The sequence below is a fragment of the Pseudopipra pipra genome, chromosome 2, assembly GCF_036250125.1.
Source record: "Pseudopipra pipra isolate bDixPip1 chromosome 2, bDixPip1.hap1, whole genome shotgun sequence".
Taxonomy (NCBI): Eukaryota; Metazoa; Chordata; class Aves; order Passeriformes; family Pipridae; genus Pseudopipra; species Pseudopipra pipra.
Genome location: NC_087550.1, coordinates 15,215,112 through 15,359,290, shown reverse-complemented (window position 1 = coordinate 15,359,290; position 144,179 = coordinate 15,215,112). Strand labels below are relative to the sequence as shown.

The window sequence follows — 144,179 nt, the reverse complement described above, 5'->3', positions numbered from 1 at the left end:
ACCTTGGAGAACATTTAACATCCACCACCCCTGGTCCAGATAGGCCCATCTAGAGCGTGGCAGTGCAAGGTGAGACTTTGATGGGATGTAGGCATTTAGGCCCTCTACGTAATAAAAATGCCACAGCAGAGTTTGTCTAGCCAAGATAACTGCTACTGCCTTTGGCCTGTATTGACAATTTAATGCAGAATCACTTCTGTGACAGAGAATCATTACAGTAAAACACAATGCTTTTAGGGGAGTGACATGTCTGAGAATCAACACTAAATTGTCTGAAAGTATATCAGTCCCACCAAAGGACTGAATCATCATTCTGAGCATTACTTTGATCAAATAATATAATGCTTAAACATAATGATTAAACAACATAATGCAAATAAGAATGATAATTTTGCAGATTCCTCCCACCTTCTCTAGGCTTCTGGCAATACTAAAGAATCAGGATTTGGCACGGTTCTACTTGAATTTGCTACTGACCTTGTGGTTAAGCTAAACAATATAAATGCAGATTGAAAGTGGCTTCAGCTTTCAAATCTGAACTACAGACAGAAAAGTAATTTCAGTACGGTGACAGTAAGTGGCATTTTGGACTTCTCTCTGTAAAACCACGTTAAAAAAGCAGCACTTAGAAATCTATGGGATGGCTGACTGTCACAGTTACAATAGACCAGCCTCTATGCACCTCAGATCCTGGTCGAGGGAATGGGCTCAAGTTCAGTGAGTTTCCACACCCCACTCACCCATATTGCCACCCCAAGGTAAACTCCATCAGACTGTAAGTCCCTCCTGCCTTTGCACCAAAACCACGTGAATCCCATCCTGGGAAGATGCCTGTGATTTCACACGACTCTTCCTGGGACAGAAGGAGTACAATGGTGTAATGAGACCAGGTGGTGCCCACCCTTCCTACCACTCTTCAGGGAGATGTGCCAAGGAAGCCAGTTTTCCTTCTCGTCTTTCCTGAATTGTGGGCTTAGCACCATGCCTGCCTACCAACTTGGGTCCATTCAGTGCACCATAACGAAGAGATACAGCTCTTCATGACTTCAGAGTAAGAAGAGTTAGTTAATCTCATCACAGTTTCTATTCTCCAATGACAAGCCCAGTGACAGGAACCTTCCTCAGCATGCAGGGCACAAGAAGGCTCAAGGCCTCAGCTGCAAAGGTGACAAACCTGCTTTTCCCATTTATTGCAGCACAGCAGCCTGCCTGCACAGAGGGATGGCAGTTCAGCATTTGGAGGGGGGGGTCTTCTGCTCAGCTTGTGCTATCTCATATCATAAAGTTAACTGAGTTTTGGAGGAAAAAAGAGCTTAATAAGGTTTCCGTAATGTAGTCATGAGAGTTCAGGGGTTTTTCATCCAGATGGGGGAAGTTGTGGAATTCTGTTTTAAAAATCAGTTTAATATAAAATAAACGAGGAGCAAAAACCTCAGCTGTATTTTATGAGCAGAAAAGTAAACCTTGCACAGTTTCTGGAAGGAGGAGACATACAAACCTAGTTTCTGGGAAGGATTTATTGCCCTACTTTAAGAGGAAGCAAAGACAGAGCTCTGAAGCCCTGAGGATACGGAATAAACACCCACATCCTCTGTTTTTCTTACTGGTTTGCTCTAAAGGGCTTTCCAATCATTAGCCTGACTGTAAGAACTCATCTGAGGCTTGGGAACCAAAGACATTAAAAAAAACCCCAAACCCACAGCTTTTATGTACAGCAGTCTTGTATTGATCTGCCTAAAGTCATGAGCCCTGGCATATGGCTTTGTGTGAGAGCTGTAACAAGGTTAGCTGAAAGAAGAAGCATTCTGCAGCATTCACAGTCCTGTGCATTCAAAACATGTGCTTGAGCAATGCAAGATCCTGAGACTTTAATATATTATGCATTCTTATCTGCCTTTCCATTTCAGGACCTTGAAGGTCTACTCACATCTCACTTCCAAGCACTCGGCTGCAGTCACATGGATACAGCTGCTTGTGATTCTGTGGTCAAAGCACCAGGGTGAGATTATCCAGTCCATCATCAGCCCAGATGAAATCCCTGAAGCTGCTGAGGCTGACATGGAGCAAAAGATCATATTGCCCTTTTCTCATTGTAAAATGGCCCTTAAAAAAACCCAAACCACTTCCATAGCATGCTTGTGAAAGAAAGAAATTCTGTGTCAGAAATCTTATCAAGTTAGCATACCTAAAATACATACTTGTTCAAAATGCAATGCTGTGTGCAGGCAAGACACCAAGAGTCAGGGTTTCAGACTCAGAAATGATCATAAAGATTCACTTTTCCCCCAGAAAACTCCCTTTCTTAATCTGACATTAAGCAAAAACACAAACACGGGTAATACCTAATCAAACAATTTCATGCGTTGGCTGGGAAGGAAGATAAAAAATGCTACTATTATTTCTATTTTGAAATGCTTGGGAGTCCTTTGAGATCTGCAGCTCTACAGAGCTTTATAAAATACACAAGATTCTCATTAACATAGGCTTTTATATTAAAAGTTCAAATTTAACTACACCACTCAGGAAATGGTGCAAGTCAAAGGCCATAATAAAAGTAAGCCTCTATCTCACAGTCAGCCACGTTAAGAGTACACACTTGTTCTGGATCCCTTTCCCCCCATGGCGTGGGGAAGCCCAGTTCCAGTTCCATTTCCATCTGAGGAACCATTCCGACGTCTTGAAGGATAGGGAAAGGGAACTCCAGCATCAGGGGTTTCTTCAGGCCCTGAGCCTGGAGGGCAGAGGTGCTCTCCCCTTCTCTCCCCACTCACATGGCTCCATGGCCGGCACGAAGACAGCACACCGGGCGTGGAGAGGAGGCAAGAGAGAGTTTATTGTTGGGGATGTTACATTTATAGGGTTTAGGAGGATTCACAGAGTAACCAATTAGAAGTCTCAAGGGGCTTACGGGAACACCCAATCACAGGAAGGGGTTAACAAGGTCCAATGAGAACATCTTAGGACACCTTCCCAGGACATTCCTGCATGGGAGATAACAGTTGTCATGGGGGGTGTTGGGAAGAAGAAGCTCTCTTTGCAAAGAAACCACAAAAAGCCATTTTGAAACATGTTTAAACAACAGTTTTCTCATATAATGCAGATTTACTGCCACAACTTGTAGATGCATCTCTCTCTAAAATGATAGTAAACACCAAATACGTGCACAGTGTAGGTAAGTCAGTGTTTGCTGAATGGCATTTTAAATGGCTCCATATGCTTTTGACTAAACTACTTCATAATGTACACAGTAAAGTCTTCAACATTTTGCTAGTGCGTAATGTTTCTTTCAGTTTTATGGTGCAGCAGACTATTACACAACTCAAAAATAAACCCTGGCTCCATTAACACGAACCCATGGATTTGTTTATAAGTCTGCTCTGATTATTTTCTTCCAACCTGGCTACAGACCACATCAACTGTAAACTCTTTGAAAGTGATATTTTTTATTCTGTTTTGATGGCACTTAGGAAGGAAACTGGTCAAAAATCAGAGCTTCTTCAACAGTAAATAATTAGACGTCAATCAGCACAGATAGCCTTTTCTTATCTGAGTGCAAAGGTCTTCTCTAATTTAAAATCAGGCAAGGTGTTTTCTCTGTAAGCATATAACATTTTTCATTTTGTTTTGCTTCCATCTTAGGAGCATCCAGCTCAGGACTTCATGAAAGTGGGGAGTGCACAGGTCTCAATATTGAAAAAAGAAAAGCAAGTTCTTTCAGGGGTGAATTAGACAGAGCTGTTCAGGCAACTGGAAAAGAGAGCAGGGGAACCATGAAATATAAAAGCTGTTCTGCAGGGAATGAAGGCTGAGATGCATTGGAAACTTCATTCTGCTGCTGCTTTTGATGAAGAGAAAGCTGGTGTGACATCTGGCTCAGACTACCTTAGCAATTAATGCAGAGTAATAAGTGTGGATCTGCTGATCAAAGCAATTGGTCCTGAGGCATCTCACGTCCCCATTACGACCTAAATTCAAGGTGTTTATTTCAGCATATCTATAATCCAGCCTTCAGGGCTAAACAATTCAACTGCACGTACAGTCTGGCACTTTCACGAGCCAAGTGACCCCATCAAACCCTGTCTCACTCACACACCACCCCTTATAGAAAGTACTGCAGTGTCCTTTTGTCTGTTTTCTGTCACTGTGTCACTGCCCACTTCAGTTTGTACGCACATCATCTCCATTTTAAGGCTTCATGCCAGAAAAATCTCTACTTCTGTCTTTTCTGGTGTTGCTCCTGAGTGGCACCACAAAGCCAGCTTCTCCATCCACCTCCCTGCTCCTCTTTGGAGAGTGAGATCTCCAAGGGGCTGTGGGCCAAGGGAGGGAGATTAATCCTGAATGCAGTACCTGATGTCTGTTGTCCTGGGCTGTTTTTTCCCAAAGGATGAGGATGGCATGATTTCCTCCTGGGTGGCCACCATGCCTTGCCTGAGTGTGACCACGGCCCTGGGGACACAAGCGGCTACGCCACCCTGGCAAAGCTTCTGGATGTGAGTGGCCACAGCCCCGGTCATCAGCTGTGAGTAGACTCTGGTGTTCCATGTCACCTTTTAGGAGCTTATCCCTGGGATCAGTAGTAAAGCTATTGCCCTGAGGCAACTCACCATGCCAGTCCTGCCAGTCAACCATCACCCAGTTTAGGGTGGGCCAGACTGCCAGGGAAAGGTAGTGCCCAGAGTTTGTCAGACAATTCTCCAGGCTCTCTTTTGTGGGAGCTGCTGGCAGTGCTCACCTTCCCATCCTGAGCTTAGCTCAGGGAGATTCTGACTGCACTGACCACCAAGACTGCCTGGTCATATACGGGCCATCGTGGACCCTCACAATTATAGTCATGGACATCCCTGCAGAAGGACTCCTGTCACCCATGGTGTCTGCTCCCAGCCTTGGATTCCATAGCTCTGTTAGTATCGTTCTTTCCAAACCCTCACCATGTTTGTGGTGGAAGTCAAATGGATGTTTCCAGCTGGAAGGGGAGCCCTGTGTCACTGACAGAGTGCCAGTCCTCCCATAGAGTCCAGCCCAGGGAGCTCATGGCTGTCACCAACACACTGAGGGCCACAAACACACTGATCACCCGGAGGGGATGGCATCGTTAATCACTGATGCTTTTGTCACTGTAGTAAATATACTGTCAGTACAAAAGCATCAGAATGCTTGTCTGTGTCATCTTCCTCCACTCTGTTTCCTCAGAGGAGGACTTTCTACACTCTCCTCTAAGATTTGCCTGCTCCACTCTCTCACTCCTGAGTAACACTCAATCTACAAGCATGGAGCAACAAGGGTTACTTGGATCACACCTTCCTTGGCCCTTGGTGGTTTAGGCTTTTACATCTGTGTCAGGCACTGGTGCACTTCTGAAACAGACCTGGCAGGTTCGTGTCCTCTGAAAGGGATCTTTCTTACACCAAAATCCCTCTGAGAAACAAACACGTCAGCAGGGGACAGGGAGGCTCTCAGGTGGGTTGTTTCAAACCCCCATACAGCAGTTCCTAACCAAACCATTAGAGTCACTCTTTTACAGGTGTGAGACATAGTCAGTCTTTCCTGTCTTCCTCTCCTCTCCCTTTCCACCCCTAATGCCCACTCAGTAAGAAATGTTAGCACAACCCTCAAAATGCCAAGTGATTTTTCAGTTGTTCCCTTCTTGAATCTGGAACAAGCTAAAAGTGGTTGAACCTAAGTCAGCTCAGCAGGAACACAGGTCTGCTTTTGTGTTACAAACAATTACAGGTTTGTTTTTTACCCTTTGTGCTGCCCTGAGTTTGCTCATGGCAACTACATTCCCCATGTAACAAGAGTACAGGACCAGCCTTTGAATTCAGGAGACATAACACCAAAAAGCAGAAGTTGCATTAGGTCTTATCACTATCCTGGTTATCTGAATTCAGGACATGCAGTTTGTCAATGCTTTTATGCTTTTACACTATGCATTACAGTCATCTCAAATGAATCATCTCAACCCCAAATTTATTCATTTGGTTACAGGACTTGCATTGCTACATGATAGAGATTTAAAATGAGTCAAGTTGCAGTGGAGCAACAAAGGATGCAGTTGAAAGGATCACTAGCTCTACAACAAGGACTCTGGTCAAAACTGGGAGCCAGAGTACCAAACTAGAGCACATAGCTAGCAAATATTGGAGACTTTGTAAGTTAGAAGAGTCAAGTTCAAGGGTAAAAAAAAGCAGGAATTTATACAGGCACCAGTTTAAAGCTTTTGCTCAAGATACTTGGACAGTGAGGACGTTTTTAAAGCTTTTGATGGCTGCCTCAGAAAGCTTCTTCAATGAACAATTAACATTTATTGGTGCAAAGCTGCAGTGTTTGCCTCTTTTCTATTCTAACTGTAAGACAACATCTTCACCTCTATGCCTACAAGTGATTAATTAGACAGCTGGTGTGTGGATGCTGCTTAGCACACCGGAGGAAAACTGGCAGCACACAAGGTTTGGGTGTGAGTTAGGACACCAGCCATCCTACGCTCTCTCTGTGGGCAAGGAGACAGAGCTTCTGGGCTGAGTCGGGGAAGGCAGACTCAGATGTGTGTGTCCCTCAGTCATGGCTGCGTGCCACAGAGGAGAGTAGATCCAAGCCTTCCCCAGGCAGACACAGTCTCTGTGCTACCCATCTGCAGGCACAGTGCACCACAGGCTCTGGGTCACTCTGAGTAACTCCGTTGTAACTAAATAGGAGCTGAATTTTAGAAATGTAGTACTGACAGGATAGGTGCAAGGTGGTGTAAAGGCATAAAACGTTAAGACCAGAGGAAGGGGCAATCAAAATAAAAACTAAGGGTTCAAGCTGACTGTCAGCGTACTGCTGGAAGTGCCAGGAAAGGTCTTTCTCCTTCCCAGGGAACCCTGACTGTAGCTTGTAGAGAGAGACAGAAGGAGAAAAGAACACATTGAGGTTGACTTGCAGTTCCCGAGACGTCCCAGCTAACTGATGCTCCACAACAATTTTGCCTTGTACTACAAGGCAAAAAGAGATTTTGCCTGCTGGTACCTATCTCAAATGAGCCACAAGTGAGCCCTTCACCCAGCAGTGTGATGCACAGCTGGGGAGAGAGAGGGATGGGGAGAAATTCTAGTTTTGTTTGAGCAGATCAAAACACAGCAGGAAAACAAAGTTTGTCTAAAAATCCACATTCTGCTGCCCCATTCATTAGAGGAAGGGTTTCAGACTAATGCTCTGTAACTCAACATTAATATGGAACTGAACCAGAAATAGTCACACATGTCAACTTATGGAAACCTCAGACAAAAAAATAAATGTAATATGCACAGCTTAAGATATCAGCATTTCAGATCCTATTTTTAACCTCCTACAAATGCACTTACACATCCCACACGTTAGCTACATATTCTCTTTCCTAACACTAATAGGCCAACAATTTTCCCCATCGTATGGAATATAAAGAACCCATCAACCACTTGGAAAAAAGCAAAGAGAGGATCATTTGGAGAGGCCTCAGGGTGGGGGGTTGTGACCCCAGGTTTACAAAATCGTGATGCTGAATGCAGAACAGTTATCCAGCACTTTGTGCACAGCCAGAGTTTGAGGGCACCTGCTGAACCTGCCAGGCCATCAGTCCCTGGGAAAAGTAAGTGCATCTGTACACAGCAGGTGGTCAGTGCACTCACTGCCTCAGGAGCCCGGGGGGACAGGCGGGACCATCAGGTCCAAAAAGGGACTAGAAGAATTCATCAACAGGTCCATAAATAAATACCAAAGGGACTAGGCAAGGATGTAGCCTCAAACAGCCCAAATACAGCACTAGGGAACATGGGGTGGACAAGGAGGAAGGACTGCTGCTGGTAACTGGGCTCATGTGCTCACCCTAAATGGCATCTCCCGCTGGCACCATCAGAGTTGAGATGCTGGTTGGCAGAGATGGCCCATTAATCTGATTCAGGAGGGCATTTGTAATGTTACAAACAACCTTAGGGTGGGGGAGGGGAAGGAAAAAAAACCCCACCGATCTCTGTGACTGCAGAAAGTGAGAAAGGCAAAGAGAGCACTTACACTCCTGGGAGCTTGGCAGTGCTGGCCACCCCAGGAGCTGCCTAATTACAGCATTAAGCCCATTCCCCCTGGAGCACTCTGCAGTCAGCCAGCACTGGAAAGCACTGGGGAGGTATAATCATATGGGCTGGCAGCAGAGGTCATTGGTGTGGTCATTTTGTTGCTCTCATGTCCTGCTCTATGTGCATTAGAAAATTAATACGAAAATTTAAATTATGGCAGTTCTGGAGCAGGAATGGGTACTGAAAGAGAGGAGTAACACAACAGTGCTGACATGGAATAAACTCTGAGCAGGGGAAGGTTAAGAGTGTGTCTGGTTGATGTTCCCTTCACTGATCAGATTTAAATGCAGCAGTGTGGGAGCCATGGAAGAACAGGAGCAGCCATAGTTAACACTGCCACAGGAGTGCTGTGCCTCAGATATGGCTGAGCCAATGGTTTGCTTCTCCCCCAGGTGCAGATCCAAGTCCAGGACGAGTGAGCTGCCGTGGCCTGGGTCATCTGGCCACCACACAGTGGCAAAGAGAGATGATCTGTCAGTGCTGAGGTGGATGGATGCCAGGTAGTGAAATCTGGGGACCAGCTGCTGAACACCGCTGTTGCAGATGGCTTTTGTGATGCTACAGTTTAGACTAGAGATTAATAAACCTGTCTCCAAGTAGCCACTAGGAATGTGACAGGGCAGACCTTGTTTCTTTGCTTGCATCCCTCGTGTTGACCACTCAGCTATATGATGTGTCACTTCTGATTCACACCTGTGTTTGCATGTGTAGTTGCTCTCTCCCTACCAACAAGGGCCTTCTGACACTAAAAACCTTTGAATGTGGGCTTGCCTTTTTTACACAGTCTTTAAGGTACTGTGGCATTCAAATCCCAGTCAGAACCCCATGCTCTAATAAGATTTGTAGTCAGCAGGACCAAGGCAACTTTACAAATAGAACATGAGAAAATACCTTGGTCTTTTTAATAACAGATCTCTCTGCTGGTGCTACCTAAGGGCAGAGAGATGCTACATCTGCAGTTACCAGGCAACTGCCAGGAGTTAAATTCTCCTTTGGGCTTTACCCCATGGACTTGTCAGGGAAGGGTTCCTGGCCCTGTGAGGAGATGAGGAGGCTGGAAGGCTTAGGGAAGGAAGAGCAGGCTCAGGAAGCCTGAAGATGGTGAATTCCTGACTAGACTCTCAGATTTCTCCCCCTTTCTTGTCTCCACAAGAAGACATTAGCTGGTCCATTGTTAAAGATGCTGGAGCTGTGGGCTCATTCACCACTGTGGTAGTCAGAGGTGGGCATTGAAACACGCAACAGGGTTTTTTTTCACCCCTACTGAAGTACATTATGACCAAGGTCATAATGCCTTAATGCCTCAACAAGGCCAAGTGTAAGGTCCTGCATCTGGGGAAGAATAACCCCAAGTACCAGTACAGGCTGGGGGCTGACTTACTAGAGAGCAGATCTGTGGAGAAGGACCTGGGAGTCCTGGTGGATGACAAGTTGCCCATAAGCCAGCAGTGTGCCCTTGCAGCCAGGAGGGCCAATGGTATCCTGGGATACATTGGGAAGAGTGTGGCCAGCAGGTCCAGGGAGGTGAACCTCCCCCTCTACTTGGCCCCAGTGAGGCACATGTGGAATGCTGTGTCCTCTTCTGGGCTCCTCTGTACAAGAAAGACGAGGAGCTATTGGAGAGGCTCCAGCAGAGGCCACAAAGATGATGAGGGGTCTGGAGCATCTCTCTCATGAGGAGGGACTGTGTGAACTGGGCCTGTTTAGTCTGGAGAAGACTGAGAGGGGATCTCATCAGGTCATGCAAATGTCTCAAATGTGGGTGCCAAGAGGATGGTACCAGACTCTTTTTGGTGGTTCCCAGTAATAGGACAAGGAGCAATGGCCATAAACTGGAGGACAAGAAATTCCACCTCAGCATAAGGAAGAACTCCTGAGGGTGTCAGATGACTGAAACAGGCTGCCCAGGGAGGTCATGGATTCTCCTTCTCTGGAAATATTCCAAACCCACCAGGACACGTTCCTGTGTCATCTGCTCCAGGCGACCCTGCCTTGGCAGAGGGGTTGGACTGAATGATCTCCAGAGGTCCCTTCCAACCCTAACAATTCTGTGATTCTGTGAGGTGCTACCACTGTTACTGATGGGCTCAGCCTTGGCCAGCAGTGGATCCATCTTGGAGCTGCCTGGCATTGTCTCTCTTGGACACTGGGGAAGCTTCTGACACCCTTTCAGAGAAACCACACCTGTAGCACCCCCGTTACCAAAACCTTGCCATGCAAACCCAATATAACCTGTCATCTGTAGGGGGGCTACCACAGTACCCTGAAGAAAATAGACCCCCTTTATGTGGTTTAGTTTCATTTTTTTCAAAAAAGGAAATGAGTAGCAACAAGATCAGGCTGTTGCCCCAGGAGCAGCGGGTAATTCTCTGAATAAAGCAAGGCAGGAGGTCAATGAAAATATGTTGGCTCAGTGCACGAGAGTTTTCACTGATCTCAGCGGTGGGATGACTCACAGTGAGATGGGGTTGGGACAGAGCTACAGAGTAAATAAATCTATTAGCCAAGCAGGGGGCACCTGAGAGTGGAGTTTTCACTCAACAGCTTAGGAGAGACAGTGTACTTTCAGGGATTGCATCAAAAAACAGAGACACCATAGGGAAACTGTCCCTGGCAGCTGCTATAACCAGAAGCCATGTGCCCTCTCCAGCAGGGAATTGTGGTTTATGGGCGGGGTGAAAAGGAACAGTGACCTTCCTGTCACTTAAAGGCCTGTCACGCTCTTTCCTGGCAAGTGGCCGTCAGAAGCACTGCCAAAATTATTGGCTCTCTAAAGAGCTGATATCTCCACAAAAAATCTGAAGGGAAGGGGAATGTAGTGGGTCGACCTTGGCTGGCTACCAGGCATCCAACCAGGATGCTCTCCTTCCTCAACAGGGCAGGGGGAGAAAACAAGATGACAAATCGCATGGGAAAAGATAAGGACGGGGGGATAGTTACCAGTTACTGTCATGGACAAGCAGTAATTTAATTTGTGGACAATTAAAATACAGTTGGATGGTGAGAAAGACAATGACAAAAATACCCTCCCCTTTCCCCCATTTCTTCCCAGGACCAACTTTATTCCTTTACCCCCAACTCCTCTGCCTCCTCCTTGCTCCCCACCCCAAGTGTTGCAGGGAAATAGGGAATGTGGGGCTGTGGTCAGACCTAATGGCTCCTCTCTGCCACTCCTTCCTCTGCACACTCTTCCCTTCTCCAGCATGGGCTCTCCATGGACTGTAGTCCTTCAGGAAATACCCATCTGCTCCACCTTGGGATCCTCCATGGCTGCAGGGGATCCCTGCTTGGGTACGTGGAGCACAGCAGAGGCACACCCTCCCCAAGGGATGCACCCTGGGTTTGCCATATTTACCTGTATCTCAGAGTGCTCCAGGGAGGTGGAAAAAGCCACTGAGAAGTCTGGATCAAGGTTCTTCAGGCAAAATGTTTCCATTTTTGGAAAACAAAAAAGAGATATCAGCGGGAAAGACAAGAATTCCAAATCCATGTTTTCTCTTCAGAAAATAAAATTTCTATTAGCAAAAACCTAAGTCTGACATGGAAAAGTTCCTTCTTTGCTTTTCGGTCATGTCCTTTTATCCTCTAACTCAGAAAAATGAGGTATAAGATGTCACTTGCTCTGTAAAGGCCTGAATAAATTCTGCCAGACAGATGTATAATGAGGTTTATTTAACAGATCCTTTTGCACTTCAGATGTTTCCACAGCCAAGTGTGGATGTGGAATCCATCCATTTCACAGGAAGCCCATAATACCCACTTGAATTTAAAACACACACTTAGGAAAAAATTGCACTGTATCTTAATAACTTCAGGGGACTTTGGAGGTCAGGAACACGGGTAGACAAGTGGCTGTGTTAGCATCAGGCAATAATTCCCTTTTGTAAGGTCTAGCAGCACATGTGGTCCTTGACCTGCTGCAGCACAGTGTTGATTTTCCAGTCTTGAGTGGGCCTTTCCTGACCAGAAATGAGCAGTTGTAACAAACTGTACTGCAATTTAGTTAATCAAACAAACATCCCATCCACTTGACACTGCTATTTTCACTAGTGACTCGTTAATACCTTTGGTCAAATCCTGTGCATAGTGCCAGCAGGGGACAGATTAAATGGTAATTCAGAGTTCAAGCCGAGGCTCATTTGTGTAACTCATTTATGTACCATCAAGGTTACCCATGTAGCTGCCAAGCTTCACATCAGAGTGAAGAGAGAAAAGGAATAGCCAGCACAGTCCAAATCATCTGTGAACCACTTCAGTCGAGAGATTTCTGACAGCATCCCTTTATTTACAAAACCACTGATTTTCTTTCCTCAATGCTCACAATGAAAGATAGATATGGAAAAGCATTCCTGACATCTTCTGTATGTCCACGTGCCTTCCAGTGGGGCTGGGAGATATGTGTGAACAATTCCTTCTGGCAGGACACAGCTTTCACAGAGGTCCTGGTCACGAAAGCAGCCCCAGGGTGTCTGCATCTCCCAGATGTAGGGTCACTCCTGAGGCTGAGTCACTTCATCCCTTAGTCTTGGCACTGCCTGAAAATCTACTCTGCAGTCTGCAGGAATGTTCCCCAGCCATGCATTCCCAGGCTGCTGCCTGAGATCAGGTGGAGAACACTCTTTTAGAGTTCATTTCTCTGGCAACCTGTATTTATTGTCCTGTTTTCAGATGATTTACACAATCTTTTCAGCATTATTCAGTCAATGCTTGATTAATCTTGGTTACAAACCTTTATATCTAAATAATTTTTAGATATATATATATATATATACTTAGATATATATATATCTTTCTTTTCCCTAATATAAACAAACTTCAAAGCAGGTATCACAGCATAATAATTATTATTACATGGGCAGCTCACGTGTGTAGGAGAATATTTCATTATGCCTTCAGCTTCTTTTTACTCTCAAGACAAAAGATGAAGGGATCAGGCTATCCCAGAGGTGTCAGGAGCAAAGATTTTGTTAAGCAGCCCCTATTCAGGCATAAGACAGTAGGTTGGTAAGACAAAATATTTGGGTTTCTCTTTTTAGCATATGCAGGTGATGGGCATGGAAGCCTCAGAAGGCTTTGAGGTGCTTGTTGACTTTCATCTCTGCATCAAACTTGTCAGAAATAACAGACTTGTAGGAAACCAGGGTAACCTTGACTGCATATTGCCTTCTCTTTTAGGGTTGAGTAGGTCAGTGATTTACACCTGCACATTGTGGCAGGCAGAATGGGAACTTTAGACAAAGTTTATCAGGGAGACCCTCCTGTTGAGTCACAAGGTGCAGAAAGGATTCCCTTGCTTTCTAAACTCCTAAGAGAGGAGCCTGGCTGTGGTTGGATCCAGTTCTAATCCCAATCCCAGATCTGGCCAACCATTTATGTCTAAAGGATTATTTAGGTGTACTTGAGCCTTTATATGACTTTGTCCCACAGGATTAAGGATGGCAAACCAAATATATTTATAGAAATAAAATAAATTATTTATTTAAATTGATCATGATAATGATTATTATTAGCCTAAAAGGTCTTAATCGGAATTATTTACTACACAGTACGGGTAGCTATAACTGTTACTATGGTGCACTATTTTCTAAGCAATACTGAAGCAGTTGTATTAAAGGTAGCAAAACAAATTATTAAGTAGAGGTTGATGGGCAAAACAAACAAACAAACACCCCCCACACTCACCCTCTACATGCACACATGTACACGTTATCAGTAGTATCACCTGCTGGTTCCTTTATCAGGTACTTCGGCTGTTACATCCTCACCTGTGCCAGTTTCTATCAATCAGGAGACATTGTTCTTCCTCAGGATGTTTAACTTTGGGGTTGATGAGTCGGGCTGGTTTTAGCATTCTTTAACACCAAAAGCAGAGTGACCCTCCCCTTCTCCGTTACCGCTGACAGCTTTGCAAATAGGGTATTGTTTGAGCTCCTTTATCCCCCCCTCCCGGCAGAGCATCCTGGTACACACATCACCGCACGCAAAAGCCTGCCAGAATCCAGAAGGATCTGTTAGATCCATGCGAGAAGGAGGTCAGTGTTTCCCACTACTCTGCTGCCTTCGTGGCTTAGTGACTGCCTCTGCCCAGTCTGAGTTGAAAGGAAATAAGCTTTGCCTCAGCACCAGCAGCTTGAACCTGCAGATGCTGTGGGAACTCATCTGACTATCAGTTTTTCCGCGCCGTGGCCTCGATCTGTCGGTGTTGTTTGACATCGGAGCCTGGAGCAGGTCGCTGACACCAGCCAAACAGTGTAAGTAATGTACACAGTCAACTGTTTGGGTTTGCTTGTCTCGAGAGACAGGATTCTTGAAAATCTGTGATGTGCTGTCTTGAGGTTCAGCGTGATTGTGGATACTGGTAGGAAGCCTCAGAAAAGGAAAAAATATCATAGTTTTAACAGAATAGGAGACTGATATGGTGGTTGAAGAAAGGGGGGGACTTACTGTCTCGTTAAAGCATAACGGTTACAAAATGTGAGATTCCTGTGTCTCTAAATTACTGCTTACTGAGGCACTTCAGTGAATCAATCTCTGCAAATAGCTATCCCATTTTAACTTCTCTCTAGGCATCCACTAACCCAGCCTCCTGCTCTGACTCTGAATGCAGGAATTGGCTGCCACTGGCTACTGAATTATAGGCTCCAGCATCATCACAGTGACATTTCATAACAACAAAAATTAGCCTGGGTTTAAAATGGGAAAAAGAAAAAAAAGGAGAAATCATCTGAGGGGAGAAGGATGATTTTCCTTCCAGTTTCCCTACATGTGACAGCATGGCACCTTCTAAGGCAGCGTGAGCAGGACTCGGTGCCAACACACTGAGACGAGCCGCCTACCACTTCTCACGAAACTGGAGGCGAGAGGGCTCCCCTCCAATTGTCCAAGTGTAATTTTACCAGCTGCTGGCACTCGGGAGATGTGCAGTGGTGTATTGCGCATGCTAAGGACACACAGTGGTGTTGGCTGATCCTTCATGTCTCTTTACAAATCACATTCCAGTAAACCGAGAAAGGAAAGTTTTAGGGATCAGGGAAATGCTGCGAGCACCTCACAGCACCAGCCCTGAGCCACCTCTCAGGCACTGGTGCCAGAGTCATTGCTGCCAGTGGCAAACCCAAGCTGAGAAGGGTTTGTCACATGCAGGTACATGTTTCTGTCTCCCTGCAATCTTCTCTGAGTCCATACAACAGCTCATGGGGACACAGCTTTGAGAGGATTGCAGAACTGATCCAGCTGGAAAGTAAACCAAGCAAAACATACTGTGAGGATTTTTAAAAAATAATTCATCTATTCTATGCAAATATTAGATATATGAAACGATATATTATGTCATATATCACTACTATGTATGTTTTCATACATGGAAGTCTATATTTTTTACTATATCTGCCCAAACATCAAAACTTGCCATTTTTAACCTAGTTGAGGTTAGTGCCATGGCTTAAAGTCCTGTGAAGCATAGTGTTTTTAACACACTCATATTTCACAAAGCCTCTGCTGTGCACTGTTGCAAGGTCATTTTGGTCTCTGTCACTGCTTTCCAGCTGGGAGTCCAGGTCAGGTTCTGCCACAAACACACAGCCCAATAGCCAGGACACATCCTCCCCAGCAAGCACAAAATCCGGGCAGTGACAGTGATGGCCACCCAAAAGGTTACCCATATGAACAAGCACTCTTGGCTGGTCTGTGACCTCTCCTCAGGGAGACACAAGGCACGGGGGTGTTCCCTGTGAAACCTGGAGGTGCCTGTGCTTCTGCTCAGCTCTGTGGCTGCAGGAGCAGGGGCAGAGCAGGAGGTCGGTGGTGGTTCCCTCTCAGCCTCCTCCCAAAACAGAGCTGCTGAAGGTTGAAGGTCTGTGCCCGTGCCCTTTGCAGGGGCCTGGCCTTGCTCAGGAAAAAGCCAGGGTGTCTCTGCTACTGTGGGAGCTGCAGCCCCAGAGTGGTCCCCCCACTCCTCCCACATCTCCCATTCACTAAAACATCAAGTTATGCCATAGTGTAACAGCAATGATTTTTAAATTAAACCAGCCCTGCTTTTGAAGCCAGAGGTAAAGAGACTATGAGTCTTTAGAAACAGCTCATTAGGATGCTGGAATTATGCACAAGTGAGTAGGAATCTTAAAGACGATGTTCTTTTTTTTTCTTTCAAATTATTGATACTGCAATCTTCTATTAATTTCCCTGTAATTTGTATATGCACTTAAGAGAACATATACCCTCCATCCATCTTGTCAGGCACATGCACCCAGGATTTTGCCAGGAAGAGACTGAGAGCACAACCCAAGGTTAGCAGAGGAAGCTGCAGCAACACCCATGGTCACAGGGAAATCTGATGCCTCTCCAGCAAACACATCAGAGTTCTGTGACACAAGGAGGCACACGGACCTTGTAGCTTCACAGCTTTTTTTCACCTCCTGCATTACTTCAGTGGAAGTGCTTCAAGCACGCCACTGAAAATGTCAGAGAACAAATCAATATCATGGAGAGGGGAGTGCTGTTGATGCACTGCTGTATCACACGTGAAGGGAGGGACTCCTGTCTACTGTGGCTTTGCTGCTGCAAATGCTACAGCCTGACACTTTTCCCCTAGGGAAGAGAGAAGAGTTGGGATTTGTCTTACTGTAGCTAACCATCCTCACTCTAATTCAGCTCAAAGCTCTGAAACCATGACAAACCGTCTCCAGAGTGTGCCATAGCAGGCAACCAAAGTGCTTGTTTAGGAAGGACAGGAGTGACTTTCATATACTTGGAAAAAGCCTGGGTTGAAAATAACAGTTTTCAGTGGATTCATGGAGTTCACTACTTGCTGCCCCAGAAGACATATCTTGCCTGCAGGAAGGAAGGTCAAAGCTCTCTGTGCCCATGGCAGCAGCTGGGGAGGAGGAGGGACATTCATCTGCCCAGGAAGATGGAACCCAAATTGGCAGCTTCAGAAGGGTGAAGATGCAGCAGCAGCAAGTGGGAAGCTCTGCTGGGCTTTGGGACAAAATGGTGTAAAGCAGCACTAGAAAAAACCCAGTAGAAACAAGTCAGTGGTTCATACTTCTCAGCACAGTTGTGCCAGACTCCTGAAAATTCAGATCAGGGGCTGTGAGAGTGCTTTGTCACTGTGTCCCCCAGCTCTTTGTTGCTCTGTAGGTACCCAGTTAAGTCTTTCTCACAGGAAAAAAACAAAGGAAAGGGTCTGTCTTCAACGGAAAACTTTGCCACGTGGCATTGTGTTATTTTGGTAACATAAAAGGGAATTCTGACAACAAACAGTTATGGAAGATGAAGAGGTTTTTTTCCCATTCTTTTAACATCCTGCTACTTGCCATTACTTGGCAATTTTCTGTTATGCTTCCCTCATGTGCTAAGCCTACCCATTTTATACTATCTATATATTTATATACTGCATAAATACATATACACATTTTATACCCCCAGCTAGTTCTTTGCTTTTGATCTTATAAATATTTTTCACTTGCTTTCCAGAGTTTTTATGCTTCTTTGTGCTTTTGCACATTATCTTCTTAGATTTTTTCCGGGCTTTGTTCTGATGTGGAACACGACCGAGCTACACGCAAAGCCTTGGAGCACGTTCACCGTTACCTCTCTTCTGGATTTAATTTCCCCCACACCCTTGACAGCATTCTTCATGTGTTTCTTGGCTGGCAATAATATACTTAGGATGCAAATGCTTGATGACTCTGCCGAGAGGTGGACAAGAAGAAACTTCCCCTACCGAGCTGCCGTGGCGCTCCCAGGCGGCCCCTCCCGTTTCTGGGAGGAAGGACGTGGGCTGTCAGGCTGCTGGGAGATGTCCTCCACCCATCCCCAGCTCCGCAGGCTGCAGCAGAGGCGTCGGCGAGGGCCGAGCCTGAGGCTGGCAGATGGCCACGGTCAGGGATCCCATGCCCTGGGAAATGCCCCACACCATTTCTGCCCCCACACCACGGGCTTGGCTGCCCACTGCCGCCCACACCGAGCCTTCAGCTCCACCACGTGTGTCAGGGCATCTCCCTCCCACACCCCCGGCACACATGTGTCTCTGCTCAGGAGCATCGCTGGATGCCATAAAGAGTGCTGGTGTTCTCTCTGGTGTGTTTGAATCCATTGTCAGAGTGACATCAGCTGGGAAAGGCTGGTACTGGAGCAGGACTTTCTTTTAAAGACGTTTCTTTCCACCCAAAACTAAGTTCTCCCTACGGTGCTTAAAAAGACACCTCAGCTCTTCTGAAATCCAAAAGTCTTGGGCAAATTATTACTTTCCATAATCTGAAAGCAACCAATGACCTCCCTCTTCAAGAGTATTACCTAGATTAATACCAAATGAAGTTGTACTTTAATTATTCATCATCACTGTAAATTCTTCATAGATGAAATGAGCAAGAGCAAAGTGGAGCACAGCAGTGCAGCTGAGGGACAGAGCCGGGCACGGAGGAGTTTCCTCTTTGAGTCACACGGGAATGAAGATTCAGAATCAGCTCTTGTGAGGGTTGGAGGTAACAATTGTCTTACAGAAGGGCTGGCTGCCCGGTACGGGTTTTTTTCTCTGGTCCTTCTAGAGATATATTTAATGTTATATTAAGTCTACAAGCTTCTCATTACAAGGCAAGGCAGTTGCAACACAATACTAAGTGATTAACACATGTTTACAATAATTTTTGCTTTTGGCTACCAACACATTATTATGGAAAAACCTAATGTGTTTCATATAATCTGAGCATAAATCAGGATTATATCTCTTTCTGGAAGATATCAACAATTGCTGTAAAGTGCCATGGACAATTCTGGCATATACAGATGAGCAGGAAATACAGCAAGATTTCTTCTTTGGCAAGAAAGCAAGAATATTATATTTCTGAGTATTTGATAGATGTGGGTGGAGAAATCCTTCTCAAAGAGGAAGATAGGTAAAGAAATTCTTGGGGGCTCAGATCAGCATTGAAAAAAGTTTCTTTTTCTTGGGGCAGCAGGCTAATGTTTATGAAATTTTTCAGCCAAAAATCTCTGTAGGTGCAGCAGAGCTCATCTTTTGGGAAAAGAAGGTCTAAGAGCTCTCACTATTGTAAGACATTTGCTGCTTTTATATCTATTATTAATTTGCTGAACCATCACTACCAGGGCTTTGGATTAGGATTTTGCTTAATGACTAAAGTTTTCAGTTCCAGCAAGTGACAACATATTTTCGCTGTCTAAGATAAGCCTTGCAAAGGGAAATTGCCCCTTTTCCATACAGAAAACTGATTGCCCTGAAGGTCACAGGGAAAAAATGCATTTTCTAGATAGAATCTATTTTAAGATATGATGGAATTGTCCCCTGAAAACCATTCTGCACGCAGCATGTCTTCTGAAAGAAGGGAAAAAGCTGAACTTTCCACTTGAACATCAGTCCTGGACTTGTTTTGGCACCAATGCCCTTTGGCAAAAAGGCAGGTGCTGAGCCAGCACACTTCCTGGGACCACTGACAGGAAAGGGGAGTACTTTTGCCTTCAGTTCTTCCATTTCATTGAAGACTTTCCAAGGTGATATAAGTAAAGGGAAGGGGCAAAGTACTTACTGGAGTAAATAGCTTCAGTAATTCCCAAACTATTTGTGAATGTCTGATTGAGTTGGTATGAAGTTTGTGAGTTTCTCTGCAGTGAACAAACTTTAATGTTGCTCCTGTTTGAAATAAAATTGTCAGTGGTAGCTCAAGCAATGGAAAATTGCAGCAAAAATGTAGAGCATTAAAATATGCTTCTCTCTAGTGAAAGCTCCTCTACAATCACAAGGGCAAATACAGTTAAAAAAACCCAAAACACAAGATCCTCCAGTAAGCAGAGGCTTCAGGATCACAGTCTTTAAATGGGTCACTTAAAATACTTCTCTGGATAAGAGTGTACTATAACTGTGTTGGAAGCTGTCTACTCCCTGGCATCACTACTTCCCAGACGTATCTGTTAGCTGATATTGAAAATAATTCTGCATAGGATGCCCTAAGTTTAATCATGGCAGGTTTGCAGAACCCTTCACTGAAACCCAGGTAACGAGAGATGGCATGGTTCTAGGTGTGCACTGTTGAAAATGATAGAGGGAATACTCATGTTTACTTCCTGGCCCAAGGGCATAATCAAGGCCAGTTCCTTCGGTCAGCAGCCAGTGAGGATAAAATCAAGAACTACCTTGACATCACCTGGTTTAGTTACAGAGGCTTTGTGGGAGAGGGAGCCAACAGGACACAGTCCCTTGGCAGCACCAGGCTGCTCCCAGCCAGTAGCTACGGCTCTTACTGCACTTTTCTCAGAGCTGCTTTAGCTGAGTCAGGATTTCTTTGCTTCCCTGCATTTTTATTTTTCAGTGGATGGCACTATTTCTATCCCCTCTGGCTTGCCTTGCACCTTCAGCCAACATCAGTGTTCTACCTGCATTTATATTCAGTCTATTTAATAACTCCTCCAGCCCGATAGTTGACATTTCTGAGCAGCTTTACACCTCTAAGGAAGAAGTTTTTATTTCTTCCCTCAATTTGTTCTCTTTAGCTAGATCTGACTTAACAGTAATTAAAAAAATTAAAGCATTCCCTGTTTTCGGCTTTCTCTACTGCACAGTGAAGTCCCAAGGATGCAATTCTATCTGACCAAGCAAAGCCTGGGGGGACACACCTTCCCCTATGTATGTATGTAATTTATTCATATATTTATATATTTATTTTAATATATTTATTTATATATTTATATCTACATGTATGTATATTTATAAACTTGTACAGCACTTTTCTATCGGGAAATGTTCAGTCCCTCAACTCAAGCCAGTTTTACTTCAGCCCTGGGCAAAGCCCCTTGATTACTCCAGGCAAAGCTCCTCTATCCTCTTTGTACCTACCAGCATGGTCTAGTTCACCTTCTGGTCCAGGGCAAAAGTCTATTGCCACCTGTCTGTTTTCATCAGCTTTTTACAAAATTAATTCCTATTGCTATTTTCAGTTCAGTGTCCTAAACCAGCTATGGGCAGGGTACTGTGCTCTGGCTCGTTACTGCCTCTCCTTGAAGAACTATCCTTTTGACAAAGTATTTCAGTGAAACTAACTGTTGAAACCTGTTTTCCAAAACAATTGAGGCCTTTCCATTCTGACATATGCAGCTGTCTGGTTTTTTTCCTGCTTCTCCAGCTGCACAAAATTCACCAAGTGGCCACAACAGCATACTGTTGACTGCAAAAAGGCTGAATAAGGCTTTATTTTCCTACCTGGGCACACTAATTTGGGCATGATCACACTGACCCAGCTCTTCAGTTTCACTGAACTTGTTTTTCTTGCTCGTAACCCTTTGGAAGTAACTGGCCCATGGGTGGAAAAGTTAGTAGAGCAAGAAAGACAGACACCAATCTTCTCCATAAAAACTCCTCCACTCTGAACTATCCTCCAGGTGATTTTTTTCTTCTCATTCTTATGAAGCTCACTTTAGATCTGGTGAATTATTCCTGAGGACAAGTTCAAGCTCCTGTTACAGCTTCTAGTTCCTTGTTGGGTACAGTTCAGGTCATCTTATTAATATATGGTTCTTAGCCAAGCTGCTTCCCATCAGTTCTGCCTCCCTCAGCTCTTTTTATGGGACAAGAGCCAGGAAAGACTCAAGTTTCACAGTGAGTTTCACATCCTCTCTGACTGTCCCTGACCTCCCTTTGCTGCTCTCCATGGGGACATCAAAGTCCCGAGGTGGGTATTACGGATTCCCACATGGAGCACTTTCTGTGGAGCCAAACGGGCTGGATGCCACAGGATGTGGGAGTAACATGGCTTTGAGTTTCTGCAATAAAATGTTGCATTGATGGAGGAAAAAAATTAATATCTTTTCTATCCTAACCCTGAAGTTTGAAGAACTGCACTCTGCAGGTGTCTAATTAATGTCTGTTTAATCTCATTAAATCTCAGCTCTCACATTCTCACTCTTCCAGATTAACTTTTGTTTGCAGCTTTCACCCCGACAAGATCTGTATAAAACACGCTGATTTCTCATTGCCTTCTGCAGCTGAAGGTTTATGCAAACCCAGTTCCTGTGAACCAGCTCCTGCAGAGCCCTTGAAAATGAGAATACTGAAAAACTGAAGCTTAGCAGGATGAAGGGGGAAACAGCTAAGTCACATATTTTCATCCCAAATTACCTTTCCCTAACTGGGAGGAATTTCTAGAAAACAACAGATCTAATTTCTAAGAAACACTTTTAATGCCATCCATGTTTGCTTCCATTATAATCAATAATTGATATATTACATATTCTTACATATAATTTACATAATTTGCTTTTTGTCTACTGAGATGGGGGTATTCTACCTTGAGCAGTGAATTCTGACAGGCTGGTCCCATAGACTACAAATACAGGTCTTAAATGCTAATTTCTTACATTTAGGTTACAAGGCAGGTTGCAAAGGTAAGAAATAAAAAAACATGTCTTAAGATTTCAGATCTATTATGGGCAATGTGGGTTTTTTTACTACCAAACACTCCCAGCTCATATAAATAATTAGTAGCAAATACTTGAAGCAACTCAATAGACAAAATTAAATGTTTCCACAAGTTTTCTCACTCCCAAAAGCTATGCTGAACTAAACAAGCATTTTTCCTGATGTTTCTAAACAATTGTTTCAATTTCTGCAACCTGAAAATGACTGTATACTAAATTTTTATTACTATCTGGTGTCTAGCAGACACTGTTTTATGAGTAAAGAACAGTTGGACAAAGAAAAACTAATGCTCTGCAGGGAGTTTCAGCTTTTCTGGTAACAGACGACCATTTACATGAAGATTCCAACTGTTTCTGATACAGAGTTATCTCTCTAAACTGACTTAATTTTTATTAAGTAACTCCACAAGTAAGTTGCTTAAAACTATGATCAATCATTAATTCTTTGGATTCTTTCTTTCCCATCACAGCCGGTTACGGCAACACCTCCTGCAAAAAGAACTTACGTGGATGCTGTGTGCCACGAACCACAAACCCAACAGCTGATACCTATTTTTCAAAGTAAATGAGAACTGGTTTGTGGCTCACAGATCCATCTTCTGGTACAACTGCCATTAGCACCATTTAATTCTGGTTTCCAGAAGACCAGCTCCACAAGTAAAAGACAATTTTAACTAAAGGCAGACCCTCAATACTTCTTTCTCCCTCCTCAGCGCTTTTTAACTTTAGTTTCAAATCATTAATGGCTGAGATGTCAATAAAATTATAAGATGATAAAATTTCAGTTTGGTGCCTGATTAGATTCTGTGGACTCCAATTCTGAAATAATGATGCAAAATGTCACTGAGTCATAATATGTCTAATGCATGGGGTTCTGCATTACAACCCTCAAACCCAGTCAACCATTAATTCCTCTCCTTTAATTATCTCTTATTTAGCATCATTCATTTAATTAAGAATTACCTCCAAAAAAAAATTTACAGTATCAACCCAAATACATTGTAGCAGTCTTCATATAGATATATTAAACCCACAACCCTTAAGAATATGTATGATCTTGAAAGATGAAACACTGTAGTTTAGTCAGTAAAAATATTCCCCTTAAACCTTCGTGAATGGACCTTGTAAGGCTCTTCTTTATCAGGCACCAGAGTTCCATGTCAGCTTATTTCACTTGCAAGCTGTCTGCTGTAATTCCCTACATTGCTCCAGTAACAATTTCTGTATGAGAATAGGAATTGCAAAACAAGCTCACACTGGCATAAAGATATTAACAGCTATAAACACAAATAAAAGGTCCTTGATTAATACAATACCAAACATTTGTTAAGCACACTTTAAAATCATGGAATCATTTAGGTTGGAAAAGGCCTCCAAGACCATGAAGTCCAACAAGTTACTGAAATGTTCTAAACCCAGTATTTTCAGTCCATTACATGTTGTTGGTGCTAAGCTAAACATAAACATTTTGAAATCAAGTGATGTGGCAGGTTTAAAGGTGACAAAATATTTCTGTCTTGAATTTGGCAGTCCAGATGGAGGACTTCAGAGGTATAATGAGCAAGTTTCTACTGAGACACAATTTTAAAATAAAGTAACAGCAGCATAACCAGAATTTTGTCTTCTTTTTAACAAGGACAGTACTAACAGTTGAGTTAGCAGGGCCACATGAAACGAGTGGGGCCACCTGCAGGAATGAAAAAGTCCAAAGTTTACAGATCAACATGAATCTAAAAGCATAAAATGAACCATTTCATAGAGCTCCGCTTAGTCCGACTATTAGGTTTTCATAATTTTTTTTTAATCAAAGCATCACTTTGAGATTTACAATGAAGATGTTAAAGAAAGCTGCTTAAGAAAGAAAGGACACCCAGTTCCAGTTTAAAAGTAGAAACACGCAGCCAAGTATTGAGTCAAAGAACATGCACCTTCAGAATGTAAAGTGAGTGCCTTCTTCCTGTTCTGAGCTTCTCACCTTAAGAGAAAAGAGAAAAAACGGCAGGTGAACTGCTTGCACCTGAATGACATTACAAATGGCTTTCTGAAAAATTAAGAAGTCAACAGGCATTAGCTGTATAACATTTTTATTTTACTATATTGACATTTTATGCACAAATATTTTATCAGAGTAAAAATAGAAAATAATTGTTTCATGTAAAATTACCAAAAAAAAATGCAAAACACAAAAGAAATACGTAATTATTAGCAGAGTATAAGTGTCTTTATTTAAAGAGTAAAAAGTATGCAAAAAACGTTCTGTTTTACAAAAATTGGGAATATTCTTTTCTGTGTTTTCCTTCTGGCAGCAACAGAACAACCTTTGACAATATATTCTACATCTTTTGTTTCATTGAAGACATCAAGTTAGTCACAGACTTCTCCCTCAACTACAGAGAATGTGATGATGATTTTATACCATTTGAAAGATTCTTTACTAATTAGAACTTGGTGGAAAAGCAGATGGAGGCACAACAAAGAACCCAAAGGACCATCACACCTACTAAAAGCTGCAAAACAATAATGGGATGTATTTACAGACAAAGGGTGGGAGCAGGAGTTTCCCCCACTGGACTCATCATGTAACAAGAACATGCAGGGGAATAAAGTTTTGATTAAATTTCAATTTTGCTGTTTATCTTCCCACAGCCCAGTTTGATATAGAAAGCTGGTATTTTAAGCTTCTCTTATTATACTGTATTTTAACTAAAAAGGCTTCCCAACAACTCTGCTAAATAGAACCAGTGACTTGTACTGGACTTATGTTTAGTAATTAGAGCTGCTGCCACCAAACTACCACCCTCACATCATTCTTGGTAAGCAACCCCTCATCTCTCTGCACAAGCCACCTTGAACAACTGCCAACTGGTGGCATCAGACTGCTCTAATATCAATAAATGGACTCATGTTGACCTCTCACGAACAGATGCACTTATATTTTTTGCTCAGGGTTTATGACTTTTTTTAAAAGCAAAGTGAAGCCAGCATGCCCAGCAGATGGAGTGCTTTGAGAGCTCCACAGCAAAAACAATAGTGAGAGGTACCGAAAGAATCTGGCAAAAAAATTTTAATTTTATATTCCTGGTGATGATGACAAAAGTAAGCTAGAACTACATGCAAAATTTCTAGTTAAGCAAAAACTATCTGGAGATGAGCATCCACCTACAAACAAAAAGCTTTGTCCTCAAACACATCTTTAAAATACATGAGTCTTGACGTTTTCTCCCTTCTGCCTCCAAGTGTGACCATTCCTGCTCTCCCTACTCAGCACAAACACACTTTATGTTCAGAACCTCACTGTACAGGGACTTTGGGTTTAACAGTAGCTGGATCCCTCAAAGAATTAAAGGTCTTCCCTTTTAATTGTTAAGTGTTACCAGAGGGACTTTCACTTACAAAAAGTTGGTAAATACCAGTGGTGACATAATAATTATACTGTTTAGCAACAGGAAGGGGAAAAAGCAACCCCCAAATCGCACCATTTTCAGCCATCAAAAGCAGCACTCATAGGCACCAGTACAGAAGCTAAAAAGCTGCAGCCTGCTTTTTACTGCATGTGTAAGTTTGCACGAAGCATAGCTCAGAATTCAGGATACGTTCCAACTATTTCTAATTATCATCCCCTCTTCACATTGCACCCAGCTCTGGGTCATGCATTTGGCTTAAGAAGCTTTGAAAATACCACTTGAAGTTCAGAGAGAAATAAATTTTAAATAAAAAATGCCTCTTTGTATTTTAATATATACCAGACTGTACAATGATTGGGAAATCAAACTTCAGCTCTCTGTAAACTACTTTCAAATTGCTTTTTGTTCCTAACCAGGGACTACTGACTGTGATTAACTTAAGTCTTAGCATACTAAGGTTGACGACTGTGCTGGTTTCAGCACCTTGCAGAACACAGCATTAACCCCCTCCCCCCGCCAGAAAAAACAAACTGCTCTTTGGGTGAGGGCTGTTTTTTCAAGTTTTTGAATGACCTGATGGGGGGTGGTAGTGGGGGAGGAAGTTTATCTTTGCTTTTTGCTAAATGGCAATTGTCAACGACATATTTCAAAACAGGTATTTGCCCTCATATATGTATATTATCTACATATTACAATGAAATACTCATAATTGGCTTTTCACCTAAGCCAGATCTAAACCTGGATCTCCTTCTTCAGCACTGATCTCCAGTTAAGCCTAGTCTTAGTTTCCTTTGCTACTCCAGAAGCTATTTTAAGAACCTGATGCTTTGTAACATTGAGTGTGTCTTTCGGCTCTGCTTGATTAACTGAGAATAATGAACATATTTTAACTTTGAAAGCATCAAATGCCATTTGGTAGTTCAGCAGAGAACAAAAGACTGGGAAGGGCTGTGTTCAGACAACTGGTCAGCCTTTTTGCTGTGAGGACTTATTTTTGTTAGAAGTGCTGCAGAAATGACTTTGCACAGCCATGGTCACAGAACCTGGAGCGGTTCCAGCTCTCACCAGCTGCACACCATGGAGGCCCTGACTCACAGCTGCAGAAGTTGAGGGGATCCCTTAACTTACATTGAAATATATGCTGTTAAAAGATCCAAATTTATGCGAGTCCCAGTTCTTTATAGAAAATCATGCCCTACATTGTACAGTCAAGAAACAAAGGAAGTTTCCAATTCTGATAAAGATGGGAGCAGCAACTGCTCTGGTTATAGAGGAAAGGCCTCAGGTTGCCACTTTGAGGTCCCAGTGCTTAGTTATCTTTCTCTGCTTGCAGGGATGCTGTAGCCAGTGCCACTGCTGTCACTGGCTGTGCGATGCCGTGGAGCTGCATCTTGGCCAGTTTCTTCTGCTCGCACTCCGTGACCAGCCGGTTCAGCTCTGCCGCGCTGTACCCGATCAGGGTCTTCAGGTCACACACAAACTTGTACACAAACCTCTTCCCCTGCACTTTGCAGATCATGTCTCCGTCATAGTAATACCTGCAAAAGGGAAATGAAACCATCAAGGCAAATTTCCAGCATCTGTGATTTCCATATACATCAGTTATTTATTTAAGGTCACTCAGAGACCAAAACTTTCTCATCGGGATTCTCATAATTTCATATACCAAGATAGTATTTAGGCATTTTCTTACATGAGAAAAGGGAAGAGGGTTGAAAATTGCCCCTGCACCTTGATATGTTAAGGAGAAATAAAACATAGTAATTATTTTATAGGCAGTCAGAAGCACCAGTTCAGAAATAAAATTCTTAGAGCAGTTTAAAAACAGCTTGAGGGGGAAGAAGTTATATATATAGTTTATATGTCAAACTTCATAGCTTTGCCTTAGTAAGAAAATATTGTCTCCCCATTCATTAGTCTCCTTTGCTTTACTCTTGTCTCTGCTTTTCTGAAGAAAAAAAAATCGTGTTGGAAACAGGTTGCAAATTAGCATTGTGGTTTTTATGACAGGAAAGCAGCCGTTCTCCCCCTACTGTTTTCAAAGGTGGTAAGAAAACTATAAAAGCATGGGTTGGATTTGGGGGGGTTTTGTGTTGTTTGTTGGTTTTGGTTTTTTTGTTCCTTTTTTTTTGTCTTGTAGTTTTTTGTTCGTTTTTTTGTTATAGTTCATATGCTGGCAAAGCTAGATCTTTGCCTTCATTTACAACTACAAGTGACTTCTCTAATTACAAATACTTTTTATATTGTGTGACAAAAGAATTATCAGACTGGGCAGAAATGCAGTAAGATAAAGCCTACATGACCCACTGCACCCCAGAGATGTTATAAAACGTTAGGTCACACTAATAAAACAGAAGTTAGAATTGTGCAGTTTTGTTGCTGTCCTTGTCTCACTGGAGGCATTAACAGAATGCCTGTCACATTTCTCATTAAGCAAAACTAAGTGGCTGGGATGTAACTTGGATTTGATGCGTTTAAGAAGCTTGTGATAAATTTGGAAAAAAAAAACCAAAATCCAGCCCAACCAACCAACACAAATCGCACAATTTAACTGCCTCGAAACCATCACCCAAATGTGGCACAAATTAACCCAGATTTCTTGACTGTCTAAAACTCAATCCTCTGAGTGATATGTTTATAAAGGAAAGATGATCCTCGTTCACTGGCAAAATTGAGTCAATTACAAGGGCAAGTTTGTAAAATGTGGCCACGGCATGTCAAGTGCCAGTGTCCGTAATTGTTTTAAAGTTAGCATTTACATTTATTGTACAATCCTGTACAATAATGCCTGTCTCAAAATAACGTAGAAAAATGCTTTACAGAGCTGAATATACTTCAAATTATTTAGTCTGCATTACTGATACTATCAGAAAGGAAAAGGACCCCAAGATATCAGATGACATTTATGTGAAGGCCCAGAACAATGCAAGATTCCCACATCTCAGGCTAGAAACACTCAAGTTGAAATCAAGGCAATGTGGCAAGAGGAAATTTTCAATATTATGCTGAAGGTGTTTCTGATTACAGCACTTGCTTATTCAAAAATATAGAAAGCTAAAAATAAATACCCATGCAAGTTTACAAAGCCTTAGTTACTGGAACGCTCCAAGACACATGAAAACGTTGTTTCAGAAGAATACAGAGGACGAATTACTTTCCTTGAGTCTCACTTCCCCACTGGATATCTAAGCGGATGCTGATTTTTAGAAAATTTACCAAGGTACGTGGTAACAAAAAAAGCTGCTCTTCCCCTTCTCCCCCTGCCCTAATTTCTATATTGGCTGCTTCCCCTACAGCTGGGCAGAAGAGCCAGCACGTTTCTCAATAATAGCAACATCATTTTCTGTATTAACCAACAACTGACACAGTGATTTCAGTACATTAGCAAACAAAACACATCACTGCTTAATACAACATTAGCTTGGCAACAATGTTTATCATGGGAGTAGCAAGAGCCATTAAATATCCTTTCAGACATTTAGGTGTTAGAAAACACGTCAATATTGATGCAGCTGCCAAAATGGCAACACTTTGAGGAATGTGATTTCCGTAATTTTGTGACTAAAATATAAACACAAAACTTCTCTAATAGTGATTTATGCAAATGATTGTGCAGACATCCCTTTAATATCCCAGGGATAAGAACATTATTCTGAAGTTCTTCAGCTGCCTTCAAGATCTTCTGCAGAGTTTGCTGACAGAACCCAAAAAACATTAGCACAGTTTAAATGATTTTTTTGTTCCAGAAAGTTTTCATACATGCCTTCAGTACACAAACTCATAGATACACAAAACCAGGTTGAAAACACGGGAATGGTACTGCAACAATACAGGCTGGGCAGCAGCTGTACTGGGAAGGTTCTGCTTTGGGCAGGAGGTTGGACCAGGGACCTCCTGAGGCCCTTCCAACCCAAGGGATTCTTGAAAAAAATTAACATTCTAATTTAACATATAAATAATGCAAGAACAGCCACACAGGGCCAGACTAAAGATCCATCTAGAACAGGAATAGACTTCAAACAGACCAAAACGTGACACCTAAGGAAAACCAAGAGAGTAAATATATATCAATGTTCTTCCTTCTTTTCAATGAGCTGAGGCTCAGGAACTCTTAGAAGTTGCATCTTTCCACACCTAACATCCTCCAAAATATTTCCTTTTCATTAATTTTTCCCCTTGCCTCTCAAACACATAAAATAATTCTGGCATCCACAATATTGTGCCCAAGGAAATTCCAAGACAAATGAAAGGGTATAGGTAAGCTGTGTATCTGGTGCCTGCCAGATGTTAATTAAATCCTCCCTACAAGACTAAGAAAGGCAGAATATGGTAACCTTACCATCATTTCTTACAGAGGTATTTTTAAAGTAGAAATTGATTTTTTTTAAACAATGCTAGAGGCGTTTACTTAAAAAAAACCCTCAAAAAACAATGACAAAAAGCAGTCAAAAGTGAAAACGCTGAAGAGCAAATCACAGATCTCAGATTTCAGTCAATAAGCAACTTCACTCATATAAACAGAATTCCTAAAACTGCTTAAATAATTTACAGGATTAGGCAATAAACACCTTTCTTGAAAACAAATCAGGAGAAATATATTTAACCATATCACAACAAGAAATCAGAAGTTCACTCTTAATGATTTCAGGGAATTTGGATGAAGTTTCAAATGCTTCCAGAGACCAAAATAATCAGGGAAAAGAAGTCTAAAATTCAGGTACTTGCACTATTCCCCCTCCTGGAGTACATCCCCTACAGTGATTCAGTAGTACAGCTCCCTTTTACCAGTGTCAAACTACAAAATCACACTGGAATGAAGACACTGAAACCTTTCCATTTCTTCAGATGAGGAAAGTTCACTGTGATGTTGAATGGCAGCTGTTGAAACTTACCTGTCACCTGCACTTTTCAATTTAACACCCTCACAATAAGAACAATGAAAGGGATTAATGAATATGTGAAGTTAGAAAAGGCTGTTATGCACTAATGATTACATAATTACAGGAAAGTATCTGCTTTATTCCGTAACAAGAGCAAGAGGAACGAGAACAGTAAAACATAAAAATAATAATTCACACATTTCTGTTTCTTTCACCAATAATCAATATTGTTTGGCACGCTACTAAGAGCATAAATGCTGAAGATAGAGAAAAAAACCCAACATATTTCTGAAAGTGAGCTACCCAAATTAACAATCTTGAAGCAAGTCTATTTTCTTTTAATCTGATGGGAAGAACTAGCTTCAGAAGATTTACTTATTCCTTTATTAAAAAAGCTGCAAGTCTTGCACTATGACAGTTAAAGATGAAGTAGCCAAATGAAAGCAAATCACATCTGAGTCCCTGAAGTTTCTTACCTCAAGGCCCGACTAAGCTTCTCGTAGTTCATCGTGGGCTTGTTTTTGCGCTGTCCCCACTTTTGTGCAACCAGTTCAGGTTGATTCAATTTAAACTCTCCTTCGTCCCCAACCCAAGAGATACAGTCCCGAGCGTCTTTGTCAGTGAGAAGTTCTAACAAAAACTGCCACAGCTGGATCTGCCCATTGTTCCCTGTTGAAATAGGAGCAACAAGATCCATTTCAACTTGTCCTTTTTTTTATGTTCCCCTCACAGATAAACATTTTCAACCAACATATTCAAGCAGAACAACACAGAATATAGGACGGAAGGAAAACCTGCACTTAATTAATCTCTTCTAATGATTCTTTTGCAAACATTTTCCTGGAAAGTCACCAGTATCCATCTATTAAAAAACTGATGAATTCAGGAAAAAGTTAATAAAAATTCTTCATAAATCTGTCCCTAGAATTTAAAAGAAAACCCCCAAAAAACCTCCACTGAACAAAATCACACAACAAAAACCTCCACAAAACAAAATTTAGACACATATTTATCTCCAAAATAGAACAGATTTAGCAAGAGCTGCTTATTCTTCTTCACACATTCCTCTTCTATAATAGAAGCTGTTTTTTTAAAAAGTAATTTGGTCTCCAATTTTCAACATGAAATATTAAAAATACAAAAGAAACTCCCAAACTTAGCTTCCATCAACATCTTTCACATCCAATCATTAAGATTTCTTTCTAACTCAAGGACCTGTAGTAAAATTCCTAAATTCTCAATGAGATAAGGAGAGCAGACCTGATGACTAAGGAGAGAAATACAAAGTATTCCCTGCTAATGTCAGCCAATAAAATCTTGGTCTAAGAATTCTGAATGACATAATTATAGACTTTTATGGAAAATCTGAAACAAACAAAAACTAAAGGAGAGGAAAGGATTTAACAGAAAAATTCACAACAGTGGAGAGAACCAAAACAAAAATGACAGTAAGAAGAAATAAGGTAAAGAAATTAAGATCTGTTAGTAATAATGAAAAATTATGGAACAAGTAACAGTAATTCCAAAAATAAACTGCAGATTTAGTGTGCACTTTTCCAGATGTGCATTCTTTTAACTAAACAAGAAATATGAAACTTGCTAAATTTTGAAGTCACCAAACTGGGGGGGAACAGAGGAGAAGGTGAACAAGTAGAGCAAGTACCAGTTAGGCCGGGTTTCTACAACATACAGTTTATTTTTGTCCCCTTTCTGCAAACGGAAAGAAGTTAAAAGCTTGAAGAAAAGCTATGTGGCGCTTTCAGAGGACAGACTGTTAAAGGATGGGGGAAAGAAACCATTTCATGCATTTTATTTACTGCAGCACTGAAAAACTGCAGCACCACATTAACATGGTGCTTGTGTGAGCTGACCAACCTGCCAGGGCTGCACGTGCTTACCACGCATTTTGTTCCTTTCCTATCACACGGACTCCTACAAACCTCACGTTTGGTGCAACAAAGATGTGTTCCACCAAACTGTAGTTCAAATTAATGAGTTAGTGTTTGCTGCATTTGCATGTAAAAATAATGGAGACGGTACCTGTTCTGTTCCCAGGGGAACTCCTGTCTTCCCCAGAGATCCTTGGAGCTCTCTGCACTTTGGCTGCCTTTGCACTGCTGTTTATCACTTTAATGGTGGTGGGGGTAGCAGGTTGTACAGACGCTGGAATAATCTGCACAGCTGTGGAGCAGAGAACGTTGCAGAACATCAATTATAAATTGCACAGAAGCACATATATTTTATTTATTACCTGTATTATCAAAACATCTAGAAGCTTGGGGTTTTTTTCCTTTGCTAAAAAGGCACACCGCATAAGTCACAGTGCTAAGTATAATTTAAAGAGTTTTTATCTCTTACAGTGAAAACTGTAGTTTTAGATTGGTTGTAGAAGTGTCACAGATAAAACATCAGCTTTATTTTACTATCATGTGTATTAATGTTTCCATAAAAAGAACTCAAACTCCCTCAAGTCTTTGTTTTCATCTTTGTGCTGTTCCCACATGATCTGCCCTAATGCCCTTTTCTCTACAGTCACTGTACCACCCTCCAAACCTGGTATTCAAACAGTAAACACCCTTCTATTGCCATGGAGGAGGATCCAAATGCCCTACTCGAGCTGGCTTCAACCAGACACAACCCCAGGACGTAACACACAGTCTGTCTATTTAATTTAAGCTACTTACAAGTCTTCTGAAAATTGATTCATTTTAATAATTGACGGCACTTTTTCAGCTGAAAGAATGAGCTTCAAATAACAAATAACTTCAAATACATTAAAGTTTCTTTAATGTATTATTTCTAGTATTGGTTATAAGTAAGTTTTCCCTTCCACACGCTCCTTCAGTTTTTGGAAATCCCTTTTTTTTTTTTTTTAAATTAATACTTTGATATATCTGTTCATTAATGCAATATATAACCTAAAACCCCAGAATAACTAAAAACCTCAAATATGTATCCTAGACAGCTTATTTCAAGTGGATGGAAAATCTACCATCCCAAAAGAAAGTTATAATCTTCCACAGTTCAGGTTATACACCACCTTTCAGTCACTAACAAAACATAGAGAAACTCAACATTATGTTTGGAAGTTTAAAATATGTCCTTCTCCCCTTGGAAAACTACTCTCTTAAGTGATTATCTAAATGCTGTACTATCACAGAGCTGAACCAAAGCACAGTGCTAAACCTGCAAACGGTGAGAGTTAATGCTGATAGAAGCACTTACGCTGATCAATAGTAACAGTTGCTATTTCTCCAGTGTGTTCTTGACTAGCCAACACATCTGCAAGTTAGAAACAAAACCAGCACGTTTTTATTTAACCTACAAATTTCAAGTCACTGAAGATCAAAAGCTTTCATCTTTCACAGAGGAAGAAAGTCAAAATTTGGTATCCATCTACATGGATAGCTCATGGTCCTATGAGTAGAGGCATTTAACATCTGTCACTCAATTTTTAGAAATAAGGATGTACATGGCAAATTTCAAGGTATTTCATGCATTTTCCATCCCTTAAAACCTTTAGCTATATCATGTAAATGAAGATGGAAATGGCTTTTAGTCTGCCAAATTACATCCAAACATGGTAAATCTGAAATGCACAGATACATTAATGTATTATGCCCATACAATGCATCACTCACCAGTTGTGTTGTGTACCATATAAGGATTTCATTGCCTCTGCTTAATAATCTTTACTTCTATATGACACAGAAATGTTCACTTAATAACTCATAATCGGTATTTAATTACAGATCAAATTCAGCAGATGCACAAACTACAAATCTCTATTAAAAACAAAGGAGGAATCATCAGTCACTACCTTCTACTAATGATGAAGTTTGATAAAAGACAGGCAGTGTTTAGTATGCAGACATCTTCCATGGCAGCAGACATTCTCTCTAATACCTCCTGTAACCTCATTTTTACTCGTAATATTAAGTAAAGGAAAAATAACTGCTCACAATTGGTTTCATCTTTAAAGAAAGGGAAACAGAGAAGTGGGGAGGGGGAATAAGTAAAACCAGTTACAGAAAATTCTGCCATACACTTTCGGAGAAGCTCCAGGTGGCTCCAGAGGATTTCTCCCCGTGGGACGCGGTGGAAGAAGTCTTCCTGGCTGAGGCTGCAGAGCTCCCTCCCAGGAATGCTGAGCGTGCAGAGGTCGATGTCAGTCATGCTGAACTCCTTCATCACCCACACCACCCAGTGCAGCACATGGTCTGTCGACCACTGCACGGGGTCTGCAGAGAGAGGGATGAAACTGCAAATCACCTCATTATGTACTGCAAGGTTCCTCCTCAATTATATAACTTCCATAAAAGTAAATGTGTAACATCAAGAAGCAGAGTTACTGTGACCAAATCTGACTGGAAATTTGACAGTTCTTAAAATGCAGAGAGAGTGGTGTGGGGTGGTGGAGACATGGAAAGGGCAAAAAGGGGATCTTCTTTAGTAAACATTTTTACATCAGACCAGACCCTCACATATCTCAAACACAGAAAATAATTATTTTTCTTTTTCCATGCATCTTTAGTTTCAAGAAAAGAGTAGTCTTTCTCACACAATGATACTCTCCTCAAACATGTTGATCAATATGCAATTCTGACAAAATACTACATTATCCCAGTTTCTACAATAACAAGTCACCACTGCACTGTGTTTGGCTGGGACGGATTAATTTTTCTCCTCATCATGCTGTGTTTTAGGCTGGTGACCAAACCAGTGTGTCATAGGTTTCCTTGTTCTAAAAACCAAGCAGGGAAGTTTTCTTTCCCCTGCCTCACTGTAAAACAAGGATGTTGAATGGGGGAGGGTGGTTTGCTTTGGGTGATTGATCCGCACAAAAGAACTAAGTGGCAGGCCTGAATTCCAAGCTGACTGTGGGGAGGGGTGATGAGTTTTTTTTTTACTTCTCTCCTGGGAAACCGGGGCACTTCACTTTTGCCTTAGCTCGGGCCAGGTGTGTGTTGGGGGGACTCCGAGATCACTTTGTCCTCGGCCTGGTCACCTGGCTGTTTTCTGACCCTGGCCTGCCTGCACCCTGCTCTGCCCCTAGCCCGGATCTGCTCGGATTTCATCGGGAAGGCCTGACCTATCTTCAGGGGAATTTTCTGGGGAGGAGGTTGCCCTTTTCCCTCCTCCGCTCCCGCGTTTGGCAGCGCTTTGTGCCCATCGACGAAAAGGGGGAAATCCCGGCCGCAGCCAGCTGCAGGCAGCGTTTGAGTATTTGTGGGAAAAACCTGCCTTCTTTGCCCTCTTCCCCTTCCCGGTGGGGGGGCGGGATCTCCATTTTCGGCTTCTCCCCTGAACCGGAGCCTCCTGTGGGCACCGCCAGACCCAACAGCGCCCCCTGCCGGCCAACGCCGAGCACCGCAGGCTCTGCTCCCCCAGAGATCCAACACCGCCCCCTGCCCATCCCGATTGGAATTGCGCCAAAGGGCGGGAAGCACCGAACTGCTTCCCTTTTGAAGGGGATTTCTGGGTACAGGATTATTGTTTAGTTGCTTTTGTGTTCTTTTGTTGTTCTGCCAACACACGTATATCCTTTAGTAAAGTGTTATTTTTCCTGTCTCCACACTTCCTCAATTGGAGCCTCTTAATTTCGGATTTACAATTTGCTTCGAGGGAGGAGTTTGGTCTTCCTCATAACTCAAGTCCTCCTTAGCAAAACACTTCTATCTCATTAAACTGAGACAGGGGATCTTCTTTAGTAAATGTTTTTACATCAGACCAGACCCTCACATATCTCAAACACAGAAAATAATTATTTTTCCTTTTCCATGCGTCTTTAGTTTCAAGAAAAGAGTAGTCTCTCTCACACAAGGATACTCTTCTCAAACATGCTGATGATCAGTATGCAATTCTGACAAAATACTACATTTTAAGCTCGTTCACATTAATCCAGTTTCTACAATAACAAGTCACCACTGCACTGTGTTTGGCTGGGATGGATTAATTTTCTCCTCATCATGCTGTGTTTTAGGCTGGTGACCAAATCAGTGTTACTAACACTGAGATGTTCTGGCTATTGCTTAATAAAGGGCAGTTATACAGCATCATTTTTCATTGATGCTACCTAAAACCATGTAATGTAATCCTTTGGCAAAAGACACACCACAAAGGGTTTGGTCTTCAAAACATTATCAGCAGTGAATTTTTGCTAATTTGTTCTCATTGACAGAACACAACCTGCAAGGAAACATAAATCACACAAAGAGAAAGCCACATTTTAAAGACCTGCTATAAGCTCATTCTCCATTTGCAGCAAAGCTGAGAAGCCTGTAAGGATGAAAACACTGAAAAACTACCTTTACAGATGATTATTTACTGACCGGACTCGACTTTTAATATCAACACCCTGTACTCTGAAAAGATTCAAGGAATAGTTTCAGATTATACTGTAGAACCTAGGGGTACCTGATTTCAGCCCAAGTCCCTGCAATATCTACTCAGAAAACATTTAAAATTTTATTCTTTCCAGGAAGACAGTTTAGCATATTTTTCAGATGAAAAGGGAACACAATTATTTATAATAGAGAGACCTCTGTCATAATGACCTAGCATGATCTTCCTGAAAAATCTGCACTCCTATGACCCAAAATACATTAAACTTTTAAAGCCACAGCTGTGGGTTATAGGGTTTTCTTAAAGCATCAACATTATGAAAGTTTATTAAAAACATTATTCAACATAACATCAGTTTAAGTAATTTTCTTCTGATATTAATGTGAGAGCTGAAAAGTATTAGTCTGCTCCTGATAATCCCTCACTTTTTTTTTTCCAACATTTTGCGTCAAATCCCTGATTATCAACAGACACAATATGATGAAAACTATTTTTGAAGTGCTTGCCAATAAGAACAACAAAACGCCATGAAAAGCCATTGCTTTAGTTATCAAAAATGCATTCAAAATATCGGCAAGCTACATGTCCTGCAAAGACCTGTGACTTGACTGGAATCCTTAAACACTTCCAAATATCCCACTTGCCAAATACATTCCAGTTTTACAGGTCTGCTCAGATACTACAGCTTCCTGTGCTGAATATGCCTTGACAGTACATTTCTGACAGCCACAAGAAGCAACTGAGCTAAATAATCTCCTGAACACGATACAGGTCTAAACCCCGCAGTTTCCGCTCAATTTTAAGCAGGCATTCAGAGATGTTTGTTTCTAAGCTACCATTAAAAGAGGAGCCTGCTAAGTAACAACATTAATTCAAAGGAGATGATCATCTACCAGAATATGTACTGTCAGTTCTGAATCACTTTCCTCCAGTATGCTGAAGACCAGTATGGCTTTCCATGCAAAATCTGATTTAACACCAGATTCAGCATCCTCCCGTCCATGAACAATTTGTTTCACTATTTTAAGAGAAACCCCCACCAAGTACTGAGTCCAGTTCAATTTCACACACATGTTAAGAGCTTTATCATTAACATACACCTTTTTAAGGAGGGCAGGAAGAAGAAAAGCCCTTTCTAAAAACTGCATTGACAAAAAGGTTATGGAGCAAAAAATTCTGATTTAATAAAACTCTTACAAGCATTCACTGTACTCCTCTTTAGTCTTCAGATTAGGTATTGCGAAAAAATTATTCTTCTGTGAGGGTGGTGAGGCCTTGGAACACGTTGCCCAGAGAAGCTGTGGCTGCCCTAACCCTGGAAGTGTTCAAGGACATGTTGGATGGGGCTTGGAGCAACTCAGTCTAGTGGGAGGTGTCCCTGCCATGGCAGGGGGGTTGGAACGAGATGATCTTTAAGGTCCCTTCCAACCCAAACCATTCCATGATTCTACAATTCCCTTATGCAGATACTTGCACTGTACTTACCCACACCCTAAGCTGCCTTCTCTGAGGGCCTGAGCACCAATCCCTCAACCACAAGAACTCAGACCCTGCCCAAAACACACACCACGCTGTGTTATTACCGTAAGGAATTCCAAGGCGCTCCTGCTCCTTCCGGTAGCCTTCCAGTGCTGCAGCCCATCGTGTCACTTGCTCAGAGGTTTCATCTGAAATTGTTGCAATATGTTTTGTTCCATCCAAGGTTATCACTTGAGCTTCCTCAACAAGGTGAGCTTCAGCCTCTCCAGCATGAGCATCTGGATCAATCACCACCTCCACCGTCTCCACAGGCTTCACAATTTCAAGGATGTTCAACTTGGGCTCTATCCCTAGTTATGGGAAGAACAAACAAACACAAAACAAAGCTGGTAACGCCAATATCACAAAAACATTGTTTTAAAGCTTTCTGATTAGCAGGGGTTAGCATACTCAGGGAAGAAGCCGGACACAAAACCAGCATTAAATTTCTGTGAGAGTCCTAAATTAGAATGACAGACATCTTATTATACAGCATATACTTCAGCAAGGTGAATACTCTTTCCTCCCCCAGTATTACAGCTTCCTTTTCTATTTAGGTGATCCATTTCACAGATCTGGAACAGAATGTTCAGCATATGGGCATAAAGTGTAAGTATTTTGGGCTATAAGAAATATACCAAATAATAAAAAAAAAACCAAAACACCAAAACCAGCAACCCCCAAGAAGACCCAGAACAAGCATCCAGCCCTTTTCTCCAACCATGAGGCATTATTTTCAGCCTTTACAATACTCTCCTGGTATCTCTGGGGTCTACACACAGCAGGCAACATTTTTTTTCAGTACTCTGTGGCAGGCAGTATGTTTAACAGCAAGTTAAAAGAAAACTAGAAAATTCTTTATATTTCAAGCTTCATCAGCTATTCATGTTTTGGCTTTATGTCGGTCATTTCAGATATTAGATTGCAGAGCTGGAAGATATGTCTGTAATTATTCTGCAGCAATAAAGAACACATTCACTAATGCTTTGAATCACCACCTTCTCTGCTGTCTTCTGAGAAGGTATTTTGTCCAACTGGTGCCTTCACCAAATTTCTGACATTGTAATGAAGATTTTTCAAAATAATTTCAATTTTTTTGACATATAATTTCCATTACAACGGGATTTATATTTCCATTGTAATGACAGCTAACTTCTTTAAAGATATTCTTATCAAAAATATTTGCACAGAAAAAAAAACCCCTTTAAAATTCCCCCTTTTTATCACTTGGAAAACCTTGACTAGGTTAGGCAGATGAAAGTAGGATTCACAGAACATCATATGGCCAGGATAACTTCAGTATCTTGAGCCATAAAGTCTTACTTTTTGTCCCTCCTGTCTAATCTGTATTAAAGCTCGATGTGAGATGGTAAATTCTGCAGGTAACAGCCTTAACAGCTGAAGCCACAATGCAGTCATAGCTTAGAAGGGAAAATAAATGGAGTACATACCAGTACTACAAGTAAGAACAAACCAAGTCTTTTTCAGACAAGTATTCCTCTAGATTTTAAAAGGAATTCAGCTTGAGGAAAATATGAGAAAGGGAACACCACAAACACCCTAAGTACAACATGCAGCGATGTGAAATTAAGGCAGTGAAAACAGATGCAGACAACCAATAAGTGGTTCATTAGATGAAGAAGCAAAAATGAAGGAAAAGCAAACAAGTACCTTACTTAGGAGAGTATTTTATCTAGGACATCTAAAATTAACATGCAGGGCACAGGCTTCTTTCAAAATCAGATAAAAACGGGTAAGGGAAAATACTAAGGGTTAAGATTCTATTTTTGATCTTCAAAAAAGAAAGTAAAGAGAAAGTTTTCTAGAGAGGAACAGTTCATCATTGCTCAACAAAATAATTCACTGTCTGTCGAATAATTACATGTCAGAAGAACTTTGTGCTTTATCCACAATACAAACATGGAGATCATAGTGATGAGTCTCTGCAGAGTAATCAGCTTACAAGTAAAAATGTTGTGAATTAAGTCTGATACCTAACTGACTGCAACACTAGAGCAACATTAATTCCCTGGGTTTGTCAGCATCTCTCCTCACACCTCTTCTCCCTACACCTACTGCATACAAGAATGGATGCCCAGTATCCCTCGGACACACCGAAGCTGTGGAACAAAATGACACATACCCCAGAAGCATAAACTGGTACAAGGAGTATAAAGCTTCAAGGACATGAGCTACCAAGACATGTGCAGATGTTGCCAGGATGTGTCCCTTCACTGCCAATTGTCTGAAGGTAGAGAACATACTCAGGTGAAGACTGACCTACAGGCAGCCTGGTTTTTCCACCCTGAAATGTCTAGTATTAACCACAACCAGACACAGGACATCAGTCAAGCTGCACTGTTAATCTAGATCAGCACCATTACATTTATTTGTCCCTTTACATACTAAAAATAGTAAAAGCAAAAATTGTTATAGGAAAATACTCCAGAATATTTTGCTATGGAGGTCTTCAAAATTAAAGATTTTTTCAAATTCTTTGACATACAATGGAATACAGTTACTCAGATCTCCACAGACTTTCAAGAAGCCCAGTTCAGAGCAGTACAGAACTGGGCTGCACTCAAAGGTGCTGTTCTCACAATGGCAGGAAAACCACACACATCTCCATTCCTCCAACCAGGAGAAAGGAGATAAGGCAAGGTGGAGTGCCAGGATGGTCCTTCTAGGAAAAAGAATAATCAGGAATGATATTTTATCTGCTGTAGTACAAAATGTTATAAAAGAACTACACTGGACTATATTTCAGCTGGTGTTTATTCCTTTGAATTTACAGATGGCTAATGAAAATTTGATAGAACACTTGAACTGATGCAGCAGCTTTGCTTTCAAAAAATAAGAGAGTCCAATCTACCATAAGGATGAGCACCAGTGACTACTACTAGCCAAATTCTATACAGTACACAAGTTGGGGAAAAATAAAAATAAGTAAATTGAGAATCTTTCAAAACCTCATCCATGCAAGTAAAATACGCTGCTGGTGTAAGAAGCTGTTTTTTCCGTCTGGCTCAAAGGGACACTGCAGTCAAGGGTAACAAGTCCGTTTTCCTGTTAGTGATCCAAATATCTTCCTTTTATTCATATCCATGTTACTGGTTTTCTGACATTCTGTCCTGCCATATTTTACATGCCTTCAACATGCAGATTTCTTATGAAGTACTTAATACTCAAATATTCCTTTTAAGGGAGGAGAGAAAAGAAAGAGAGTGAGAGACAGAGAGAGAAGGTGCCATGGGGTCAGGAGGCAAGAAGCTCCTTGTACTATATGGTCAGTTTTACATTAAAGACAAAGGAATACCACCAAACACAGGAAGAATATGGAAGATAACAGTCTGAATACTGTAAGTTACTAGTATGAATTAAGAGTAATTTTTCTAGTTCCCTGAAGGACATTTCTATTTTATTTTTAAAAGCAGAAAGGTAGTTCAAACCCCATTACAAATGGGGAACTGAGGATTCAACCCAGCACTACTCACCTGACACTCAGCATTAAACGCAAATTGTATCTTACTGAAGACTGTTAATACAAGGCAGAAAGGTTTACTTCTGTCTAACCTACACTGAAGCCACAAGAAAACAAAGTGTACTCCCCAAAATTTGCTGATCTGCTTTGCTGATGTAACTCAAAGGAGATAACCGATCTACTCAAGTAGGAACTTGTCACTGCCTGAAAATATGTAAACTAACACCTGTAGCTGTTCCCAAAGCCCAACATGAACATTGTCTTCAGTGAGTGGCAGCAGTCCTTCCACTCAAGATAAATGGAAGGAGCAAAGCAGAAGAATAGGACAAAAAGCAAAATGAGGAAGCTGCTAATTCCTGAAGATTTGTCAAGGGGAAATCCTGTCATACTGGACAATACAAATAAAAACTGTGCACCAACAAATCCCTATCCACCTGCTTAATATCCACCTCTGTCACAATGGTTTACTCTGACTTCTCATCCAAAGAAAACAGGCAATAGATAGTGATCCTGGACTTTGATAAGAATTTCCAATTAGCTACATATACTTTCATAGTCTATTTGTTCCTGAAGCACACAAGCTTGCTCACCTCACAGAGATGAAACTGTCACCTACCTACACAAACTTCTTTTGCCTGCTTTGATATTTGGTCTGATATGAGTAACTACTCAACCTTGAAGAAATCCTCATATTGTAACTGTCACTATTTGACTCAGATTTGTTTGGGGTTTGGGTTTATGTTTGGGTTTTTTCCTTATAAAAAGATATAAAGTTCCTATAAGAAACCATTTCAAACAGCATTAGTCCGTGACATTTATTTTAATTTTACTACTTATAACCACAGTACACAATGAAAGAGATTCTGAAGCTCCATGAGCATTCAGTGATTTTCTCAGTTTTACAGCTAGGAATAGGAGGAGATTAGGTTTGCTCACCAGTATTCCTACAATATTAGTTTGTCTGTACAACACACAAACATAACTGCTTACCTTGCCTAGATATCACTTGCACACTGAGTTGCACTGTTCCATCTGTTTTCACTCCTTGATCAAAAAGGCTTCGATTTGGGTCCAGCTTGATAAAAGCATAAAAAAATTTAAAAATATGTATTAGCCTCACAGTTACAAGAAAATTATTCTCCTTCAAAGTTTTGAAACACTTGGTGCCTGCAGCAAATCTTAAGTGTGCAAACATTTTTAGTGCTATGTAGACATAGTACATGACAGAAGGAATTTGATCTGTATTTGAAACTTGCTGCTCTATTCTGTTTAAGGCAATTTCACTTAGAGGGACATTTTTTGACCTAAAAGAAGAAAAGCAATATTGGGCAGTACCTTCACTACCTGAATATTATCTACAGTTCCTTTTCTGAGTTTTAAACACCTTCATAAAAATTCTTCTCTTTACAACAGTATTCTGTTGTTTCTGGAAAAGCCACAGATGTCTGATTAGAACAAATAAAACATGCAGCTATACAGAATGCAAAACAGTTATACTGTCTAAAACGTGGTGGGAGGGATTTCTTGAGTAATGCTTTGCTATCTCTACACCTGAGTAATATAAAAACCTTCTCACTTCACTCAGATTCAAGACAAGATTAGACTCACAGAAGTTCAGGTAGCAATGAATGATGTGGGCTACTCTTTGTTCACTGGCAAGGTGCTTTCTTACCCTTACACCAGGAACAAAATAAAAATATTTTTATTTTATTCACACTGAACTTGTGTGTATATATTAAATGGTCTAATGATAATGAACCTGGTGTAAAGTTAAACTCTTACTTGTAATTAGTATTCCACATGAAGTATAAATTCCACAGAAGAGAAGAAAGGGACAAAGTATTTAAAACGCTTCTCCATTAAAAGGTTAAGCCTTTCTTAGCCTTTCAATTTACCTGGATATCTTGCAGACAAATTTCATGTGCATCCAAGGAACATTGCAGTCTGGGTTCCAGCAACTTCTTAAGATTCCCAACGGGTTCATTGATGTCAATAGCCTGACTCACAAATTCTGCTGTGGTGTAGGTTTGCTCGACGATGCTTAAATACCAAATTAATAAAAGAAATCATTACCTACATGTTACTGAAGCAGGTATAGGAAAGTTTGATAAAAGTTAGAAGTAAACTAGATAAAAGTTAATACTGACTCTGAAATCTTAATACCATGCAAATAAACTCTTAGCTTGGGTAGAGAGTGAATTAGTAAATTTAGTCTCATTGATTTTACAGTTGGGTAACTCTTCTTTCATCCTGTCACAGCTGAAAACCTGGGTTAAATACCAAGATTCTGACCACCTTTTTCAAGGGACTGAGTCATGAGTAACATATTGTACAATTTTAACCTGCATCTAGAGTAAACTAATTCTGCTTGTCTTGTCTGGACTGTATTTAAAAGATATTCAAGTTAAAAGCAAACACAGAAACTTAACAGACAGGGAAAAAAAACGAAGGAAAAAAATACTCATTGTTATACAGAGTAAATGTCCATGTCTCTTCACCAGTCAGCACAAGGATAAGCTTAACACATACAAGAGACAACCAGAATGAAACTACAGCAACATGCAGGCTTGAAGGAACCAACAGCCATGTGTCATGGTTGTCCTGCACTACAGCAATGACAGTATTACCACAGGCATTCAGAAATATCAATATTATGGGACTACTGTCATAGCAATGACTTTAGACAGTCGGGCTCTCTTCATTTACAAAGAAGGAAATCAGAAAGTGTACAGTCATAGTTTGTAAGCACTAAAAATATACAAGGAGCTCAGAATAAGAAGAAACTAGTAAGTGCTTTTAAATCAGTTCTCTAAAAGAGGTTCCTAAAGAGCAGCTTACCTAACCAGACTCAGCTATTTCTAGCCAATGCATTAACTGAGCTCTGGGCTTTCAAACACAGTTATAAAAATTAGGAGGGAAGCATTAGGAACTAAAAAAAACAGGTTGAGGCAATAAAGTCAGAGGATATCAGACTTCAGTATCTACGGCTTCAATGGCCCTAACAGCAATTATAGTCGATACAGAACATCATTTCTGCTCTGTTAGAAACAAATGACCCTGTAGAAATCCAGTATAGCAGTAAAGCAAGGGACTGGAGAAACTGGAAGGTTCATCTCTGTTACAGAAGAACACACTGAAGCTGAAAGGTCTGTAGCACATAAACACAGACATGCTCCTACAGATATGATGGTAGGAAAAGAAGTACCAATAATGTAGCAAGAAATAACAGTCTGGATTTTAAATAATTAAGATTGAGGGACATGACAGCACTATACCGATTTCCTCTAGTGGCTACAGTTCAACTTTAAGAAAAACCCAACTGAACTAGATAACAAACAGAAAAATAAATAATTATTTAATTAAGTGCTGATTAAGGATTCCAAAAAGCAGTACATACCTTTCTTCAGTGCATTCCTGTTTCTCAGTTCCATCAATTTCTATTTCTATCAGCTCCTCTGCCTCTCTCTTAGTCATGGCTGAAATGCCTTAAGAACAGAGCTAGAAACAGAAAAGAAAGTTTTTTGTAAGTCACATACCAACAAGACTAGATAATGTTTTTTGTCCTATTTTTAAACCAAATACCAGAATACCCTTTTAAAGCCAAGAATTCATCTAAAAAATAAATCCAAGCTTACACAGATTTCACAAAACAGATGACAATACCTGTTCTTCAAACAAATGTTCTAGGGACAAATCCAGGACTATAAATGGACATAAGCATGGAGCCCAAAGCATGATTCTCTTGGAGATATCCAAATTTATTGACTTTTGTTTTGTTATGGGCCACCTACAGCAAAGAACATCTGAAAATTCATACTACCTTCCTAGCAAGGCTGAAAGTTGCTGCTTATAAATTTAAGCAGCATTTTACATGAAAAGCTGCAGCAGGAAGTTAGAGAGAAGATCAATGATTTCTTCACAGATAAATAAACTGAACAACACAGTGTTTGTTGGCTGTCCTATCTTTCCACCCATCCGTCCCATGGGCGATGAGTTGACGATGTGCACAATGAATGCATCTTGTTAAGTCCCAAACTAATGCAGGGCAGTAGCAATGAAAGGGAAAGCTACTCTGTGATATTATTACTGAGACTGCAGATTTTCATGCCTTGTAGAACACTGGAGTCTGTTGGGAGCATAAGAGGGAAAGAAAGAATTACTTTGCATTTGATGTGTAAAGACATAGCTTGCCTGGTATTACTGTGTTTCACTAACCAGCCCATACATCATAACTATGAAATACAAATGATAGAGAACCAGGCCCAACTATATTAAGTTTACAATAAATAACATCTTCAACTCATAACAAAGAGAGCAGGAATTAAGACCACAGAAGAAGAAAAATCACAGCAGAAAATGCAAAACATGCTACTATTTAAATATCCACAATAGAAGAGATTATCAAGGTTTCCATCCTGGAATCATTCTTTCCCAGAGACTACTCTATCCCAAACCTGACTGTTAGCATAAGAATCTTACTAGACAAGTTAATAAGGGAACTTATTAAACTTTAAAACTTCTCTAAAGGAATTAATAGCCAACTACATTCAACAGCTGCTACATGAACTGTTTAAAGAAATTCAAACTACTCATCATCTCCTTCAAAATCTATTTTGGAAGATCAGTTGCAAAGAAATCAAAGGCTGCATGTGGTGCCATTCTGTAAGAAGCTGCCAAAGCCAGACAAGAAGTAAAAGTTCACCGTATCAGTATCTCACAAGAAGGAAACCCAGAGCCTGTTCTGTTCACAGATCTGGCACTGTGAAAATCTCCAAAGTGTCAGGTAGTGTCCATTGAACACTGGGAGTCCAATTCCTATATCCCTTAATCTTGTGTATTATCTTCATGATAAGACTTCCAAAAAATGCAGACAGGCTTAAATATCTAAAAATAAAGACACCCACATGGTTGCAGGTGATCTGTCTGACTGTTAAAAAATATTTCAAAACCAAGGTTTGAGCAATGTCCCTTACTGAAAACTCCCAAAAAAGCAAAGTGGTATGATTAAAAAAGGATGAATGTCTTTTCTGCATTAGCAATCAGATTCAAAACCCCAAACAAGAATAAATTATCTTTTTTTTTTTTGTGATTAAGTTTACCAGTAAGGTCACAAAAGGGGTTAGGCTGGGATTTCTATTCGTTGACATATTCATAAGTTATTTACTGAGAAAACTGCAGACTTGCAGAAGGAACTCACCATCTTGAATGATTTCTGGCAGAAAATATTCAATACTGCTAAAGGGGGAGCAAATATTACTGCACATAGTAACTGTTGAGAATTAGGCAAGGCATTTTGAAGCCCCCATGGATTGGATGCCAGAAGGGCAGCTGGACTAGTAACTGTTCACTCACTCTTCAAGAGCAGTTTGTGTTTGTATCTCTCCAGCTCTGGTGTATTTTTGGATCCCTGGGGAGGTGGCAGAGGGGAGCACAGGCACAGAGTAGGTACACAAGGAGGAAGAAAGATGCTTCCACAGACACGAGGAAGGGAGATGATGGGTGGAAAGCAGAACAACAACATGACGGAAAGATGTAAAGTCATTAAATTTCAGAGAAGCCTAAGGGGAAAATTATTCAGCCTTTCCTATGGTAGAATAAAGAGACTTCTCATGATATAAACATTTCACATGAAGTCTAGCAAAGTTTGCTGCTACAGGATGATGCAGAGTTTGGAAGTGAACACAAGTTCACACAGGACTGAGCTGCCTGAGCCTCCTGAGCCTTTCCTGAAGGTTCCTGAGAGACAAGAAGGCTCAAAGAGCCTGGCTTGCCTGGAGGGTCACGTGGTAGGAACACTGCAACAGCAGCATTTATTTGGAGGAACATATAAAACTGTGCTGGATTTGTGGAAGAGATATGGGCACAAACTCTGCTAGCAGAATTAATGTTTGCTATTGCACCAGGTTACTGTGAAGTGGGGATCAGTCCTGGACTCAGATGCATTATCAGCCAATACTGAAGTCAGGCACTGGAGTTATCTGTGCTCCCGAGAAGCTTCAGTGTGTGCAGCACATATGTACCATATGCTCCTATCCGTCCCTATTATTATCCAAACTGTAAATACCAGCACAAAGTAGGTAACAAAGCAGACAGCCTGTCCTTTAGAGGTCAGCTTTTACAACTCAGCCACTTCGGATTTACAACAAAGATAGCGGACAAGTGAACGGGGTGGGGGGAAGTCACACCAGATTTCACGTGTTTACCCTCCTTATCCACAGCCCGAGGTGAGAAAATAGACGGGAACTGGGAGCTGTGGCTGTGCAGAACATACCTGGCAGAGCACCAGAAAGCAAACTATGCGAGATCACAGAATCACAGAATCAATCAGGCTGCAAAAGACCTCTGAGATCATTGAGTCCAACCTATGCCCAAACACCACCTTGTCAATGAAACCAGAGCACTGAGTGCCATATCCAGTCGTTTTCTGAACACTTCCAGGGATGGTGACTCCACCATCTCTCTGGGCAGCCCATTCCAATATCTAATCCTCTCTTCTGTGAAGAAATTCTTCCTAATATCCAATGTAAGCCTATCCTGGCATAGCTGGAGCCCAGTGTCCTCCTGTCCTGTCGCTGGTTGTCTGGGAAAAGAGACCGACCCCCACCTGGCTACACCCTCCTTTCAGGTAGTTGCAGAGAGTGATAAGGTCCCCCCCAGCCTCCTCTGCTCCAGGCCGAGCCTCCCAAGCTCCCTCAACCGCTCCTCACAGGACTTGTGCTCCAGACCCTTCCCCAGCTCCGCTCCCTTCTCTGGACACGCTCCAGCCCCTCAATGTCCTTCCTGCAGTGAGGGGCCCAGAACCGGACACCACACTGGAGGTGCCTGCCCAGCGCCGAGTACCGGGGGAGAACCACCAGACGCCACATGCCCGTAGATTTCCATCCAGCCCAGGGCTTTACACGCGGGATAAGCTGTCCCGCCCCGGGGAGGCCTCGCGGAGCTCGGTCCGCGCTGCCCGAGTCCCGCGCCGGGAGCTCCCGCTCCTTCATCCCGGGGCCCCTTCCCCGCGCCCGCCCAGGCTCCATGTCCCCGCAGGCCCCGCTTCCCGCGGCGCCTCCGTGTCGTTGTTTGAACCCGAAACGGAAATGGGATCGCGGAGCCGCCGGGGGAGAAACGGAAACAAAACACGGGCCGGGCCGCGCTCACCCGCCGCCGCCACCGTCCGTCCGTCCGCCCGCCCGCCGCGCCGACGCGTCCCGCCGGGCGTCCGCGTCCGGCAGCTCCCGCGGCTCCGGCTCCGGCTGCGGTGCGGCTCCAGGAGCGGGTCCAGGAGCGGGTCCCGCCGGGATCGGGGCGGCGCGCGGGCCCAGCGCGGGGAAGGCGCGCGACTCCGCCGCGCCCCCGCGGGAACTACAGCTCCCGGCAGCCCCCGCGCGGGGACTACCGCTCCCGGCGGCCCTCGCGCGCTCCCGCGGCTCCGGAGGGCTCCGGTCGCTTCCCCTCCTCCGGGAGCGGCTCCGTGCGGGCGCGGTGCGTGCCAGGCTCTCCCGGGCTGCTCCTCTGCGCTCCCGGAAGGCGCCGAGCGGGGCCGTGCGGTGTGTGGGTGGGGGGGAGCGGCGCCGGGGGTGCGCGGAGGGGGCGAGTCCCGGCGTGCACCGCGCGGGGGCGGGACCGGGTCCGGGCTAAGGCGGTGGCGGCGGCGGCGGCTCGGCCAAGGTGACTCCGGGGGAACCTGGGTTGGGTTAAAGTAGTAGCTTTTTTTGCTTAAACGAGATGAAATCTGAAATTCCTGGTTTGTCTGGGTGGTTCCATCGCGGTGCGGCACCGAGCGGGCCACGGAGAAGCGCCCGCGGTGTCACGGTGCCCTCGGGTTCGGTGGCGGCTGGAGTTTCAACCCCAGCCTCCATGTTGCTTTAAATACCCTTTAAAATACCTTTTAGGTACCTTGAAATACTTTTAAGTACCTTTCTGGTTTAAAGTTCAGGCCGAACCTACGGGGTTTTTTTTGTTTCGTAATGCATTTACATTGTGGTAGCTTAATTCCGTATTCCTGTTTCATTGGGTTTTTTAAAGCCTGAAGTACCAGTGTCATTATGATCCTGCAGCTTTCCTCCCTTTAAATATCCCGAAATACTATTAAAATACCTTTTGATACCTTTCTGTTTTAAAGTTCAGCTCCGAACTACTTTTTTTTGTTTGTTTTCTTTGGGCATTTGCTTCGCAGTGAATAATTCCGTGTTCCTGTTTTGTTGGGTGTTTTTAGAGGCTGAAGCACCGGTGCGATCATGATCCTGCGGCAGATTCTGCGTCTCTCCTCCCTGTTCCGCTCCGCTGTTTCCGTGCAGCTCCGCAGGAACATCGGTCTCTCTGCCATCGTCTTCAACAAGACCAAAGAGCTCGACCCCGTTCAGAAGCTCTTCTTGGACAAGATCAGAGAGTACAACACGAAGAGCAAGTGAGTAAAGGAAATTATTTTAAGGGGGGAGAAGCTGATGCCAAAAGGGGGAAAATATTGATTTTGACATAAGAACGTGAAACGTGAACTGTTTGATTTTTGACTGCACTTTGGTAGCTTTGTAGGCTGGCCTCTAAATACTTAAGGTGTTAAGGCTTTCCTGCAACACTTACTGATGGTGTCACCAGTGAGAAGGTTTGTTTTTGCACACCCAACGGAAAATGTCACATTTTTTCCCTTAAAAAAGAAAAAAGTTGGGGGGTTAAGGCACCCAGTGCCTCTTGCACACTATGTGTACTTACCAGCATGTTGATTTTTACCCTCCTATATGCTCTGTGAATGGGGGAAACCAAAACCAAGCGTTTCTTTATTTCTTTTGTCTGGGGTAAACCACTATTCTCCAGTCTTGTTTCCAAAAACAATCAAGAACTAATGGAATTATCAGGGTTATTCATTTTACATCTCCAGTTAATAAGCTCATTCAGATGGAATCTTAGATTCTTGTAATGTTTAAATGAACTACTGAACAGGAAACTAAAACTATAGTAATACTCTGTTGGGAATTATTCTTGGGAAGGGAATAAGTCACTTCTTAGCTCTTCTGATAGAAGTTGTGCGTTTCCACACCTACTACCAGTCTGTGTAGGGAGGCAGATTTCTGGTGGTTTTATTCATCCTAAGTTACCTGTGCTGGTGCTACTGAGCATTGGTAATCTACAGTTACTATTTTAGTTGTTTTATATTTGTATCCCAAGAAGTTCCTGCTGTGGATTTTTTTTTTGGCTTCTCTTTGCAAGAACAGTTAAGCTTTACTAACCAAGGTGACTAATTCAGAGACAGCAGAGGTGCAAATTGGTTTTTGTTAGGAATTTGCACATGGAACAAGAGAAACTAAAAGCCCTGAGAGCCTGGATACTCAGTGTAGTTTTATGTCTCAGAAGGCCACGTCTGTACCTTGGATTTTCATCACTAATAGCAGAAAGCCTGTACTTTACTCTGAGAACCTTGTTAATGTGTAAGGTAAGGAGGCCCTAAGGTGTGTCATGTCTTGAGTTTCAGAAATACTTTAAATGATTTCCTTTGGTTGGTTATCAAAAAGATTTTTAATTCATACATGGGTGTAAAAATGTAGAACTTCCACATGCAATGTTAGAACTGAGTTGTTAATCACAACTCCTAATGCTTTTTTAGGCAAGCAGGAGGGCCTGTTGATGCAGGACCCGAATTTCAGAAAGAAATGAATGAATCCCTTGCAAGACTCCAACGGGCGTATGGTGAGGGAGACCTAACCAAGTTCCCAGAATTTAAATTTGAAGGTGAGTTAATCTTATTCAATTCCAGTTGCAAGTAAGGACGTACTCACGGGTTTTCTTAATTTCCATTTTGTCTTTATTTGGACCATTAATTTCATGTAAGATGCCCTCTGGGAATGTCACCGCTTTCGCACAATTCACATCTGATTCCACTTGACTCCTTTTTTTAATTATTTGCCTTTTCCAGTAGAGATCTGGACTTCCTTACACTCATGCTTAACAAAACTTACTGTAAGATCAGGGTATCTTAATTGCGCTTCATAGACCCTAAAAAAAGAGCCCAAATAGAAATAGCCCAGGGCCTGTATTTTTCTTCTCATCTGCCAAAGAGATCAGCAGATTAGAATTTGTAAATCAGTTGTCTTACGTCATGCAGACTGTGATTTTCAGATTTTGTGAGTTCCTCTGGAAAGCCACTGATTTCAGAAAATGAACAAAGAACTTAACTTTCTTAATTATGAATACTTTGTGGCTAAATTGTATTAAACCTTTTTCTTCAGCTATTTGGATCTGACCTCTGTTTAACTGCTCTAAGTTTGTTTTAGCGTGGAAGGGAAAGAACAGAGAGCATGAGGCTTGGCAGCCAGCCAAGGCCAAGCCACCATTGTAATTCTGACCAGACTAACTGGTAATTCTAATTTAGAGTAGGAACACACCTAAAAATATTTTGGATTTCAGTAACATTTCACTTGGGTAGAGTTGCTGTCAGGTTGTTACTGGTGCAAATAAAACAGAGTATCTGTAAAGTAGGATCTATGGTTTTTTTCTTTTTTCCCCCCCAGTTTTAGGGATGTGGTTTCTTTATATTCATATATTCTTTATCTTATTTTATTTCTGTGTCATATGGGAAACAGTGCATATTAAAATTTCAGATTTGTTTTTGTAAGGAAACAAAATTTGTGAAGGTGGGAACAGAACAAAGTGGGGACACACACACACACAACTATTCTTTTAGCACTGTTGCCTGTCCTTAATCTAATTTCAACAAGGTTTCAAAACTGAGTGGTTATATGGATAGGAACTTCAATTTTTTTGTCTTAGGGACAATTACTATAAGCCAAGCCTTACCTCTTAGACTCAGTTTTAAGAACAGGCATTAGTAACCCACCTGTCCAAAGCCCTAACTCTTCTGAGTTTGTACCTTTGACATCAAGAACTCCTTCCTCGGTGTTTGCATGTGGAGACTGGATTTGAAATTTTCCATTCCTTTCTGTTAATATACAGTAATAACACTAATCAAGAGGAGGGAAGAGCTTGATTTCTTGTTCTTGTATCGGAGTTGAGTTGGAAATATTTTGTCATGGTCAATAATGTTCTCGTTGACTCCTCCAGTTTCCCTGGTGCCTTCTCCACCACCCCAGGTGTTGCTAAAAGCTGTTTTGGCAGAATGTTACTAAGTCTTAGCCTTTATGGGTAACTCCTGCAAGGTGGAAAAGACCTGTCTCCAGCGTAGTTTTGTTTTTAGTGCTGCCCACGTTCAATCAGACCTTGATGCAAAGTAAGGGGGGGTGTAAACTGCAATGTAGAAGAGTTTGCTTTAGCTTGCCAACTTAATGGTTAGTTTTCTTTGAATTACAGATTAATCGTGGTGTTTGAGGATTGAATAAAGAGAGACTAATATGACTTTTCTCTTTCTCCCTCTAGAGCCCAAATTTGAGGAGGCTCCAAAGTGATCTCTGCAGCCGTGCACAGCCATGGAGTTGCTGAACATGGCACCTGTTGTATCTTAATAAATGTGGTGTTTCAGTTTGATTCCAGTGGTTTGAAGAAGTTCTTGACTGTATGGTGAGTGTAGTTAGCTGTGGTCATCAACTCTGAGTGGCCGAGGCAGCTGAGTAGTGTTTCTTAGTGTTAACTGCAAAACTCCTTTGCTGAGCTACATTTCAGTGGTGAGACATTATAACATTATAATGATACACAGAGAAGAAACTCTCTGTTATTCTGAGCTTTTCACATCCAAAAAGCTTCTGCATGAAAAAACCTCCATGAACCCTAAATCTGTAGCAGAGCCCCTATGTTAGTGATGAAGCTGCACAGCCAAAAGCATAGGCACAAATACCCTAATTCTGCTCTGCATCAGGGAACACACAGGTGATGAAGTGTTAATCTTACAGAAGAAACTGAAAGCTGTTAATGAGATTGTGAGATTTAAATTTCTGTGACTGAACTATTGACATGAACACTTCAGCTTCTGAGGAACTGTTTATTTATATATAATAATATAACTATATAAACAAACACTTCAGCAGTTAGGGTGTAGATACTACAGCTTGAGTTGTACTGGCACGATTTTTCTTCAGAATGAAATTACATGTGCAGCCTGCAGCAAGAGAGAGGGAGAGACCTCCACATTAGACAATAAAACACTGCTTGAGCCTTAATTAGAGGAAGGTTTATTCTGTCAGGATAGTGAGTTTAATTCTGCACAGCTACAGACTTATAGATGGATTTGGCAAATCTAATACAATTTCAAGGTCCTAGTAAATCAGAATTGCAGGAGAGTTTGAGCCCTTGACAATGGTGGAGATGTAAGTAGTAGAAGTACTGGTAAGGTCATCTGTGGAAGTTACTTGAGTAGGTTGTTCCAAGCTGCAAGAGTGAATCTTGTATTGCTGCACATATATGTGAACAAAATGAGAAGTCATCACACAGATTCAATATACAAGTTAATTTATAGTTTTTTTGCGTTTGTTTTTTTTTTAAATGCCATCACAGACAGTTAGGTTGACTAGATCTGAACACTGGCAGTTTCTATTTTCAGTTTGTAAGATGTGGAAATAATATTTACAGCGTAGAGCTCAAAAGATCCCTTTGTGTTGTGGTTTAACCCCAGCTGGTAACTAAGCACCCCACAGCTCCTGGCTCACTCCCTGTCCCCTTCCCGCTGCCCTGGGGAGGGGAATTGGAAACGAAAGTAGTGGGTTGAGATAAGAACAGGTAAATTGAAACAAAGTAATAATAATTGTAATGGAGAGAGAGGGAGAGAGAGAGATAAAACATGAGAAACACAAGTGATGCACAGCACAGGTGCTCATCACCATCCCTCAGGAGCAACTGGCCCCTCCCAGCCACTTTCCCCAGTTTATTTACTGGGCACGACAGTCTGTGGTGTGGAATATCCTTTTGACCAGTTCAGGTCAGGTGTCCTAGCCCTGTTCCTCATGGCTTGTACACGTGCCTGGTGGCAGAGCATCAGTCACTGAGAAGTGTTTGACTCAGGGAAGTACTACTGAGCAACAACTAAACATCAGTGTGTTGTTATGCTGAATCCACAGCTCTGTACCAGCTACTAGGAAGAAAACTAACTCCCAGCTGAAACCAGGACAGTATCTAGTGCTTATTCCATACCATTTATATCATGCCAGGTCCTGCACTTTCCAATACATCACCACCTTTCCTGTCTTTTGATAGATACACAGATATCATTTCCTTGGTCTATAGACGATCCCTGTAGAAGTCCATTGAGTTCACTTAGTCCATGACTTTTGGCTCCATCTGTCATAACAGTGTCTCAGGGCAGGAAAGATGGTGCGTGGTGTTGGATTGTTGCATGTTGAAGCCAATTCTGATTCCATCACTGCTGTGCTTGTCTGGTTTCATCAAAGTTCATTCTCAATGTCACAATTGAAGGGGACTTGGGTTTGGATCCTGAAATCTGGAGTGGTGAAAGCAGGCACTATGAGGTGCCCAGGCAATGGTGGGCACACAGTTGATACAGAAGTGATAATACACAGTGTTATATAGCAATTAACATCACACAATTAAATTCATTGGGCTGTTCTCACCCAAAATCAAACCCAGACTTCCCCATCCTTCTGCCTTAACAAGTGTGCCCAGGCCCTTGAGCAAAAGCAATCTCATGGATGGGTTTGCCTTTGCCCAAGGCAGCAATAACCCAGATTGCCTTGCCCAGCATATTGTTTTATGGGCATTACAGGAACTTTATTCCCTTCCATAGTACACAGAAGCTTTGGTCAGGCAGGGCCAGCCCAACTGGCAGACCCTCTGGTGCTGACTCACCAGGTGGCCTTTACCAATGCATATCCCAATGTTTGAAGGTCCCCCACCCATTGTTCTCAGGTAGTCTTTAGCAGTCCACTGTATTATTTGATCTTCCCAGAGGTTGGTGCACAATAGGGGATACAATCTACCCACTCAACACCATGTTCTTTGGCCCACTTATCTACGAGTGTTTTCCAAGTATTTCTTGTTTAATTTGTTCAAAGGCTTGGTGTTGCTCAGGGCCCCATGTGAAACAATTTCTCTGAGTCATTTGATAGAAAGGGTTTACAATCAGACTGTAGTTTGGAACCTGCATTTTCTGAAAACCCACAATGCCTAAGAAAGCTTAGTTCTTGAAGAAGCAGATTAGAATTTCTTTCCATAGGATCAAGAGTAAGTTCAGCCCTTCCACTCTGCCTGGGAAACTGTCCACTGGAGACTGAAGCAGCAACTTTCCTGGAAGAACTCCCATTTGGGATTGTTTTCTCTTGCAATTCATGTCTCTAGAGTTGAGGTAGGTCTTTCATCTCCATTCCTCATGTACTCTCTGTGGGCCCTCAGCTAAAACCACAGGGTATCCCATGGTGTGTACCTTCCATATCCTCCCTCTTGAGCCAGTGGATGCTTACTGTTACTAGCTGAGATGCAGGTCTGTGCAGGTGGAGAATAGAACATAACTTCTCTGAACTGCTGGAACTCCTGGGACAGTTTATCTGACAGTCTTTCCACAGATGAGATGAGAGAGGAAGAGAGGTTGTCTTTGCATTCCTGGAGAAGTGGAGCCACTGCATCCACTGTTGGTAGTGTGGTACCTCTCCAGATGAACATTGCCAGTGGGTTGGTGTGTCCTCTCTACAAATTTCTGCCACATGGGTTGTACGCATAGGACTCGGTCTGGATCTGTGGGGAACTCCGTGTTGTTCAGGTCAAAATAAATCATCTCAGCACGGCTAATTTCCTCAGGCACGGGATACCTTTCTCTACTGCTGTCCACTTGCCTGAGCAACACAGAACATCTTCCTTGTAGGGGTACTTTTCTTTCATGCTTGACAGGAGTCGTCTCCAGAGGCCGAGGACTTGTGTCCCTCTTCCAATTACCTCAACAATGCCTGCTTCCCTAGAAAGTGATCCCAGCTGCTTGGCTTCCCTACCCTCTAACTCCAAACTGTTAGCCCAATTATCCCAGCACTGGAACAGCCAGGTGATCCTGCATTCACTGGGACAATGGCTGAAATCTTTTTGTATATCCCACAGCTCACTCAGGGATAAGGATTGAGTGCTTGCCTCTTGGTCTTGTTGGCCTGTCACTGGGGTCTGTGAAGGCACAGTACGTGTTGCTGGATTTTAAGTAGCCGCAACACTTCTGGCCGGGGTTTGAGTAGCCACAGATTGTTGCTTAACCCTAAAGACGACCTGGACCACATGCAACAATATGTTGGTTGCCAGTGAAAGGACCAGGCTGGTTTCAAGGGTGGTAAAAGGATACTGAAAGTCTTCAGATTTGTCAAAGACTACTGTAATCATCCTGGAGGGGAAAGAAGGTGTTTTATCCCGCAGACTGGCTCTCCGAGGGAAAAAGGCAATAAATGTAATTGTGGATAATTTCCTCCAGATGGCTCCCGAGGGGCGGATAGGACACGCACCAGGCAAGGCTCACGGCCAGCCACTCATTCATATCACAATGACAACCTAGCCCATGCCCAGAGCAAACAAATCAACATGGTGACCAGCAACTATTAAACCAACGCAATGAACGCGTATAACAAATTTGTTTTAACACGCTCTGATCAGATCTGTCATTATCTCAACCCTTTCGAGTCACATGTTGGGTGTCAAAAAGGACTGTTGTGGGTTAAGCCCAGCCAGCAACTCAGCCTCAAGCAGCCACTCGGTCACTGCCCCCCACCCCAGCCCTGGTGGGGAGGAAAACTGGGGAAAAAAAAAAAGTAAAAATTGTGGGTTGAGGTAACAGCAGTTTAATAATTGAAACAAAGTAAAATTTAATTATACTAATACTACTAATGATAATCATAAAAACAATAATAATTGTAATGAAAAGGAGAGAGAGGAGTAAAGCCCAAGAAAGATAAGTGATGTACAACACAGTTTCTCACCACCCACTGACTGATGCCCAGCCTGTCCCCCAGCAGCGATTGGCCCCTCCCAGCCAACTTCCCCAGTTTACAGACTGGGTATGATGATGTACAGTGTGGAATATCCCTTTGGCCAGCTCAGGTCAGGTGTCCCAGCCGTGCTCCCTCCCGGCTTCTTGAGCACCTCCTCACTGGCCAAGCATGAGACACAGAGAAGTCCTTGATTTTGTGTAAGCACTACTTAGCAACAACAAAAACATCAGCGTGTTATCAACATTATTCTCACATTAAATCCAAAACACAGCACTCTACCAGCTACTAGGAAGAAAATTATCCCAGTCGAAACCAGGAGACTTTGATATTTTTGTATAACAAGTATTCTTTTGATGTCCCTCACAGAGGCTGAAATCTTCTAAATAACAAAGGACTTGGTATGCTTGAAATCCTAAACAAAGCAAATAAGGCTATATAAGTAATAGTTCAAATATTTTAAACAGGTGAACAGAATACATTTCAGAAGAAATTAAGGCATTGAGATTGACAAGAAGTATGTCTCAGGCACTGTTAGTTAATGTTTACTCTTTTCTGGAATGGAAAGTCTAAGGAATGCACTGCTACACAGAACAGAAGTAATAACCTATTCATAAATGCAAGTATTAAACAGCTCTGTTGAGCATCTGATTTGTAAGTGCATTAACAAGACAAGCAGATACCACAGCTCTTCAAAACTTGCTCCTTCCCACTCAGAGCAACCAGGTAGTTGGCCTCAGTAAGTTCCTTATAGACATACTAGGTTAAGGAACAGGTATGCAATTTAGTATGTTCTGTTTTGATTAAGAACCGGGGTGGAGTTCAGGGAGCTTTTAAGGCTACATTAGTACTACTAATGCTACTTAATAGCCTTAAAGTATGGATTGTGAAATTAAGTTGCTCTTAGTTTAAGTTTTATTTGGAGCACCATTCTTTTTGCACCAATCTGAAAAGCTGGAGCAACCGACAAACAGTTAAAGCCTCTCAACCCCTCTAAAAGAGGGGAAAAAAGGTAGTATGTTCAGTTTCCATATGTGGCCAAGCCTTTTGTCACCCATTATTCTTAGAGGAATTAAGGCCCAATCTTTTTCTCACACTCACTACTGCCCTGGACTCTGTCTGAGTTAGTTTCCTTGGTTAATTGATATGTAGGAGAAGATGGCAAAGTACTGAGCAAGGTGCTGTAGTTGTGTGGCACTTGAAACTATGTGATAGGAAGCTGTAAATGCATCTAAAACTTTTTAAACACAGTACTGAACACAAAAGACTTGCCTTTTCACTTGTAGATTGATAGTTCGTCTTCTTTCTGTTAACAGAGCACAAAAGGAATACAGGTTAAATAGTGACTTTTCTGGTATTTGTCTTAGCCATTTAGGAACCTTATGTATGAAAGCATTTTTCCAGATTTCCAGTGACCCTTAGGGTTTTTCTCCTCCCTTCTTAAAAAAAAGTTGCAATAACAAAATCCATTGAATACTTTTAGATACCTGTCATTATCTCATAAACCACTGCAAATCACATTCTCTACCTTGTCTTTTCAAGTCTTTCACTTACACTTTTTATCCAGTTCATGGCCAGTATAAATCACATCATCTTTCTGGTTAGTATATTTTTTTTTAATGCTATTACCTAGAAGTGCTAAGATAAACTTCTGAAAGCAAAAACAATAAAAAAAATACTGGAGGCCTCCTCCAATGAAGCGCACAATTTTAGCCTCCTGTGGGAGCACTAAAATAGCTTGAGGAATTCTGACTTGCTACTAAGAAATTTAAGCAAATGAAATAAATCCATATCAAAGGAGCAGACTAGGCACCGTCAGAAAGTTTCCACCAGTCATATTTTTACAAAACACTTCCTGAAATAACCTGTGGACATGGACATGAAGGCAGTTCAATTTGGTTCTGATTGTCTTTTGTCTAGCTTGTAGAGGAGGCACATGAACGCCTGTAAGGTGAATTAGGGCTGTAAACTATAACTGTAAAAGACACATCTCTGCACACTGATCACAGCAATGTAATGATTCACTGTCTCACCAGCACGCTGGTTCTAATACGAGAACCAGCTGGTGTGTAGGATCGGGTTTATTTTGGTGTCAAGAATCATGTAAAAAAGGCCATAAAAATCATTACAGTTACTAAATCACCAGAAATGTAAGTGAAATTTGCAGTGATTTGTGTACTACATGCATCAAGATACTTACTGGGAAGAGCTTTCCTCTGAAAAAGAAAAAAAAAAAAAAGAAAGAATTAGCACCAGAACAGTTTCCTTCACTGATTTAAAGTCCTTTGAAATAATTATTTCTAGCTTATTCAGCTCTCCAGTTTCTAGAAGGAGTTTCTGAACCAAATATCTCTTTTTGGTGTAATGAGTTTAAACAGGAAAAAAAAAGATTAGGCTGCTTTTAAGGCTAAATAAAGCTCCAAGTGAATTCTAACAGCAGCTCTGTAGCCTCTGTTACTGAGACAGGTGAACTTTTCAGATCCTGACATTTGTCATCCCTTTTTGCTGTGCTCAACTGCAGGCACCAATGTAAATGCTATAGAGGGTTGCTGGGTGTCAAGCCTTTTGCAGCAACCCCTAAAAGCAAACTTTCTCCATCACCCAGAGGAAGGGGACAGTTAATTTAGTTTCACTCTCACCAGAACTCAGCCGGTCAGACCTTGTGTACTAAAACTGGCTTGTTTTTATGTTCCCTTTCTTTGTTATGCCCTCTCAAAACTAGAGTGGAAAGGAACCAGGGTTTGGCTTGTTGCTTTTCCCTAAATTGCTGTTTGGTAGCTGTAAGCAACTGCACAAATGTTTCCATGTCATTCTTGATGTATCTTTTGGAGTAGAAGTTGGCAAAATAAAAATGCACAAAAAAGGCTTTAGTAATGCTCTCCAGCTTTAGTACCATGGAGTTAGAGCCTTCATGAAAAGAAGGACATGATACAGTCAGCAGAATCATAAAATTATTGAATTAGTTTGTGTTGGAAGGGACCCTAAAGCTCATCTCATTCCAGTCCCTGCCATGGTCACTAGACCAGGTTGCTCCAGGTTGGTCTAATCTGGCCTTGAACTTTTCCATGGATGGGGCAGCCACAGCTTCTCTGGGTAACAGAGATCTTTTGTGAAACTCTGCTATGTACAGACATTTTTTTAACACAAGGAAGGAGTGATTTTATTTTACTTACTTGCAAAGTAGCCTTTTTTTTGGGCATAAAATACTCCAAGGCCACACAGTGCCATTACCAGAGCCACAAATACTACAGCAGCAATGATACCACTTACATTCAGGTCATCTGTAATTACAAAACACAAGGCCAGTGTTGTAAATTGTAAACATTTCCATTGGCTGGATTTTTCCCTAATTGCTACAGGCACCTGTTTTATCCATAGGTGGTCTTTGGCCCAAGCTGGATAAACTGATTAGTAACACTCAGACATGGATAAGAAGTCTAAAAGCACTACTGTATCACAGCCACGTGAAGAGAAGTGCTTGATGCACTTCAACTGCTTAAGTTGGGTGAAAAGTAAGGAAAGAGTAAGACAGGCCACAGGACACATACTCCTCATCATACCTATCCCAAATAAGTCTTATCCAAGTCATGTGTCTCTAAGGGAAAACACCTTGAAATCTTTGTAAGTATTGAATCAAGTCTTTTCATACAGTTAATTTGCCTAAAACAACTGAAACAGCTGATGGCTCCAGTTCTGAAGAACCCTTCAAATGGGTTATTTACAATTCAATGCTTTTTTAATTTTTAAAGAGCAAAGTTTTTAAAATGGAACACAATAAAGCCAAGCTGTCTGAAGTTAAACTCTTCTTCAGGCCATACATACACCTAGCCATTTTTATTTTGAAGGTGGTGGCTTGGGTTAAATCATGACATGGGCCATGCCCATTTCCTGATATAATCACTAAGAGCTTCAGACAATCATCCATTTTATGAAAAACAAAAGCATCAATGAGCAGAAACATTTTCACAGGTTTTTGTGACGTGTCCAATTACCTATTTGGATCCTTACTTTAAGCATACATTAATATATGATTGCGAATTTTACTCACAAACCTATAAATTTTTGTGTACTGGTTGACAGCAATTTAGGACTCTATGTGTGTATTTCCACAACAGAGGGATTCTATCTCAGTAGCTTGAGGAACACTTGTTCACAATCCACTAGGAGTGCATTAAAAGCCATGACACAGTGATTTTCAGCTAAGTTCTAAAAAAGCACCACTCAATCACTTTATGAAACACTTGGATGGGATCTCCTCTGCAGTAGTTATTGGAATTTGTTACCATTTGCTTTCCTATCACATCTACAAGAGGTAGTTGTATATTTTGAAAAAACTTCCATGCATTTTGGGTAATTATAGACTCTTGACCCTTCCAGCCTTTGTTAATTCCTTATCAGCTAACCAGTGTTACACTTCACCCATGCTGTACAAGTAGAAAAGATACAGGCAGCAGGCTTTATTTATCTATTTGTTTATTTTTAAGATACACTGACTTCTTCAGTGTTCCTCTGTCAAGTATAAATGAATCACTCAGTTAACCTTCTATTCTGTTATATTCAGATCTCACATAAATATATCCTAAAAGGGAGGCTTTGCATGAAGAAAATACCCCAGTGGACTGGCACGTTATCCTGTAAGCCTTCCACAAAAGCATTTGGAAACATTAAGGCTCTCATATGGCTGCTGCTCTTCTGTGAAGTTGTGTTTAGCAACCTAAGGGTTGGCTACTGCAATAATTTTATGGTACTAAGCTACCTGCTTTTCTCTGACATACAGTGAGATATGTTTGTGCTGTAAGAAAGGAAAGCTTTAAGTGGCCACAGCAACTACATATAAGGAAGTCATAGTATTATTATTCCTCCCCCCAAATGCCATAACCAAAATAAAAAGATTTAATTCAATCTGGTCTTAGCTTTTCAGTTGCACCATGCCATTAAATAAATCCTATTGCAAGACTGTTTTCCACCCTTATTTTCTTTAGCACATACCGACTTGCATTCGCTTCACTGAGCATCTCTGAGGTAATCCAATCCCATTGGAGGCTTCACAGAAATACTCTCCAGTGTCATTCTTTGTAACTGTGTTAAATAGCTGTTAAGAAAGAGTTCAAAACGAGTGTTAGAATGGAAAAAAAAAATCGGCATTTCCCATGGGATAGAAATTTTGACATGTCAATGGGTGCAGGGGGGGAAGTGTTTGCTTTAAACAAATAAAACCAAAAAAAAAACCCTGAAGGAAAGTGTGAAATTTCAGAATACCTGAAATATACCCAAAAAATACCTGAAATCAGAACAGTTTGTTCATTTTATCAAAACAACCTCATTGATTCGTCAAAAACACTTGACAGATACTACTTACAGTGCCTTGTCAACTGAAATTTTTTTGAAGTTTAAGCCTTATTTGGGGGAGTCCCCACCCCTCCAAAAATGTCATTTTGTCTCTTCTTCCAGCAGAAAAATTCTAAACCATACTATTTATCAAATACTATTACTGTAAAAATGAAAATGAGGAAGCAAGAGGTGGACAGAGACTGACCTCATGTCAATTCCAATGCTTCCCTGTATTCTTTTTTAGACTTGTTAACTGTTTTCCCTTTACTATATGCCATACTTTGAGATTTTAGAAGTGATTAATAAGTTTGAGCAGACCAGCTGATTTCCACAGTGTGATGAAAGATCCCCAGCACTTCTGAATGCTGAGTCACAGCATTCAGAGAACAACTCTTTATTTCAGAAAAACCTCAGCTGACAATGCACCCTAAGTAGTATCAAGATTTTTTTGAAAGATCAGCTAATGGGAGACGGAAGAGGAAGAGACAGCCAGTTCTGAGGGAAAAGAACCCAACAACACAACCCACAAAACAAACTACAACTAAACAAAGAACCTAGTAACCTTACTCACAGGCCCAGTTCATTCCTACCGACTTCACGGGCCCTGGATGGGAGCTTGTAAGTGTCACTGGATCGCAGAGATTCTGTGATCTGAGTGCTTGCAGTCCCCCCAAAGCTGCTATTTCAGATTTTAAGTTCTACCAAATATAGCTCTGTTGCCATACTGAGCACTCATTCTCACCTGGCATTAGTTTTCTAACTGACAAGGTGAAATCTGTCAAGTATTTTCTCGATCCTGATCAGTTCTCATCGCTGCAGACTCGCACTTCACCCGGTTTGTCTGCATCACTCAATGTCTACAGCTTGGCACTGGTTTGAGGCAGAAACTACTTTCTACATTCGTTAACACATACTTCAGCATGACATTGATCTCTGACAAAGACCTTGTGCATTTTTGGATTAAGACCCCTGTGCATCATTGTACTAAACAGTAAATTTGGTCTCCTTGATAGCTGGCTATCACAGAGCTGGTTATTACACTTACCAAAGTGCCAGACTTCTTATTCATGGTGTAAGTTATATTTGGTGTTCTAGCACTGCCTGTTCCTGTCTTTTCCAGCAAGGCAACACCGTTCTTGTACCACTGGTACTCAGATGGAGGAGAGCCCTCAGTCTCCTTACAGCTCAGCTGCACCACTGTTCCCGTCATCGCGGAGCTCGGCACATCACACACGGGAGTAGTTGGAGCAACTGGACAATGGAATTGCACTTGTTACATACTTATAAGTACTGTCTGCATGACAACAGATTGACAGTTATGGTGAGGAGGTGAGTACTTGTGTACATGCTCAGCATTGATGTACCACATCAATGAAATGAAGCACAGGAGAAGGGGTTGAAGGCAGAGTCCTGCTACTGAGAGCAGAGTAAAATTTATGAGTTGCTAAAAATGAGAGAGCCAGCCTCCCCCACCACATGCTGTGTCATTCTGCCTCCAATCTGTGCATTCTCGCCCAACCCCACAGAGTTTGTTTCATTTTTGTTTCTTGTTCACAGAACAGAGATGGGATAACTCAGGGAATCTGCAGCCCAGCAACTGCCCCCTTCCCCGCCCTACTATTTAAAAACAGAAGTGAGGAAGAGGAAAAAGATTTTTTCGTATTAAAAGAAGTCAACTGGTTTTTGAAAAGTGACTGTCAGAAAGAATCAAAGACTGGCAATCATTGCAGCCATTGTATAAATCCTAGGTTGAGGACCAAAACCAATTTGTTACTACATTTCAGTTTAAATTAAAAGCAAACTTTCCCACGCAAAGATGTGGGAGAACTGTTCGTTCCTTCTCCCATGCAGATGAACACCTCTTTTCTGATTTTTAATACATGAACAGGAAAGGAACTTAATTTTTTATTTTTTGGTACTTGATGCTATGTAGAAGAAAACTAAGGGTAAAAATGCATGCATGGAACATTAAAAGCACATGTCACACCTTAACAAGTACTGATAGTTTTTTCTTGGCTGATTTTAAGAAAAAAGCAAAAATAAAACAAAGTGAAATACTAACTAATTCACATTAACTTTCAAAAAAGTTGTAAGCAACAATGACACTCTTCCTCCTTTTGGGCTGGAAGAAAGAATGAATAAGTGGAGTTATCTCACTGTTGTAGCTGATTAGAGGTTCGTGAATTTATCATCCTTTATGAAGAACTTTGAGACTTTATTTATAATTTTAAAAGATCAATTTTTTTTTTAATGGAAAAGAATACAAAAACTACAAAAGCAAATATTTTCTTTTCTCCCTATACAGGAAAAAGAAGAAAACCATCAACTTCTACGAGTCATCTGCTGGGAAAAATACCAGAAACAACATGGGAACAATGTGCTCAGTATTCACGTTTCCCTCCTTTACCCAACTGAGGAAGAAAACAAACAAAACCTCACAAAGAGCAACCCCCCCCCCAGCAGCCAACACTATCTTTCCTGTAAATAAAGTCCACAAAATGCCAGCTCACTGGTTGTCATTGCACAGACACTGCAGCAGTTTCTCCTTCCAAAACCAGGAGGAGACTGTAGCATATTGGAATGAACTTCTTATGAATATTTAATAAGTGTTGACAGATGCTGACTTTCCAGTGCCAAACACCATGATTGTCTTATCCAGGTTCTCAGCCACTGAGCGACTTCAGCCTTAGTAGAAATGGAAGTTTCACCACTGTGTAGATCAGCATACTTGCTAATTTTTGAGAACTGAAACTCACTTTTATATCAACAAAACCTTAACTATGTTCCTTTCTAATGTAAGTGTGACTTTTGCAAAGCTGTTTTGTGAAGTATGCTGTAGAACGTGCATGTGCACATGTATTTATAATCCCAGCCCAAAGAAGACCCAAAACCCAGGAGCCACATGCCACGTGGACAACACCACCTTCAACACCCCAACACATCGTCATTCAGTTTGTTTACAAAAGCCCAGGTAATAAAGTTTGTACCCAACACTGTGAGGGTAATTATAGCTTCTTGCAGGCGTGGATGCCCTTCACTCTTGTCACTGATTTCGCAGCGGTAGGTCCCGGAATCCCTTCTAGTCACATTCCTAATTCGGATTCCTGGGTTCAGCATCTCTGCTCGGCCTCGAAGATCACCTTTAAGGAAGAATAGAGAGGTTTCTGCTCTTTGCTTATAGAATCTCAGAATGACAGAATGGTTTGGGTTGGAAGGGACCTTAAAGATCACCCAGTTCCAACGCCCTGCTGTGGGCAGGGACACCTACCACTAGACCAGGTTTCTCAGAGCTCCATCCAACCTGGTCTTGAACACTTCCAGGGATGGGGCATTCACAGCTTCTCTGGGCAACCTGTGCCAGTTTAATGACCCTCACAGTAAGGATCTTCCTCTTTCCTAAATTTCCACTCTGTCAGTTTGAAAGCAAATGTCTACAGCTCATTTGCTTATTCTGAAATCGCACACAATTCATTGATACTTTATGTGATATCGTACACGAAACTATTGCTCATTTGTTCAGTGTTAGTTAACTATCAGCAACATGTAATATTTAATCCCCTTCCCAAGACAGTAAGAACCTTCCACAACTTGTCCATTTAGTCCAAACACCCCCCTCGCCCCAGTTAAAAAACCTACGTCTGCTGAACGTTCTCCAGTTGGAAGATTGAATGCTTTTTTCTGCAGATATTTCAAGAAAATATTTATAGCAGTAGTCAGGAGGCAAAAAAGAAATCTCTTTCCACTAGAGAAATGGCAATCACTAACTTAATTACCTTACAGAAAGAATTGTGAATGAAACCACAGCAAAGGATTTGACATTTCAACTTGGCAAGAAAAATTTGATGGATATAGCAAAGATATTGCCATCAGATTTCTTACAATGAGTTTGGGTTCTTTTAATTCTACAGCTTGTTATGAAATTAAAGTTACATTCACACACTGAACCACAAGTTCCAGTGTTTCTCTAAATTAAATTTATGCAGAAAAAAAAAAAGTTCATCAACAAGGTCAGCACATCTGCAAGCTCTACAAAGTAACAAAATTGCTGTGCTTTTATTTTACTTCTCAACCTTCGTTTATTGTGTACAAGGTAACAAGAGACCCATATTTTCTCCAACACACAAAGCCGAGGTAAGTCCTTTTCAGAACATACAAAGAGAAATTCTACTTTTGAAAACAATACAAATAATTTAAAATATACAGCTGAGTTTATATTTTATGTATATAAAAATTCCTGCATTATTCATTTCCAAGCCTCCAGCTCTACAAGAGGCTTCAGAAACCTCTTTTTAGGATAGGAGTGCAGAGCCTGCAGTAGTTTTGGGGAGTTCATATCTGCATATAATTTCACTGTTGGAAAATGCCAAGGATCTGCAGTGCCATTTTTCTTAGTCTTGAGTTTTATGATATTTAAATTCATTATAAAGGTAACAACTCACAGTTTTATAAAGAAATGTCTTTTTCCCCCGGGAAAGAATTCTTTACCTTGAAAGGACAGCTGTTCCATATAGACAGTCAAGAGCCTTCTCCTTCAGTCATTTTCCTAGTGTTATTCCCCAAGGGACAGCCAATATCTATGCTAGAGAATGACATGTTAAGCATCAGTCTGTTTGTAGTACTGTACCTGTAAATTCACCATTGTAGTAGACAAATGAGACTCCTTGAGGCTGGATTTTCTTCCATTCTATTCTTAAGCTCATCCCTTTTGAAGATTTGTGTTTGCAACTAAGAATCGCCTCTAGAGGGAAAAAAAAAAGAGAGAACACAAATGGGAAAGTTAGAGACTTTACTTGTTTGGTACAGATTCAGGTTCCATGAAATTAATATTCCCCCTTCAAAAGAAACTGAGCAGTAAGCAAGGGCCAGATCTACTTCTCAAAGTTATGCCTCTCCGGATTTACACAAACACAGTGGGAAAACAGAAACTAGTAATTTTCCCATACTTCAGTGGCTTTTGGATCAAACTTCAGATATTGGGGACTAGATATTCCCGTGTTGGATGGGCAGAGATTCTGTATTACTACCCTTATTTTAGTTACTGTAGTTAACTTTCTTCAGTTAGCAGACCACTGTTAAAAAAGGACTTTTACCCTGTTATTAACAATATTTTTTAAATTACCATTCTGAATTCAGTATTAATAGTTTAACTGTTTAAATATGTAACTTAATGCAGATAGAAAACATTCACTAAGATGGTTAAACATTCTTCTAAGTATCTTATGTTTATGTATTTAGTTACAATTCCACTTTGGTTATTGTGAGGGTATATGGAAGGTGAGAGCTGCTTCATTAAGGTTCCCCATCAAGGACATTTTCACTTCAAAAGTGGTCATAAGTAAAGGGGCAGCAACAAACAAAACCACAGAGACACAAACAGGGACACAAACAGAGAGAATGACAATGACCATCAGTCTCCAAACAGCCTTAAACCCCAGTCTTAAAGTGCTGGGATGTAGTGTGGGCAAATGGAGCAACTGGAGCAACTGGAGCGAGTGAGGGTCTCTGCATCAGTAGCTGGAGGGGCCACAGATACTGGGAGTGTGTGTGGGTGAATCGCCAAGCCCACAGTGCAGGGTTGTCTTTTTACATGAAAGGTGGCTTGAATAAATTTAGGTCCATCAGCTGGGGTCACACTGGGGCAATATGGGCACCCCTGGACCTGCAGTGCTGGCTTCTGGAAGTGGGGGTGTGCAGGGTATGCAGTGTTTGTACTTTCCCAAAGCTGGTGTGCCCGGAGGTGTGTGTGTAATTCACCAGCAAACCTCCAGCTGGGTGAGCTGCTAAGCAGGGCAGGGGTAGGGGATGGGCAGAGGGGCTGTGCTGGGACTCAGAGGATCCAAGAACACGTGTGTGCTTGTGAATCTGGAACACTGTGCGAGGGTTTTTGCCAGGGAATTCAATCTCCACCAGGCAGAGAAGAGGAAGGAGGCTCTGCTGTCTGTGCCTGATGCACTGTGTGAGCCTGGGCAGCAGTGAGTGCTGCTGAGGGCAGTGCCTTGTCCATGGTGGTCAGTGTAGCTGTGCCAGTGTCACCAATGCACACACAGCCACCCCTAGGACACACACACAGCCTTGCCACTGCCTGAATACGCAAACGGGAAAGCAGCAGCTGTGCCCATCAGCCTGGGACAAAGACCCCCAGGTCTCCAGGCTGAGCTCCAGTGGCTGAGCTCAAGGAATCCCCAGGCCCCAGGAGTTTCTGGCAGCAGAGGCTGCTCATAACATCCCATGGGAGTTACCCCTAAGTTTTTTTGAGTTCTCGTGAAAAGAAGATTCATACAATTGTTCACCTTTCTGTCTGACCACTCAAGTTTCCCTGACTCCTGTATAATAGGCAACACCAATCAAATTTCACAGAGAGGCTGAGACTTCAAGAGTTACTGATTATCAGATTATTGCTAAAGTTGCCATAACTGGGTAGGAAAAAAACCAAAACAAAACACCAAAATTAGTGCTCCTAATGAAGAACAGGAAATCCTGTGAGCCCAACTGTCCTCCCAGCAGGGCATTCCAGTAGTTCCATTCTCCATGCAAAAGCATGCTGAAATATACATATATATATATACACACACACATATATATATATATATATACACACACATATATATATATATCTCCCCAGTAAATAATTCTAAAGTCAAGGTATTAATAAGAATTATTTGGAAACAACATCAGAGGAAAGAATTCAGCTATACATCTGACTGGCTCCAAATCTATTAATAAAGTCAAATCTAGTATCTTCCAGAAACTTCTGTAGAAGAAACAAACATAACATAGATCTTCCCACCTTTAGGCTGCTCATCTTCCAATACAGGCCAGAGTACCAAAGATCAAAAGCCTTTATAGTTTTGGCAATGCCTGTCGAGCTTTCATGAGACAAACATGCACTGCTCAAACATAGTCAACCTGCATTAACCATCATCCTCTCCAGTCTCAGCAAATGAGGATGGAGGGCAATTAAGAGCTACTGACAGTTCACCCTCTCACCCTTCAGAGTCTGATTTCCTAGGTCTGCTCTGCAAAGAAACAAAAAGCCAGACTGGTAGCCTTGGTGATAACTCACAGGGGAAAAAATGTCCAGACTTGAAAGAAAAATTGAGGCAGGAGGGCATTCCTTGCCAGAAACATGTTACACATGCACCAGCCGCTTCAAAAAACATACTGTGCACTCAGGAAGCCCAAGGTTCCTGACTTCAGGTTGAGTGGATGGGTGGAGACTTCCTGAATCTTAAGATTTGCTAAAGTTTCCTTTCCATTTTGTTTTTGTATCCTTCTTACAAAGAAAAACCATCATTCAAGCTCAGCTTGCTTTTGCTGCTGACCTTGTGACAGTTGGCCGGTTTCATGAGCTGGTCTCTATTAGCTGACACAGAGACAGCTCAGCTGAAGTGTTCTCAGCAGAACAAGTCACCTCTATCTCGAATGAGCTGCCCCTTTCTTACATGTCACATGTTTTTGTTTCAGAAAAAAATAGTGGTGATGCCCATTCACTAATCTTATTCAGAGAAAAGGAAAGGGTAGAAGAAAGGGAGCATGCACAGAACAAAGACAACATAATAAAACCCTCCTTAGTTATAGTTCCCCTCTCCCACTTTCCCCCACAGTAACGGAGTCAGTGAGAGGTATTTTCCACAGTAGGTCTACTTAACTTGCATTAAGGTAGACCCACAGGATGCTGTGCATCACTACTGGCACTGCCAAGCCTGGAAAAACCTTCTGGGATCTTCGAGAGGTCTGGACAATGTTTAATTTGGATTTACATCTGGTCTGGAGGCTATAATTTGGTTATTGAATTATAGAATATCTCAAGCTGAAAGGGACTCTAAGGATCATTGAACGTAACTCCCTGCTCCTCACAGGACTACCTAAAACTAAACTGTAGTCATGAGTTTTGTCCAGATGCTTCTTGAACTCTAATAGGCTTGGTGCTATTAAAAAAAGCCATTAAATTATAGTTACTTATAATTAGCTAAATTATAGCTGTTCTCTCTAGTCTCTTACTTCTCTTGTTATATTTAATGCTTCTCCTTTTCAGCAGCTTCCATCATTTTGGGTGGAAGGAGACCAGGCCGAAGTTACAGAGTGAACTACCTGGACTGACAAGTCATAGAACCACAGGACAGGTGAGGTTTAAAAGGACTCTGGGAAGCACCAAGTCCAACCCCACACTGACAGGAAATGGGGACAAGAACAAGATAACACAAAGTCAATGGAGAGAGTAGGAGCAGTACTCCTCAGGAAAGAGGAAGACAACCTTAACAGCTGCATAGCTTCTATATACATAGTTTTCATGTACTGTGTATACATTAAAAGTTATCACAGCAATGCCCATACTGTACCCTTAAACTCCTCTGCTTTTACGTTTTCATTATCTGTCAAAATGGAAATTCCGGACGCTTCAGGATCTGCCAGGGGAAAGAAAAAAACAAAGACAAATCAGCAACAGAAACTAGTAATTTCTTATGTGCTTCAGCAGCTACAAGCAATATTTTTGAGACCTCCTTGCTCTGGATAGGTTAGACATTGTCTGCTAGGGAGACCACAGGACTAAGAGCTAGACCAGGGCTGGCCTTGAACAATTCATCTTTTCCTCTCCATGCTCTTGAACCTGCAAAAAATAGTAGTATTTCTTTTTTACAATAGCATGATAATATTTACATGTGAGAAGTTCTCTATAAACAGTAGACGTTGTTTTATACTGGGGTAATGTCTCAGTCTGTTTCTAATTGGGGACACTTCTACTAATCCGCAAGTGTATTTTCCATTGCATTCCTACTACAAGGCAGGCATGTTTGCTGAAGAATACCACAAACAGCTTCTACAGGGTAAAAAAAATAGGTGCAGTAATTGGCAACTACCTCAAAATCCTGTTGAAATGGGAAGGAAAACATTAGACAACAATTCTATAGTTTTAAATCAAAGAGAGAATAAAAACGCCATATGTTCTTGGATATCTCATATATTTGGAATACTGAAATTCCAGAGAGAACAAGTGAAATAACCACTAGTCCTACATCAACCCCTACCGAGCTATCTTTTATCCCACTGGATCTAACTATGTATCCTCTCTTAAGAGCTGCTCTCCTCCCAGGAAAGGATTCCACTGTGTTCCCTCACAATTCAGAAGTGTTCCTGCAAGGCCTAAGTTACAGTTACTACAATTACTTCACAGCAGGCTACCAAGTGCTTAACAGCAGCTAAGTACAGTTCTTTACAGAGGTGTACTTCCCCCCTTCCCCCCCCATAAACCATCTCAAGTTCCCTTGGGTTTTAGGGCTAGTTTTGAAGACAGCATGGACACTCCTAATGCAGTCCCTTTCCTCCATCTGCATCAGCCAACTGAACAACTGCTACAGAGGGTATGAACAAGAACTGAGCCCCTCTCCCCATCAACAGTGTTTAGAAACACGGCTTGTTTAAAAGCATAATCTTTTGACTGACAGGTAAATAGCAAGATTAAACTAGTTTCTTTCTCGTGCACACAGACCTCCTTACGGCATCCATCCCTAAAGAATTAATTTCCCTTTCCTGATGGGGGAAGAGTCACACACAACCTAACAGATGGATATCCAGTCTTGATCTGAAGACACAAACAAATTAAGAATCTTTGCTTCTTATGGTTTTCTTTTGACAGTTGATTGCTCCTGTTGAAGTGAATGCCTCACTCCTCCCTTGAGTGAGTCCACTTGGGCTTTCAGCTGTGGGTCCTCACAGCTCAGAGTTAACATGCTCTTCTCTTTGTTTGAAAGTACCATCATAGAATCTTAGAATGGTTTGGATTGGAAGGGATCTTTAAAGGTCATCTAGTCCAAGTCTCCTGAAATGTACTCCTTGATCGCGTTGCTCAGAGCCCCATCCAGGCTGGCCTTGAATGTCCCCAGAGATGGGGCACCTACCACCACTCTGGGTAACCTGTGTTAGTGTTTCACAACCCTCATTATAAAAGCTTTCTTCCTTATAACAAGTCTGAACCTACCTTCTTCTAGTTTAAAACATTACCTCTTAACACACAACAGCCCCTATCAAAAGGTTTGTCCTCATCTTTCTTACAAATCCCCTTCGCTTTCACAGGATGAACAACCCCAACTCTCTCAGACTGTTTTCATGGGAGAAGTGCTCCAGTCTTGGGATCGTTTTTGTGGCCCTCCTCTGGACTCACTCCAACAGGTCCATGTCCTTCCTGTGCTGGGGACCCCAGAGCTGGAGGCAGCACTGTAGGTGGGGTCTCACCAGAGCAGAGCAGAGGGGTAGAATCCCCTCCCTCCCCTGCTGCCCACACTGCTTTGGATGCAGCCCAGGACACGGGGGGTTTCTGGGCTGTCAGTGCACACGGCTGGGTCATGTCCAGCCTCTCACCCACCAGCACCCCCAAGTCCTTCTCAGCAGGGCTGCTCTGGATCTGTTCATCCCCCAGGATTGATACTGGGGGTTGCTCCGACCCAGGTGCAGCACCAGCACTTGGTCTTGTTAAACCTCATGAGATTCTCATGGTGCCATTTCTCAAGCTTGTCCAGGTTCCTCTGGATGGCCCCATCCTTCATGTGTGTCACTGCACCACTCAGCTTGGTGTCACCCACAATCTTGCTGAGGGTGCACTCAATCTCTTTGTCTGTCGCTGATGTACATATTAAGCAGCACTGGTCCCATACAGCACATCATCAGTTTTCTTCTCCAAGATCATTCCTTATTGTTTAAGTCTGGCACAACAGAGGGAATTCTCCATCCAAACTGTTCCTATGGCCCTTTCCATTTATAATTTTTTTCTAGTTTTTTTTTTTTTTTTCAGCATCCTTTAAAAACACAAACTGCAGTTCTATTGGTACCTATTACCTCTGTGAGTCAAGGAGCAATGGTCAGAATAGGTACTTGAGCCCCTGGCACTGTAGCAAGGGTTCAGTTACTTATTTACTCTGTGTTGCACTGGGTTGACCTTGGATGGCTGTCGGACACCCACAGAGCTGCTCTCTCACTCCTCCTCCTCAACATGGCAGGGGAGAAAATAAGATTAAAAAACTCATGGGTCACGAGAAAGACAGGGAGATTACTTAGTGGTTACCATCACAGGCAAAACAGGCTCAACTTAGGAAAAATTAGCTAAATTTATTTCCAATTAAAAATAGAGTAAGTGTAGTGGTTGTGGGAATGAGAGTTGTGGTCAGTCCATAAAAGCTCCTCTCTGTTGCTCCTTCCTCCACACACTTTCCCCTGCTTAAGTGTGGGCTCTCTCCATGGGTCACAGTTACTGCCAGGAGCCTGCTCCAACACGGATTCTCCATGCTGCTTTCTAGATATCTCACATCCCCTTCCCTCCTTCCAAATACCCGTCCAACATTTCTTGTTTCTAAGAGAACACAGCCTCACACCCAGCAATGCAAAGTGAATTTTTGTATGTGCACATTACCAAAAGATCCAAATTTGTGTGCAACCATCCTGACATTAATATGTTTTACTTTTATCGTCCAAAATAATTACGTGGGAGAAGTTTATAATATGAAAATAAATAAGACAAGAAGATGATTCTAGCAATGCCATTTACATACCCTTAGAATACTGAAAGAGCATAAAAATGTTTGCATTACAAATAACGCTTGGAATTTTTTTCCACCCCACTAAGAAAGGAAATTTTCCTGCTGAACTTTGAAGTTAGAAATAAAAACTAAATGAGTCCCCTCACGGCCTGTTGAAACCATGAGGGAATCATTTCTCCAGCCCTTCCAAAGCAACCATTCCTCCTGCATGTCCACACACAGCCCAGCTCCTTGGTATTGTCCAGGCTTGGTCTAGAGTAAAGCCTGAAGTCATTAAGTAATTTTCTTTTAAATCTATTAGGTCCTATTTAGATTTATGGAAAGAAAATTAGCTTTTGACTTTTACCCAAACCATGTTTCTAGAACAACACCCCTGCTTTCCCCTCCCTCCCTTCCTCCCTCCCATATCCTATATACTAATACATAAAAATCATGTTTATGTATTGAAATAACACCTTCCTTCATGTGATCATGATGGGGAGGAACATTTTGTTCTGAGACTCTGACAGCAGCTAGTACTTGCTGACACTTAGGTAGGAAGCCTTTCTAGGACTCCAAAGTGTGGATAAAGCCATTTATAAGTTATTGGCACATCAACCCTCTCTGTCTGGACACAAAACAGCTAAAATACATGCAATTTACCACTGTATTATCTTCACTGTTTCACGGACCTGGAAATTTCTCTCCTCCTCTTTAATACAGATGTCATGCAGCTCACTGTCACCATCAACACATTCATAAGCTAGAAGCCACCACAGGAAAACATGTTTTATGACTTCTGGGGCTGGACCATGGTGGTTACTTTTCAGTATGGAAGTCAATACAAAATTACTTTGCATGCTTTGTATTGGGAACTTGCAATTGCACAAAGTCTCCATGTTTCCTGTTACATGAGGGGATTTATAGAATACATAAAGATTCTATTATGCAATGCAGTAAGTATAAAACATGTCAAAACAAAGAAACAAGTTCCACATACACAGAGCCCTCCTCCTCACACACACAAACCACACATATACATGACTCTCTTCAAGAAGCTGTAGAGTCCAAACAGTAACTTAAGGTGGTGCAGAGACAGCTGATCAAATTAAAACCATTATAATCAAGCAGAAAGACAGGAGAGGTCCTTAAGCCTAGAGCATCTATTCCTTTAGTTGCCCTTCCAGAAATACCTCTGCCAATTATTTGGAGTCCAGCACTTCAGCTTTGGAGTTTAATTCACCATATAAGGAGCAGGAGTGAAAAGATGACATATTACTGTACCAGGAAACCTTTTATTCAGCAAATGCTTTTATACAGACCAGAAAACAAACAAAAAAAAGCTACTTTTATGTGTCACTAACTCTACTTGTTTGGAAATAAACTCCAAAAATACACACTTTCCATTTGATAAACGCTCACACAACTGTAATCTGAAACTACTAGCCGGAGAAATCATAAAGGAAAAGCGTATTAGTCAAATCAAATCAAAGGAAACAGTGTGCCTGGAGGAAATTACATGAGAACAGAATCAAAACAAAGTTTAAGTACAAGAGAAAAAGCAGTCTGTATTTCTTTTGCCAAGTTCTAAATAGCAGGTGGTCTACAGCAAAGCTTAACAAAGGGCTTCCGATGACACTGTAAGTTTAGGAAGTCTCACATCCCAAGAATAAAGCAACAACGAAGCCAGTTCTCTTACTGAAATCTCTGAAAGAGAATAGGAAGCCAGACATCTGTTTGGTGTTAGCATCTTTCAGACATGTGACCACCCCAGGATAAAGCCTCAGTGACATGACTAGATGCTGATGCAGAACTTCTCAGTCATGGAACTACCTACCATGAGGCACTCCAACAATACCTTGTGTTTTGTCACTATCACATCTGTTTTGGCTCACTTGTTGCCATACTTCTTCCTAAGAAAAGCAGTCCATAGACTACACAGTCCATAAATGGAGAAGGGGGAGGAGAAGTTACCTACCTTTGGACATGATTAGCTGTGAATCACCTAAAGAAACCCCAAAACTACTAACTCCCATTCTTCTTAGTAGTCTAAGATGTGGTTGCATCTTAGGAGTGCTCAGGGTGGCATCAGCAGGCTGGACTATGTTCACTCTGACAGTTATTGATAGGCAGCCAGGGCTCAGTCCCACCACCCTTCCCAGCCACGCTCCTGTCAGGGGTCAGTTTTCCGTCAGCAGCCTTCACCTTCCATCACTGCCTGTTGGTGAATGCCAACCTCCAGCAAGCGTGCTGGAAAGACTGGGACAGTCTCTCAGGAGTCTCTCACAGCCTCTGCAGGAGTCTCCTAAGTTGGGCAGAGCCCTTAACCCACCTCTGAAACTGGCGATTTAGGCACCAAAACAGCCTGGAGTAAACCCAGCCTCACTGTGTGAAGTCAATCACACGTCAGTGGGGTCAGTCATGTCCTGGGCTGCATCCAAAGCAGTGTGGGCAGCAGGGTAAGGGAGGGGATTCTACCCCTCTAATCTACTTTGATGAGACCCCACCTGCAGTGCTGCCTCCAGCTCTGGGATCCCCAGCACAGGAAGGACATGGACCTGTTGGAGTGAGTCCAGAGGAGGCCATGAGGATGATCAGAGGGTCAGAACACTTCTGCTGTGAAGACAGGTTGAGAGAAGTGGGGTTGTTCATCCTGGGGAAGAGCCTTATTGTGGCCTTTCTGTACCTAAAGGAGCTACAAGAGACCTGGAGAAGGACTTTTTACATGTAGTGACAGGACAATGGGGAATGTCTCTAAATGGAGAGAGGGTAGGTGTAGATCAGATATTAGGAATAAATTCTTTAGTATGAGAGTGGTGAGACACTGGCACAGACTGCCCAGAGAAGCTGTGGATGCCCCATCCCTGGAAGTGTTCAAGGCCAGGTTGAATAGACCTTTAAGCAATCTGGTCTAGTGGAAGGTGTCCCTGCCCATGGCAGGGGGGTTGGAATGAGATGATCTTTAAGGTCCCTCCAACCCAAACCATTCTGTGACTCTGTGATTAAGTAAACATAACATAACATAAACATTAAGACCTCAGATTTTGGACACGAGCTATAAGAAGTTATCCCACATCATAAGGGGGAAAAACAGGCAAAAGAAACTCAATTTCAGTCTTTCAGTTATCTTAAGTTACAACATTTCTCAAATCTTAAAGAATAATAATAGAACAGGATTTACTTTTGGCAGTTTATCCAATTCACAAAAAACAACCTTGCATATCTTCAGCCACAGAAGGCAAATAAAGGAGTAGTCTGAATGCAGGGTCCGCAGGGTGGGAATAATAAGCCCGTCTAAACTCAGATGTGTGGAGTGAGTTTGTCTCTTAATAGGTGTGGTGAGGCTGCATAAAGCATTGCAGCCTAAGAGAGAAGGCACATTTTCTGGCTGGACAGCTAATGGGGTCTAAAACACAAAAGGAACTTGAACAGATTCTCAGCCATGCGATCACTCAGGTGCTAACTGTCAGCACCACTTCAGTCAGGTTTTGGAAACTGCTAGATGAAACACAGCAAGTTACAGTCATTCAGACTCCAGAGCTGCTGCAGCTCCCTGAGACCTGGTGATAAAACACAGAGCTTTTGAGAGGAGCTTAACATGTGGTGCAATATGCAGCAAGATCTTCAACACTCTTACTGGCTAACTAGGGCAGAGACCTTGCAGATGTTTTTACTCAAGGAAGAAAAGGAGGGACCCTACACTATGTACACATGTGCTATTCCTACATCAGTGGCAAATGAGAAACGTTTTTCCAGCAGCTTGAAGAAACTGCTTTTCACAAATAAGTTTTTAGTCCTTGCAACTATAAGGAAAACTTCCTTGATACAAGCAGATGGAGTGCTGGTTTCCTGGCACTACAAAGAAGCTGTGATGTATCACACTAGTAGTGATTCAAGCACTAGAAAAAAAATAGGGCTAGTTATTGTCACTCCTTAGACTGCACTAGAAATGTCTTGGTCTTGACTCTTGGGAATGACAGAAATACAGGAGAAGCTTTTAGATACTCAGTGGACTCAAAACACAGGGGGACACAAGAAATAAAAGCTCACTGTCAGAGTATCACAGTTAAACTTCTGTATTGTAAGCAGTGCCTTTTCCATAAGGACAGTTATTAGTAACCTCATAACAATCCCTGTCATGCACCACAATTTGTATGCATAGATACCTGACAGCTTTCCCTCTCCTCATTTTATACAAGCCCTCTCTCAACTCCTGACAGACTTTTTTATTCACGGAGAAATGGACTAGGTTTTTAGAACAAGGGAAGAGCAGGGGCAGTGGGAAGCAAACAATTAAATCCAATATTTGGGTTGGCTCCTCTTTTGGAAGATCAGCTATTACAAAATTAAAATCCCATCTCTATAGCTGAGTATCTGACACACACAAAACTAACCTTCCCTCCATCACAAGCAAAACTAAAAAAAAACTCCCTCAAACCCCAAAGCATTTTCCCTACTTCCAGCCCAGGCTCAGAACCATGCAGAATTGAATTACAGAATGGTTGGGCCTGGAAGGGACTTCTACGGATCATCTAGTCCAACCCCCCTTCTAATGCAGTTACTTAGAGCAGGTTGCACAGGTTTGGAATATCTCCAGTGAGAAAGACCCCACACCCTCTCTGGGTGATCTGTTCCAGTGTCCATCACTGCACAGGAAAGAAGTTCTTCCTGAACTTCAGGTGGAACTTCCCGGGCATCAGTTCCTGCTCGTTGCCTCTTGTCCCATTGCTCAGCACCACTGAGCAGAGCCTGGTCCATCTCCTGACACCTCCCTGCAGATACTGACAGACACTGATGAGGTCCCCCCCTCTGTTGGCTCTTCTCCAGGCTGAACAGGCCCAGCTTCCTCAGCTTTTCCTTGTCAGAGAGATGCTCAAGTCCCCTCATCATCTTGGTGGCCTCCTCTAGACTCGCTCCATGAGCTCCATGTCTCTCTTGTGCTGAGAAGCTCAGAACTGGACACAACATTCCAGATGTGCCTCATCAGGGATGAGAAAAGGGGCAGGATCAGCTCCCTGACCTGTTGGCAATGCCCTTTCTAATGCACCCCAGGATCCCATTGGCTTTCTTGGCAACAAGGGCACTGCTGATATCAAGGCCAGAATTCATATGGTAGGCTGGTTAGATATACAACACACACATTAGATGTCTTGCTGGGAAGTCAGCACATACTCTCTTCACCTTTTTTTTTTTTTTTTTTAATAAAAGATCTCAATTAAGAGCTAGAGCAGTCAAATTAAAAAAAAAAAATCCATAGACACTTAAGTAAGGCAAAACAGTCAAGTTTTAAGATATTCTGCCTGCAGGACTTCTCTTGCAACAAAGCAAGGTGTCACCCTAAAATGTACTTTATGGTCATTCCTCCCCTGACAAGCAAGTTGTTTCAGAGGTGAAAAAAAAAAAAAAGAAAACAACAACCCAACCCCAAACAACCAAAACTTAAGCTGAAGTGACAGAGTTTAATGGCCAAGCTGCTCAAGTTCAAATACCTTTTCTCTACTGCAACATGATGCAGCAAATAATTTTTCCTGTTTTCTGGTGATTAGTCCCATCCCAAAACTGAAGGTGTTTAAGTTACTAACATATCTATACTGGACATACTATTTTAAATAGTGTGCCTGGAAATAGAGTTAACTCAGGAAACATATTCTGTACATAAAAGAACTAGCCATCCCCCTCCTGTTCACAGAGCTTCTCTGTTCACAGAGCTTTCAAAAGCTTTGAATAAACTTTAAATATGTTTAAATGCTTATAGAGACATAATTTCTTTCCTTTCCCACACAAATCAGTGCATTCTCCCAACAGCTGTTTGTTAGAAAACCACTGCGGTCTTTGACAACTGGGCAAAGCCTTTGTATCACTGTTTTCCCTCCCTTCTCTCCCTTAAAAAAGGCATCTAAGAATTTGAACACAACTGGGAAACCAGCAGTAACTACATGTGGATTTATTAATTACATATCCAGAGTTTCAGAGCTTAATTTAAGAAGTACCATTTTACTCAGATGTAGCATAAACCCAAAAACAATCCTTCATGCTTGTGTTACAGAAGGCAGGTTTTAAGCAGTTTCAGTAACTTTGTCCCTGTAATGGAAATCACATGACAAGCAGAACACAAAACTGCGTTCTCACTTAGCCAGGAGTTACCTAAACAGGGTAGAGAAGCTTTTCCACAAAGTGACTAAGAGCAGGATTTCTACCTGTATTAAAAGCTGGTGTTGGACGATCGGAGGAGCTCTCGTTCTCACAGGGAAAAGAAGTTCCTGTGTTAAATGCCTCAAACAGAGATCGGGCCAGCAAAGAGGTTTTCATTTATAAAGAAATAACCAAAGAATTAATTAATCCTCTGCTTTTTTGGGGCACTGTTCAGTGCAATCTGGAAAGCCAACACAGCAGTCATGGTGCCTTTATCCTTAACTTTCAAGTTAAGCAAAAAAATACCTTGGAACTAAAAGTAATAAAAGATTGAAGCTTTCAGAGCCTATTATCTAAAGTTATCAGTAGGATAACTTTAAAATCACGTTAATGATTCAATTTGGAGCAAAGCCCCAAGGACAGTTGGCCCTGACAAAAAGTGAAGTGCTTGTAGAGGAGAAACTGGAAAGGAAAAAAAAAAAAAAACAAAACACACGGCAGGGAAAAAGAAAGGAAGAGATTATTTAGGTCAGCCTTTCTGAAGAAAATGAACGCTAAAGTACAAGAATTTCAGGTAAACTGAACACTGTCTTAAGTGCTTTCAGTAGTCCCCAACACTGAAAGATTACTGCATGAGCAGGGGAAATGCTGGGGGAAAAAACTACTATTAAATGTTTTATAAATAATCAAAATGTAATATTCAATTCCCTCCAAAGTTTATTTTCTCTCCTTTTTTTCTACTCACATAGAAGAGAAGAAGGGTTTGAATGCACAGCTTGAAAATGTTCAGTGTAGCACAGAGTTTATTCCAACAGAGAGACTGCAGAAAACACGTTATTAACCAAATAAATATTTATAGTTCGCACTTTTACAAGACTGAAAACTTCACTACTCCTCTTGTCTCCATAGCAATTCAGAGGGAGCTTCTGCAGACGGGGGATGGGGGTGTAAACTAGTCAGGTTCTCACAAGAAAAGCCTATTTTCCAGCCATCTCCCAGTCCTGCTCAGCACTGGTTTCCACAGCAACTCATCTGCGGCTCAAAGGCAGCTCGTAAATGCAGAGCGAGCCTAAAGCTGCTTCAGCTGTTGCTTATTTTAAGATGCATCGGGACACTGAGGACAAGCGTCTAGTGCCTCATGTTTCAAAAGACCATGAGAATGGTCTATGGGGGTAGAAGCCCCTTGCCACTGCTGTCCCGCCCACCTCGTATCACACTACAGAGCTGAACAAACAAACTTCCCTTGGCATTTCTAGGGGTAACGATTCAGCAGAACACTTGCCTGTGCAAATACCCAGAAGTATTGCAGAGTGGTTATTAAACTGACAAAACAAAGCTAGATACTTAGCGCAAACCGGCGTGTTCCTCTGAAGTCAATGGTACCACGACTGATTTACATCAGCCGTAAAATCAGCTTTGAAACACAAGAGAGTTGGGAAACTAGACGGAAACAAACAACATCCCACCACTCCCCAAATGAACGCAACCATTCTGGCCCACAGTTCGAGATAAAGATCTCTGAAATCTACAGCCCTTAAGTGACTTCTGCTGCAATTGCTAAGTGACTTGGAAAAGATAAACAGTTTCATGAAGTCGCCTGATTTATAAACCTACAAGTACACCCATTACTTATCTTAAAAACTCTGAAATTAAATTTAGTTTACTTTCCAATTTTATGAATCAACATTAGTTACAATTCCAGTAAACACCATATGAAACTGGAGTCCCTGCTCATTCAGAACCAGCGAAGTCAGACAAGCTGCCTTACCAGAGAAGCATGTTCCCAGATGTTAGGAAGAACATCTGGATGCTACAATTTTAAATTTGTTGTAAATAAATACATTGGTAAAGTGAAGAGATGTCTCATCCTACAGTTACTCTTTTTCATTTAAGCTGCAACCAAATTTCCTGTGCCTCACAGAATCACAAAATGGTTTGGAAGGGACTTTAAAGATTATCTACCTCCAACCCCTCTGCCATTCTCAGTCCCTTCTCAAGTTCATAGCAGTTTTTCCCTAGTGGATCTTCTCAACACCTTTTAGATTAATCTCAGCATTTCTACAAAGCATTTTCACAGCAGACCAGGAGTATGTACAAGTATGTACTAACGTCCAGCCTCTCAAGGTATAGGACTATATATATATATATCTATCTATCTATCTATCTATCTATCTATCTATCTATATATATATATATCTATATATATATCACTAATCAGAATTGTGTGTTGCAAACACATCCTAAGTAGCAGGCAGGAGAGCTACTTGGACCAACTATAGCTAAATCCCTATGAAGCAAATATTGATCTAAAATATACTTTTATATGCAATGGATACATGAGTAACTCCTTGTGGTGAATTTTTAAAAAGGGCTTGACACAGGCTTTCTCTCATTCAAATTTTGCTGACTTTGGGACACACTACCATGACTTCATTCTAGCTAGCATGCCAATTAAAAAAAAAACCAAAAACCTCAGAGTCCTTCCAAAAACAGTAGGATGCTCTTTAAATACAAATACTCAGCAAGAGCCTTGTGCAATGCTTTGTGAATTTGGGATTTCTGAGAAGATGTTTCCAGTAACTGGGGGTAGGGCTGGTGGTTTCACTTGAGTAAATGCCACTCGAACCTTGTATTTCAGGACAGCATCCTATTAAGTGACAGACAGCACTGAACTAGTTTTTTAGCTATTTTCCCTCCAGACTACAGACCAGATTCTTTGCTAACATGAGCAGGGAACATGATGACCACTTAGCTCATCCCATTTCCAATCACACATGATCTTTTACACTGCCAAGGTTGCTCAATAGTGTCTTCCTGCCAGAAGAAACTAACAATCACGTTTGATGACTAGTATTTTCAATTGTAGTTTACAGTATGAATGTGCATCTTTAATTCTACAGGCCTTTAATAGATAACTTAGTTCTTTAATACCAAATTTTATAGAATCATCTTCTGGCCCATGTGAACAAGACTGAAGCCACTCCTTTAATTCCATTAAGGCTGATAAGTACCAAGAGCTAGAATAAACAGAAGATGTTTTTCATGCTTAAAGGAGGAGGCTGATTAGAAGAAATCCTCCGGAAGGTAACAGCTAGGAACAATAGGTCACAGTATAAGAGGTGCCAAGTTTTCCTTAACAGGGACGAAGAGAGTTAAAAAAACAAAACAAACCAAAACCACTACAGTCTTCATCACATTAAAAGCTATACAAGCAAAACAACATCTGGATATTCAGATTAGAAAACATTAGAACAACACTGGAAAGTTACACAGGAAACAGGAATAAACAAACTCTGTGCCTCCATTTTTAAATCAAGCATAAATTTTAACTTGGTGATCATCATAGCTTTTCAACAGGAGAGATGTGTTAGGAGTCACATCCTCAAGAGTATTTCCCTGATGAAACACTCTGGTGCTTTGCGTCAGAAGAAGAGAAAGCTCAGTATATGAGCCAATATTCACAATTCAGTGGTTTGCTGCTTCCTGTAATGGGATTTGATGGTCTTGTCTGCAGGTACTTACACTAAGACAGTACCAGCTCTTTCACTGTCACAAAAACAACAACAACAAAAAGATGTTAGCAATCCCGTGATGCTGTAAAAATGCAACAAAAAAAAATTTTGAAGCCATTATTTTTTTAGAATAAACCATATGTAATTAAGGATTCAGCCCCCTGGGTCACCACCTTCTCCAGCACAACTTAAGTGCTTGAAAGTCTGGTGGTTAAAATGGATGCCTGCATTACTCTACAGCACACATATCATCAAAACCCATGTGTTACATTACTAGAATACTTGTGAGAGTCAATAGAAAAACACATTTCATGAAGCTGTGCCCGCCAGCAAGGCATCTCTTGCTGCTTTAAACTACTGTTTTACCATCTGCTTTGCCTACTTTTGTCCATATTCCCTTTATAACCAACTGCTCATGGGATACCAGAGATGTTATAGAAACCTGCGTGACACTATTATTGCTTAAAATGAAGTTTCCTTTAGAAATCATAGAATTACAGAAAAAAATATGTTGGAAAAGACCTCCAAGATCATCAAGTCCAACCTTTGACTGATCACCACCTTGTCAACTAGACCAGAGCACTCAGTGCCACATCCAGTCATTTCTTGAACACCTCTAGGAATGATGATTCTATCACCTTCCTGGGAAGCCCATAGCAATGCTTGACCAACCCTTCCATGAAGAATTTCTTCCCCATGTCCAACCTGAACCTCCCCAGCACATCTTGATGCCATGTTCTTTCATTAATTGTCTGGGAGAAGAACTTGACCCTCACCTCACTACACTCTCCTTTCAGGTAGTTGTAGAAAGTGAAAAGGTCCCTTCTGAGCCTCCTTTGCTCCAGGCTGAGCCCCCCCCAGCTCCCTCAGCTGCTCAGTCTTGTGCTCCAGACCCTTCCCCAGCTCTGTTGCCCTTCTCTGGACACGCTCCAGCCCCTCAGCATCCTTCCTGAATTGAGTGTCCCAGAACCAGACACAGCATTGGAGGTGTGGCCTCATCAGTGCTGAGTACTGGGGGACCATCACTGCCCTGGTCCTGATTGTCTGATTGCAATAAGACTAAATAATACCACTTGGACTGAAGAACGGTCCAAGGACTATGCTGGCAAAGATATTATACCAGCAAATGCACATCAGCATAAACACTGTGATCACAAGGAACCCAAATACAAAATAAGGTCTTTGGAGTTGAGCTCTAAATTCACAGAATAAATTTATTTTATCAAGAATCACAAAATATGCTGAGTTGGAAGGGACCCACAATGATCATCAAGTCCAACTCCTAGAGAATCTGGGCACATTTACATATTTATTCCCAGTGCTGTTGCAGGGCTGAGCTTCTTGCAATGAGCCTGGATGGTACAGAACATCAGCAGAGCTACAAGTGGCCAAGAAATCAAGAAAGGGAACAAGATGGTTTTTTGAATAATACATTGCTACCAGCATTTCTCTTCTTGAAGAGGAACTCATCAGTCAAAGTGCGACAGTTCTGCTGAAAGCAACTCTGGAAAATAAGCCCATAAGATTTTATGGTTTATGAGTGTCAGGTGTTGTTTTAGGGCAGAAAAGGAATAGGCTCCTTACAGGACAAAATTATTACTCTTACTGAGGAAAGATTATCCACTTCAGAGCTTACAGATATATAATGCAACTCTTCATAGCCAAGTCTACACATATCTTCTACTTAACAAGACTAATTTCATAACAAAGCCTCTTGCCCCGTTTAGCCAGAGAAGCTTCCTTGGAAAAAGACCAAGAATTTGGACACAACTAAAAAGCAGACAGTAACTCTGTGTGGACTGTTTACAGGCCCAGGGACTCAGACAGAAATACAATTGGAACATAAATGAAATAAAAAGCAGAGTATGCAGTGACAGAGGGAAAGCTGAGGTGAAAAAAAAAATAAATAGTTAAGTCTCTCTACATCTCCTGTTGACAAGCTTCCCCAGATGACTTTTGTCCCCTAAAATAGCACTAGCTGATGTCCAGGATATAGGTCTTATTCAGAAAAGGAAAAAAAAATAAAGCAATTGACTTACAAATGGAATTATGTGAAGGCCTCTTAGACTGTCTAGCAAATAACAAAACCACACATCACACAGCCCAAAGGGTTGCTTCTTGATATCTAAGCATAATTCCACTATGGATGTATCTGCTCACTTTTCTCTATCTCCTCTCCCAAGTGCCAACTTTGATGTTACCAGTGGCTTTGGAGTATCTAAATGCATTTGCTTTACTAGTCACTCCAATACTACAACAGCATTGTCTTAAAAACCTTACAAGCCCTTACTACCACCTGTCTGCCCCAACCCTCCCTCTCTTAGTACATTCTCAGATGTTGTTTTGCCCTATTCCAATACTGAAATATTGACTCTCCTTCCAGGAGCCTCTCAAATGATTATGACCTCTGTGTGATTTGCTGAGTCACATTACACCAGGGAGGACCATTATGCTGCTGAACAGAAGGCAACAGCAGCATTCATTGCAAGATACAAAGAATACTCAAATACTGACTAAAAACAAAGCATTTATCATTCGCATAAAAATATTTACTGACATTTAAATGGAAAGCTACTAAGGCTTCTTGGAGGATAAAGACCTTTTCTGCACAAACTCTTCCAACATCTAAGCATTGCTATTAATGAACTTTTATTTGGGCTTTATGTGGACACTAGAGGAGAAAGAAGGAAAAAAAAAAAGAAAAAGGAAAAACACAAGACATGTTCCCCACTTTCCATGGGGAACCCTGTGATACATATTTGATCTTTAAAAAAAAAAAAAAAAAGGCAGGAGGTGTGGACATACAAAGAAAAACCCAGCAAACCAATAACACACAATAAAAGAACTCAAACCAGCAACATTTATCACAATTTTTGGTTTCTGAACAGCACTAAGCAGATAACAGTGATGCATCCCTTTGATATTCTAATACTTCAGTTTCAGAGATAATCCTCCTCTATTTAATCAGTCCAACAGTTAGGTGTTGGACACCTGAAACAAGCTGGAGTTGTTTATGTGCAGTATAATTTCCTGATCACTTATAATCTTCTAAGTTTCAAGCAATGAAATATATGCATTTACCTGTTAGAAGTTATTAATATTTATACCTTTTCCCATATCTTGCCATATAACATCTTAATTGGCAAGAGGTCACACTACAATTCAGCAGCAGCCTTTGAAGAGTCTTCAGGCATATCACAGTTATTACAAAAAGCGTATATTTCTATTTAGAATTAACATAGGTAAGTTAAGAGTTAATTAATGCACACCCCTTTCCTATAGCGTGGGTCAGCTAAGGGCTTTATTCTTGGCAATACCTGACTTACCCCAAGCTCAATACCATAACACCAGTCCATCAGACCCAGCAAACCCCTGTGACAAGAAAACAGTTGCTCAGAGTGCCCCAGCCAAGGCCATTACAGTGCCTCAATCCAGAATTATGGAATGGTTGGGTTGGAAGGGACCTTAAAGTCCATTCAGTTCCAACACCCTGCCATGGGCAGGGACACCTTCCACTAGACCAGGATGCTCAAAGTCCCATCCAACCTGGCCTTGAATGTTTCCAGGGCTGGGGCATCCACAGCCTTTCTGGGCAACCTGTGCCAGTGCCTCACCACCCTCACATGAAAGAACTGCAGGGGCTCCTGGTCAAGAGCACGTGAGGGTCCTGGCACACAAAAGCCATTGCTTCTCATCCCCATCCACCTTTCCCTCTCAGATTTTTCTCTATTTAGGTGGGGAAGCAGACTTCCCAAATACAGAAATATAGCCCTCTGTTATTAAATACCTGGGACATCCGAATCCCAGTTTTGGGAAGTGCTCAGCAACACCAGTTTGAACAGTGTCAAAGCTGCATCAAAGCCCTGTCACGCTCCCTGAAATCCCAGTCAATCTGGCACAAGGGTACATAAAACAAGAGCCACAAAACAAAAAGCCAAGAGTTCAAGAGAGAATTTCTCACCTTTGTGGCTGACCTACTCAAGGACTGGAGTAGGGGTAGAAAATCAGTTTAGGTGGCACAATAGTTAACGTGCAAAGAACCAATATTTACTTTTAAGATAATTTTATGGAAACAGTAAGAGTACTAGAGCTCAAAAGGTGCACAACATGCACCTAAACACATCTATGCATCCTACAGATATCATTCCAGATGATGCATTTTATTCATTTTGCCATTATAGCTACTAGAAGGCTTTGGTTATGAGCCAGGCCCTCCAGAGATAAGTACTGTCTATACATTCTAATGGCAAACTGCTGTCTAACTCACATAATATGCATTCAAATGCTGCTTTTCTGCATATCATTTCATCTTATGTTTACAAGTATGCCAAGCACAAACACTTCTCCAGCTCTAAACCAGATCTAGCCAATATACACAAGTTCTTAGCATAACACCCCCCAGACTGTCTCCCAGTTTGTACTGGGCACTTTCTGCAAGCTGAGATACAATAAAGAAACCAAAATGATTATGTATTGTATTCATTTGAGCAAAAGTCACTTATCAGGAACGTTCCATCATTACCTCCAAGTACTATGCTAGCAGTTTGTGAACAACAAATGTAGCCCGTATTGTTAACATTATCTGGTATCAAAACAACCCTATAATACATCATTTTTCCATCCAGACAATAATATGTTTTGTTTCCCTTTGAGTCTGATCCAGTGGTTTGGACGGGGTCAAAAACATGTTCAACACTTATGAAGTTAATCCACCCAAGAGCTATGTAAATATATTCATTGAAACTTCATACCTGCAGGGTCTGTTCTTTCCAGCTCAAGTCTGACCATTTCTAACCTCTTTAAACAGCCAAAATCAAGCTGTAGCTATTTCAATTCAAGTTTAATCTTCCCATCTCTTACTAAAGCTGTGAAGTTTTGAACTGGTATAAAGCAAGCATTCAGAAAGGTTTACTACCAATTTTTTCTATCACGTTTTCACCTGCAAATAATCTTTGAGTGAAACTGGATGTTTGGTTTAATTCCTATTAACAGACTTAGTTCCTATTAACAGATTTTAATTCCTATTTACAGACTTAACTAGTGGTTCAACAACTACCACTGTTAGTTTATTTGCTGTTGTTCAGAAATGGCCATTTTCTCTTTTTCCTTCTCCAAAAGCTCCTTCACCACCCAGCGTGTGTTAGAAACCGACAAGTGAACAGGACCAGATGTTCAGCTGCCAAGCTCGCCTTCTGCCTGCTTTAAGAAATTTTATGTAAGCACTTGAATGCTTGATGATATATTGTGAGTACAGAGGTGACATAACTCACTGGAGTCCTCCAGACAGAAAAGTGACTTTAGAAATACAGGTGAACACAATCTGCTGTCTCATTCTTCGAAATACATATTCATTTCCCTAAAAAACCTCAGTATTTAGATGAAGGAAACAAAGCATTTGTCTTGATTACAAGACATCATAATATTTGCTTTAAGCTTCCTGAGGTGGAATTACAGCACAGTCACTTACAGTGCTTTGAGGAAGACACAACAGGCTTTTCTGCAAAAATGTTTTGCAAAAACTGATTTTTTCCGAAGTACTGGGAATGATAGAAGACATGCCAGAAAATGAAACTGTAACAAAGTTAGCTTCAAAAAATTGGGGGTAGGAGTGTGTGAGCTAACGTGACTAGAATTAATTACTTGAAAACAAGTTGCCCTTCACCTTTCACATAAGGTTTCCCTCAGTTTCCATTGAAGGGCTCACCCCACGGTACTGAACTAGAATTGAACTAGCCACTGAACTAGAGAGTAAGAACGTGTAAACCATCTCTTTTCCCATATGTATGTAACAAAGTTTTCATGGTGGAGAAAAAAAAACACCAACCAGCCAAAGAAGAAAAACCAGCAATGAGACAGCTCATTGTATACATCCACAGAGACACTATTTTATGCCCTTTTTTTTTTTTGCTTGATATCGTTGTATAACTTCAAGGGAACCTTAATTTAGCCATTCCATATGGCCCTGGCAAGCAGTCTGCAAGGGCAAATACAAATGTCTAACTTGTGCTTCAATTGCTTTAATATACAAGATATTTATATTGCGATGTGGATGTTTCTGGCTGTGTCCACATTTCTTAGTAACTTTCCTTTACATAAGCATTTGCACTGGAGTCACCTCTAGCACTGCAAAGGAAAAGTAAGACACTAAGCCTTACTTTTAGAAAAGTGTTCATAAAAGGGATTGCCAGGTGCAGGAAGCCAGTAGAGACTGCGTAAACAGAACTGCTCCAACAGAAGGATGACATTTTGAGTGTTGATGGACTCTAAGAAGATCATACCAGATGTAAACATTTATTACTAAAAAGTTGTTCCTGACCCTCCAAAAGCATCATCAACCCAAATTTACTCCCCTCCAAACAAGGGAAGCTTGCTTACTGCAGAAGGTTCACATGCATGTCACTATCTCCAGTGAAGAACTATCACTATTATTTACTTGTGAATTTATGAAGAAACTGAATTTTCTTAATATCAGAAGATATTAAGAATTGTACAAGAAGATTCTCCCACACTTCGCAAGAGGAGTCCTCTCTAGCAACCAGCAGCACCTGGGGCAGCCTTTGAAGAAGGGTAAACACCTCCTCTAACTTTTTTAGCTCACTTCTTTAAAAACAGGTCTGCACATACCCCAAATAACATTTGGGGTTAGTCAGTGGGTGGGGACAAGTTTGGTAGCTCTAGGTCATGAAAGGTGAACCCAGGTGTTTTGTTAAATCAGTCAGCTGAACAGAAAATGTGATGTCAAAGTTCAATTACTTCTGCTTTCTTACCTAATCATTTGCACTGGCATCGGCCAGTTTCTGCAGCAGAACCTGGCAGCTACCAAAACAGGCTGCAGTAGGAATTATAGGTATAATACAGGAAATAATCACAAAAACATCACTGTGTAATTCAGTTAAATGACCAATAGGAAGACCTCATCCAGGCTCAATTAGATCTGCTAATCACAGTGGTAGTTTTAACTCTCATTATTAATGCCAGATGCCCTATGATATTCACAGTTCCCAGAAACAGATATCCTACAACATGAACAAAGAATTGTTGCAACTTTAAAGCTGAGAAAACGGGCTCTCAGAGGCCAAGCAACAACAAAAGCAAGTCCTCCCGTTGCATATATCCACCTTAAACAGGGGAAATGAAAAAATGTGACTGTCTTGACATGACATTTCCAGGTATATTTCCTGTCTCCTGTTTGCAGTGAGGGAAGACAATCACACTTATTTTCTCTTTTGCACATCCAATAGCAGACTATGGGGCCATCAGTGACCAGCTCTCTCTGCTGGAGAGAGAGACAGCCCCTGCCACAGAACAGCAGTGCTCCTGGCTGAGTCCTCTTAGGAATTCAGAGCCACTTCCAAGCAGCATGCTTAGGTTTAAGGAAAACAGCATGACTTGCTGAAATGCAGCAAAGGCCATGATTTCTGGAAGACATGCCAGTAACTCACAGCCAGTTTCTTCTGAGCCCTGAGGATCTAACCCAGAGGGCAAAATTTTGAAGGTTATAAAATGAGCTAGAGGGAAACGTCTCCCTTTCAAAGACAGGAAAGTCTTCCCATCAGCTCCCAAGAAGCATTTGGGTGTCTTGTGCAGTGTCACCACAGTCATTAAAGAAAAGTGTTAGGCTGAAGACAGAAACACACATTGCTTTTCTGTAGTTAGCTTTCATTTGTTTGTCTATATTTAGGTAGCTTACTCTCCTCTCACATTTTATGTTGAGGGTGTCTAAGAGTGTGCAGTTTTATAGACTGTGAGCAGTCTATAGCAAAGAAAAACTGCTTCTCACCTAAAACAGCAAGAGAAGGAACCTTCCTTTGATGCCTCTTTCCCTCATTGCCCCCTCAAAACCAGGTAATGCTTTACAGCATTACAGTGAACAGGTATTGCTAGAGAAGTATGAAGTCTTACAAATTTAAGAAATCCCATCTCACCTGATTATGGTCTGATTTACAAATGAGTTCCTTCCAATCTAATCCAGCAAAGAGGGTTCAGCTGAAGACTGGGGGTTGTCAGTATTCTCAAATTTGAGTATATCAGTTGTACAACACATATAGTCAAGACAGCATAAAGACTTCCACTATTAATGCCTACAGTTAATGCAGTCATTGCTTGTTGGGCATGGGGGAGAAAGATACAGAGTTTCTAGAACAAAAAAGCCTTTTGTATCTGACTGAAAGATTCCTGAGGAATAAGGAATAGGGCTTTTTAAGCCAAAATAAACAAACAAACAAAATATCACCTTATTTACTGCTCAATCAACTAACCCGGTGAGCACCATCAAATATTTATGCAAGAATACTATTTATTGCCTCTGCACTGTCCTCACACAGACACATCTGCTGGATTAGCCTCCAGAATCACCAGCTTAAGTTTAAGTTTAATTTTAATGTACACTAATGCAAGAAAAATCACACTTAGAAGCTTGACAGAAGAGCCAGTTCATCGGCAAGTATCTCCTCCAGAGTAGCCATGATGGTTAATAACAATAATTTCTGTACAATTTCTGTCCTGCCAACAGAGCTCCCAAGTGCTCTGTGGCACCTTTTAAAATTTTCCCAATACTATCAGTTCCAGGAGCTTGAGAGATAACATGATTAAAGACCCCCAACTCCTTTTCTTTCCCCTAAATTAAAGGTGAAAAGCAAGGCTTAGCTCAGAGAAAGCACTAGTTCTGCAGGTCACGAATATTTCTTAGTAGGTTCTCACTGAAAATGTCCTGTGACCAATTTATAAAGCTTTTAATTTCTGCAGCTTAGCTACCAAGAAAGTTCTCTACACCTGCCCCACAATATAATCATATAATCACATAATCATTTAGGTTAGAAAAGTCCAACCCTTGACCAATCACGACCTTAGCAACTGGACCAGAGCACTGAGTGCCATGTCTAGTTGTTCCTTGAACATTTCCAGGGATGGCGACTCCACTACCTCCCTGGGCAGTCCATTCCAATGCTTTACAACCCTTTCTGTGAAGAAATTCCTCCTGATGTCCAACCTGAACCTCCCCTGGCGCAGCTTGAGGCTGTGCCCTCTTGTCCTGTCACTGGTTGCCTGGGAGAAGAGATCAACCCCCACTCACCCTGCTTGTCGGGTATCAATCACTCCTTTTTTTCCCCTCACTAGTTTCTGCCCACTCCCCACCCTCTCCAGAGCATGTGGGTCCCACATAAGAGACTGCTCAGCCCATATGCCTGACTTGGATGCCAGAATTACTCAGCCTTATTGTTCGTGTGAAGGCGCTCCAGCCACAGAAGCAGCAGCAGCAGGCTCCAGGCTGCTGCTGAATTTTTGCCTAGATTTCCTCTGGCTCACAAACAATCAGCATCTGCACAGCCACACACCTACAGTCACTTTCTTCATAAAGACTTCTTATCAGCACCTTGCTGGTAAACCTGCTTCCCACCTGGTGTTTTTTTGGGAACTGGGACAGGAAGAGGAAAAAATCCCCAAACAAGTAAGTCTTAGAACAATGTAGGCACCAGACTTCAATGCACTGTACTGCTTCCAAACCACGCTCTATCATTTCCTCACTAGTCAAAGCCAGCACTGCTAACAGACACAGCTAACCAGAAAGTTGAGCAGCCTGAACAACAAAAATCTGTCAACAAAAAAAACCCCACAGCTCACTGGCTCAGATGTACCCATGCAATTAAGAACAAATGAAGGAAAAAATACAAAGAAAATAGTATTTATTATTATTTACTATATGAAAGAGAAAGTCTGTGCTAGCTGTTCATCTAACAGCCCAACATTTCCCTAAGGTCTTGCAGAAACAAAGAGAGAGGAAAAGAGAAAACACCATGAAGCCAAAGACCTCGTATCACACAGACATCACTTCAAGCCTCTCCTAAACACAACTCATCTGCAAAAAGAGGAGTTTCCACACTTAAGTTTCTGTTAGGTGAGGAGGAGTGATACGTAAGTCTTCTCAAAACACTACTTCCACGTGTACCTCTTTCCCTAAAACACCAGCAAGACACGAGAAGCATAGAACAGGAGCACTGTAAGACGTGATCTTAAAGTGACAGCCTTAACACGACTGGCACTGTAGCACTGTGTTTTAATTCACTGCTTCTCCTCAGGTATCTGGCCCCGTGACCTGTATTTCTCTTATATGCTTTCTGGGTGGGGAACCTTTTCCCAATTTAGTCTAATATTCCCTATTCCCCTCCAGTTTTTAAGGAGTTAAGACAATAGGACCATAAAAATATTGGACACAGAACTCTGTCCTGGAACAGCAGCATTCAGCGCCGTCAACAGAACACACACTCGCGGTCGGTCCCTCACTCATTCACCTTGTAAAGGCCATCAGAAACGCAAACTACGCAGCCCGCATCCTAAAGTTTGCACGGCGGCAGAGAACCGCTGGCTTGCACTCAAACAGGCCGGGCTTAAACAGGTTACATCTGTGTGAAAACAAGAGACACATGGAAATAATCAGCGCGCACCGCCCCGGCTGCGGCGTTCGCTCGCGTTTCGCTGCTGGAGATGCGAGTTGGCCCTTCTGGCTCCGGGGCGAGGGAGGGGAAGCGACACCCCCCTTCCCCCCCGTCCTGGGGTTGCGGGAACACACACGGACACGGACACACAACCGCACCTCGGGGGGAGCGTCCCCCCGCAGCCCAGCGCCGTGCGGGGCGGGAGCCGGGGCGCTCCCGGAGGCAGCGGAACGCGACAGCCCCGCGGGGAGGGGACGCGGCACTTACAGCTCAGGACCCCCAAGTAACCGAGGAGCAGCAGGCGGAGGCCGGGGCTCGCCATCTTCCCGGCGGCGGAGCGGGGCCGGGGGCGCGGAGCGGGGCGGTGCCGGGGGCGCGGTGCCCGCGGAGCAGGTGCGGCAGCCGGGGCGCAGCGCCCGCGCCGCCCGGGCTCTGCCTCCTCCGCGCCGCCGGGGCCGCCCCAAACTTTCAACGTGTTCGAGGAGGCGCCTCCCCGCCCCGACCGCGGGAGCCGGGGCTGGACGCGGGGATGTGCCCTGGCCGAGCGCCCGCCCGCCCGCCCGCCCTGGAGCGCGGAGCAGCGGCGGGCACCGGCTCTGGGAGCATCCCTCTCCTCCCCCGCGCATCCCGGGGGCTGTGCTGTCTTGTATCCAGCAGCCCTTCCCTCCGTTATGTTCGTTTATTTGTCTGTTTTGAAACTGGGAGATCATCATTAGCTCAAGGACATTTGTTGCAACAGAATAAACTTTTCTTTAAGAAAAGCTTAAACTTCTCAAAGGAGAGCGTTGTCCCTGTTAGTACTTTTCCCGAAGGCAAAGCCACCCGGGGTGGAAGTAGGAATAACGAGGTGGAACCACGGCCCAAACACTTGAATGTTCCGGCTGGCAGAAAAGCGATGTGAGGGTGAGGCGCTGTTTTAAACCGAAGGAAGTCACAGTGACTCCTTGTGCCTGTCTGTGCAGCTGAGCTGGACAGAATCCCACCTACAGCAGGACGTGGACCACACGGTGACCTTCAAAGCCTTTTATATTATTAGTTTATACCAGTCCGGGAGATTTTTGATTAAATATACAGGAGGTGTAATGGCCCTTTAAATTTATGAATCAAGGAGAATTACTCATCGTGACAGTTAATACTCATCTGAGTAGTTTCCAATGACATCTTAAAAATACATTACCACTGATGTAAAACCGTTCTATAACAAGAAAGGTATCACAAGTATTTCTTTGGTAATCTGAACAGCAAGATTGGCTATATTTTGTTAAGACTGCAGCAAAACATGGAAAGATTATTTATAAATAAATTCTCTAAGAGATATTTTAATGGAGACCAAGGAAGTAGGTTGCCGTGATGCTCTTTGTGTCAAAACCTTCTTAGCTTATTTTTCAAGTGGAAAAAATGTATGTGGCACACAAGTAATATTTCTGAAAAAAAATCTGCAAATATAAATATATAAGTATATATATATATGTATATGTGTGTGTCCAGTATATATTACCAGTGCAATGACATACATTTAATAAAATCAAAACTGTCCTATTGAAAACAGAAAAGTTCTTTATTTTGTGTGTCCCAGCACATCATAACTTTGAGCACAGACAATGATTCATAGATTTCAGTAGGACTACTTTACTATTTGAAGTCAGATAGTGATAGAAATACTGTCTTGATATAACATTTAAATATATGGGAGCAGACTGGTGGGAAAAATATAGAGGTGGTGAATGTTAAGAAATGGCAGTATGGAGTTAAGCTAAAGGATAGGTCAGAGGATGGCTGCTAAAGCTGATGTTGATGAACAACTTAATATGCCCCGGCCATTTGCGCTGGCAGCTCGGAAAGCCAACTGTGTCCTGGGCTGCATCCAAAGCAGTGTGGGTAGCAGGGGAGGGAGGGGATTCTGCCCCTCTGCTCTGCTCTGGTGAGACCCCACCTGCAGTGCTGCCTCCAGCTCTGGGGTCCCCAGCACAGGAAGGACATGGACCTGTTGGAGTGAGTCCAGAGGAGGCCATGAGGATGATCAGAGGGATGGAGCACCTCTCCTATGAAGTCAGGCTGAGAGAGTTGGGGCTGTTCAGCCTGGAGAGGAAAAGGTTGTGTGAAGACCTCAGAGCACCTTCCAGTATCTGCAGGGGGCTACCAGGGAGTCACAGAGGGACTCTTCTTCAGGAACTGTAGGGACAGGACAAGAGGTAGTGGGTTCAAACTGAAAGTAGGTTTAGATTAGATATTTGGAAGAAATTCTTTACTATGAGGGTGGTGAGACACTGACAAAGGTTGCCCAGAGAAGCTGTGGCTGCCCCATCCCTGGAAGTGTTCAAGGCCAGGCTGGATGGGGCTTGGAGCAACCTGGTCTAGTGGAAGGTGTCCCTGCCCATGGCAGGGGAGGCTGGAACAAGATGATTTTTAAGGTCCCTTCCAGCCAAGCCATTCTATCATTCTATGTAATGGCAATGAATCAATGAAGGGGAATGACGAGATTAATTGGAAGGAGAAGGTATCCCATTAGATGACGGGATGAAGTTTAGACCTGTACCATAACCTTTCCACCACAGTAAACATTCAGTTCTAATTGGCCAAACACATAGATTTACATATAAGCTTTAATTTGTGTTTTGTAAACATGATTCTTATAGCACAGTATAAGAATCATGTTTACGCTTAAATCCACAGGGTTTATGTAAGCATGAGGTCAGAGTGAAGTTCCTTTTTTCTTTTCACTGTTTCGTTTGTCTTGCAAGCGAAGCAAATGCCTTGTGCAAAGGATTGTCTCCCTCACATTTCTCTGACTTTTTGTAGTACAGTTCATATTTGCTTTCCATTCTCCTCTTTTATTTCAATATCTAGATCATGGTTTCTCTGCTTGCTTGGTACAACTGCAGGAAACACCAGCAATTAAATGTCAGTATTCTGAATGCATTCACAGAATTACTGGAAAAGTGGTTGTAATGCATACAGTTCATTTAATATATACACTTTTTCTGTATGTAGATTGCTGAACAATGAGATTCTTAGAAGTACTGTTAAGTACCTTGTTAGAAGAGCACAAGACTGCTCTCCATATTTTTAATCTTTTAAAGCTGAATGTAGCAAAAATATTTTCATTAAAGAGCACATAGAGGCCCACATGGAAGAATTTGTTTGAGATGCTCAGTTTAGCAGTTATTCTTGGAGAACTTTCCATAGAACTTTCCACAGAGACTCCTTTTTAGAATAATAAAAACAATCTATGATTAACATCTGCACACAAAACGCTGGTCAAGAATAGTTATCTTATTTTGTAATAGCTGTTCTAGTCAAGTTCTTTGTATAGAAAAGCCTTTAAGAATGGAGTGGAATTACAACACGATTTCAAGATTTGAATGTTTCTTATTGATTTCAGGAATTCATTAAACAAAGGATTGCCCTCATTTTGTTAGATGATATTTTAGATAAATCTACGTTCTTACATTGCAATGGAATTCTTTCTCTTTTTATTGAAACTTTCTATTGCAAATGTGAAATGCTGATGATAATCTGTTCTAATAGTTAGAGTTTACCTCTTCTGTTATGGTACCATCACTCTGTCAAAGAGTTCTGTGAAAAAAAAGTTTTGAAAAATAATTTGCAAAAATTCTGTGCAAAGCTATAAGCCAAAATTCTGACTCTTCACTTTAGGAACATTTAATTTTTCTTAACTATAGGATGATAAAAATGAATAAAGAGAGGGCTTACTGTTATTGGAATTTATGTTGTTTAGGTTTTGATCAAGAAGACACCTTTGAATATTTTTCCATATTTAAAGAAGAAGAAGAAACAGATTTTTCCATATTTCTAAAAAGAGAAATAATATGTTTGAGGTGCTCAGAGATGCCATTTGGGATTCGGTGCCATAGCCTTTGCATTAAATCTCTGTACACACCTTTTTTCCAAGCACACAAAATTGTGGTCACACATATTTGCTCTAGTAAGTGCTGAAGACAGGAGCACAGAGCTGTAGAGTGACTGCTCTGATGTGATTCTGGTCACAGCAATGGGACAAATTGAGGGAAAACTATTTTGTAAAACTGCTAAAACAGATTCCATTTAATAACTAGCTTAATCACCATATGCACATTTTATGACCTGTGTTTTTCCTGAAACTCATTGGTCGATGTGCTATGTATTTTTTGTGGTGCTGAGACTGCCAGCCTGCAGTACATTGAATCTATCATCTTGAAAGCCTTGCTCTTTAGTGTGAAGAATTATCAGCAGCCACAGGCCAATATATACAATTTAAGGGATATTTTTTTTCATTGGCAATTTTAGTTATCACCACACCTAGTTTTTTATAATCTTCTGAGATATTGCTTTAACAGCTGTCCACTCCCTTAGTTACAGAAGGTCTCATCTCCTTTCGACTTCTGTGGAATCTTGTTAAGTTTTTTTTTAGTTGCTCCATGTTAATTGTTTTAACTGCTGTCTGGGGAAAAAAATAAATCTGAATTAGTTGACAGATTATCTGCTTGTTTTGTACTTTGAAACTGAAAACTCTGAGCAAGTACAGCTTTAAGAAAAAAATAAAATAAAATTCAGATATTCTTTTTTTTCCATCAAGCTGTCGTGGATGGCTGTTTAAAGCCAGAGCATGCCATGGATTAGTTGCCTGGCTGTAATGGACTAGAGTGCTGTGAAAGAACACTGTATCTCTAGACTGTTAAAGTATTTCATCTCTAATGGCTGCCAAACCTGAACCAAGAAGGCCACAAAATGTGAGAGTAGAACAAGATAACAGTAATACAAATTAATTGTTTCCAGTAGCTTTTTCCAGTGAAACCCCCCACCCTCCGCCTCCATTTTCTGGAATGTCTTGTATGATTTTATCTTTGACTTGCAAAGCACAGAATCAATGCCTTTTTCTTTATTTCAACTGAATTTGCAAGATTACAGCAACTGAGTAGGCAGCTCAGTAGCAATCAAAGGTACATTTCTAAAAACATCCATCAAATAGGATGGCATTGTAGGACACTTCCCAATTCAACCTAAGCAACAGTGGACAATGCATTAGCCACAATGCTGATGGTGGTGGATTCAGAATTATTTTGCCACAGTGTTTATAATGCTTTACTGCTCACTGGGTAAAAAACTGGCTGGATGGCTGAACCCAGAGAGTTCTGGTGAGTGGTGTTAAATCTGGTTGGTGGCCAGATTTACATCACTGGTCACCAGTGATGTTCCCCAGGGCTCAGTGTTGGGGCTAAGTCTGGAGAGCAGGAAGGCTCTGCAGAGGGATCTGGACAGGCTGGATCGATGGGCTGAGGGCAATGGGCTGAGGTTCAACAAGGCCAAGTGCTGGGTCCTGCACTTGGGACACAACAACCCCTGCAGCGCTACAGGCTGGGCACAGAGCAGCTGGAGAGCAGCCAGGCAGAAAGGGACCTGGGAGTGCTGGTTAATGGTGGCTGAACATGATCCAGTGTGTGCCCAGTGGCCAAGAGTGCCAATGGAATCCTGGCCTGTGTCAGCAATAGTGTGGCCAGCAGGACCAGGGCAGTGATTGTCCCCCTGTGCTGGGCACTGGTGAGGCCACACCTGGAATCCTGTGTCCAGTTTTGGGCCTGTCACAACAAGAAGGACATTGAAGTTCTGAAGCAATGGAGCTGGGGAAGGGTCTGGAGTGTGAGTCTGATGAGGATCAGCTGAGGGCACTGGGATTGTTCAGCCTGGGAAAAGGAGGCTCAGGGGGAATCTTGTCACTCTGTACAACTCCCTGAAAGAAGGTTGTATCCAGGTGGGGGTTAGCTTCTGCTCCCAAGTAACAAGCAACAGGACAAGGGGAAACAGCCTCAAATTGTGCCAAGGGAGGTTCAGGTTGGATATTAGGATAAATTTCTTCACAGAAAGGGTTTTAAAGCATTGGAACAGGCTGCCCAGGGAAGTGGTGGAGTCAGCAGCCCTAGAAGTGCTCAAAAAATGAGTAGACATGACATTTCACCATATAATTTAGTGGGCATGATGGTATTCAGTCAAAGGTTGGACTTTGATGGTCTTGGAGGTCTTTTCCAATCTAAATGATTCCATGATTCTGTGGTGTTATGAAGAATGCTTCTCAAGGTGTAGTTATACTGCATATTGTTTTCCAAGGCCATTGCTGCCTCTGGCCATGGATTACTGCTGTGCACAGAAATGAGTATATAAAATAATGTGAATGATGTGAACAAAACAATCTTTCAACAATACTGATCCTGCAATTTGTATCTCTTCAGTGACCTTGTGTTCAGGGCCTTGTACAGCGCTGCTACTCTTGTCTACCTAGAGGGCAAGAAGTGAGAAACAGCCCAGAATGGCAAAGGAGGAACAAGAATTTTTAAGCCAGTCTTACTTTTGAAGCAATTTGAAGTGAGGTCAGAGCTGGCCTTGGGACCATGAGGGTGATAAACCATCACAGTTTGTTGCTTATGCACTCCTTCCGAGCCACATACCATGGCACAAGAGCAATTACAGGGTTCCTGTTGCCTCAGAGGGCAACCTCTCATAATCTGACCATTATAAAATAACAGCCACAGTTTTCCTGAAAGTCAAAGGGCTTTATGAAGATGGATACCTTACAATTATTCTTGGACAGTTCTGTTACCCATCTCTTCTCTGTACCACAAATGTGCTCAGTGTTGTGACATGCCAAAAGCCACTGGACTTCAGTGAAACCCTTCCCAGAGTACTTGTCAGTTGGAAGGCATTTGTCTTTGGGCACTGAGGGATCAATAGCTGGGGAACTGCAGCAGGTCTGTACATCCCAGGCAGCTGAGAGTAACCCCCATCTGCTCTCAGCTCAGACCACGGGGTTTGAGTGCTCCCAGGATTTTTTAGCCTCTCACTGTCGACTTCAGTGTTACAAGTCCCAGATGATTTTTTTAATCTGCATTGTGCTTCCAGAGCAACATCAAATGAGTAAAAGGAGGGAGCAGATGTTCTACCATAATTTTTCTGATGATCCATCTGAATAAAAAGTTTCAAATACTTGTACAAAATAAGGTTTAGAGATTAGAAAGTAGCAATTTAAAACAGAGAAACATATAATAAAGTGTGCAGTATCAAATAGGATTTTATTCCTGTCATTCAAGGCTCCCTCAGAGTGACAGAACAGGGTTTGTTTCTGTCTTCCATTCTCTGAACATTTTGCATATATTTCCTCATAGAATAAAAGTGTTCTTTTTATACCCTACATTGTTAACCTTGTTTTGCTTGTAGTTTTTTTAAAATGATTATGTGATGTTATCATTGACCACATATGATTCCTCGAGCCACAGAATAAAAAGTTAATAGAAGAAATGGTGTAGTTGAGCTATAATGACACAAATAGCAACAGCATTGTTATGTTTTAAATAACTTGTATTTAACTCGTTTTAACAAATGAGGTAGCAGGATGATTGACTTGCTGAAATTCTTAACCTATCAAATAATGTAATGAAGGGCAGGAATAGCTACTGTACTTGCACATCTGGTTTTCAGGATGAGAGCCCAGGAGAACTGGGAAGCCAAACCAGGGGGAGCCAGCTGTCCCACTGCTCCATGGATGTGTTTCCCCAGTGGAAAATTATCTGGTTTGTTTTTTTTTTTTTTAGTGCTGAGTTTAATTATGTGTTTTAGCTCTTAATGGCACTAATTCAGTGTAACTGTTTGACACTGGCTTCCTGATGGCCATTGTTTTGTTGTTGCCAGCTGAGGATCGGGATGAAGATCACCATCGGCTAAATTGTTAAGCATCAAAGCAAATTCTTTTATTTCACAGATTTTAATAAGTTTTAATCCAAACCATGGTTCTCCTACATGGGCAGCAGCTAGTTTCCACTTGGGTTCAATCTTTTGGGGAGGAAGGACAGCTGGGAGGTGTGGGAGGTTGACCCTGGCTGGATGCCAGGTGCCCATAAAGCCGTTCTATCCCTCCCTGCTCAACTGGCCAGCAGAGAGAAAGTACAATAAAAGGCTTGTGGGTTGAAAGATTACTCACCAATTACCATCACAGGCAAACCAGACTCAGCTCAGGAAAATTCATTTAATTTATGGACAATCAAATCCAAGTAGAGTAGTGATAAACAAACCCAAATCTTAAAAACACCTTCCCCTCACCCCTTGCTTCTTCCTGGGCTCAACTTCACTCCTGAATTCTCTAATTCCTCCTCCCTCCCAGCAGCACAGGGAGATGGAGAATGTGGGCTGTGGTCAGTTCATCACACATTGTCTCTGCCGCTGCTTCGCCCTTGCAGAGAGGACTCCTCACTCCCTGCTCCAGTGTGGGCAGGGGAGCCTCTGCTCCAGCATCTGGAGCACCTCCTCCCTCTCCATCTGCACTGACCTTGGTGCCTGCAGGGCTGTTCCTCTCACTCGTTCTCACTCCTCTCTTATCTCCCTGTAGTTGCTGCCACACAGTAACTTTTTTCCCTCTGAGGTGCTGCCACCATCATTGCTGGCTCAGCCTTGGCTAGCAGCGGGTATGCCTTGGATCCAGCTGGCATTGGCTCTGTCAAACACAGGAGAAGCTTCTGGCAGCTTCTCACACAAAAATACCGAAGGAGGTCTCCACTGTAACCCCCTGCTGCCAAAGCCTGGCCACGCAAGCCCAGCGCAGGTGGTCAGTGTTGGCAAAGGGGGGCTGGCATTGGGGGGCTGAAGTTATATGGTTTTGGGATGACATTCCTGCGCAGGGTAATCCACAGAACTGCTCCCCAGGGCAGTGGCCACAGCGCTCATGTGAGCACTCACAGAGCTCATGGAGTGTTTAGACAACACTCTCAGAATCCCAGAATGAGTCAGGTTGGAAGGGACCCCAGTGGGTCATTTGGTCCAACCTCCCTGCTCAAGAAGGGTCATCCCAGAGCACATGGCACAGGATTGCATCCAGATGGTTCTGGAATATCTCCAGTGAGGGAGACTCCACACCCTCTCTGAGCAAACATGGTGTGATTCCACAACCTCTCTCTCAGGCACATATTGGGATTCTTGGGGCTGTCCTGTGCAGGGCCAGGACTTGGACTCTGATAATAGAATCACAGAATCATAGAATGGCCTGGGTTGGAAAGGACCTTAAAGATCATCTTTTTCCAACCTCTTGCCGTGGACAGAGACACCTCTTACTGGACCAGGTTACTCAGAGCCTCGTTCAACCTGACTTTGAACACTGCCAGGGATGGGGCAGCCACAGCTTCCCTGAGCAACCTGTTCCAGTACCTCACCATCCTCACAGGGAAAAATTTCTTCCTAATAGCAAATCTAAATCCACTCAGTTTGAGCTCATTCCCCCTTGTCCTGTCACTACAGGCTCTTGTAAAAAGTCTTGCCCTCTCTTTCCAGTTCCCTTCAGATACTGGAAGGCCACAGTTTGGTCACCCCAAATCCTTCTCTTTTCCAGGATGAGCAATCCCAGCTCTCAGCCCGTCCTTATAGAAGTGCTCCATCCCTCTAATCAACTTAGTGGCCTCCTCTGGACTCACTCCAACAGGTCCATGTCCTTCCTGTGCTGGGGACCCCAGAGCTGGAGGCAGCACTGCAGGTGGGGTCTCACCAGAGCAGAGCAGAGGGGCAGAATCCCCTCCCTCCCCTGCTGCCCACACTGCTTTGGATGCAGCCCAGGACACGGGGGGTTTCTGGGCTCCCAGTGCACATGGTTGGGTCATGTCCAGCCTTTCACCCACCAGGATGAGAGAATCATCCTGCGATGATCCCTGTGGGTCCCTTCCAAACCAGGATGTATTCCACGACTGTTTTATCCCGGGCCCTCCGGAGGGAGCGCTGACAGCGCCATCGGCAGCTCCCGCCGCCTGCCGGCCGCGGGCGGAGCGCCGGCGGAACCGCGAGAGAGCGGCCGCTGTTTCCGGCCGAGCCCGGGGGAAGAGGCACCGCGGCGGCGACAACATGGCGGGGCCCTGGGCTGGCCGCGGGCTGCGGGCCGGGAGCCGGAACGGGAGCCGTGAGTGCGGGAGGGAGCCGGGAGGGAACCGGGAGTGCAGGGTGGAGCTGGGATGGGGGCCTGGAGTGCAGGGCTGGGGCGAGCTTGGGCTCAGGCTCGTCCTGCGGGGGTGCCTTGAGGGGCTCAGGTACCCTGGAGAGGCCGCAGCGGAGTCGGGCTGTCTGAGGGAAGGGCCTTTGCAGCCAGGGAGCGACATTAACCTTTTTACAGAATCACAGAATGTTGGAGATCATCCAGTCCAACCCCCTTCCCAAGGGAGGGTCATTTAGAGCAGGTGACACAGGAACGCGTTTAGATGGGCTTGGAATGTGTCCATAGAAGGAGACACCTTGCCCTCCCTGGGCAGTTCCAGTGTTCTGCCACCTTCAGTATAAAGAAGTTCTTCCTCGTGTTGAGGTGGAACTTCTTGTGTTTTAGTTTATGGCCATTGCTTCTCGTCCTGTTGCTGGGCATCACTGAAAAGAGTCTGGTAGCATCCTCTTGGCACCCGCCTTTGAGATACTTATATGCATTAATGAGATCCCCTCTCAGTTTTTTCCAGACTAAAGAGGCCCAGCTCCCACAGTCTCTTGTCGTGAGAGAGATACTTGAGACATCATCTTTGTGGCCCCTTTTGCCCCTCAGAGTCCTGTGTTGTAGCTTTGTGCAGGCACTGCAGGGACCGAGCGTGGTCACTCGCTGGAGCTGCTGAAGTGCTCACCTTGTGCAGATTGAGACAGACATGTGGGTGATTGGCAGCACAGTCTTCCTTTTTCCCTTTTTTAGAAGACAACAGCTTATAAAGAGGCTCTGAAAACTCAGAATGGGTCACACAGAATAGATTGTGTCAGAAGGGACCACAGTAGATATCTGGTCCAACCTTCCTGCTCAAGCAGGGTCCATCGCTCAGGATTCTGTCCAGACAGTTCTGGAATATCTCTAGTGAGGGGGACTCCACACCATCTTTGGGTGATCTGTTCCAGTGCTCGGTCACTGCACAGCAAAGTTCTTCCTCATGTTCAGGTGGAACTTCCTGAGCATCAGTTTCTGCTTGTTGCCTCTTGTCCCGTTGCTCAGCACCACCGAGCAGAGCCTGGTCCATGCCCTGACACCTCCCTGCAGACACTGACAAACACTGGTGAGGTCCCCTCTCAGTCATTTCTTCTCCAGGCTGAACAGGCCTGATTCTTTCAGCCTTTTCTCATAAGAGAGATGTTCCAGTCTCCGAGTTGTCCTTGTTGCCCTCCACTGGGCCCGCTCCAGGGTTGCTTACTCCAGGATTGCTTACTCCAGGATTGCTTACTCCAGGATTGCTCACGCTGGGTCTCTCCTTCCCCCAGGGTTCCTCTCCACGCCAGCCGTGTCTCGGCTGGTGCCCGAGGAGATGGTTCGAATGCGTAACGAGCTCTTCACCAAAGAGAAGGAGAGACAGTTGTCTCTCCAGCCACGTATTGAGAAAATCGAGGTGAAGTACACTGGGAAGTCGCACCCTGGCACCGTGTTTGTCATGAACAAGGCTCTGTCTACACCCTACAACTGTGCCATGCGTAAGTGGGTGGGCTCCTGAGCTAACACTGTGCCCCTCGTGCTGAATGTGCTGCCAACTGAACTAGGAACTGAGTTAATTTTTGGAGGATCTGTTAACAGCTGATCTTCCCAAGTCATTTACAGAAGTGAAACTTGCTGTTTGTAGTTACAAATGCAGGGGTCTGAACTGATCCTGAGAAGTATGGTTAAAACTGTGTAATACTTTTGGGTTTTTTTTACTTTCTTTAGATTTAAGTGAATGGCATTGCAAGAAATCAGTTTTGGCTCTTGTGGATGGAGAAGTCTGGGATATGTACAGACCCTTGACCAAATCATGTGAAATTCAGTTCCTCACTTTCAAAGATGAAGATCCAGAGGAAGTAAACAAGGTAAGTCAGTATGTTATTCCATGATAGGTGACCCTGGTTGTCTGTCTCTTATCTCATTGCAGGTGTCCCTGATTATGACCACTTGATTCTGCATGCCCCCTTCAGTTCCATGTCTGTCTGCTTTCTTGAACTTTGATGTCATGAAAGTTCAGATGTTTTTAATGGCTGGTTGGTGCATCATTAGGTTGTCATTAGACCAGTGTGTGGGCTATGTGATGTGCTGGCATCCCTTTCAACCTATATTGTTGCATTATTCTATGATTTCAGACTTATCTCCAGGGAAACATCTGGATTGCTTTCTATGTGCACTTTTGTTTTGATTCGATTCTGTCTGGAGCATCATCTCTAAACAGAAGTTTAAATACTAAAGAAAGTAATCATAGAATCATAGAATGGTTTGGGTTGGAAGGGACCTTAAAGATCATCCAGTCATTAGACCAGGTTGCTCCAAGCCCCATCCATCCTGGCCTTGGACACTGCCAGGGATGGAACACTTGGGTAGACAGCTAAGTTTGTGCATCATTCAGTGAAATTATGGTATTCTTTTGGAATAATTAGCTGATATTCACCTGCTGTGGCTTGTTAGCTTCTAGGTAATGAATGCATGTTTTGAAATTCCCTTTGCAGGCGTACTGGCGTTCCTGTGCCATGATCATGGCGTGTGTGCTGAAGCGGGCATTCAAGGACGAGTACTCAGTGAGCCTCGTTAAAGCTCCAGAAGTGCCAGGTGATAGAAGTGTTCTATATTCATTGTCTTTTGCTGCTTCTTAAGTGAATGTTCAATAAGCAAAGTTATCAATAAATCAGAGGCTCCTTTCCCAAAGATTGATGATACTTCTCATTGCTGTGTGTATTACATGCTGTTGCTGTTGCCTTTAATTTATAGTAATCACACTAAAAACAATTTCATTATCAATGTACAGAAAATTGGTCCACGTTTCAGACCACTTAGGATTTCATAGCTGAAGTGAGTACCTCAACCTCTGTTTTGTGAAGTGACATGAGTAGGGTTTCTAGATGTGATGTGTTTCTGTGAAATTTGCTCTAATAACTGCATAACCTTGTGAGCACTTGAGTTACTAAAAATGACAATCTCTACACCAAATTGGAAGATTATTGAAGTACAAACGGGGTTAGCAACAACATCTACTCATCTGTGACCTGATTTAAGATTTAGGAAAGTGAGAAAATGCACAACGCTTTGTTTCAATAGCAAAGCCTGCATGGTTATGCATTTGATATATAAGAAGGTTGGCTGCTGGTCCTTACAGGTGGAATCCTGTAACTGATTCTCTTTTTAACAATTTCAGCATTTGTCTTGGTTGGTAAGTACAGATGGATATTTCAGTTCTCCAGAATTTGGAATAATCTTGGCTATACTGAGAGCTATATTGTAATACTGTATGTGTAGAAATAGTGTGAGATTACTGGGTTCAAAGATTTAATTTCTAAATGGCAGTAACTGAATAAAAATAAATAAAGAGTGTTGTAACAACTACCACAGAAATTTGTGTTGCCTTTATCAGAAATTTGTGTCATGCTTGTGTCATGGTAAAACATTTTACTTCAGCTCTAATATTGTCTGATTTCTCTATGCAGTAAATTTGTCTTCATAATTTAGTTGTTCAAATTTAGTATATGATGCTTGCAAAGGAAAAATGTGAAGTATTTTCAAAGTGTGTGTTTTTGTGTTTTTTTTTCCCCAGTGTTAGATGCAGTTTTGTTAAGCAGTATATTTTTCCCCCTCTTTAACGGGGTGCTATTTTACCAAGTCATTTCAAATTACTTTGTTGTTCAGTGAAATTAAAATTATAGCGGTTTATTCTGCCTTCTTATTGTATAATCACAGCTGAAAATTTTATTTTATGATGAATTTCTTGAGATAACTCTGTTTTTCTTCTCAGTCATTTTGCTATAAGACTATAATGTGACAGTGAAATACACACTTTATTACAAACATTAATATTTTTGGGTTGGAATTGCAGTGATCTCTGGAGCTTTCTGTTATGATGTACTTTTGGACAACAGACTGAATGAATGGAAACCAACAAATGTAAGCACTTTTCTTTCCTGAAAAGTTGTATAGCTTGTGTCCTTGTCCAGTGGTTGTTTTTTAATGGGGGAGAGGGCACAGAGGTTTTTTCTTCTTTTTGATGGGTGTATCTACACATCAAGAGTTCCCTTTGGGAGCTGATCTGTTCATTTGCAATGCACTGGCTGTGTTGCAGGGTGCTCTCAGAGTTCCTTTCAGATGAAACTAAACCTTAAGCTGTCCTCCAGGTTTTAGGTCTGTGGGGCTAGAGTAGGTTCTAGTCTGAAATAAATTTCAGAAATAGTTGATGTAGCTGTTGGGACCTCTGTGCCATCTCTGTTACTGTGCAGACCTGGTCCTCCTCAGCCTCTCCTGCCTGGTAATGTAGATGCAACCACAGTCTTTGTGTGAGTAGAGCCCTCCAAAAGTGAAAATGTGTGTAAGATGTGTATTTTCAGCTGGTGGTTTTACAGCAGAATCAGCTTGTTGTTAAACAAGAACTATGAGCACATTCAGCTGAAGCTCCCATTAATAACTTGCTTATATTTCATGCTCTACAGTAGATCTAATAATCTGAACCCTCTAAATCTCAGACCTGTTTGGAATTACAAGTGTTTTACTCGTCTGGTGCCTGTTCTTGTTCTTGTGCCCAAATACCAGCAGAAGTGTGTGTGGCTAACAAAGCAATATTGGTAAAATGGAGAATTTCTCTTCAACATGATCTTGTAGCTGAAGTAACTTACCTAAAAACATTTTCTACATTACGTTATGAATGTAATTTCTCCTCATAACAATCTATTTATTTATCAGTAAATCTGAGTTCTGCAGAACTTCAGATTCTGGACCAAGGTGACCAATTTCTATCTATTAAATATTCAGTATCTTTTTTTTCCCCTTTGATTCAATCCAAATAGAGGACATTTACAAGTGATGTCACCACTCTGGGAAACAAGATATGCAGATGAATATTTAGCAGTAGCAAGACTGTATGTGTATATATCACGTAGGGAAAACCTGAGAAGTTTAATTACTATATGTTGTTTCCAGTGGACAAATGCCTATTGGTTTGATTGGACATTGAATCAGTCCATTTAAACAGTGATGATCTATAGAAATATGTATTTAGGATTTATAGTAGATGATCTTTGTTGTTTTGACTAAAATTTAGTGTTTGCTGTGCTTTATCCATTCACTACAGCTGAGAAACAGTGGTTACAGTTTTATATGCCCTGTTTTTAGGAAAACTTCCGTTCTCTTACAAGAGATGCCAAAAAGCTAATCTATCAAGACCTGCCCTTTGAAACACTGCTTGTTGAAGCAAAAGTAGCACGAGAAATGTTTCAGCATAACAGGCAAGTATCTGAAGTTGCCTTTGGTTCAAAAAGGCAATTAGAAATCAATTCAAATCTCTGCTTGGTTTTGTAAATCTGAAATAAGGTGTGACAGGTGAAGTGAGAAGGTACTTTTCCCACTGCTCCAAATCAGCCTGTCTCCATTTTTGTCACGCTAACTTATTTAATTTTTAATGTTCTCTCCAGAGGTCAACACCTGGCCCCTTTACTGGATGTAGTTTTGTGACAAACTGAAAGACTGTAAGACTGCTTTTGTTCACTAGTGAGCTTCAAGGTTTCTCTGCTATTAAACTGAAGCTCTGGTGGTTAACCTTGACGTGGTAGTTTCTCAGCCTTTGCTGAAAGGCTTTCATATTTAAAGAAAAGGAGGTTTCTTGTGTCTCGGTATCTTCAAATGAAGATTTGGTGAAATGCAGATTTTGAGCTCTGCAGAGGAGAAATGGCTAAAATACTCTGGTCTGTGCTACAAATACAGTCTTGTTCAAAACACTCCATTCTATGCTGAAAAAAAAAACCACTTTAGCAATGTTTTGGGAAAAAAAAAATCTTTGGTCCACAACTTTTTAGCTGGAGGAGTTGGAGAGATGTGGGGGGAGGAATGATAAATAATTTATAATTTTGTGGACCAAAATAAAACTGTGCTGAAGCTGAAGTTGCAAAATAGCAAGTTTTTTAGCTTAATGCTGAAGATGATATTAACGTGACATATAGACCAGCATCTTTGCACTATGTTGGTATTGGCAGCAGGTGGGCGGTGACTTTTGATAGTAGCTTTAGGCATTGTGTGTAGAAAGCACAGACAACACCTTGCTGTATTGCAGGTGACCAGCTGTTGAGGGCCACACATTGCATAAAATCAGTGTAGGTGATCTGATGGTGTCTTCTAGTTTTGCATGTGACTTGAAAAACTCTTATTTTTTTTGAAGCAGTAGATTCATTTGGTCTTTCCAAATTTGATCTCCCTCTGTTGAGGGAGCACCGCCCTCCTATACCATATGTGTGGAATAGACTGGAATGGACTGTTTCAGTAGCAAGGGACCTACAGCAATACGTGTTGTCATTAGGAATTTAAACCTATCTCAAAGCTCACATAAATACAAACATTTTTCAGGGTGCTCCTTAAATTGGTTTCTGAAGTATTCTCAAAAGAACTGGGTGCTAAAAATGAGGATTTTTAAAATATTTTTTTTGTCTTGTTCAGATACAAAATGGAGGTGATAGAACAAAAAGCTTCCCAGAATATGGAAGGAATTGTAACGTTACACAGGTGAGCAAAACTGAACTCTCATTCTGTAATGATTCACTGAAAGATTTGATCATATTGCAAGTACTCTCTGTAAGTGAGTAAGTTACTTACGATGGTTTTAAATTTAAGAATCACTTGTATTTATCGCTGTTCTGTGGTCTGTCTAGGGTTGTTTGGTGTGGTTTGTTAGTTTCTTTTTAATAACCATTATTTGGTGATACTATGTGATACTACATTTCTATTTCTTGTTATGTTAAAGGTAGTAATTGCCAGAGCAGTCTTACTGCTTTCAATGCTTTTACATGAAATCTAAATAAACCTCTAGAGCTTGGCAGGTTAAATAACATGCAAGCCAAATACTTGTTTGTAAACAAGAGTTAGCATTGTATGGTGGATTTTTCTTCTAAAGTTGTCAAGGTCTTCTTAACTGGCAAGCTACTGCCTTGTAGTGGTGGAGGTGCGAATAAAACAGCCTCCTGGGATACATAAAGTTCTTAAGCTGGAGGCAGGAAGCTTGTATTGTATCTCAGGCAATTAAAAGAATTTCTCTCTAGCTCAGGCTAGTGTAGGATATTCCATTTTCTAGATGTCTAAATTGTTGTGCCTTTGATTTTGGAGTCCACATCTCTCTGAAGGAACAAATTTCTTTGCAGTGATGGTTCTTGAAATTTTAGAACAATTTTGTGTCTGTTGTTCTCTCCTTTCTCCCACTCTCGTTTGCTCAATAATAGGGAAAATGGGCTTACCTTTTGATTTCTGGGAGAGGTTTGTTCTGAGTATTTGTATGCTGTACATCTTTCTGTATCTCACTTTTCTTAATTGATTTGCAGTTTTTCAAGACCTGAAAGGTCTTGAAAAAAACCCAACTGTGCAGGTTGTAAACACTGTACTGTGGAAAATGAGTGATCTTGCAGACAAATCTTTTTCTGGTGAATGACAGAGTTATCCCAGTTTTAGGGCCAACATGGCATCAAAGATTTGTTAAACCAAGGATCCTTCCCTAGACTTGAGGTTTAAATTTCCTAAGTTCATTTAAGGAAATAGTGTGACCTGTACTTTTTATTCAGGAAACCTATAAATGCTGAATGGGTATTTGTTTAGATTTGGTTTGGTAATTGTGTGGATTTTCTTTTTGTTGATTGGAATTGGCTAATCAAAAATAAAACCTAATCTGCTTGTACTTTCCTCTGAATATATTTGACATAGGTTGTTGTTTTTTTCTCCCATCAGGTTTGGTGACTTTGTAGATGTTACTGAAGGCCCCCATATTCCAAGGACAAGTTTCTGTTTCCAGTATGAGATAACAGCAGCCCATAATCTTCAGACTGACCAATCTGAATTGATAAGGAGGTTCCAGGGTGTGTCCCTGCCAATCCATTTGAGGGTAATTAATTTTTGCAGGTTTTCCTTCTTTAAATTAGGGCATTCTGCTTACTTTCTGATCTGTTATTATGTGCTGTGCTGGCAGCTGAACATAATTCTGAGTTGAGAACAGGAGAAAAGGAAGGCCCATGATGAGGACCATGTTGGATATTTGGGGGTTGTTTTCCTGGAATTATTGTGGTTGTAGAATCAGAACTAGAAAAGTTTGCATCAGAGGACCCTTGATGTTATTTTTCAGTGCTGAAAGCGTTGTTTTGGTTGTGCAGTTTCTGCCTGGATAGTTCATTCACCTTCATGAAAGAGCAGAACTTGGACATTGTACTCATGATGCAGGATATAATTCAAAATCTTCCAAGACACCAAAGTAAAACTTAACAACAATAGCAGAAGACGTCCTAGTGCTAAAAACAAAGGCTTTGCAAAACTGTAGGTGGAAGAAGAAGTCTTTCTTCCCATTCCTGTTGACTTACAAGATTTTGACCTGTGGTGTAGCACATGTTCTATTGTCTCAGTTGAGGAAGTTTTCAAGGGTTCCTCAGCTCATCTCTGTGTTCCCTTCCTTACTGTAATTCTCATTTTTGCCCATTAACCCCTCAAGGATTCCAAACAGTCAATGAATCGTGGAAGCTTGGAGTGGTTTGGGTTGGAAGGGACTTTAAAGATCATCTTGTTCCACCCCCTCTGACTGGGGCAGGGACACCTTCCACTAGATCAGATTGCTCAGAGCCCATCCAGCCTGGCCTTGAACACTTCCAGGAATGGGGCATGTGATGGTGTAGTGGGTTGACCCTGGCTGGATACCAGGTACCCACTAAAGCTGCTCTCTCACTCCCCCTCTGCAACTGGACAGAGGAGAGAGAAAAGAAACAGCTAAGAATTCATGAATAAGAGCTAGGAGAGGTCAGTGACTGATTACCTTCATGGGCAAAACAAGACTCAAAGTGGGGATAATACTTATATTTATTACTAACAGGATAAAAGCTAAAGAGTGAGAAATAAAACAGTCTTAAAAAACACCTTCCCCCCACCTCTTCTTCCTTCCATGCCCCCCCTCCTCCCTCCCAGCAGTGCAGGGCAGGGGGAATGGGGGTTGTAGTCAGTTGTTGTTTCTGCTGCTGCTCAGGGAGAGGAGTCCTTCCCCTGCTCCTGTGGGGTCCCTCCTACGGGAGACAGTCCTTGATGGAACTCTCTGGTGTGAGTCCATCCTTCGGGCAGCAGCTCTTCCCAAAGTGCTGTCCCGTGGGTCACTCCTCCATGGGATACAGTCCTTCATGAATGAGCGGTACCAACGTGGGTCCCCCACAGGTGCTGCAAGTCCTACCTGGGAAAAACCTGCTCCAGTGTGGGTTTCCCTCTCCACAGGCCGCAGATCTCCGACAGGACCCTGCTCCATCCTGGGCCTCCCATGGGGTCACAGCTTCTTTCATCCATCCCCCTGCTCCAGCATGGGTTCCTCCATGGGCTGCAGGGGGGTCTCTGCATCCTGATGGTTCCCCATGGGCTGCAGGGGCACAGCTGCCCCACCATGGTCTGCACCACGGGCTGCAGGGACCACAGCTCCGGCACCTGGAGCACCTCCTGTCCCTTCTCCACTGACCTTGGGGTCTACTTTGTTGTTCCCATGTTCTCACTCCACTCTTCCCTGGCTGGAATTTCTTCTGCGCAACAACCTTCTGTTCTTAAATATGTTATCACAGAGGTGTTACTGTTACTTCTAATTGGCTCGGCCTTGGCCAGCAACAGGAAGTCCATCCTGGAGCCGGCTGGGATTGGCTCCACTGGACAGGGGAAGCTTCTATCAACTTCTAACAGAAGCCACCCCTGTAGCCCCTCCCCACTACCAAAACCCAGCCACAGAAACCCACTACAGATGAGCAGACATTTATTCAAGTCCCCCGAAGGAATATGGGCAAATCAGACACTGAAATTGTTATCTGTAGCATCTGAGATAGGCATTATTATGGCTTCGTGCCATCATTTCTATACATGTTTCAGAGTCTATTTTATCATAAGATTATTTTTTACCTCACTAACATCATTTAATGACATGTCACACAGGCTCACCACACCGTGTGGCCCAGACTACTGGGAAGATCAAAGAGGCTGGTAAGTCTCATTAGTGATTAAGTGCAGCTTAGCAAATACCAAGGTATGCTGGGGTGGAGAATTTGAATGATTAGAGGTGGATATTATATTCAAGAATGTATTTTTTGTAATTGAAATATTCACAGGTGAAGAAAAATCAGAAATCTAACTGCTTGTGTTGTAGAGGACCTGCTAATATTGTTTCTGGAGTCTGGTTATTAAAATACATTGTGCCATTTAAAATAAACCCCATACACTATTCAATTGATATAATTGGTAGAATTAAAAAAAAATATAGCAAACTGTATCAGACTTTACATCCATGGCGCGGAAGCTGTCTGCTTCTAAGAATCCCACATATTTTTTATAGAAATATTTTAATTAATAAATAATTTAATATGTTAATTATCACCTTATATTTCAAATTCATCTCTAGAATTAATGTTGGTATCGTGTGTGTAAAATTTAAAATTATTTTTTCCTATTTCAGTCATGAACATGGGAATATTTACACTTATCTAGATTTTGGCTAACAAGTTTTCTGCCACAGGTTTGGGAGAACAGATGTCAACATGTTTCTTATGAAAAAATACAGGGATAAAATCTAATACCCCTGGTTGAATCACAGAATGGCCTGGGTTGGAAGGGATCTTAAAGATCATCTAGTTCCAACTCCCTGCCATGGCCATAGGCACCTTCCACTACACGAGGTTGCTCAGAGCTCCATCCAACCTGGCCTTGAACCTAGGTGGAAGTTAGCAGAGATAGAAGGGAATGCTATTTCAATAAACTGCATAAATACACCAGTTTAGGCATTTTTTTCCTTTTTGACACCTACATGGCAAATGAGTTTCTTGCAAACACTCTTCTGTTAAAGAACCAATGTTTCAAAGTTGAAATGTACTTACCCATGAGAAGCTTTACAATGTTTCAATAAATTCAAAAGGCAAATTTGTAAGATAAATGAAACTTAAATACCATAAGCTACATATAACCAGAGACTCGCTATCAAGGCATGTTTAAACATAGGAAATCTTTGTAAGAATTAAACAGCAGATGCTTTGGAGCCTTCAGATCAAACATTTTACTTATTTATGTGGTGGGAGAGAAAAAGAAGTGCTGTATGTGTGCTAAAACTTGTTAGCCAAAGATGTTTTCTGAGCCTACCCCACAGTATTTTCTATGAAATTAGTTTGAATATTCTTGTCCTTCAAATTGTTTAATTTTGGAGAAAATAATTGTCTTTTTAAGCTATCTTGTCTTGTTACAGTGACAGTATGAGGGGATTTTCAGTATCAAGGAGAATTAAATAACTTTTAAAAATTTAACAAAATTTATGTTTCTGCAGGTCACTGAAGAAAAATACGTGGAAGCAGCAGCTGAACATCTCGAGGCAAAAGATGGAACTGAAGAAGGAAAAACTGTATCATTAAATTAACTTGAACCTCTCAATGTACATAATAAAATGTGTATTTTTACATGACTCATATAAAATTGTCTTGGGTAATTAATTTGAATTCTGTGGAGCTGAATCATGAATAGGTGTAAAGAGACAGGAATTTATGAGACTTTTCAGTCCATTTCAAAGACTTCACTTAAAAAAAAAGGGGTAGAGGGGAGAGAAGGTAGTGTTTTATCTGCAATAATTCATCTTGCAAGTTGCCCCTCTCCTTACCTTGATGACAGCAGTTGTGTGTATCTGTATGTTGTTGCCTACTGAAACAGAAAATTGAGACAAATGGTCTCTTAAAAAGATACCCTTAAAAGGTTCCAAAATATTATTATTTTACTAATTTTGGTTTCCTGTCAGAATTGAATTAGATACTCTGTTGTGTTTCTGGTTGCAAAGTCTCCATTCAGTAGAGAACTGTGTAATTGCCACTGCTTGAGTTTAGTTATTTCTTTCTGCTGCACAAGTGCAGTTAAATCATTTTCCAGAACAGTATCAGGAATGTAGTTCATTACCTTCATCCCCAGTGTAGTAAGATTTATTATGCCTTTTCTTCCTTTGATATTTAAATCCAATTAAATATCACAAGGATGTTTTGTTAGATGATGTTGTCTGACATTTTATATTTTTGTCCCCAACTCATTAGAACTGTTCTCATTATACCAGAGGAGATTCTTATTACTTTTTGAAGTGCAAATATTTTCTCTGAATTTTATCCCAATTACTGTTTTTACCATTGACTGCATCACTTGCTTTCCAATTGAATTGAAACTACAGTTTTGTGAGAGCAGGGTAGCAATTCAGTAAAATACATGTAGGTAAGGAAGTCTGACCTACCGTAATCAAACTAAATAACCACTAAATGCAGAATGTTTCAGAGCATGGAAGAAATGCAAGGGGAAATAGTAGCTTTTGCTGAAATTGCAGAAATCTTAAGGTGTGTGTTAAAATGTGTTTGCTCCTACATGTTAAATTCAACGCTTCTTTACTCCTTTCAAGTATAGCCCATGTCTTCTCAGAGTACTTGAAAAAACTGGGAGTTTTTTTCCCCTCCTGATTAATGTTGCAGAGGACTTTCTATAATGGTATCAGATGTTAATTTTTTTAAATGAGATTCTCGATTCAAGGTTTACCTTAAAAGTACACACATGCATTTACACATTCTATATATTTTCATTAAATCTAACTTGCCAGAGTATGCTTTGGCTTTGAAAGTGTTGCTCTGGTGCTGCTGAAAAAGCAGGCCTTGATTCTTGTCTTGAGAAACACAAATGTGCTATTTGTGGTTTTTTTTTCTTTTTAATGCAGTACCAGCCATCTCTGATTAACCCAAGTCTGTAGTGAAGTTTTACCAGTGGCATCTGACTCAGGAGGTCTGTTTAACTAAGCCAGTTATATTACAACCCACACAGTCTTCTGATGTCTGCTCTCAGTTCAGAATTCCTCCTGGATTCCACCACCTGCACAGAAGGGTGAGAAAGCTGCTTCCCCTTAGGAAACTTTGTAACCTTTGCTGAAATTTCAGAGCTTTTCTGTTTTTTCCTTTTTCTTTTGAGGGGGAGGAAACTTGGCCTTTTTAGGGCTTTAAGTTTTAAAAGGCATACAGCGGGGCTGAGAAGTCTGGAGGGGGAATTTCCCTTTCCTGACCTTTACTGGGTTAGGACAAGTGGGTGTGGGACTGGTAGGAAGGGGAATTTGCAGCAGAGCCTGGGGAACCTGCCGAGCTTTGGCCACTGGGTGGGAGCATCAGCTTGGGAAGGAGCAGGAGAGGTGCCACACGGGTGAATCCCAATGGAAGGGGCTTTTATGAGTACAGAACTGCAGTACTGAAAATGCTGTTGAAGTCTGCCAGCTGATGAGGTCTGAAGCAGACCCTTTCCCAGAGATCTGTGCATAAACAGATGGAAGCTCAAACTTCTGCAGAACTTGGTGCTAGCTCGCATCTAGGCTTCTGTTGACTCCAGAAGGCAGGTCTTCCTTAAAGAGAGATGTAGGTGGAGGATGCCTTTGAGAAGCACCAGGATTCTCACAGAGGACAGTAGCAGTTAGGAGAACTGGGCAATAGAGGGTGGTGTCCACTTCTTTCTCACTACAGCACTTTTTGAAGTAGGAATGTAGATTCAAGTCCCTGTTCTGTCAGACAGGGATTCAGAGCCACATGTGCAGGGGGAAACATCTGTGTTTCTGGGAGAGATGGATCATAAAGTACTTTGAGTACTCTCTACCTGATCTGTATGAAGTGATGACACTGCTAGGAAAGAGTCCTGAACATTTCTTGGATGAGTGTGAGAGCAAATGGGTTAGGGTTTAGGGTTAGAGTTAGGGTTAGGGCAGCCACAGAGCAGCAGGGAGATCCCAACCCCAAGTTTAGGACCATTTCTCTATTTTGCTATTTGATTGTTGGTGTGTAAAATGCTCATATTGTCTGCCAAGGGGACTGTTGCAGCAGCTGGGTTAGTAATGCTTCCTTTCTCTTTGCCTTCAAGTTTTCTGAACTTCAGCTGAAGTGTGGGGTGGTACCAGCCTGGCTGTTTGGGGCTGTGCTCCAACATACACCTGGAACTATCCCTACATACCAAAGTTAAAGCTGTGGGGCTATATAAAATACCAAAATGGGTATGGCAAAGCTCTGGCTGGGTGTGGATTCTATATGTGTGTGCACTGTCCTGCCCATCCTGGAGCCTGGTCCAATCTTCTCCATCGGAAGAGACCACGATTGGTCAGTTCAAAAAGAGACAAGAAAGTAGATGCTGTTCTTTTCTATACTGAACACTAGGAAACTGCAGGGATTAGGGTTGAGTAGATGGACAGAAGAGACTTCAGGATTAAGCCAAGTCCCCTCCCTGAGTATTTCTCTTTATTAAATTTTATTTTGGGTGTAAAGAGGCAATTTTACTTTACCTGTTCAGCAAAAGAACTGCAGAGCCAGGTAAAGGTAAGGAAGAATCTAGGAAGGCACCATCCTGCAAAGAGGAGAAAGGGAAGGACAGGGTCACTTAGGCCAAAATACATGAGCAGATGACAACACTGGCTAAATTCTGATAAGGAATAAATAAGGAAGAATTTTTTTGGGGTGAAAGTAGTGAGATACTGGAACATGTTGTTCAGAGAAGTTGTGAATACTTCAACCTTGGAAATGTTCAAGGTGAGGTTGGACAGGGCTTGGAACAACCAGATCTAGTGGAAGATGTCCCTGTCCATGGCATTGTAACTAGATGATCTTTAAGGCCCCTTCAAATCCAAACCTTTCCAGGATTCTATGATGACAGGGGAAAAGGCAAGAACTGAGGCTTTCTTCCTTGTTGCACATCCCTTCAAGTTGTTCCTCCTGCCTCTTATTTGAAAGAGAATCAGAAATTTTGAGCCTTCCCTTTTATTTACCGGTTTTATCCAAAAAGGAAACTCTGTACTAAGGGTGAAGCTACGTGGTGCATTGATCCTAAGAGGTGGCAGTAGGAAGGTTGAGCTGAGTCAATTCCAGCTGACAGGTATGACCAACTGAGATTTTTTTTTCTAAAGGAGAGTATTCTGTATTTCATGTTATCATGGGTTTTGTAGATAGAAAAGGCAATTGGAATGTAGTCTAACTTATTTTGTAAGAGAAGGAATTAAACGTCAAGAGAGTTATTTTTTTCTTACCAAGGAAGTAAAGCCCTTCCCTGGGAAATTGAACACATGCAGGTGATGAAAACGCTCAATCATCAGTAGACATCAAGTCCTTTTATGACAGCAGCCAGAATGAGCTTCCCTTTCTATTTTAACTTCTCACAACAAATAATCTCTCTCTGCTCTTTGGTAACTTATCTAGAGCTAGACCGCTCAGTTTAGTGCAGTACTTTGTTATATCTGAAGCCAGTGAACTCCCTGCATTTATTTTATTACTTTCTTAAGGAATCCAAACACAGGAACTTGGCAGCATAGAAGTGTTCGATGGGAAGAGTTGGCAGTGGATATTTCTTGAAGAACACCGACCATCTGAAAATGGTAATGCTCTCATGCTGTGGTCTTTCACAACATTTGACCCCAGTCATGGATAGCATTAACATTTGTTCAGAGTAGAAAGAAAACCTATTTTTTTAATATCTGCTAATATAATATCCACAACCTAATATGCCCACTTTTCTGGGGAATCAGCTATGCAGAAAGAACACATATAATTGGTCTAATGACCATATTTATGTTTGCTATCTATTTCTTAAGTTTGCAGGTTACTCAACTTACATTTTAAAGAGAGAACATGTAAGGGAACAAAACATTTGATTTTTATAGCATGACTATGAATCAGGATGGTGAGTGGCAAGACCTGTTTTCTTCCTTAAGATATTGGCATGTGACTATACAGGATAGAAATGGGAAGTCCAAGTGGGGAGTGGGAAGGTGGGTTGAAGTAAGGAAGTCACAGCTGGTCATTGTTTCAGTACCGGGTCATTCACAAGCACTAGGACAATGCTGTACTCCAGGTCCACTGCTCTGATGTTAATCAAAGCCTTTGAAGAAGAGAAAAACATCTCTTACTGTTTGCAGGCTTGGGGTGATGTGCAATAAATGAGACTTCTTTGAATGCAATGAACCAAGGAAAATACCATGTAAAATCTTTTTGTGAGCACAGTTGACATAATAAATATAATCACTTGATTAATATTTCTTTAATTTATACATCCCATGGGGGAATTTAAATTGTGGAGACAAGCTCAGGAGCATCACCAGATCTCTGTGTTTCACAGAAATCTTAGCTGTAAAATTATCTTTAAAAGTCAGTCACGCAGCAACTCTAAGTTCTGCAACCACTTCAAGGCAGCACCAAACTTGCTGCTGGTTCTCTAGTAAGTGCACTGTGGAAGACAGGCAGCAGTGACCTGTGAGTCCTCCTGTTGCTGGGGGACTCAGGGACCATATTGGCTTCAGCTGGAGAACTAATACTGGCAACATTGCCTCAAATGGACAGGGAAATCAAACCGCTTGAGTTTCACCTTGTCCCACGAAATGAGAAATTCTGTCAACTCACCTCTCTTTTGCCACAATTCTCTTTCTACTTTCAAAGCCATTTCCCTCCAAAGCTAATAGGAGTTTGCTTTTCTTCACCAAACTGTGCTTCACTACCTTGAGAATTCCCTCTCAGACCTATAGCTCTGATGTTGGAAGGGCTGAAACTTTTGCTTTTTGGTGATCGTGGCCCCCTGGCTGTGTGCATCCCCAGGGGAGCCATTGAACTTACAGCCTGATTTGGAAAACATTTGTTACCTGCAGCAGTTCTGTCTGAGTGGAAAAATCACTCTTTTTGTGTGAGACTGTTTTGTATGTGAGACCATTGATTCAGAGGTGTCTGTGGTTCTAGGGTGCTCTGTGATCTTACCTCGTGCTGGGGGCTCAGAGGCAGAACACTGACAACAGAAAAAGATGTTTGTATTGGTACAGTACAAACATTAACATGATTCCTTAATTAATGGTGAGTACTTTGAGGTTTTTGGTTTCCCCTTCTGCTCCTTCATCAAAGTAGTATTTCATAGCTAAACTATTCACTAAGCAATTAAGTAGAGTATAAGAGGGAGAGTTTTAAAGACTGACTCTGTCTCTCAGGTTTTGTGACTGTGAGTAACTCTTTTGACCTTCCACAAAATAAATATGGCAATACTTTCCTATTTCTCTGCAATTTTCTAAGACTTCTTCTAAAAGTTGGAATGCACTGGTAGTCCTAAAGTAAACTAAAGATATTTTCATTTTCTCCTAGTAACCCATTGACCCATTTCTCCTGACAACGAAATTGCAGAGAAACATTTTCTGTCTTTTTTTTTCTTACATGTAATAAAATGCTATAGAAATGAGTAGAATGCACAGGTATACATGCCCAAAGTTTAATTCATCATTTTTCTTTCCTAAATAAAAATGAAGAAATGAAATATTTGTGTGGGAAGTAAGGCCAGAAGAGCTAAAAAGCCATAAGACAGAATAAAAAGCAGGTTGTTGTGCTCAAAATGTTACGTTTGACACCTAGTAAGGGTTTGCTGATACACAAAGCTGCTTTTCCCCCTGCTTTTCCAGACTCTAAATCTAGCAAGCATTCTAGCAAGTGTGTCTGTCTGCAGAACAACTCATGTTTTTGCACACAGAGTGGAGGTTTTCCCAGCACAGCGCTGACTGATTCACGATTTCTGTTCTCCTCCCACAGCAGCAGTTTGCTCCGTGTGAATTCTGGTAAGAGGCTTGGTACAGTGTTAATGCTAACATGTAGGAGTCAGTCAGAGGTAAAAACCCCTATCACGATTAGCATTAACAACATACAGCCTACAGAAGAACTCTAGAGGCTGGAGTATGAGACATAAAGAACTGTTTTTTTCCCCTCGATATACCTAAAAAAAACAAAAAAAGAAAAAAAGACAAAAAAAAGACATGCATATTAAAAAATTATGTCAGAGGAAGTACAGGCATCAGAGAGAAAATTACTGTAGTTAGTTAAATATACAGGAACTGTCTGCTGTGCATTTTAAATGAGACAAACTTGCAATTGTTTTAGTTACTTTTATAAGAGAACCAGAATGCATTGAGCAGTGAGAGCATTGTGCTTGCTTGGAGCAGAAGGAATAGAGGTGATTGCATGGTCTTGCCTAATTTTGTATCCCTTTATATATCAGTTAATGAAGACTGCTAATATCAGCCTAGTTCCTCAAAATGTTTAAGAACCCAAAGTAAACAAAAGTAAAAATTACTTGGATTGATTTTTACTTAAGATGAAATGCCTCTCAGGAGAGCTGAGTCTTTAACAGGAGGTGAGAAACAGAGCTAAAAAATCAGTTTCATCAGTATTCGAGGTTTATGATTAAGCAATTTACTTCCTTTAGATTCTTGAATAAATGATCACTGAAAGGAGAGAAAACCTGTTGAACAGATTTACTTGCTGGTCTAGAATCCATACACAGAGCTCCTACATCCTCATTCCAGTAGGTTAGAATGAGATTAATGACTATAATTGTCTGTGTTGAACAATATACTGTTTGCTAATTGCTTCATAATATTAACCAGTCCATTAACTGATGCTTTGACCATAAAATTAATGTGCTGAATTTTTTTACCAAAGTTGAACATTTTTTTTTTTACTTTTTTTTCAGCCTGCTGTGAGCTCTTCTCTAGAAACTAACAAGGAGACATAGTTTTAGAAATCATTAATTCTTAAAAATATTTTCAAAATGTGCAAAGAAATCACACGATGAAATAGAAATACACTCAGTAGAAGAAAAGTTAGAGAATCCTCATTATACATCAAATTATCTGATTTATTTTTACAATTTTTAGTTACTTACATCAGTAATAAGGGTGGAATAGTTGAGACAGTCATTCCAAGCAGTTTTAAAAAGGCCTAAGTGATGCCCAGTTAGTTCTCTGCTAAGTATGTCTTGATTGAAATATGTTTTCTTTCTCCATCCTTCTAAAATAAAATATCAGCTCCTGGGCAGAATTCATAAATAGTTGAATCTTGTTTGTTTTTTGTTTAGTCTCCCAGTAACTACTTAAAAAAAGCAAAAACCACCTTTCTGTTGTTTAATCAAAAAGTAACAAAAAACCCATATGGGAAATGAGACATTATATATGAGGCAGTTTTGGAGATCTTCTTTGTATGTAAATTTAAAGAAACTTATGTACTTTTATAACTTCCCTACTGTTACTAGCACATGTTTTAAGAGGAAGTTAAAATGTCATAGTAAGACTGTGATCTAATTTAGAGATTTTAGGGAAATTACCTTTCACTTTGTGACACTCTAAATGAAACCATGGCTGTGATGTGCAAGTAGCAAACAAAAATTCCAAGGTGAATATAAAATTTTGGTAGGCAGAAAAAAAGCAGTTTAGAAATTTCCAAACCTCAAATTTAAGATAATGATTCAGAGCTCTGGTGAGTGTTCAGACTTAACTCCTACTGAAGTCAGGCACTGGGACCTGTGGTGTAAGATTTGCATTTGTGGGCAATGGAGTGAACAGTTTCTAAACCTGTGATAAAATGTGTGTGTGTGGAGGGTGAGGGGTGCAGGTCAGGGGAGGAGGATGAGAGATACAAGTTAAGGCATTAATGTTCCTTTATTTTTTTGTTTTAGGAAGAAAGCAAACAATTCCTGTCAATAAAAGGCTCCAGTCTTATCTAAATTTGTTCTGGATTGAACCTGCTTTCAGCGGGGATTTGAATTTGATGACCTTCAGAGATCCCTTACAACCTAAATTATTCTTTAATTCAATTATTATGCTTTTAATGTCTATAAGTCCCTAAACACTTATTGGCTTGCTGTCACCCAATGGGCGTACATATTTATGAAGGGCTTGATACTAAACATCTGTTCCTCTTGTGGGAACACTAGATTTGGCTTCATTAAGGTTTGGATAAGGATCACACTAGGCAGTAGGACAAGACCTTTCCTACCAGAAGCTCCTGTCACCTCCAAGCCTACTGCCCCGAGAATATCTATAGAATATATAAATTTGGGCTCTCTTAGGTGTACTCCAGGTTGCCACTCTTTACACCATGCTTCCCAAACCCTAATTCTTTCATATCTTTTATGGGTTTTGCTAAAAGAGCAAATATTTTTATCTGTGGTTTGCAGCAGCCATTTGTGGTTGACAGCACTTTCCTCTTCAGTCTGCTTGTGCTCAGACTTGGAGAAGGGATGTTTTTGAAATTCATCACTTGAGTAGATCTAATAATTGTTTGTCTAAAGAAGCTGAATGAGTTCTGTACTTGCCTATGCCTACTTTCAGCAGTGAGGGAAGTGAGAGACTTCAGGCAGCACTTGGTCTCTGCAGATTTGCTCCAAAAAAGTAGGTAAGCATGTAACCATAACCACAGACAAGACCTGACTTTGGGGCTTTTCTAATCCCATAATCTTGGGTTTATGTAATGGAACAGTTTTCCCTAGGCTGCTGCACTAGCATTTCAGTTTTGGGTTTAAAAGCTGCATAGCATCTCCAACACTGTTATGCTTCTGTGTGCTAAAGGCAAAAATAAGAATCATGCTTTATCAGGAAGTGGTGAGGAATGACACGTGTTTCCTCTTGCTAACCTTTGTAACAGCCTTTTGTACAGCTGTCAGGTTTCCATTATATGAACAAATACCTGTATTGCTGCCTGCTGTCTTCTCACACAGCTTGAAAAATGTGGCCTTGCCATCAGTGGAAACAATGACCATCTACTCATGCTTAAATATAATAAAATAAAATCCCCTATTATTCCCCTTGCAACATTAATAAAGAAAAAACTTATAAGATCTGGTGTGATTTCCCTCTTCCCCTTTCCAGCACTCTCTTCCTTCAGTCAGTAATATCAGAGTAACACATGTATCCTTCCTATCTTATGTGCTGATCTCGGGTCATTAGTACCATCCACTCATCTGACTTTCTGTTCCTTCATCTGTTGCAGTGACCTCAGATAGGTTTGTGTTTTATTTTCCTTTTCAAACTTGTTATCTGCTTTCATTGCTATTGCCTCCACAGAAGGTGTCCACTTAAAAGGTCAGATTCCTTTCAGATGGATCACCACAACAGTAGTTCACAGTACTTAGTTTCATTGTGAAAAGTGCCCCTTTCCCCACCTATACATTTGTGCTTCATTGTGCCTGTACATTGTGCTTCATTGTGCTTCATTCTCTAGGGTCTGAGTGGAATGACACTGGTCCACTGAGGAACTAGAAGCATCCAGCTCATTAGTCTTATTATGTGATTCTTAGCCAGTCCAAATGACCAAATTCTGATTTACTTATTGGTCAACTAGAGGGCATCCTTTGTCATGTATCTGGAATAAAACTCAACCTTTTGTCTTTGTTTTGCTAGCAAGAGGGCATGCTAGCTTTGATAGTATTTCCCAATATAATTTTTTTTTATGAAAAGCATATGCAGGTTAGGAAAGTAATTTCAACTCTGGAGAACAACCTTTTTATCTTATAAACTGGCTACCAAATTTTGCAAACAGCAAAAAGAATTTAGAACTTGCCTTTTGGGAAGCCTTGTCTGATGGTGCTTAGGGCTGTGCTATCACCTCTGCTACAAAGTCCTTTTTTGGTGGAAGAAAAGGCAGTTACCAAGGCCAGAAACCTGCAGCGCTCATGCGCGTGAGTTTGTAAACTCACAGTCGTGTTGGAGGAATCAAAATGTGATAGACCCCAGGCCTGAGGCTTTGATGTTAAAGAACAGAGACCCACTCTGACCACAACAGGCTCTGAACAGGCCTAGTGAGCCCTGCATTCACCTGCACTTAAACGAGATACAGCTCACAAGTACAGTGTCGAATTACCTGCTGAAAATAAACCAAAGGCCTGATTCTGGGAAAAAAAACTGAAGGAACTCTGGGGTCTTGTGCCAGCCAGCAGACTGTGTGAATAGATTTGTAGGGGATGTGAGGTGGGACCCACATCACACAACTGCATCTATAGCAGAATTAAGCCTTCTGTCTATGCTGTCTCTGTGTGTCCTTCCTTAACATTCACCAGAGAGAGAGAGAAGTGGGCACTGGCCAAAGGGTAACATGCCTCATCTATTTTATATCTTTCTTAGAACATTGCAAAATGCCCTCTAGAAAAGACTATTTCCATTTATTTGTAAAAAATAAATTTGGTATAGTATGTGAGAGTGGCTTTTGAATCCGTCTTCTTCTGCAGTCATGAAAAAAACCGTTTTTTTGTTAAAAAAAAAGACCAAAATTAAATGTACCAGTTTCAGAAATGTTTTTACCTTTGAATAGCAGGAATCTAATTTTCACTGAAAGAGAATTAGAGCTAATATAATTAGCACATTCTGTGAATCCTTTTATCACCTACAAAAGGCTATTATATGTACACCAGACATATATGTACAATACACCAGACATCCATTTTCAGATACCCTGTTTACATTTTCAGAAAGATTTTAAGTCCTCTGTCTCCTTTAATTTCTCAGAAAGTAAAGCTTTTTAAAACACTTAGAAAATTATTGAATTCAGGTCTCTTACTTAAGACACTGAAGAGCTCCAAAGGTGTGTATGTGGACAGAAGAGGTTTTTCTCTGCTGAAAACTTCCCTCTAAAATAAAACATGCCTCCACTTTGTGGCTCAAGTAGCTGAATAATTTTTTTAATACTAAATTTCAGCTACTTTGCTTGTTCCTTTGTAAATTAAAAATTGACATATTGAAAATCTAATAAAAGAAATTACTAATCTTATTTATTGACTGCCAAAATTTGATTCCAGAGCAAATTTTTATCACTAAATTAAACCTTGGAGTTTTCACTAGACAGGTATTAATGTTGAGCATGGAGCTCTTGTTTTGTTGGTATGGTTATGCGTTTCAAGAAAGTTATGTAGAGTTCTTATATGGGCATTTTAAACACATTCATTTTAAAAAGAATGGAAACAAACCATAGCTAAATGATGGAAGTCTAATGGATATATTGTAACGAAGACATTTCTCTGCTGCCTAATTGTGAAATGAGGATCAGAACTTGTCCATAGCCAAAACTACTTATATGGCCAAAATTAAATTAGTCAAACTTGTCTATACAGTTACTTTTTCCCACCTCAAAATGTATCTGGCAAGCTGTAGGCAATAGAATAACTGCAAATTAAACATAATACTCTTCCAAATAGGTAACTGAACCACTGTAGACGTTCTATTCCATGTTTTATGGTCTTCTAAATTATTCATCTCAAAACAAAAGGAGGGGTGCAGGAGCTGAAAAGCAGCACACAGACACCTTTCCTGTGTGTGCTGGCCCACCAGCTATGTGAGGTCGCCCACAAAAGTGAATTCAGTGACAGTGAGGGGACTGGGTTTGCATTCCCTTGACTGTGAGATCCTGGATGTCTGAAGACATATTCCCATAAGGATGCCTGCCTCAGTATTTCTGCAAGGGTGACAAAGTTTGAAGCCCAACCTCTCTGACTCTTGAGGCTTCTAAACCCTGCCCTGGGGCCCCCTCCCTTGGCCTGATCCCATCTCCCGTAGAGGATGAACTTCTCATTTAAAAAAAAGAGCACATGCAAAAATAAACAAAAAAGCCAAAGAACCAAACTGAAAAACCTACCTGCTACGAGGCACTTTCTTTACACAGAGATGCAAGAAAAACCAATGCAGCAAAAAGGCCACAGACTTCCTTTGTTCCATCTCGCAGGTTAACCATGATCACTCAGCTTGGCTTCTGTTTTGCCTTTTTTTTTCTCTTTTAAAGACAGAGAGTGAGAGAGAGAAGGAGAGAGAGAGAGAAAGAAGGCAAACAGAAAATGAGGCAGGAGCAGTTGTCACAGAGGTCTGTTGGTCTGGCTGGTCCCCTGATATCCCTGCAGCACAAGTTAGGTGAAGAAAGCCCGCTCCAAACAACTTGAGACCCTTTATAAGTCATGGAGGTGACTCATAACTAACCGACTTGCCTTGCCTTTAGTAAATCCCCTGCTTTCCTTTTCTTAGAACACAGCTTAAAAAAAAAAAAAAAAAAAAGAAGAAGAAAGAAAAAAAAAGAAAAGAGAAAACCCAAGGAAAACAGAAAACTCCAACCAAATTGAAGATTTTTTAAAAATGCACTGTGTACTTTCCTTCTCTCAGACAGCTTGACATCAGCTCTTGAATTGAGTAATAATAATAAATGCAAATGATTGTCTAGGAGTGCCACTACACTTAAACAAGTTATGGGTATGTCGTGCGAGAGAGAGTTCATGGCAGTATCTTCAGAGATCTGACTGGGGAGGGAGTTCACTGTGGTGAGCTGTCTGCTATTTTTCTGTGTATTTCTTTTTTATCCAGATCTGTCCTGCACAGACTTTTTGTGTGACAACTGACCTTGGCAGATCCAGGCAGAAAAAAGAAAACTTCGAGAAATGTTCAGAGACACCCAACAGCTGCAGCTGGAACAGCTGCAAACCTCTAAAACCAGGGACAGGTTCTAGCCAAATTAGGGGGTACATGGAAGACTGTAAACCAGTGGATTGTGGAAGCCTGTTGCTAAAATTATATGGCATTTTTAACACCATTGGAAGACTGCTGCAAGTTACTGGAAAGACAGATCGGTCTAAATGGACAGGAGATATAAATTTATACAGTCCTTATGTTCTGAACATATTCCCACCAAAATCCAGTTTGTGTGAATTTCCAGCAATGAAAGGTGTGGCTGCTGCCTCCTGATTTTCCTCAGACACTGAGGGTTGTATCCTTTCAAAATACTACATTTTCTTTATGAATAACAGAATTTCTTTTGCCTCGAGCTTTGGCAGTTCTGTGATTTTTAGTTTTTTTTTTTTAAATTTTCATTTCAGAACTCTGAGGTGGCTGTAATAAGATAGTTCTGTGTGCCAACCACTGAAATATAAGGAAAAAATTCTGTCAAATTCCACTTTACACACATTAATCTTCTCTCTGTTTTAGGTGTATAATTATAAATGTCTTCATTTTCCCTTTTGAGCCCAAATAAGTTTTGGGTTCTTGTCCTCAGATCTGCACTTGCATGGTTCCATCAGACCCTCATGCCTCGTTAACAATGTGATGGATTTTGGCTCCCATGGTTACAGAGAAGAGTTTGAAGCTGTGGCTGGAGCAGTGATGACATATCCCAGGGGAAGCAGCTCTGAGAAACACAAACAATTTTGTCTCCAAGGTCCCCTGCTCTGGAACATTGTCATTGCCTGTGCTGCTGGAGGAAGGCAGGGCAGTGACTTGGGCTGTGCTCTACTGCTCATGTATCTGGATGAGTGGGAAGGTTATGGCAGACACCTCTCTGTGGATGGAAAGGAGGCTGGATTTCTCTTGGGCACTTAGTGGGGAAAAAACCAAAAATACTGAGCTCCTTGATTCTCTCCCCCAAATGTCTTCTCTTACTTGGTACTTGGTGTAGGGCCAAAACCTGGGGTCAGCTTTTATGAGAACAAAGACAGAACCTCCATTTCAGTGCGATTAGACCCTGAGATTGTCTCCAGCAACATGACAATTTCTTATTTTTTTACCTCAAATTCTTTTTATTAACTTGCATTTTTACTTGATTTCAGTATAACTTGGAAACCTATATTCCTAGGGAGATGAGACTTACAGAATGACTTGGCATGTGTGCATATATCTGTGTGCATATCTGTTGATCTCCTCTCTACTAACTAGAAATCATGGATTAATTTGAAACCAGATGATAAATGACATCTTGAGGATATGAAACTCCTATAATTTTTGTGAAAACAAGTGTGCAGATTAGGAAATACCTTATTAAAATTCCCACTTGCGGAAAGGACAGTAACTGGAGTTCAACTCTTATTAAATATCACAGAGTCCGCATGGGAACTCAATTACAAATCTATAGGCAATGAGATTTTGTTCTTTTGACCACTCACAAAATGACCTGCTTTGTGAGGGATTATGTTAAATGCATGAAAACACCAGTTCATACATTGATCAATAGACAATTTTGGGTTAAAAAGTAAATAAAATCTTAATGTTGCTAAGAGCAATATATGTGGGTAATGTAGAAGGAGAGCTGTCAATTAGACATTGATGCCTAATTAGGGGTAGCCTAATTAGGGTTCTGTGTGTGCATTTATTTGAAGGCAGGCAGGAAGGCAGCTTCAAATGCCCAGATCAATGGATGCTGTAAAGTGGTCTGGTAGCATTTCTGTGTCCCAGGGCCTTGCTGAGGCTCTCCCAAACTCTATTCCTGCTCCTCTGGGTTTCACTCCCTACCTAAACTCTTTTTTACACCTTACAGCAATTGTCACTGTGGTTCTGCACTCGAGCAACTCCCATAATTTGCTAGGAGAGGATAAACACTCTTTGTATTTTCAGGCATAAAAATATGTTTCCAGTGGTTGCTCTGAGATGCAAAGCAATAATGCCTTGCAAGAATGTTAGAAAAAAGCCTTTTAGGGTAATTAAAAAAAAAAAGGTCCCTGCAAGTATGCCATGTATTTTTAAATTCCTAAAGTGTTTCTAGTTGTCCAGTTGACATAGAAACATAAATCTCCTGGCTGACAAAGTAAAGATTGTTGGGTTTCCTGTCTTCTGTGATGCTCTGCGAGATACACCTGACCAACAGAGGGCAATGCATCCATACAAGGAATAGACTACAGTCCAAAACTTATGGAAGTCAGGGAAAGTTTGAGCTGAGTATGGCATTGGTCAGACCCATAACACTCAATACTAACTTCACTTGAGATGGTGGTTAAGGCTCATAATGAAATCTATCAGACACAGAAGCAGATCACAATTTGAGCTCTATTAGAAAATAAACAATGGAAAAGATGAAAATGCTAGACTTAATTAAAGCTGTTTAATGACAGAAGTACCATCTTTAGATAGAGTTTGTTCATGAGTAACTTCAGACGCTTAAAATATGGGTCACTGGAAGAGTAATAAAAATCCAGATGTAGCAAACTTCTCCTTTAATTAACTGCAATTTTCTTCAGAGTTCGGACTCATCTGCTTCTCCTTTCTGAAATAAATTGTTTTATTCCTCTAATGAGGTTTTTTTGCATTGAAAATTCCAAAATTGCTAAAATTGGTCTTTGCAATAAAAGGTGACTATAAATTTTTATTTTCAGTACACTTTTAATACTTTCATGGACATTTTGACATTGAATAGGCAAGATATTTTTTTGAACGTAAGTTCCCTAAAAGTTAACATTTCAGTTAGCCAAAAATTATTTCATATGGTTTAATTGGTTTTTGTCACATTGCCTAGATAACACATCATTTGAGACGGATTTTTGAAGCTTTTTCAAACCATCTCTCCCCATTCTCCTCTGTTCCTGCCCAACAGCCTCTAGCACTTCAAATTGTGCAGTACTGGGTCTTAATGAAAACTGAATTGCTTTTACAGGAGAGCAGTTCTTTTCTTGTGGTCACCAAAATTCTGCACAAGTTACTCTTTAAATGTCTATCACCTTTTCTGTGATACTGAAATTGTGCTGATGAGCCACAGAAGAGCCTGAATGTGATTGCTCAGCTCTATCTTCCTTTTCTGATGCAAAGGTCCTAAGTCCTAGGTACAAACACTGATGAACAGTGCCTTCCCTTTCTTGTCCATCTTCTTGTCCATGCAATGGAGATGTTCCTTTCTAAAGCTGCTACAAAAGCAAGATGTTCTTGGAGATATACTTCCAGTGGAACTTGCGGTCTTTTCTGAGGAACTAGAGCTAGAGCCAGGGTCCCAGGAGCTGTGGAGGCTCAGGAAAACCTTGTCGTCCTCCTCCACTCGTGTCAAAACGGACAGTGAGAAACCCAGGACATGCCAGAGCAATAAAAAGGCTGCACAGATGCTGGAGTGCAGCTTGGAGGGTGAAAAAAATGGAAATCAAGTTTTGAACATGAACTTCAGAGCCCCTGTGCTCAAGGCCCTGGAAGGACATGGCGCTGATGGAGAGAGCTGTTTCAGAAGCTGCATCCTAGGGGAAACTTCATCCTACTTCTTAAAGGGAAAGACTCAGTCCTGGAAAGCAATGAAAACTGGAAGTAGGAGGGAGGACTCTAATACAAAAGGGGAATGAGCAGTTCACAGTTATTGTGAACTGCCTCTGAGATTATATTTACACGGTAGAATGGTCTCTGCTCATAAAGCACACTTTTTAATGCATCCTGGATAAGTCTAAGTGTGACTGAATAGAACTCAGGTATAATTAAAAATACATTTAATAATGCCTAAATACTGACTGTAATTTCTAAGTGCTTTGAGTTGTATTGAGCCATCAAAGAATAATGTTTGGATATGTATCCTAGTGTCATTTTCAGCTTTCTCAACTTACAGCTGGAGCTTGCATATTTTCTGGATATTATCTATATTACAGCCTTTTACTCTTGAGGGAGAACCAGGCTTTCAGTACTTTTAATTGCTAGCAGACTGTGAGATAGTCCTTTATTTTTCATTATGTTTAGCATCCCTGCTTTGTCCACCTTGTTTCTAGGAAGGAAGGCAATAAAACATGAATTGGTACTCAGTCATCACTTGATGGAGAGTAGCCCTGGCTGTGCACAGGTGCTTTACAGAGCAGCCTTGGTGGTGCTTCAGGGCCTTTCCAGGGGCAGGGACAAGGGCAGAGGAAGAAGCAGGGGCCAGGAGCTGATGAGGAGCACAGGGCCATGGCTGGCTCCTGGCAGTGCTCCCTGTCAGTGCAGCTTCTGTAATCCTCTTCAGCCTCTCTCCCTTCAGAGATACCAGTTAGGGGACAATATATGACAGCTGGAAGAGAAATCTTTGCTAGGTTTGGCAGGAGGAAAAAGGAGCAGGGGGATGGGAGTACTCTCTAAGTAATGAAATGACAAAAGGTGCTTTTGTAGCAGAGTTGAGAAAAATTGAATTTGCATGTGTCTCCTCATGGCTCCTTAGGAACTTCTTGGAACTTTCCTGTTCAGCTATCTAATATAGTCTACAATTACATTAGGAAATGAAATATGACTGAGGAGGTTAATCACCACAGAAGTGTGTTTAGTCAATGTTTAAGCTTACAGAAAGACATATGTAACTTTAAGCAGGGAAGTTTTATATTTCTTCTTTTTTTTTTTTTTTTACCCTCAGCCTTGATAGGCACAGGCTGAAGGGACAGCACAGCTCCAGCTTGGAGAAATGACCTTCACAAACCCCTTAGGTCCCTCACTAAGCTAAAACATCCTGTAGGGGTCTTAGTTGGGATAACAGATAAACTTAGACCCAAAATTAAAAGAGAAATTTTTCTCTCATCCTAACCCAACTGTTGCACTTGCACTTTCACAGAGAAGGGGAAACCAGAAAACTCTGACTGCCTTCAGTGTTGTGGAACTTCCTTGTGTGCTACCTGACTTCCTTGCGTGGCATTTGAGAATAAGTACCCTGAATAGTCAGGGCAGTACTTACGTGATTTTAATATAAGATACGCAGAAAAATGTGTACATCACACATAAGTGCCCCCAAGCACAGATATGATATCAAATCCTTCAGTTTAAATGTGAAATTGGACTAAGGGACAGCTGAGTCCAACAACAAACATTAACTGTTTGAATTTACTAAAAAAATTATGATTATATTCCAGAAGTACATGGTGGTGTATCATCAGCAAGAGTGGGAAGTAGAACAGGAAGAAGTTGTAGTTCAGAATTTATGAAGAATATAAGACTGAGTACAAAGCAAAAGAAAGGCTAGGCAAGCCTCTTGTTTCCACAAAAGAGAAGAGTTGGCAATATTTTATCTCTGTTAGGGCTTATCTGCAGCTTTTTTTGAGTGCCACTGGAAGGTCAAAAATCCTTTCCCTGAAATATGACCCATTTTGCTTTTGAAGATGGTTCTCATGCTGTTCCTTTCTGACCTGCATCTGTGTGTCTCTTCACTGGTTTTGTTTACTCTTTGCAGTATGGTCAGATGCAGTGAGATAAGGTGATCTTGTAATTGAAGTTCTTTTCAACCTAGTATTATTCAGTGGTTCCAACAGCAGAATTCCAGTAGAATATACCACAGATAAAGGATTTTTTGGAGAAGAATGCAAAATTCGTAGGTAGATGACAAAAAATTCTGATAGATGAAGTTACTGCTACAGGTTTTGGAGTTTGAATCTTGAGTTTATGATCCCTGCTCACCTCTTATTATGGTTTAAGCTGAGGATCTCTGTGCTGTCTTCTCCCATTTGTACTGCAAATTTTATTCATGTGAAATATTAGGATACTTCTAGGAGAATGTGTTTTTTGATAAACCATTATCTGCAGAACATTAAGAATTATTAAGAATTCCACAGTGCAAGATATCCTTGTTACAGCTCCAGACTTTCTCTTTGTCTGGATGTCCAGGGAAATTTAGATAAGGATTATGAACTTGCATTGCCTTATTTACAGCTCCTAATCTCTTGCAGTCTCCACATCTTTAACAATCCAGCAAGAGACTCGGCAAGAACTAAATCAGAAATATTTACCACACTTTGAGAATTTAGAGCTGAGTCTGAGTTCATGGCACAGCTCTGCTTCGGCAACATACTGGGCTGCCAAATCAAGAAGAAAAATAGATGTTAATTTTCTAGGCTGAAAGGGTATATTCATATGAAAATAATTATTTTGCAGCTGCTAGAAACAGCAATGTTATAAAGAAGGGCCACTTATGCAAACACCCACACATACCTTTTGTGGATAAATAAATTACCCAATGAGTCGATAAAAATGTTCATAAAGGAAAAAAAACCCTCCCCACAACCACTGCTGTTTCCCACTGAGACTGTTTTTCTTTGGTCTAAGGCATGCAAAGTTACAAGTGTGTAAATATATCATCTATTGAATGGGTTAATGCATTTTATCTACTTCTTTTATACTCACAGGAAAACTACTTAGGTCGATTTCCTGTAACACAGAGAGCTGTATCACAACATGAAACACTCAGCTGACAGTTTTATGGCAAGAAATGGAAGGAGCAGCTCTGTGAGAGTGTGCTTCAAAGAGAATAACGTGGGTGGGGAATTTTTACAGGCTACACACAAGTTCAGAAATTTCTGAAGAAGTTGGTCTTCTTCAATCAATGATCTTTCTTTCTGTAAAGTACATGGGATTTTGTGGTTTTTTTGTCAGTGATGAGTACTTCCTTCCCAGAATGCCCTTAATGACAACACTGGTTGGTACTACAGAGACATGGGATTAATAATAGCAAAAAGATTGCTTAGTAATATGGTAATAAGTATTTTTATGTTAGAGAGAGAGAGATGTTGAATAAAAAAACAACACATTTGGATATATTCTATGCTCTTGTGTGTTTCCAGAAAAACTGAATAACTTTATAAATTGTTACAAAATTGCATTTTCTCTTTAAATGTCAGTAAGGCCTATTAATAAATTTCAATAAGGCTTATTAATAACAACAATAGTAGCAATAATAACAACTAATAATTTAATCCATAACTAATCTGCTGAATCACAGTCATTAAAAATTCTCATTAGTTATAAGCACTCTGCATTCATAATGAATTCATACATGAATTCATGTATGAATAGGTAAGTAAAACAAAAGCAACACATAAGTGGAGAGGGCTGGTTTCAGCGAGGAAACACACCTCTGAGAGAGGACTTTAGGTAGAATAGATGTCACACAAAACTAAGTGTGCTAGGGGCAGAAAACCATTGGGTAGGGAAGATCTCACCGTAACCAATATCACTATAACTACACTTTTATTTAGCTTGTTTGGATATCCCTTGTTTGGATTGACACCCTGGAAGCTTTGGCTGCAGGGAGGGCAGGGTGTTACATTTGAGAGGGTGTTTCAGTGCCACAGGGAGCCCCAGGGCTCCTACTCACAGCCTTCTGTAAGTTGTAATGGAAGAACTAGAATAATCAAGTCTCAAGGATCCGACAGCACGTGTTGCCAGCATCAGGTTATCTTGGGGAACCAACTAGTAATTATGTGCCTAAAAACTGTGTTATTAAGTCACAGCTAACATGGTCTTCAAAGGAGAGGCTGTGGTCTTCAATGGGGCCAACAGTTTTACTTTGAGTCACAGCCTCAACTGATTTCTTCTCTGTTAGAAGGAGGGATAAAGGAATATATGTCTTGTTCGAAAGAGAGCAACACAATCCCACACCAAGAAAAGTTACAGCTGCACTTGTAACAGCATGTGCTGCTTTTAAAGAAGGGTATGGTAGCACTGAGGACTGGATAGTCTGTGGTTTTGCTCAGGTGAGGAGCACTTCTTCACATGGTCAGTCCTGTTGTTGTTAACTAGAATTACACTTGTGTCTGTTAGTGGTAGGATCCTTCTGCATTTCTGGAACCGGGGAAAAACAAAGAAAATTACCCCAGACCAGAGCCTGCCTCAACAGCAAACACACGAGCAGGGAAGTAGCATTATAGCTAACAAACTGGCTAGCAGTGGGACAGTGCAGCAGAGTATATCTGTATCCACGTAGGCCTTGCTTCTGTGAATGATGTATTGTTTCAAGCTTTCTCATCAGCCTGAACGCGGCTGACAAAGGCACACAGGATTTCCCCCCGTAAAGTGAAGCTGGAGGTGAGATTCTGCAAGTGCAATGCAATTAGAGGTCTGGGGCTGTCCCAGCAGCCATTAGACTGTGGGTAGGAACTTGGACTCTGGGAGAGGCTCTGGCACACAGGGGTGGTTGGAAAGCCCCTCAGTGCACATCCCTGCTATGAAGTGCAAGGCCCAGCAGACAGAGAAAGTCTGGGTTCAGCAAAAAAATCCATAAAACTGCATAGTGAGGCATAGAGAGGACCTAGGTTCTAGCTCCTACAGAGCTGCTGGAGTTTTTACTAAGGTGTCTTAAAAGTTCTACTTTAATTTAGGGCAGTTTGGTCCTGGGGCAGTCCTAGGAGGAGGGAAGCAATAGTCTGGGGCCACGAGCCTCAGTGAGTGAAGCTCATGGCGGAGAGATGAGGTGGCAGGAAACCACAGGGAATGCTGCTCCCTATTTAGTGAAAGTCTTTTTAAACAGATATGTTTCCACGAGGCCTGTGATCATCATAAAATTGCACTATGTTACTGGATTCTTGACCAACTCTATGTGATGTCTGCAAGTGCCAAACACGTCATTTAGAAGCAAGATGCCAGCACATCGATTTAGAAATGGTGAAACAGGTTTTCCTGCCCCTTCATGTGCTCTGCATTTTAGGATCATGTTTTCAGTTTGTTTGTGTGCAACTGTAGGGGCTTGCAAACTTCCCTGGGTAAAAACTGGGAGTATGAAATTATTGCAGAATTCTTAAGTCTGAGTTTGCTAATAAACAAATAAACAACCCAACTCTTCAGTGCTGCACTCTGTCCAGCAAAAGATACCTACCACACAACTTTATTTTTTTTATCTTGTCCTCCCTTTCCCTGCATTCTCTTACCCTGCAGGAATAACAGGTGACAGAGCAGAACACAGAAGATCTGGTATCAGCCAAAGCATTTCCCTCTGTCACTTCAGCTCCACGCAGTAGTTGACAACTGAGCACAAGCGAAAGTGGGAAATATTCCCTTCTAATAATTTAAAACATCAGACACCTATGTTGCTGTGCATTTGATGTTACAAAGAGATAAATTGCTATGAATTTCCAGTTCTTTTTAGTGAGCACAACCGCACTCATCTGGCTAGAAAGTTTGCTGCCAAAGCAGAGCTGGTGAGATGGAAAGGGATGCTCCAGTTGGAGGAGATGACACACATCAGTACCTATAAAACCCCTCAGCCTGAGGGAAGGTAGTTTGGGATGAGGAAGCCGATTTCAAATAGCAGCCCATTCCTTTTAGGACTTCGCTGTAAAGATGTAGCTCAGTCTGCTATTGGAGGTTGAATGTGGTCATTGTAAGTGTGTACCTACATGGGAATCCATCCCTTCCCTCTCTGCCCCAGTCCATGGCCATCAGATGACTGCGTGCCCTTCTCAGAATACTAAATATATCTGTGAATAATTTTCAGGAAAAACAAGAAACATCAGCTAGAGGATCGGTAGATCTGTAACACAGACACACACACACTTATTTCCTGAGTCCCTAAAACTGCATTATCTTCCTTTTTATAGGATGTGTTTACATTCTAGTATAAAATGAAAACCTTCAGGTATCAAATGTTACCTCTTTCTCTGAAGTTTCAGCCTTTGAAAGATGAGCATTTATAAAGCAGAGCCCACAACTAGCAACAAGGAGTGTATACTCTATTTTCATGCCCACCACATGCATATCATATCCTCTTTTTCAAGTGACATAGCTTCATACACAAAATTTTAATTTCTGAAGTGACTCATGAAATGCATGCAGGCTCTGTTTATGCTTTCTTCACCTTCTTAACAAAGAATGCCAAACCACTGAACGTTAGGAAGCATTCCTACTTCATTTCTTAGAAGTTTTTGCTGTTCCCCTTTCTAATGAAGGCTGCCGTTACAGTTGTATGTCAAGAATGATTCATAGGACACAAGATAAGTTTACATATACCTTACTTTGTGTACTTTCACTTATTCATGAACTTACACACTCATTCTAGTTTTAGATTTTATTTAATTCCTGTATAATTATGTGTGTTCATTTACTTAGAGACACACTATTTATCATATTGCATAGACTTTTGTGCCTAACATATGTTGCCTGGGCACTTGTAAAGAAACAGATATTCAAAAAAGAATCCTAAAAACCAGCTTGTCAAGGTACATGTATTTTTGTCTCCTGTATGTCATATTACATGCCTTTATCTTACCTTTGCTGCTGACCTAATTTTACTGGTTTAGGTGCTTGATAGTCATTTGTATAGTAATTTATTTGCCCTGCTGCTGCAGATGGTGAACTCTGAGATTTCCAGATGTTTGCTAGCACAGGCTATTGGATATTTGAAAATCCCAACAAGTGATACCAGGCATAGGGCAGAGTTTAACTACTTCATATGAAAACTAGAACCAAGGAAGGACAGTCCTTGCTTGAGACTTGCTGCATGTGTATGTGAACAAGTCTATCAATGGAATCCTTGTTGCCATGGATGTTCCAGGGACGATCATTTTAATGGACATGGGGTTTTCTACAGGAGCAGGGCAATTCTGAAGCCCCATTGGACCTGAATGCAAGCAGGTTTAGACCTTTGACCAGGGATTAATCTCTTATAAGATAGACTTCCATGGTACTGACAACTGTGTCTGTGTTAGTTACACCGGATTCTCTGAAAGGTCTGTGAGAAGAAAACAGACTTTTTTTGGACACAGTTCATCTGGCCTGGGTTGGATTTCTACTTTAGATTGAGATGATTTGTACCCTAAAAGACCTATTTTTCTCCATGACTATACAGAAAATCTATACCTTTATCTCAGATGGTCAGGTCTACTTATGCTAGGTACTACATTTTTTCAGGTGAATCCTATTCCCAAAGCCTAGGCCAAGTCACTGGTAAATCAGAAAAGTCCAGTGAAGTGCAGTAACTTCAGCAACCTCCTCAAGCAGGGGGCTATACAGGTATAGTGATCAAGATTCAGTACTGATTACCAGCTTTAGCAACAAAAACACAATTGCAAAATTTTTGTGGTGTTACTCTACTAGTTTTTGGCTCTGTATTTACTTTATAAAAGTGCTTTATTTTTAACGTATTATGTTGCAGATAGACACTTGAATTTACTGTGACATGATCTAAATAAGTTTGTAAGATTCCAAGGTTAAAAAAAAATAAAGAAAGCATCTGAAATCCATTTATGAAAGCTACTACATGGAATTTATCAATTTGCACCTTTATTTACAACTGACTCAGATGTGTCATCTGAGTAAACGTACCTGCAATGATCTCTATTTGCCAAAGGCAAATAAGGAGAGAGGCTGGACATCCTCTCTGGTAAGGTGAGGGCATCCTTGGCAGGCAGTGATCGCAGTTAAGTGATGAGGTCCTTATTTATGGAGTGCAAAGTAAGAGCATTTATCTCAGCCTAGACATCAAAACTTTCTGTGGATATTTATATGAAGATGTCCAAATTATCATAACCATATCTGAGCTCTGAAAGGCTTGTCATACTCAGATGATCAGCTCTGTTTAAAGTTAGTACACAGAATTTACTGCCCACTTGTCTGCTCCCCTGGTCTGGAAAAGCCACAGGCAAAAAAGAGGACTGATAGGGAAGGAATTTCCTCACAGCTTTGCAGAAGTACATGTTATACTTTTATTTAGGTGTGCATCTAAGAGCCTACTCTAATGTTGAATTCCTACCTCCTGATAAATAGGTAAGACAATACACATTTATATGGAGTGCAGGGAATACTTATTTTTTTACATTCTGAACTGTAGACAAGTCACCCCATATCCCATGAAATCAGTTGACCTACTTGAATGTTTCTGCGTTGCATGCTCCTGAAAAATTCTGTTGCTCCCCTCTTTCAAACAGGAAATGCCATTTAATTTTATCAGATTTTTAAAAACAGGACTGTTTTAACCACAACATTTGTGCTGTGGAACAAAATTACTAGATTCTGACTGACTTCTGAGACCTGCACATGCACAGGATAAGAGTAATTATTTAAAAAAAAGTCTTACTTGGATTTCAGCAAAAGTTGTGGAGTAGGGTGACCTACAAGGGCTTGGAAAATTAAAGATGTTTCATTCCAGTCAATTACATCAATGCAAATTTAGGATGCTCAGTTCCTCCTGGGGGAGTAGGGCACTGGGTAACTTAATTTGTCAATTAAATACCAAGTTCAGGTGTGATATTTAATTTAAAACCACAAAAATAAAACTTTCTCTTTGGTGAACATGCTCCCATTGTTTTTTTTAAAAGAAATATGAGTTTTCCAGACTTTTTCGTTAGAACAGATTTGCTTAGAAATCATATAAAATAAATAGAAAGAAATTCTATATTGTCATCTGGAATACATAATTAGATGCAACACTGATGGAGGAGGAAGCCAATTTTCTTGCAGGGTATAATGTGGCGTTAACAATGAGTAATTGTTAGCTTCTTAATTGAGTGGATTCTTAAACATAGTTGGTTATTCAAGCACATATTAACTAATGTCTTATTTTCTTAATATTGAAGCCCAGGGGGCACGTACCATAGAAATAGCAGTATTTATTTTGTTTGAATATTATGTAAAATTAATAAAGATTTATTGAAGAGAATTAATGGATTTGTTCATGGTGGTCCCACATACATATCATAATGTTGTATCCATGGAAGACATCACTTTTTCAGTGTGAATTTACTTCAGTGAAAGCTGGATCCACTGTATGAAGAAAGAAAATATGAACTGTTTCTAAGAATAAAGAAATATATGTCATATATGTACCCTGGCATGATACATGCACTTACTCAGAGACATTGTGAAAACATACTGTTAAATTCAATACAAAATCTTGTGCAACCTTATTTTTTGTTGCATGCAACTATCGCTTATTTTGGATTAGCCAATGACTCAAAAGCTAGAGAAATGATTTGAAGGCAGATTTCTCTATTTGAAGTAGAAAATCTCATAATTTAAAACAAAATTTTTTCCGAATTTTAAGTAAACTTGGAACTCAAGTAATATCTTTTATTCAAAATTAAAAATCAGGTCCAAAAATGACAAACTAGTCTGAGCTGAAAGAGTCTTAGACAAATGTCCCTTCTCCATGTTTCTGTTCAGAAAATGAATCTGATTTTTGCAGTGGCTGACAGTCATTTTAAGCTGAGAATCTCATTTAAAAAAATCATTGTGGGGTTTGTTCAATATTTCTTTTGGGAACGTTACAAGGAAAATCTAAACCCTCTCATTTTCACATCTTTCATCCTGAAACTTCATGTACTAACATGAAATTACTCAGGTTTCTTACCACAGGGGAATTGTGAGCTTCCAAACTTGTCTTCTGCTCCCACAGAGGACAAAGTGATGCCTTCCCTTCATTTTTGCTGAGGCTGTAAGTCCATGATATTGGTTGGGCACACAGAATTGGCAACTGGTTTGCTTAATATGCCCAAGGAGAGTGCATCTATTCTCTCATTGTAAAACATTGAGTGTAGCAAAAGTAATGATGCCTGTTTGTCTGTGTTCTTACAACTTTTTTTTATTAATTCATTTTTATTTCCTCAAATACACTTCAAATTATTTTATTCCAGGAGCATGTCCAGATAAAACATGAGGTTTTTCAGCAACATTCAGTGACTGTGGAGTTCTCCTCAACATGACATGAAGTGTCCTACATCTCAGTTTCATTCCTAGTGCCCTGGCAGAGTCTTACTCAGCAACCTGCTGCTTTGACAAATACTTTAATGAGCTTTGGAAACTTTCCTCTGATCATAGAAATCAAGATAACAGCGCTTGGCTTCATGTGAAAGAGTAATTTCAGCAAACCTAATGGGACTGTTCAAAAGTTTAAACTGGATTATTTCTGTTTGTAGGATCAGAGCCTGAATTTCTGCAGGATTCATGGAGATCACTGTGGTGCACAGGAGAAGGTGGTGAAATAATTTTTTAGATTCCTTGTAACAAACACCTGAGAAATGTCATTACCTAAAGACCATTTACATCTCATTTTTGGCTTGGTAATCTGTTTCTTTCTTGGGACCTGCACGTGTAATTAGTAATTTTTTTGTATTTGAAGACCACTAAATCACAGACAGAGAGAGAAGGTGGTGGCCATAAGAGAACCATTATTTCCTCTGGACACCTACATGACATTAAGTTCCCTGATAATTCCAGCTGTTTCTCATGTCTCAGAGTAGAGATATTTTACTGTTTGAAGTATATGAATATTGTTCAGTGATCATACTGATTCATTATATTTTTTCATCTCTTGATATTTACTTATGTTAATTTTGTGAACCTTTGTGCTTTTGCCACAAAGAGAAAAAAAAAATCAAAATCAAGTTTGCCACCAAACTACAGGCAACAATTTAAAAAAGAATTATTAATTTGATGAATATTTACAAATAAATGTATCCCTTTGCTATTACTGCAGTCTTAGAGCTATAACAAAGCAACTTGGCTTACACAGAGTGGACTTGAAATAGATACAGAAATAATGGCAAAAGAGAGCTGTGACTTAGGAAGTAACATATTTTTTAGTGATTTTAGGCCCAAGATGTCTGGAACCCAACATCTCTAGTTTTGGTTAGGGCAGGTTGGACACTACTATGATTCATCCTGGCAATTCTCAGTTGATTTTGTGCAGTAAGTGGGGATTCCCACTGAGCAAGGGTAATTCTAAAAGAGTGCTTGAAAGTGAATTTCTGCATCTCAGCACATTTCTGACCTCAGCTCTATTGTGAAGATCAAGACTTTATCATCCTACATGTGCATCTGCTGATGTACTCATTCATGTTCCCTCTACCCCAGTCTGGGGCGTACTGCACTCCACAATGTGGGGGAATGATACTACTTCCACCTAACACTTGACTTCTGACTTTAATACTTCTTTCCTCATTGTCAAGAGATTTCAAATGCCCAGAGATTAAAAAATTTAATGAATGTACCTTCTTCTTTCCTTTTATTCCAAACTCATCCCTCTTCATCAGAAGGCAAAAAAGACAAAATTTTTTATGGTTTCACCCCTCTTGGCTTCTTGTCTTGTTTATCCAATATGCT

The 144,179-nt window shown here is 41.4% G+C and overlaps 4 protein-coding genes across 7 annotated transcripts; 2 read left to right on the top strand and 2 right to left on the bottom strand.

Moving 5' to 3' along the window:
• Positions 1 to 24,581: 24,581 nt before the first annotated feature.
• On the bottom strand, positions 24,582 to 49,463 carry GABPA (GA binding protein transcription factor subunit alpha). 3 transcript variants are annotated; one of them, XM_064644013.1, is made up of 10 exons: positions 49,289 to 49,463; positions 45,540 to 45,640; positions 44,038 to 44,182; positions 43,133 to 43,217; positions 38,727 to 38,972; positions 34,845 to 35,039; positions 34,024 to 34,080; positions 32,839 to 32,979; positions 31,275 to 31,467; positions 24,582 to 27,456 (listed from the first exon to the last, which is right to left on the bottom strand). In XM_064644013.1, the coding sequence occupies exons 2-10, from the start codon at positions 45,614 to 45,616 to the stop codon at positions 27,228 to 27,230; spliced, it is 1,368 nt and encodes a 455-aa protein (XP_064500083.1). In that variant the 5' UTR covers positions 45,617 to 45,640; positions 49,289 to 49,463; the 3' UTR covers positions 24,582 to 27,227. The 3 variants fall into 3 exon arrangements, with proteins under 3 accessions (XP_064500083.1, XP_064500084.1, XP_064500085.1); XM_064644014.1 differs by lacking the exon at positions 49,289 to 49,463 and adding an exon at positions 48,346 to 49,148; XM_064644015.1 differs by lacking the exon at positions 49,289 to 49,463 and adding an exon at positions 48,983 to 49,148.
• A 240-nt stretch (positions 49,464 to 49,703) lies between these two features.
• ATP5PF (ATP synthase peripheral stalk subunit F6) lies at positions 49,704 to 53,602 on the top strand. The gene is made up of 4 exons (XM_064644018.1): positions 49,704 to 49,798; positions 50,346 to 50,537; positions 51,729 to 51,853; positions 53,495 to 53,602. The coding sequence occupies exons 2-4, from the start codon at positions 50,368 to 50,370 to the stop codon at positions 53,521 to 53,523; spliced, it is 324 nt and encodes a 107-aa protein (XP_064500088.1). The 5' UTR covers positions 49,704 to 49,798; positions 50,346 to 50,367; the 3' UTR covers positions 53,524 to 53,602.
• A 625-nt stretch (positions 53,603 to 54,227) lies between these two features.
• Positions 54,228 to 95,321, bottom strand: JAM2 (junctional adhesion molecule 2). 2 transcript variants are annotated; one of them, XM_064644016.1, is made up of 10 exons: positions 95,158 to 95,321; positions 71,646 to 71,711; positions 67,931 to 68,044; positions 66,294 to 66,446; positions 64,352 to 64,557; positions 62,965 to 63,067; positions 61,149 to 61,256; positions 60,176 to 60,191; positions 59,248 to 59,281; positions 54,228 to 58,390 (listed from the first exon to the last, which is right to left on the bottom strand). In XM_064644016.1, the coding sequence occupies exons 1-10, from the start codon at positions 95,210 to 95,212 to the stop codon at positions 58,358 to 58,360; spliced, it is 888 nt and encodes a 295-aa protein (XP_064500086.1). In that variant the 5' UTR covers positions 95,213 to 95,321; the 3' UTR covers positions 54,228 to 58,357. The 2 variants fall into 2 exon arrangements, with proteins under 2 accessions (XP_064500086.1, XP_064500087.1); XM_064644017.1 differs by lacking the exon at positions 95,158 to 95,321 and adding an exon at positions 94,747 to 94,834.
• Positions 95,322 to 104,536: 9,215 nt separating this feature from the next.
• On the top strand, positions 104,537 to 116,299 carry MRPL39 (mitochondrial ribosomal protein L39). Its single transcript, XM_064644007.1, has 10 exons — positions 104,537 to 104,812; positions 106,132 to 106,338; positions 106,568 to 106,707; positions 107,335 to 107,434; positions 108,693 to 108,760; positions 109,979 to 110,091; positions 111,293 to 111,358; positions 112,568 to 112,721; positions 114,779 to 114,826; positions 116,154 to 116,299. The coding sequence occupies exons 1-10, from the start codon at positions 104,542 to 104,544 to the stop codon at positions 116,241 to 116,243; spliced, it is 1,257 nt and encodes a 418-aa protein (XP_064500077.1). The 5' UTR covers positions 104,537 to 104,541; the 3' UTR covers positions 116,244 to 116,299.
• Positions 116,300 to 144,179: the final 27,880 nt, after the last annotated feature.

Bases quoted from the DNA above. Each gene is read 5' to 3' on its own strand.
- GABPA (XM_064644013.1), bottom strand. From the start codon at position 45,616: ATGACTAAGAGAGAGGCAGAGGAGCTGATAGAAATAGAAATTGATGGA. The intron at 38,973-43,132 runs GTAAGCAGTTAT...TCCCATAACTAG, and splicing joins GCAAGTGATATCTAGGCAAG to GGATAGAGCCCAAGTTGAAC. The intron at 35,040-38,726 runs GTAATAACACAG...CTCTCTCTGCAG, and splicing joins GCGCCTTGGAATTCCTTACG to ACCCCGTGCAGTGGTCGACA.
- ATP5PF (XM_064644018.1), top strand. From the start codon at position 50,368: ATGATCCTGCGGCAGATTCTGCGTCTCTCCTCCCTGTTCCGCTCCGCT. The intron at 50,538-51,728 runs GTGAGTAAAGGA...ATGCTTTTTTAG, and splicing joins GAGTACAACACGAAGAGCAA to GCAAGCAGGAGGGCCTGTTG. The intron at 51,854-53,494 runs GTGAGTTAATCT...TTCTCCCTCTAG, and splicing joins CCCAGAATTTAAATTTGAAG to AGCCCAAATTTGAGGAGGCT.
- JAM2 (XM_064644016.1), bottom strand. From the start codon at position 95,212: ATGGCGAGCCCCGGCCTCCGCCTGCTGCTCCTCGGTTACTTGGGGGTC. The intron at 66,447-67,930 runs GTACAGTACTAC...TCTTCCTTAAAG, and splicing joins CTACAATGGTGAATTTACAG to GTGATCTTCGAGGCCGAGCA. The intron at 58,391-59,247 runs GCAAGTCTTTTG...TGCTTTGTTTAG, and splicing joins ATCAATCTACAAGTGAAAAG to GATTTCAAGCATACCAAGTC.
- MRPL39 (XM_064644007.1), top strand. From the start codon at position 104,542: ATGAGAGAATCATCCTGCGATGATCCCTGTGGGTCCCTTCCAAACCAG. The intron at 110,092-111,292 runs GCAAGTATCTGA...TGTCTTGTTCAG, and splicing joins GAAATGTTTCAGCATAACAG to ATACAAAATGGAGGTGATAG. The intron at 112,722-114,778 runs GTAATTAATTTT...CATGTCACACAG, and splicing joins CCCTGCCAATCCATTTGAGG to GCTCACCACACCGTGTGGCC.